Source organism: Gossypium hirsutum, chromosome A13, assembly GCF_007990345.1.
Source record: "Gossypium hirsutum isolate 1008001.06 chromosome A13, Gossypium_hirsutum_v2.1, whole genome shotgun sequence".
Classification (NCBI taxonomy): Eukaryota; Viridiplantae; Streptophyta; class Magnoliopsida; order Malvales; family Malvaceae; genus Gossypium; species Gossypium hirsutum.
This window is the reverse complement of record NC_053436.1, coordinates 668,074-789,969: the sequence shown is the minus strand read 5'-3', so window position 1 is coordinate 789,969 and position 121,896 is coordinate 668,074. Positions and strand designations below refer to the sequence as shown.

The following is a 121,896-nucleotide window of genomic DNA, read 5'->3' as shown; positions in this document are numbered from 1 at the left end:
TTTATATATTATGTCATTTATATCACAGTAAATTATATATAATAATATAATACTACGTGAACATTATAAAATATGTTAAATTGTCTAAATTTAAAATTTTAACAAAAAAAATCATCTAAAATATTAAATATTAAATTAAAAATAATACGTATGAGCATAAAACAAACTTAAATTAATTATTTATAAATATGGGTCGGACCGAAAATAAACTTAGACTTGAATTTTTTTTAAAATCGGATCTCGGAACTCGGACCAACCTGGCCATCACACTTCTAGTTATAGTTGTCGGTGGAAATTCAAATTTAAGTCGTGGCAAAATACTAGGAAGTGTTCCGGATAGCGTGGACGACAAGTCAGTGAGGAACGCGTAGCATTGATAGTCCAAGGTTGGACCAAACCTGGCGTGTTTCTCATTAGTCAACCCCTGACGTCTTCCCTTACGGTCTTCCCATCTCTTCTTCTTCTTCTTACTTTCCCCACTCTAATTTTTTTCACGCGCCTGCACCTCCCCCAATTAATTTCCAGTAAACAAGGGGTCTATTACCTTGAACTTGCTTTTTTTGACTCCATAATAAATGTCAACCAAGTCGTGCCTTATAAAAATATTAATACCATTTTTTTAATTAGGGATTCTAATGAAGTCTTAATTTAAATTTAATCTAAAAATATTTTATTGTTAAAAGTCAAATTAGAATAAGTTCATATTTGTTGAAGGGTGTATTTTCAATTAAAACGGGTCTTTATATGTTAGAATGAGGTATACATGGTATATCATGTGTAACCATTTGGTTATTCTGTCAGTCACACTAGTTTTTAAAAGAAGAAATGGATGGAACTTTTAATAGAAACGACCAGTTTGTTCTTTAATATAATATACAGGGGTTAATTTGCTCATTTTTTGAGTAAAAGAGATAAAATGCAATCTAACTCTTAATAAAAGAACCTCCATGATACTTTTATCATCTTCAATATGTCAAATATTGTTTACACTCAAGGTTTTAATTTGATTATATACTATGTAAAAACCTTTTAGATGGCTATGGTTTTGTTTGTTATTCAAAACATTTTACAGTGTTTTTACTAATTTGTGAACTCATCCGAGCTCTCTGTAGAATTCAGAGATAAAACTCTGACATAAAATAATACTTGACTTGTGTGATGTATCTTCGAAACTGGCAAAAATTTATCTTCCGTACCTTTTGATATTTAGATTACTCAATACCACCAAATGTCCTCAAACTATCATATAGATTTTAAAACAACCATTATGCTTCAAACTGTTTTAATCGAGTTCTCAATGTATTAATATTTGCATCAATTAGGTCCTTCTGTTAGCCTAATCATCAATTTAAGGTTTAAATACCAATTCAAATTTGACGTAGAGTATATCTAAAAAATGAGTATACTTATTGCGTAAGCAACTTAGATATAACAAGTTAAAAAAATGAAATATTAATAAATTTAATAAAGTTATTTTTTTAACATATCATATCCAAATTATTTATATAGTAGGCATAAACATATTTATAATTTGATTCACATGTTTCGGTATAAACTCTATGTTAGATTTAAGCCGACAATTAACACCCAAGCTAATAGCTAAGTTGACAGAAAAAATTGATTGTGACAAGATATTAATACTTTGTAAAGTAAAAGTACCATGGAGGCCTATGTTAAGAACCATATTGTATTTTTCCCCTCCACTAAAAAATGAACAAATTAGTCCTTGTATGTTAGACTAAAGAGCAAATTGATCCTTTATATTAAAAATTTCATTAATTTGCACTGCTAAAAAATGGCGTTACGATGGAATAATTGAATAGTGACATGTAACGTGCCACTTGTAATTTACGTTGACGTACATATATAAAATTTTAATAGTAGGAATGTAAGGAAATTATAACAGAATGACTAGTTTGCTCTTTTATCTAACATATAGGGATTAATTTGTCTATTTTTTAAGTAAGGTAAAATGCAATTCAACTCTTAATACAAGGGCTTCCATGTCAATTAACCAAAGGAAAAAAATCAGCAAATTAGGTGACTTGCTTACCAAGAAAATGAAAGAAATGTCAAGCGCGTGAACTTGTCATAGTTTTCTCGAAACCCAAACAGACTTTGTCAACTCTGAAGACAGCGAATTTCCATTTCATGTGCTATATAAACCCTCAAAACCCCTTCAAATTAATCGTCAAAAAGAAGCCCTTGAAACCCAAAAAAACTTTCAAATTAATCCTCCAACAATTGTCCATTAATGGCTACCTTCTATAAATCCAAATACCTCGCGGCCGTGCTCCTCTTATTCTTCATCTTCACCATCTCTACATCGCCATCTTCCGCCAGGCTCTTGAGCGACTCGCCGCCGTCCACCACGGAGACAACCTTGGACCTTGCTTTAGCCGATCTCGTCGAAGTCGAAGACCACAAAACCGACGTCGTTCTCGACGTATCGAAACAAGACCCTGAGCCTCAACCTCAGCCATGTGATATTCATATGGTTCCCATGAAGAAACCCCACGTCGGAATCCTTAAGTCTCCGACTCAAAGACTCGCAGGAAAATATGGTCCGATGATCTTCAGCATGCTTCCCAAGGGAGTACCGATACCACCTTCTGCACCTAGCAAAGGAATCAACGACATCAACAACTAGCTGCCACTTATACGAATTTGTTCTTCATTTTTTGGTATAGATTTAAAAAAAAAAATATTTTTCCCAATTTTTAGATCAGTTAGTTTTTATGGTTATATAATGTACATACAATTATTACAGAATCATAGGCTGTCTGGTTTTTTTAATTTTATGATTTTTAGCAATATATATATTCACATTATTTTTGCAGAAAACAATTACCAAAGGTTGTATTTGTTATTATTTAAGGTAATATATAAAATTTTTACACCTTATGTATAAATTTTGAAATATTCATACATTTTTATTGTTTTATTGTTTTCTTTTGGGGGGGTTTATTGTAATTTAGTTTTTTTGTTATATTTTACTATTAGTCCCTATATTATGTATAAGTTGTGATTATATCACTATAATTTGGTATTTTTGTCCCTTTATTTTTCGAATTTTAAAATTTTAGTCTTAATTAACTAAACTGTAGCCGTTAAATTCATTAAGTTTAGTTATGTTTTTTTCAGAAATCTTACGTGGCAAACATATTATCATATGTATCATGTCATGTTAGCTTGTTATTTTCAAATAATATTTATAAAAAATTCCGTTAATGGAGTCAATACTAAAATTTTGAAATTCGAGAAATATAGGATTAAAAATGATCTAATTAGAGAATATAGACTAAATTTATAACTTTGCATATAGTATAAGACTAATAGCAAAATATAACCAATATGGATTTAACTAATACCGTTTAGATCAAGATTTCAAAATATAGGAAGTACATAGACTAAAGTTGACCAATTCTAAAAGCAAAGGAACTAAAATTTATTTTAATACAACTAAGGGTGAATGTAAAGGGCTAAGTAGTGCCCTAGGCGCCCCAAAACAAAGAAAAATTTCATTTCAACCCCTTTAAAAACCATTAAATTATAAATTTATATATAGTAAAATTGCACTTTGGTCACCAAAATGAAAAAAATTCTATTTAGTCCATTTCAAAATAAATTTATATGTGCCCTTGTATATATTTGCTTCCTTTTTCATGTTAGCAGGTTATCAGCAAGTTTTTGTAAATATATAAATTAGGAAAATTTTCATTATACCCTTAAAAAATTTTAAACCTTTTAAATAAGACCCTTCAAATTTTTTGAAAATTCTCTTTAAATCCCTAATTTTAAAATAACTTAATTAAATCCCCTCAAAACTTAATGTTAAAACACTAAAGTGTGATATTGTGAATTTAGGCTTAGTTTGATTTCAATAAATAAAGACTATTGTCATTTTCATTTTCTTGAAAAACTGGTTTTTCAAATAAAAAATATTTTCAAAAAACAAATAAAATTATTAATATAATTTGAATATTATTTTTAACAATCTCATGATAGATTCTGATCATATCTGCTTTGCTCTTTTTAATACAATGTCTAGAACTATCCATAGCCCATTCTCAACCCATAAATAGGAGGATAATGCGTTTCAACGCACTCAAACCCACGTCTTCCTGCATTAGAACTAATACCCATACCAATCGAACTAAAACTCAATCAACTAATATAATTCGAATATTGAAGTTGCATTAAAATAAAGTCAATTTTATTTGAATGGCCAAAGTCTTTTTATGATCATACCACCAAAAAGGTCTCAAAATATTGATGCAATTTGTCTAAACCTATTTTTCTTGGTAAAAAAAAGGTCATTGCGGTCCCAATAAGATCTTCCCACGAATCTATCTACCTTTCTTTATTGGGATAATATAGTTTTTGGCCCTTAAACTTAATAATTAATATTTATTTGATACTTATATATTTTTTTACTTTGGTCTTTGAATTTGATAACTAAATTCATTTTGGTCCTTAAACTTGGTACTTGAACATTTTATGAATTTTAATTATTTATTTAATTATTATTGGTCCAACGGTTGTATTGATTGAATTAAAAATCAGTGATCTGACCTATTCAAGTTCGGTTGTAACACCTTTTAACCCTAAATCATCGTCGGATTAGGGTTACGGAGCATTATCGGACATATTGGACAACTTAGAAATAATTCATAAATAAATAACATTCATAGCATAGTTTAACTTTTAAGTCTTTATAATAGACCCTCGAGGCCCAAAATACGTATTAGGAGTGGAACGTAATTTTTTTTTTAAATTTCGGCAGCATTTCTGCTTATTTTGTATAAAACCCCCTGCAAGTTCAAACCAAAAACAACCAATACCATATATATATACTATATAAACTTTTATACCATTTCATTAGTATAAACATTAAAATACTAAATACCATTTTTTTTTGTAACAAAAGTCTTGTAACATTCTAATGTGATCAAAATAACACCTATGTACATGCCACTTTTAATTCAAAATATGGTACCTACTTATGAAGCTCTTGAGGATGTGATGAGATGAGAGATCTTCTAGCCGACTCTACCTCTTCGAGTCTAACTGTACCTACGCGTTAAAATTAAACGCGTTAAGCCGGTAAAGACTTAGCAAGCACTACAAGAATAAATAGGCAAATAAATCCTATTAAAATATTATAATTTGATCAATATATATTTATATGCATATAAGTTTCTTTAGTTGTATCTTATATTAACAAAATTTAATTTATTATTATATAAGTTATAAAACTTACCTTAGTACATTGATAATTTGCTTTGGTTCACAACTTATAACTTTAGCCCAAAGTAGACTTTATAGAACATACTGAATATACGGAACAAATACAGAAGTGCATATTATTATGCACAAGCGAACAGAGAGCACTAAAGTGCTATACAGAGAGCACTTAACGTGCTAATAATAGAACGGAGAGCACTAATGTGCTAATAATTAGAGAGCGCACTAGAGTTCCTTAATGGCATGCCACTAATATCCTAGTAGTTCTAAACTTATCTACTTGGGCATTAAAACTGAATTTCATACATTTAAATACATTACATAAATATCTCGAAAAAGATTTCTCATTTCTTCATCATTACAATTTAGTGCATATTACACAATTAACAAATATCACATCTTTTTCACACATATACTTTTGTCACAACATTATTACTTAATGTTCAAACAATACAACTTATATTCTCCAATTATAATTTTCTTTTCAAATTTCATAATTTCACAATTCCATAATCTATTATTATTATTATTATTATTATTTACTTATAAATTTAAATATATACATATGTATTACATTTTTATTTCTAAATAATTCTATACAACAATACATCTAAATAAAATTAATTTTAAAAAAATCTTGTAGTACTTACAACCAAAAGATTGAGATGATGTCTTCCTTCACTCCTTAGCCTTCTCTTTTCCTTTTTCTTCAATTAGGTCCTCTCCTTTCTTTTCTTTCTCTTCAATTTCATATAAAACATATAACATTTATATGTTAGAGAAAAATAATTAAATGACTTTCCTATGCTATTAAAAAAAATAAACATGTATGATATAATAAATTCATCATTTCTTACATTCACTTACATTTCAATTTATTCCATAACTAAAATTATTTCCATTTCTATTACAATCTATACTTTATTTTTATTTAAATGCTACTTAAAACTTAGTTTAACTCCCAAATTTTCACTAATAAACCCCAATTTCAAACTTCTTATAATTTACTCCTTATTGCAATCTATTTCACAATTCAATCTTTTTTCTCAATTCTAATTTGAATTTTTCATAAGCTCAATCTCTAATTTATCCATAAATTCAACATAAACTATATAAAAAAAATCTACTAACTCTCAAAATTTCAACATATACCTTTCTAGGATTATAAAAACTCAATAATTATAAGAAAATGAATTAAATTGATTTACCAAATTGAATTTGAACCCTTGAAATCTCAAATTTTCTTTTTCTTTTTCTTTCTCCCTCTTTCTCTATTTCGTCCTTGCTATTCTGTTTTGTTTCTTCTTTTTCTTCTGTTTCTTTACTTTACTTTACTTTATGTTTTATATATTATATTATATATTAATACTTAAATATTAAGTTAATATAATATATAATATATATTTTATATCAAAAATATCTTAGATTTTTTTTTTCATTTAACGTTAAACCGCCTCATTTTATAATAATAGCATATGTACTTATTTAGTCTTTTTTATTTTCTTTAATCTATAATTAAACTTTCATACTTATTTCAATCTAATCCTTTTTCCTAATTACTTCTAATTAAGTCGAATTCACCTAATCAAAACCTAATTAGACACACAACTAGCTTCCTAAATATTTATAATAAATATTTACGAATCCGATTTATCGGAACGGAGTCCTGAGAATGCATTTTTTTCTTTTCTCTTTTTATCAATTTAACTATATAATCAATAAAATTTTCCTATCAAAATTTTCATGCAATATTCCTATCATAATATAGATTATGCCACAATATTAAAATAAATTTTCTTTCTAGATCGGATTTGTGGTCACGAAACCACTATTCCAATTTTACTGAAAATGGGCCATTACATCGGTAATTAAAACATTGAATTTGACACTCTTAAAATTAATGTGTAGTAAAATTTTATTTTGGCCCCCAAAATGAAAAAAATTCATCCCAATTCTTTTATAAATAAAGAAATTATAAATTAATATATAGTAAAATTTCTCTTTAGCCCACTAAAAATGAAAAAAATATGTTTAATTCCTTCAAAAATCATGAAATTATAAATTAATACATAATAAACTTATTTTTTTTATCTATGAAAAATTTATAATTAATTTCGCCCCTTGTTAAAAAAATTTCTAAATTTGCCCCTGCCAAAGTGAACAAAAAAAAGTACAGATATCAAAGTAAACGTTTAGGGGTCAAAAATTATATTATCCCTTCTATATCTTTCATTTTTATTTTCTATTTTTTTACAATTTTTGGTATTTAATTAAGAGAAAATTGGGGCTCATTTTCATCCATTATATCGAGGTATTCATGGTGAGAGGTTAAAGCTAAAATTCTTGCATTAAAATAAATATTAAACTTTCGAAAAGATTGAAAATGAAAACTTTTCATTTAACAAAAAAAATTAAAAAGGATTAAATTGAATTTTTAATATTTTAGAAGAACTAAAATTAAATTGTACCATTTAATCAAGGTCCATATTCGTCTTATAAATCAACCCTTTATTCATTGAAGTATATTTGTTTCTTTGAAAATATCTTTTATGAAATATTTTCAGAAAATTTATCAAATTAATGAAAATATTTTACATCAATTCTAAATAAAATTTTCAGGAAACAAACGGATTGTAAACAAATTTTATTATATCTAACTATATTCAACTTATATAAATATGGAAGGTAGCACATAAGGACTAATTATTCATGGAATCTAAGGAAAATAATAATTAACATTCTATTATTATGATTTTACTTAGCATGCAACAAAATTATTATATGAAAATTAAACAAGAAATAAGCAAATCATATTAATTTTTTTCTCATATATTTAGAGTTCAAACTTAAAAACATTACATTATTTAAACACATAATTAAAAAGTAGTAACCATTAACAACAACCATACACAGTCTTATTGTGAAACTGAAGCCGCAATTTTTAGTACCTACCACGGATTGCTGGTTTTCTGCATTTCCAGTGAGCAATATAGTTACATCTGGGTTCTGCACATTCAAGAGAAAGATCTTCACAAGGCATACCACATTCAACACATTCAGGATAGTAATGAATCTTCTTGACAAAAGTGAGAGGGTGTTCATGGTTTCCCTCATTGTAGGTGCTCCCGAGTCTGATGAATGAATATTTTCCAAGAACGCAATCCACGTGAGCTGAAGTGTCACAAGTTTTGCAATGATAAAACCAGAGCTTTGGATCCCTTTCTTTCTCACAAATGTCACAATAATGATATTTTACATAATCATTAATCTTATCATAAGTGAGTATAAGAAGATGTTCATCACATTTGTGTCTAACTCTAGTTGGTCGTATAACACACAAATTGCATATATGAAAATTGCAATCCTTACAACAAAATGCGCAAATGATATCCCTCCCACAAGCACAACACTGCTCCTCATAATCATAATAGAAAAGAAGAGGGTGTTTATGCCCTGGAATTTTTACAGCATCTTGGAGAAATAGATCAAGACATCGAAGGCATATCTGACTTCCACATTCATTACATTTATAAGAAAATCCATTAGAAAGGTACTCGCACAATTCACAACTGAACATGCAGTCTGAAGTAAGGATAAAGGGTTTTGATCCAGAAAAAAATTCCGTTTCTCCACAAATATTATGTTTCGAAAAAAGCTTCATCTTAGGCAATTCAGCACAAGATTTATGAAGAAAGAAATCACATCGCGAGCAATGGTAGAACTTGGGGGAGATAAATAAGAAGCACCCATCACAACATTTATCACCATGCTCTCTGATGTTGTCACTTAACATCAAGTAGTGCTTATGCTTGCAATGTTCTATTACTGTGGCTTCTCCATCATCATTCGTCTCAAGAACCTTAGTGATGGAGTTAACAGGTATATCAAGAGACTTGTCTTCTTCATTTTCCTGTGACACTATGCAATACCACTCCTGTTTTTTGAATACACAATTCACATGGAATATAACATTGCAATCTGCACAGAAGTAACTACCGAGTTCTGTATCGACAACTTCATGACACCATAAGCAATTCAAACTTTCAAAATATTCCTTGCGAATGAAATACGTGTGAAAAACACGATGGACATGGAACGCGTGTTGGATAATGCGTGGCAATGAAATGCATTTTTTATGGATCATAATACTGCATGTCCAACATATATAGGCAACATGATGTCCTTCAGTGCCACAAGCATCACAAATGAATGGAATTTGTCTCCAAAACAAGTTGAATGGGTGTTGATGACTTTTATGTTCGATAACTGGTAATGGCGATGCACAATCAATGTGAATATATAGCCAACTCATAAGGTGAACAACCATACACAAATCCTCTTCGTTGAGTTAATTGGCATACTTTGCAAGCATGCCGTTCACAATTAAATTGCAAAACAAGAGGATGTTTGCGATGGCACAAACGATCCATTTTGAGAGGAAGCTCAGCACATTTCTTATGCAAATTAAACCCACAATCAAGAGAGAAGTATGTATAAATTGCTAATGGTTCCCAACACCCAAAGCACTTACGCAGGTTTCCACCATCGTTTTTAGAGGAAAACGATGGATCCTCAAGGGCAACATGCTCGAGCTCTTTCAAATTTCTTTCAGCAATATTAAATGTAAACAAAGCACATTTAATATGAAAGTTCAAGCCACAAGAGCAATGGTAAATGAATTTCTCACATGTTTCATCACAGAAATCGCAAACGCACCTCTCATAAGAAGCGCAAGGTGGATTCTGCGAAAGCACGAGAGGATGGTGGCAATGAAAAGGATGATTAAGCTCCAAAGGTGCCTCGGCACATGTCTTGTGGAGGTAAAACCCACAGCACTCCACACAGCTAAAACATGGAGCTGACACCTTCTCCCCACACCTTGAGCAATCAACAACTCCAAACTGCTCTTCATTTAACATCAACAGTGGATGTTGATGCCCATAGTACTTTAGCTCTTCCATTTCTCCTTCCTCTCAGTCTCTTTCGATGTGGTAGAGAAAAAAAAGTTGAAATAGAATAAGTAAAAGAAAGCAGAAAATTAGAAGGGAGAGATTCCAAATGTTTATTTGTAGGAGTCTGTTTAAACTTGCTATGGTACTTTGCTTCAATGGTGCGTTGCCTATACCTATATATGTTTTACTTTTTGTTTTCCTTTATTCCTTGCTTTGTGTATTAGATAATGAATGTTGATGTGGGATGTGTTTTGATATTTAAATTTGAGTATATTTTTTATTTTTGTCTATTTTAATATTTGTATTTAATAATTAAATTTATTTTGATAGTTAAACTTGATATTTGTATTTTTTTTATGAATTTTAATTATTTATATAATTATTGTTGGTTTAATGGTTGTATTGATCGAATTGATTAAATTGAGAACTGGTGATCTAACCTATTCAAGCCTAGTTATTAAAACACTGAAAGATTGTACTGCTATCATCACCTAAAAATTTATATATATACATATATATTTTAATTTTCAATTGTTGATATGTCATAATATTAAAGTGTCACATTATCGAACATTTATAATTTTTAGGTTCAGACATCAAAATGGACTTAGTTGTTAAGTTCATGTGTAAATGTACAAAAGCGGACTGGAAGGGGCAAAGCAAGGGCCTTGTCCCCCAAAAATGATTTTTTTCAATTTAGTCCTCCTATAATAGATAAACTATAAATTAATACCTATTGAAATTACATTTTGACCCTAAAATATAATATTTTCATTTAAGTCATTTTATAAATAAAGAAATTATAATTAATATAAATAAAAATTTTCAGTTTAGCCCTTAAAAATGAAAAAAATTCAGTTTAAACCCTTTAAAAATGTTAGAATTATAAATTAATACATAATAAACTTTTTTTATTTATAAAAAATTACAATTAATTTTGGCGCTGTTAAAAAAATTTATGGATTCACCCGAATAAAAAACTTAAAAATACCAAAATAAACCTAGTTGTGGGATAAAAATTATATTATCCCTTCTATATCTTTCATTTTATTGTCTATTTTAACAAATTTTGGTATTTAATTAAGCGAAAATTGGAGCTTATTTTCATCTCTTATCACGTTTTGAAACTTTGAAAGGGTCAAAAATGAAAAAAAAATTATTTAAAAAATTAAAAAGGATTAAATTGAATTTTTAATATTTAAAAAAACTAAAATTAAATTGTAACATTTAATCAAAAAGCCTACCTGCCTGCCAGGTCCATCTTCTTCTTATAAATCAACCCTTTATTCGTTGACTATAAAATCTGTGGACCTTCTTTTCTCAAACAGGATTTATTTATTTTTATTTCAAATCTAAGTATTTTTGGTTACATATCATCATCACTACAAACACACATGGAATCATCATCATCATCATCATCATCATCATCATCGTATTTATTGTCAGCCACACTTCTTAAAGGCCCTGCATTCTTGTTCACAAACAATTGTTCTCCATGCAACACTCTCTTCTGCAAAAAAAAACAAAACAAAACCTTTCATCAATCAACCTTCAAACCAAGTTTTAATTATTACAAAACTAAACTGATATGTATTGTTGTTATTATTACCTGATCAGGGATGTTACAAGGAGCTTGAAAATCCTCTTGTGGCAATTCCCACCCAAACACCTTAATGTTTTCTTTGATCCTATCAGTGTTGTTTGATTTGGGTATGACACTGGTTCCCCTTTGTATTGCCCATTTTACCAGCACTTGTCCTGGTGTTTTGTTCAGCTTCTTTGCTATTCTATCCACTGTTTCATCATGGATTAGGTCTCTACCTCCTTCTTGTGAACCAAGTGGTGAATATGCCTGCAAATCCATCATCATCATCATGAATATCCAATGATTAATTTATTCATTCCAAATATATGATATGATAGATCAGATCTTACAGTGACATGGATGCCATTCTGTCTACAAGCTTCCGACATCTTATCATTCCTCCAACCAGGATGCATTTCCATTTGACAAACAGATGGCATAGTTTCAGCAAAACCAAGCAACTTGTTCATCTTCTTCAATCTAAAATTACACACACCAATGTCTCTAACCAGCTTGTCTTTTACAAGTCTCTCCATTTCTCTCCAGACACCTTCCATGTCCATTTCTTGTACGTCACCTGGTTTAGGTGGTCTGCTTGCTCCATCTGCTAGCCTAAATGGCGAATGTATCTGTAATGAAAAGTCTTTCAGGCATTTCATCGTCGAACATGTTGATGTAAATGACATTTTGATCAGATTACCAGGTAAAGATCAAGGTATTCAAGTTGGAGTTCTTGGAGAGTGTTCAATAAAGAAGGTCGAACTCGCTCTGGACTCAACTCGGTGCACCATAGCTTGGATGTAATGAAAAGATCCCTTCTTTCTACTCCTGCATGTATTGCTGCTTTGACTCCATGGCCAACCTGATAAATAAAATGAAAAGTTTTAATGGAATATAAAATTATTGTTTCATGAAAATTGAAAATTTACAACTTTCATAGTGTTGGGGGAGAAAGAGATACTACACTTTCTTGAACACCGTATTCCCAAGCTGTATCTATATGTCTATAACCACCCTGCAACCATTGTGAAATGTTAATGAAATTTTAATACAAAGAACAGGGACGGCGCCAAGAGGAAACGTAGGGGCCTTGACTCCTCAAAATAATTATCATTTTAATCCTTCAAAATTTTTAAAATTATAAATTTAGTTAAATAATATAAATATAATTTAGCTCCCAAAGACAAATATTTACAAAAATACTTGAAACAAAGTACAAGTACCTCAACAATGGCGGTCTTGACGGAGTTATTGGCTTGTGAGCCGGATCCCTAAGTGACTAACCCAATTGCAGTGATTAAAAATGAATTAATTGGAGAATATGAACTAAATTTATAATTTTGCGTATAACCAACAAGAATTTAACTAATACCGTTTGGCTCAGGACTGACATTTCAAAATATAGAAAGTACATAAACTAAAGTTGATCAATTCTAAAAGTAAAAGAACTAAAATTGATCAAGTTAAAATATAATGACTAAATCTACAACTTACTTAAAGTACATGAATTAATTATAGCAGAATTTTACTCTCTTTTTTTAATACAACTAGGGGTGAATGCAAAGGGGTAAGTAGTGCCCTAGGCGCCCCCAAAAAAATGAAAAATTACATTTCAACCCTTTTAAAAACCATTAAATTATGAATTTATATATAGTAAAATTGTACTTTGGCCACCAAAATGAAAAAAAAAATCTATTTAATCCATTTCAAAATAAATTTATATGTGCCCTTGTATATATGTGCTTCCTTTTCATGTTCGCAGGTTATCAGCAAGTTTTTGTAAATATATAAATTAGGAAAATTTTCATTATACCCTTAAAAAATTTTAAAACTTTTAATTATGACCCTTCAAATTTTTAAAAAATTCTCTTTAAATCCCTATTTTAAAAGAACTTAATTAAAACACTAAAGTGTGATATTGTGAATTTAAGCTCCATTTGATTTCAATAAATAAAGACTATTTTCGTTTTCATTTTCTTGAAAAATTGGTTTTTTAAATAAAATATATTTTCAAAAATCAAATAAAATTATTAATATATTTTGAATATATTTTTTAACAATCTCATTAAATGTTTTGATCATATCTGCTCTACTCTTTTTGACACAATACCTAGAACTACCAATATCCCTTCTCAACCGATAAATATAGGGATAATGCGCTTCAATGCACTTAAACCCTATCCTCCTGTATTGGGAACAATACCATACCAATCGAGCTAAAACTCAATAAGCTAATATAATTCGAATATTGAATTTGCATTAGAATAAAGTCAATTTTTTGTACCAAACAAAACATAAAGTCAATTTTATTTGAATGGCCAAAGTCTTTTTATGACCATTCCACAAAAAAGGTCTCAAAAAATTGATGCAATTTGTCTAAACCTATTTTTCTTGGTAAAAAAAGGCCATTGCCGTCCCAATAAGATCTTCCTACGAATCTATCTACCTTTCTTTATTGGGATAATATAGTTTTTGGCCCTTAAACTTAATAAATAAATTTTATTTGATACTTTTATTTTTTTTTACTTTGGTCTTTGAATTTGACAACTAAATTCATTTTGATCCTTAAACTTGGTACTTGAATATTTTATGAATTTTAATTAATTAATTAATTATTGTTGGTCCAACGTCGAATCGAGAATCAGTGATTTGACCTATTCAAGTTCAGTTATTAAAACACTAAATTTGACACTCTTAAAATTAATGTGTAATAAAATTTTATTTTAGCCCCCCAAAATGAAAAAAAAAATTCATTTCAATCCTTTTATAAATAAAAAATTATAAATTAATATATAGCAAATTTTCTCTTTAGCCCCCTGAAAATGAAAAAAATATGTTTAATTCCTTCAAAAATCATGAACTTATAAATTAATACATAATAAACTTATTTTTTTATCTATGAAAAAATTATAATTAATTTCGCCCCTTGTTAAAAAGATTTCTAGATTCGCCCCTTCCAAAGTGAACAAAAAAAAAAGTACAAATACCAAAGTGAATGTTTAGGGGTCAAAAATTATATTATCCCTTCTTTATCTTTCATTTTTTTTCCTTTTTTTTATACAATTTTTGGTATTTAATTAAGAGAAAATTGGCACTCATTTTCATCCCTTATCCAAGGTATTCACGGTTTGAAATTAAGAGAATTAAGAGAATTTTTGAGAGGTTAAAGCTAAAATTCTTGCATTAAAATAAATATTAAACTTTTGAAAGGATCAAAAATGAAAAATTTTCATTTAACAAAAAAAAATTAAAAAGGATTAAATTGAATTTTTAATATTTTAGAAAGACTAAAATTAAATTGTTCCATTTAATCAAGGTCCATATTCTTCTTATAAATCAACCCTTTATTCATTGAAATATATATGTGTTTCTTTGAAAATATTTTTTTATAAAATATTTTTAAAAAATTTGTCAAATTAATAAAAATATTTTACATCAATTCTAAACAAAAGTTTCAGTGAAACAAATGGATTGTAAACAAATTTTATTATATCTAACTATATTCAACTTATATAAATATGGAAGGTAGCCCATAAGGACTAATTATTCATGGAATCTAAGGAAAATAATAATTAACATTCTATTATTATGATTTTACTTAGCATGCAACAAAATTATTATATGAAAATTAAACAAGAAATAAGCAAATCATATCAATTTTATTCTCATATATTTACATTTCAAACCTAAAAACATTGCATTATTTAAACACACAAATAAAAAATAGCAACTATTAACAACAACCACATACTGTCTTATTGTAAAACTGAAGCCGCAATTTTCAAGACCTATCACGGATTGCTGGTTATCTGCATTTCCAATGAGCAATATAGTTACATCCTGGTTCTGCACATTCAAGAGAAAGATCTTCACAAGGATCACCACATTCAACACATTCAGGGTAGTAATGAATCTTCTTGACAAAAGTGAGAGGGTGTTCATGGTTTCCCTCATTGTAGGTGCTCCCGAGTTTGATGAATGAATATTTTCCAAGAACACAATCCACATGAACAGAAGTGTCACAAGTTTTGCAATGATAAAACCAGTGCTCTGGATCCCTTTCTTTCTCACAAATGTCACAATAATGATATTTTACATAATCATTAATCTTGTCATAAGTGAGTGTAAGAAGATGTTCATCGCATTTGTGCTTAACTCTAATTGGTCGCAGAACACACCGATTGCATAACTCCAAATTACAATCCTTACAACGAAATGCGCGAATGATATCCCTCCCACAAGCACTACACTGCTCCTCATAATCATAATAGAAAAGAAGAGGGTGTTTATGCCCTGGAATTTTTACAGCATCTTGGAGACATAGATCAAGACATCGAAGGCACATGTCAAATCCACATTTATTACATTTATAAGAAAATCCATTAGAACAGTATCTGCATATATCACATTTGAACATGCAGTCTGAAGTAAGGATGTGGGGTTTTGATCCAGAAAAATATTCCATTTCTTCACAAATATGTGTCGAAAAAAGCTTCATCTTAGGCAATTCAGCACAAGATTTATGAAGAAAGAAATTACAGCGCGAGCAATAGTAGAACTTAGCGGAGATCAATAACAAGCACCCATCACAACATTTATCACCATGCTCTCTGATGTTGTCACTTAACATCAAGTAGTGCTTATGCTTGAAATGTTCTATTACTGTGGCTTCTCCATCATCATTCGTCTCAAGAACCTTAGTGATGGAGTTAACAGGTATATCAAGAGACTTGTCATCTTCATTTTCCTGTGAAACTATGCAATACAAATCTTTTTCTTTCAATGCACAATTCACATGGAGTATAACATTGCAATCTGCACAGAAGTAACTACCGTGCTCTGTATTGACAACTTCATGGCACCATATGCAATTCAAACTTTCAAAATATTCCTTGCGAATGAAATACGTGTGAAAAACACGATGGCTATGGAACGCGTGTTGGATAATGCGTGGAAATGAAATGCATTTTTTATGGACCATAATACTGCATGTACCACATGTATAGGCAACATGATGTCCTTCAGTGCCACAAGCATCACAAATGAATGGAATTTGTCTCCAAAACAAGGTGAATGGGTGTTGATGACTTTTATCTTCAATAACTGGTAATGGCGATGCACAATCAATGTGAATAGCCAACTCACAAAGTGAACAACCATACACAAATCCTCTTCGTTGAGTTACTTGGCATACTTTACAAGCACGCCGTTGACTATTAAATTGCAAAACAAGAGGATGTTTGCGATGGCACAAATGATCCAATTTGAGAGAAAGCTCAGCACACTTCTTATGCAAGTTAAACCCACAATCAAGAGAGAAGTATGTATAAATTGCTAATGGTTCCCAACACACAAAGCACTTACCCAGGTTTCCACTATCGTTTCTAGAGGAAAACGATGGATCCTCAAGGGCAACATGCTCGAGCTCTTTCAAATTTCTTTCAGCAATATTAAATGTAAACAACGCACATTTAATATGAAAGTTCAAGTCACAAGAGCAACGGTAAATGAACTGCTCACATGTTTCATCGCAGAAATCGCAAACGCACCTTGTGTCAGAAGTGTAAGGTGGATTCTGCAGAAGCAGGAGAGGATGGTGGCGATGAAAAGGATGATTAAGCTCCAAAGGTGCCTCGGCACATGTCTTATGGAGGTAAAACCCACAGCACTCCGCACAGCTAAAACATGGAGCTGACACCTTCTCCCCACACCTTGAGCAATCAACAACTCCATTGCCATTGCCAATCAACTGCTCCTCATTTAACATCAACAGTGGATGTTGATGCCCATGGTACTTTAGCTCTTCCATTTCTCCTTCCTCTCTGTCTCTTTCGATGTGGTAGAGAAAAAAAAATTTGAAATTGAATATCTAAACAAAGCAGAAAATTAGAAGAGAGAGATTCCAAATGCTTATTTGTAGGAGTCTATTTGAACTTGCTATGGTACTTTGCTTCAACGGTGGGTTGCCTATACCTATGTATGTTTTTTCTTCATAATTACTGTGAATGGGATGCAATGGGTTTGAGTGTTCTCTAAGTAAGAGAATATTAGTTGATACTAAAAATATATGTTTTACTTTTTGTTTTCTTTTATCCCTTGCTTTGTGTATTAGATAATGAATGTTGATTTCGAATGTGTTTTAATATTTGAATTTGAATTGGAGTATATATATATATTTTTTTGGTATTTGAATTTGATAATTAGATTTATTTTGATAGTTAAACTTGATACTTGTACTTTTTATGAATTTTAGTTATTTATGTAATTATTTTCGGTTTAATGGTTATATTAATCGAATTGATTGAACCAAGAATTAGTGATCTGATCTATTTAAGCTCGGTTATTAAAACATTGAATATGAGATTATGAGATTGTACTGTATTATCACTTAAAATTATATATATATTTTAATGTTCATGATGATGTGACATAATATCAGTGTGTTACATTATCAAACTTTAATAATTTTCAAGTTTAGATACCAAAACGAACTTAGTTGTCAAATTTAGGTGCAAATGTGCAAAAGCAAATCTTCTGGGGGCAGGGGCCTTGTCTCTTCCAAAATGATTTTTTTCAATTTAGTCTTCTTATAAATAGATAAGCTATAAATTAATACCTAGTGAAATTATATTTTAATATTTAAAATTATAATTAATATAAAGTAAAATTTAGTTTAGCCTCCAAAAAATGAAAAAATTTCTATTTAAGCTCTTTAAAAATGATGGAATTATAAATTAATACATAATCTATGAAAAATTAAAATTAATTTTAGCCGGCTTAAAAAAGTTCATGGATTCTCCCCTACCAAAGTGAATAAAGAAAAAGTACAAATACCAAGTAAACGTCTAGGTGTCAAAGATTATATCATTCCTTCTTTATCTTTTACTTTATATTTATTTTTTATTTTTAAGGTATTCACGTTTTGAAACTAAGAGAATTTTTTAGGGGATAAAATTAAAATTCTTACACTAAAATAAGTTATTTTTAGTTTAAATTTAAGGAGTTTTGGTTAGATATTGTAGAATTTATTAATTTGATCTAAAATTGACATAATAATAAATTTAATTCTTAATATTCACTATCGATCAAATTATAAAATGTTTGAAGGTCAAATTTTTTGATATCAAGACCAAAGAGAAACCATGTAAATGTTGAAAGTTTAATTTGTGAATTATGAAAATTTAAAAACTACCACAATTTACTTAAAAAAAACATGTTGTATCTAATTCAATAATTAATTTTAAGAAATAAATATTCATATTTATTGTTCACAATATCAATATTTGTAAGTGTTGTTCAGACAGGTAGAAATTTGGTTTTGTTGCTAAGAAACCAAATACCACCTGAGTTCCAGTTCTCTTGTAAGTGTTGTAAACGATGTCTATGACAGAGTGATTAGCAGCTTAGAACTCTATCCAGGTCTGGCCACCAAATGTTTCTAGAAAAACTACTGTATAGAAACAGCATAATTTATTTATAAGAACATATCATCATCACTACAAACACACATGGAATCATCATCATCCTCATCCTCATCATCTTATTTATTGATAAGAACATCAACATTGTAAAATGGGATTATATTATTACTAATCTTCATGATCCCATACATCAGCCACACTTCTTAAAGGCCCTGCATTCTTGTTCACAAACAATTGTTCTCCATGCAACACTCTCTTCTGCAAAAAAACAAAAAAAAACAAAACCCTTTCATCAATCAACCTTAAAACCAAGTTTTATTTATTACAAAACTAAACTGATATGTATTGTAGTTATTATTACCTGATCAGGGATGTTACAAAGAGCTTGAAAATCCTCTTGTGGCAATTCCCACCCAAACACCTCAATGTTTTCTTTGATCCTATCAGTGTTGTTTGATTTGGGTATGACACTGGTTCCCCTTTGTATTGCCCATTTTACCAGCACTTGTCCTGGTGTTTTGTTCAGCTTCTTTGCTATTCTATCCACTGTTTCATCATGGATTAGGTCCCTACCACCTTCTTGTGAACCAAGTGGTGAATATGCCTGCAAATCCATCAACATCATCATGAATATCCAATGATTAATTTATTCATTCCAAATATATGATAAGATAGATCAGATCTTACAGTGACATGGATGCCATTCTGTTTACAAGCTTCCAACATCTTATCATTTCTCCAACCAGGATGCATTTCCATTTGACAAACAGATGGCATAGTTTCAGCAAAACCAAGCAACTTGTTCATCTTCTTCAGTGTAAAATTACACACACCAATATCTCTAACCAGCTTGTCTTCTACAAGCCTCTCCATTTCTCTCCAAACACCTTCCATGTCCATTTCTTGTACGTCACCTGGTTTAGGTGGTCTGCTTGCTCCATCTGCTAGCCTAAATGGCCAATGTATCTGTAATGAAAAGTCTTTCAGGCATTTCATCCTCCAACATGTTGATGTAAATGACATTTTGATCAGATTACCAGGTAAAGATCAAGGTATTCAAGTTGGAGTTCTTCGAGGGTGTTCAATAAAGCAGGTCGAACACGTTCTGGACTCAACTCGGTGCACCATAGCTTGGATGTAATGAAAATATCCCTTCTTTCTACTCCTGCATGTATTGCTGCTTTGACTCCATGGCCAACCTGATAAATAAAATGAAAAGTTTTAAAGGAATATAAAATTATTGTTTAATGAAAACTGAAAATTTGCAACTTTCATATTGTTGGGGGAGAAGAGATATATACACTTTCTTGAACACCGTATTCCCAAGCTGTATCTATATGTCTATAACCACCCTGCAACCATTGTGAAATGTTAATGAAAATTTAATACAAAGAACAGGGACGGCGCCAAGAGGAAACGTAGGGGCCTTGACTCCTCAAAATAATTAATCCTTCAAGATTTTTAAAATTATAAATTTAGTTAAATAATAAAAATATAACTTAGCTCCCAAAGACAAATATATACAAAGATACTTGAAAGAAAGTCCAAGCATATATAAGTACCTCAACAATGGCGGTCTTGACGGAGTTATCGGCTTGTGAACCGGATCTCCAAGTGCCTAACCCAATTGCAGGGATTTTGTGGCCACTTAGTAACCTAAAAGACTCAATCTTTTGATCTTCGGCTGTGAAAGTTGCTTGAGCCATTGTTGCTTTTGCTTCTACTTGTTTCTAGGTGCAACTCTATATAATATATATGGGGTTTGAGGGGTACATGGCGTAATGCATGTCAGCCACGTACTGAAAAAAATAACTTTTGAAAAACATGTCGTGATCCAAGTTTGTGGTATGTTTGGGTTTTGACACTTCAAAACATGGCGTGTCCGATCAGTGTTCATCTGCCGATTGAATGGTTTACAGCCAGACGAAACTTGCTTCGGTTGGTAAAGACGAGGTCCTGAATTTTGAGGATTCAGATACAAGACACAAGTCTAGTTAATTTAAAGTACACGTTTATATTCGGTCCGAGTTGCAATAGTTTGGTATTTTTAATTATTTGATATATATTTATATTTGTACGTTAATTGTACTTGTAATGCTCTAAAAATTTATTGAATACTCGATAAATTATTGTGTATACATAGATAATAACTTGATAAATTTTAAATAATAAGTTTAATCCTCTACATTTGCACATTGTATAATTTATTTATTTTTTTATAATTTTTTTCATAGCATTAAGGGTAAACTTTAAAAATGAGAGAAAAATGAAAATCTTAAATTTTTAATGTGTAAACATTAAAAGTTAGTTTTTCAAAATCAAGAACAAGTTAACACCATACACAAATTTTAACGATTAAAATTAATATCATGTCAATTTTAAAAGTTATAACGTCATCTTAACGGTTCATAACTAAAAAAGATAAAATTAAATAATTGAGTGATAAATAAAAAAATTACTAATAATACAATAACTACTAATGTAATTTACTATTTTTTTCTTATTTTTTTTATAAAAAATAACAAAAAATATAATCTCGTGTATTGCTTTTTAAGATAAATATTTTCATCCTAGTCTCGTGATATCAATTTAATAAAATATTAATATATAACCAAATTTATAACACATGAAATTGAAATGATGCTTTAGTAGTAATGGTAAGGTTAAAGGTATACATAGTATTCTTGATGCAAATTAGTCAACTTCTTCAAAAATCAAATTCAACATGTCATATGTAATTCATACTTTTTTTTTAATTTTTATCCAAAATAATGAGAAATAAGTAGAAGCACAAGCAACAGTTTTGATGAACAAGTACTCTCAAATCTCAACCATTCAAGGCTTCCAAAATAATAATAAAAAGGTATCAAATGGTATTAAACTTTTAAGCAATCAAAACCTTCCTACATGTCTCCATGTTCTTAAATTTAATGCAACCATTTAAAACCAAAATAAAAATATAGAAAATTTATCTTAAAAGCTTTCACAGGCCTTAAGCACGAGCTGGAGCTGCAACACCCGGACGCGGTGCTTGACCAGGCTGACCAGGCTTTGGCATATCATCCTGAAAATTTAATATATAATTAATGAAGCTCTTGATTGCAAGCAAAATTTTAAGAAACAAGAAAAGGAAAGCTTTAATTACGTACTGGAACCAGACTCATAGTACAAGGATCTAAATGGTATTTTTACACATTATTCCTTATTTTAGAAAATAAAATAACTTCGTAAAGCAAATAATTCAATTCAAGAGTCAGCTAAATTCTTTATGCATATACATAACATTTTCCATCTTATAATGATCAGCATGCCACTGGGAAAGGCAACTGACAAAGTGATCAGATGGATGTGAGATATGAGGGACCAGTTCATCCCTCGAGCACTTGAAAATTTCAGCTAAAGGGGCAGACAGGTCCCTCAAAAGATGCAAAGTACTGCTACGTGATGACCATCAATCACTATCTTAGTTACATTAGTTCTAAGACATATCTACCATCCCAAGCGATCAAAGATCCGAGTCTGTTAGTTTTGATACGTTTATTCATGTCGTGTTCGCATTCCATTTTTTTGTGTCATGTCTAAAATGAGACGCAACACAATGACAAACAATTGTCTGGTATAAATGTCTAATAACTATACGAGGGACTCTCACATCCTGAGAGCAATTAAAATTTTGCATAAGAGGCAGCCATAAGTCACTAAAGAATTGCATCATGCATAACACAGAAAAGGGAATCATCCTAATGATGGTAACGGATCATAAGTAGCAAAATAATACCAAATTCTACTAGTCTTACTGACGACTTCCATATATCAAATATTATAGATTCAAGGTATTCTCTATCCATAATGCTCAATAAGACGGTAAAAGTATCATGGAAGCCCCTGTATTTGGAGTAAAATTACATTTTGTCCCCTGTACTAAAAAATGCGCAAATTAGTCCCTATGTATTAGGTCAAAGAGCATATTGGTCATTTCTATTAAAACTTTCATCTATTAGTACTATTAAAAACTAGTGCTAGATAGTGACACGCAACATGCAACATGTACCTCATGTTGAGGTACAAGGAGCAATTTTTAGAAACTAAAATGGATAAAAATTTTATGAGAAGGACCAATTTGCTCTTTAATCTACCGTAGAAGGGGCAAAATACAAGCCGACTCATAGTACAGGGCCTCTATAGTACTTTTACCTCAATAAGACACCAAAAAAGGCAATTGAAAAAGTGATTCAAACGGCTATTAAGCATACATGGAGAATTAACAAAATACCCTAATATCATCCTATACATCATAAAGCAAAGAACAATTCTAATGACAGCCATAGGTTTTTCAATAGCTGAAATTCCATTAAAAACCCTATACACTAGATGGTAACAAAAATCATAACTTTAAACAAAAACATTTATAGAACTCAAATCAATATTCACTTCAAACATCGATCATTGAAATACTTCATAGCAACACAAGAAAAGCACTGAATCACTGGTTATAAAAGACACGTACCCTGCGTCTGATGAAGCGGGCGGGTGGGTCACGTTTCCTCCTATCGGTGCGGGATCGGACTCTCACAACGTGGGAGTGGATCGCACACGAGACACAGTATTGCATCTTCACATACAGCTTAGGCAAAGTATAAGCTACACATAATTAACCAAAGCAATGATTACAAGAATGAAAAAATTCGACTATAATTAAGAAATTAAATAAGTGAAGAAAAAAACTTTACTGTCATAAACGCAGGCTTCTTGGACATCTCTAACAGCAGCTTGTTCCACAATGTTCCTCACAAGAAACCTCTTAATTGACTTATCCTTTTATATTCCAAAAACAAACCCAATAATTCAGCAAAAATTAAAAGAAGAAGCGAAAGAATCGGCTGAGGAAAAACACAGATTGCTAAATTTGAAATACCTTGGGGCAGCATTTGCCACAGTTAGAACAGCGGATGAATTTGACATGGCCACGGCCATGCTTGTTGCGGCCACCATTCCTACGTTTGAAAGTCTACAAAAAAATAAAAGATATAATCAGAGTGCACAAATTTGTGAAAAAGATTAAGTTTTGATGAAGACCAAAAGGCCAAAGTGGAGAGGAAATGAAGATCTGACCATGGCTAGAGGCTTTCTGCTTCCGCCGATTAATAACTAGGGTTTTTGGCTTGTGAGAGGAAGAATAAAATTTTGGGAAAAAATATGGTTTTATACTTGGGCGACTTTAGTGTTGAAACCCTAACTCTTTGATTGATGGGATAATTTAGTTTTTGGCCCTTTAACTTGACAAAGAGGTCTTATCAGGTACATGTATTTTTTTTCCTACTTTTGTTATTGAATTTAGCAACTAGATTTATTTTTATCACTAAAAAAATTTGATAACTTTTAAAAAAATAGTTGAATGACCTAACACTCTAAGATTCTGCCATAACATAACTAGAAAAATTTTAAAAATTATATAAATTTTCGAGTGATAATATGTTATACTTTTAGAGTGTGCTATAAAATGTTCTAATAATCAAACCAATGGTTGAACCGGTTACACCGTTGGTTTTAAATTCTATCAGTTTAACCGATTCAACTATTAGACCAATAATAATCAAATAAATAATTAATTTTTTTGAATTACAAGGGGAGGGCAAAGCCCTAACAACAACACGACTAGTGCGACTCAAACCCAAATTACACTTGGGATGGTGAACACCCTAACTATCAAGCCAATACATGGGGTTCAATAATTAAAATTTCATCCCTCTACTTTGGGGAATTAATACATTAGTTCTTTTAGTTTAATTTATCAAAAATTTATCTTTTATTTTACAAAAATTGTAGGTACGATTTGAAAAGTAATCTAGCAATTGGATTTGGATGTAAATTATCGTAATTATACATGTTTCATATTTGAATAATTAGTTAATTAGCAAGTTTTGTGTAATTGGAGTACTCTAATTATACTCTCAAGGTTAAGCATTGAAATAATTAAGTGGATAATTATAAACAAATTCCAAACACGATTATACATTATTTTAAGTTTAAAATTTAATTTTTATATAGTAATAATTGTATTTTAATTCTATAACATATATGTTATTTTTAAAAATATATATAATTATATGTTATTTGATTAATTTCATTTAAATAATTTAAAAATAATTTTCGAAGAAACATAATTTTTCATTTGACCTATTAAATAATTAATTAACTTAAATAGTTTTATTATAAATTTATTATACTAATCTTAACAAAATTACATAGTTTTATGATAAAGAAATATGCCACAAGTCTCTGTACTCTTTGTAAATTTAAAATTTAGTCTCTACACTTTTCAAATCTTAAAATTCAGATTCAACTATTGACATTATTAAAATTATTTTGTTAAATTTAGTGTCACTACAATATCATTTTTTTAGTTACATTACATAATATTTTTTTTATTTAAAAATTGACGCACTTAAATTCTTTAAGAAAATAAAAATTTCAAAAAATATAACACATCATAGCAACAATTTGTAATACTTCATAAATGCACTAAACATGTCGATTGGAGTCTTAGCTCAATGAGCATTGGTATTATTATCAATGTTGGGGGAGATGAGTTCCAGTGTGCTAAAGAGCATTATCCTTGAGGAGTGATTATAAGTAATTCTAGACATTGTCAAAAAAAACAAATATGATCAACCCCTATAATGAGATTGTTATATAAAGAAAACTGCACCAAACATATATAAAATCCAGATTTAAGCATATTGGCATATGGCATCTATGCATCCCTCACAATACATAATCCAAAGGAAAGCAAATTGGTCCATGCCAATTAAGGTACATTTATTATCCAATCCACCCTCAAGCATGAAGAAGGTCTCAATTCTAGTTCCTAGCATGCACTAAACCTAGAGCAATTCCTTTGCTTTTTTCGTCCAAATATCGTAGATATCATCAGCAAATAGAACAAAGTGCACCTGCAAACACCAACTCTTTATTTTTCTCAAAATTTCCGTATTCGACACATATTTGGAAAATGAGTATGAAAATATAAGCCTCCAAGGACACTCAAAATACATTGAAAAGGGAACTTACCTCTTTAATGTCATTGGCAAATTCTTTGATAGTAGATAAAGCAACTGTAGCTGCTTCCTCATAAGGGTACCTGGAAGATTTTCAGAAAAGAAAAGAAAACATATAATCTAAGGTAGAAAAATAAAGAAATCCATGAACACGGGACGGATTCGTTACTTAAATAACAATGAATTTTACAGAAAAGAACTGTCTTCCATGACCGAAAGTGAAAAGATAAAAAACATTTCTACTATGTCTATGAGTTCATGATCTTTGTCAAAATCAATCCCAGAAACTTACACAAGTTACGTAATGATTCAATATTGGTAAAAGTACCATCAAAGCCTTAATGATAGGAATCAGATTGCCCATTTTTTAATCTAATATACAGAGACAAATTTGCCCATTTTTTCGTACAATGGATAAAATGCAAATTGACTCTTGGTACAAAGGTCTCCATGGTACTTTTACCTCCAAATATCACAAATTGAAAACCAGTCCTTAAAGAACATGTCATCAACAGATATAATTTAGCCAACTTTCCACAAAATCCTTTGGTGGTTCTATTGCATCACTTACCCGTATACACCGCAAGATATGGAAGGAAACGCGATGTATTTAATGTTGTTCTCTTTAGCCACAGTTAAGCAATTTCTGCAACAATTTCAAGAGGATATCTTATTGAGAATGATAAACTTAAACTACAAATTGAATGGTGTAAAAGGAACATCATAGCATACTTGTATGCATTTCTCAGTGAGCCTTTAGGGTCCTTGTCGGAATCATAAATCGGTCCAACAGTGTGAATCACATGAGATGCAGGCAATTTAAATCCTCTGCATAATCTCAACATGTTAGTATGTTAATGTGCAAATATTCAGGTGAACCGGCAGTAAAAACCGAAGAACTTACGGGGTAATCCTTGCTTCTCCGGTGGGACAACGAATACCAGGTTGAACTTCTGGTACCTTATAGCATGCTTCTTTAAGTTCTGGGCCAGCAGCTCTATGTATGGCTAGTAAAATTCATCAATGGTCATTATAAGTTCAGTTTTCTAAGACATCAACAAGGTTCAAAATGAGGAGAAGAAAAATATGCAGAGGTATTCTACCTCCATCAGCGCCACCACCTCCGAGCATTCTCGGGTTTGCTGGATTAACCTGCAGGTGATTATCATCAGAACTATCACCGTGCTTGATTTTAATCAATGTACATAGAATCCCATCAAAGAAATATAGCCATCAATACATACATACATATATATATATAGCATGATGTTGATGTGCCTTGTATTGTCTGAACAGGCAAAAGCCATAGTCGCTGAAGAGCGAGCTCACGGCAAGGCTCAAACTCAAGACCTCTACCATATAGAGGATCTCGAGGGAGCTATGCACTCGCTCTTCAGCGAAAATGATTTTTGCTTGTTCAAGCAACACGTGGCACATCCATAAAGAACACATAATTTTTGTTGATATGCCTCGGCTCTACCTAGAGCACTACGAGCTCATCATACTCCCTCATCAATAACTTATATGCCATAGGTCATAAAATCGAGTTAGACCTTCAGTTTGCCATGGTTCTCCTACTCAGGGTTGAGTCAGACCACGCGCAAACTCTTCCGTTTGCCATGTTCACCTATTCAGGCACCCCAAAACACTCCTATTTTGTGACCCCACTGGAGCTCTCTCGACGGAGTAAAGAGACAAATCCCAATCAAATGTTATGATTTAAAGAAATCCTTCCATTTTTTAAAATCCAACTCAACAATCCTTCCATTTGCCCATAACATTAATCAATTATCCTACTTAAACAGAGATTTGGATCACTAATTCCATAAACAAACATACTTCAAATACGATAAACAAATATAAACAAAAACAAATCATCAAAAACCCAGAAACAACTATAACAGAAAGAAACTAAAGATTAAAGAGAAAGGACTAACAATAGCATCAGAGGAGCCATCAATAAACCACTTAGTAATATCACCCTTGTTGATTTTAAGCACACTAGTTTCAGACAACTTGAAATGACCATCTTCTCCAGCAGTTGCAGACGCCATCATTGAAAACCCAACAATCCCAGGAACTGGTGACGAGGATTTCACGATGTTTTGGAGAGGAGCGGGGTTTTTAGTGGCGATTTTGAAAGAAGTGGGGTTTGGGTGGGAGGAAAGAGTGGCAAGTGTAGTAGTGGAACAGGTAGTAGTGGTAGCAGGAATTAAATGGCGATTAAAAAGGGTAGGAACCTTATTCCTCGGCCACCTCTGGAGAGAATCGAAGTGCTAATCATTTATTTTTGTTTATTTATATTTGGTTGATGATCTGAACCCACAAAAAGAAAAACAGAAATAGTAATGTGCCTAGAGTTCTCCATGTGGGGCTTAACAAAATTCTAGACCCATTGATAGGTCTATATTTGGTTCGGTTTAAAAATTAGGTTTAATTTTTTTTTTAATTTAACTCAAATGAAAATATTAAAATTTAAGTTCGGTCTAATTTATCTGTTTTAAAATTTTTATTTACCTTTTATATAAAAAAATTTAGAAAATAGTTATAATACAATAGTAAAATGATAACAAAATAATAACAAAACTACAATTTTTTTAAAATTCAAGTTGGGTTAGGCTAAAAAACGACTTTACCTGAGGCCCATCTTGTTTTTCACTACCCTTTCACTTTTTACCTAAGTCTATTTTTAGATCTATATTTTTATCAAAATACTTTCACTTTTCGAGTGAACTTTTGGGCTGGACTAAATCGCCTAACCCACATACAAGTCCAATTAAGCCTGATGTTAATCTCGATTTGCTTAATAATTACTCAAAAAACAACAAATACAAAATAATTCAATAAAAATATAAATATGAAAAAAAACCCTAACTATAAATTAATATAAAATAATTAGTTAGATATTAATTATATTTAAATATCAGATTTTGCTACAATTTTTAAAATTTGGCCTAACGAATTTAACTGTTTTAGCTTGAGTTAGGACTGAAATTTTAGAATTAAAAAAAGACTGGGACTAATAATAAATTTGACCTTTCCTTTTGAAATTTCCCAATCTACTCTCAACCTTCTCCACACATCCCCGCCTATTTTATTATCCCTTTGAAATATTTCCTCCCTATCCCTGTCCTCCTCCTCCAGTCCCTTGCCAGCCAGTAAGGTAATTTTTGAAACCCTAAACTTAATTTGAAGATTGGTTTCTACTTTGGGTCATCAGATTCTGAGTTATCTCCTCTATTAATTACGTTTATTTTTGTCGTCTCCACCAGCAAAATCGAAATAATAAAACAAGGATTAAGAGGGAAGAAATCGCCATGGTGGTTGCGACCTTATTGTCTCCCTGCAATTCAATTCAAGTCCGTGGTTTTACCATAAGAGAAAACGAATCATCATCTCCCCCATTGTTTATAAGCGTTAGAGACGGGTTTCTGAATCGGAACAAAAGGTTATCTCGTGGTGGGTTGCTTGTGCAGCTTAATGCAACCGAAGGTTCAGCCGATTCAAGTAAGTCCGAAGAAAGTATACCTTCTTGGGCTAAACCCGATTCCGACGAACCTCCACCTTGGGCTCAAGGTGAAGGCAAGAGTTCCACAGCACAGCAGAGTTTTGAGGTTCCTTTCTTCGTTTACTTGCTTGCTTCAGCGGTGACCGCCATTGCTGCGGTATTTTCAAGTCTTCTTTACTCTATTACTAATGCTTCGCGCTGGTTTTTACTAATTACTTAATCTTTTAATCGAAAAAGTTAACTAAAATTTAAGATGGTGGATGTGCTTAGATAATGGTTTTAGACTGATTAAATTATAAAATTTAAGATTTAAAAGCTAAAATTTTGTATTAAAATGGTTTAGTTTTCATTAAAATTTTTCAGTTTCTTATATTTATTTTTCGTTAATCATATGCTATGAGAATAGTTCAATCAACATGCGCTTCAATAGGAGGATAAATAAGCTTTAACAAGTTTATTCCCATGTCCTTTAATATAAACAATAATATCAATATCAACCGAACTAGAACTGAAAGTCTTTGAAGATTATATTGTGTCTGACATAAGTGTCAGATTCATACTTAAAGAAAAATGAAAGTCCGAGCGGCTTGAGACACTCGAATTTAAGATGGCTAAACCTTTTTCTTCTTCATCCTGCAGGTTGGTTCTATTTTTGAGTATATCAACCAAAGGCCTGTTTTTGGAGTTTTGAACTCAGACAGCATTTTCTATGCGCCCTTGCTTGGTTTCTTCGCATTTACCGGAATTCCCACTTCGGTGAGTTTGTTTCTCTACTTTTTCTGGCGTTGATATCACTGTTTTCGAATATGGAATTGTATTCCATTTTGGTTTTAGGAGTTTATATGTTTAATGTTCAACTCGAATGATTAACCCTTTCATTCATTGAGTAGAACATTAAATATTTAAATCTTTTCGAACTCGCAATTTTTAAGATCATGTCCAGTATGGGTACATTCTGAACTCAGGCTTTATATGGTCAGGGGTGTAGTTAGGGAAGGCTGGCAAGGTTCTCAGTCTGCTGAAATAGAAAATTTAATTTTACTATCAAAATTATATATTACTCAACATGTGTGTACTACCAATAATTTGTTATGGTCCGCTCAATATGTGTGTAAATATTGAGGCTAAATTTGTTAATTTTTTTGATTTAAGGCCGAAATGACATAATATATAAACATTGAAGGTTAAATTTTTTATTATATCAAATGGAAATTATCCTTGGTTATTCACTTTCGAAATTGATAGGGATTAAATTACAATAATTTTTTGAGATGAACTAATTTACTCAATTTCGAAATTGAGAGGGATTGAAGAGATTTTTTACCATTGAAATATGATTCGTGTAACTCAGATGCATATTGTTGAGAGGTTGAACCCTCAAACAAGTCCTACTTTGTTCTTTGTTACGGGTTAATCTTCATGACTCTATCAAGAACATTTCTGGGTTTACAAAGTGGGAGTACTTAAACAGATGGAGCGATCCATGTACAAGCTCTTCAAAGTCGAAAGATAAAACTTTGACTAGGGATAATACCGGACTTGTAGAATATCCTGTAATCTAGTAGTCCTTTCATTGATTTTGGTGACAAAATTCATTTTCAAAGTGATTGATATGAAATACGAATGAAATGTATAAATTGAAGTTTATTAACTCAATCTAACCAAGTTCTTGTAATAATGTGATTCAACATATTCAGGCATTTCTTTGGTTCAAATCAGTTCAAGCTGCTAACAAGGAAGCTGAGGAACAAGATAAGAGGGATGGTTTTTTGTGAAGCCAAAAGGCACAAATTGCCATTGACACTGTAATGTATTCATCGTCTAGAACTTTTGTCTATGGAAATTGAATGCCTTACCATTAATTATGTAAAGAAAGTCATGTTCTTTTTTGAGGTAAATAAGTCTGGAATTGTTACTTGCTAATTGCCTTGTTGATCTTATATATTCTTCATTTTGCAATTAAAATGGAATGACAAGAAAAAGAAGTTAAAACTACATTAATCTCAACTATGTTTTTTAGTCATCTAGTTATAAAACGTTATAAAATGGTCATCCATATTAGTAAATTTTTGTTTTGGTCACTCAATTATAAAAAATTACAAAATATCACCTAATTATTCAATTTTATCTTTTTTTTGTCATCAACTGGCTAATGTAAAAATAGAAACACTCAGAAATCCAAGATCGTTGGGTGATCAAAAAAGACAATTGAAAATTGAGTGGCAAAAAAAGAAATTTACTAATCGAGTGTCTAATTTTATAACTTTTCGTAATTTGGTGATAAATATATATATAATTGGGTGGTTAATAATATAGTTAAAAAAATAGTATTTGGTAAATTGTTAGGAAGATTGGTGTGTCTCAACCTTTGATGTGTGAGGCTGAAGGTTGCTCAATTATTAGTTCTTTTACCGCCAGTTAGATAAGTGCCGGTGAAAATTTTTCGGCAAACCCATTGACCTATGCCAAGTTCATCGAAACAAAGTCGAGACTTGTTGGCGTGGCAAACATGACTACATATGTATTTACTCATATATTTTGATATGTCAATGATAAAAACATCTCAATGTACTAAGCTATTGGGCTTAATTGAGTATATGACTTATGCATGGGATAGCATAATTCATAATTCTCACAAAGAGTTTAGGGTAAATTTACTCTTTGGCCCCCAAAATTGGTATGAGTTTATATATGGTGAAATTTTGGTATTGAATTTTGCCCTTCAAACCCTCCAAGATTTATAAAGTTACGAATTAATGCGATGAAATTGTACTTTAACTTTGAAATGAATTTTGACATTTAAAAAGAATTTCTAATTTCGCTCTTGCATTTAATATTAACATTGGGATAGTTTAAATTATTTCACTGGTAAATTAGAGATCCAATTTGGGATCTACAAACTAAACTATTAAACTATAAAGTAACTTTGGAATTAAGTAAAGCAATCTTTAATTCATAGTCTTTAATGGCTACAAAATTAAACAAAACCCAAAAACAATGGACTATCCCCTCTTTACTTATATCTCACACAATCCTTCAATTATGTAAAAAAAAAAATACATGAAGGCCTTAAGCGGGTGCCAATAAGCCACCTCAGCAACAATACTAAGCTTCTCTTTTAACCTAACAATGGCTGAACCTCTAAAACTGACCACCTTCGAATGTTTGTCCGAACTGCCAGTTCGCTGGCACGACGTTGTAGCTGGTTAGAGTCTTGCCATCGCTTGTGGTGACTTGGAAAGACAGGGTTTGGCCGTTGAGGTAGGTGTTGCTCTGCCAGTTCTGGCCCCAGTTCCTTGACATTGCTTGCCACCCAGTTTTCGAGCCCTTGATCGACACCGAGTGGACATCTCCGGCGCCGCCAACGTTAGTGATTAGGACCAAGTTGAAGTATGAGTGGCCGTTGATTGTGAATCGGACTCCTCCTTTCTTTATACATGGGACTCTGTTTTAAAGTAAAATTAAAATAATAAAAACTATGTTCACTTGGGTTCAAATCTCATTGCATTGAAAAGTAAGGTTTAAATATGCCTTTTAAGTCCCTGTACTTTCCAAAATTTTGAAACTTAGTCCTCTATTCTTATTTCAAGGAATTTAGTTTATTTACTTCTTTGATTTAAAAATTAAAGTCCAATTGATAACACTGTTAATAATTTTTTGTTAAATTTGGCTTTTCTAATAAGTAGAGCGATTGAATTCCTAAAATTAAAAGGAGATGGACTAAATTTCGAAAGTCTGAAAAGTACAAGGACTGGGATGTAATTAGACCAATTTTAACTTCTTTTTAGTGTAAAGACTAAAGACTAAATCTCAAGTCAATTTAAGTAAAGGGACTGAAAATAGAATTTGACCATTATTTTTTACCTCCTGAATGAAACGGGTACAATCCCAGCACGGTATTGAGCTATTTGCAAGAAAGCAGGCTCGGCCAAATCAAAGTGTTGCAATGGAGGGTTGCACCACCCACCATTATCATTGGACAAAGCAAAATTAGGGGGACAAAAATTGGTGGCAGTGACCATAATGGTAGCAGGCAAGCACCATTTTGGGTCACCATCACACCTCATTTCATAACAAGAACCACAGCTCAACCCATTGTTGAACAATGCAGTGCTAAGTGCTGCTGTGTTGGTCCCAAACCCTTGGCTATATAAGTTACCATATCCACAAGCACCTCCTGAAAAAATAATAGCATTAAACACTCTTAGTTCACTGTAAGAATAAGAAGAGTTAGATTGCAGCAAACTTTATTTTTCTGTTAAAACTTTTATCCATTTCTACTGTTAAAAATTAGGGTGACTAATGAACTAAACATTAGGGTGACTAATGAACTAAACAGCCAGCTATGCCTGATATGTCGGGTGTACCTCATTTTGAGGTACAATGACCAGTTTCATTGAAGAACCAGTTACTATTAAAAGGACCTTCATAGTAGTTTTACCAACTTAAATTTTATGTGGAACATTTGAAACTTACCCATTGTGCCGGATGCATCACCACCGCCGTAGAAGGTGGCGTGACCACCTTGCCATCCTCCACCATAGTCACCAATGGTGGTTCTCAGGTAAAAGTTGAGGATGAAGAGTATAAGAGAAGTAGTAGAAAATGGTGATTTTGGCGCCATTGTAAAGGGTGTGTGGTTGTGTGTTTAATGCTTTGATGGGGTTGTGACATAGGGATGGGAGAAAAGGGGTTTATATAGAAACTGTATGTGTTTAGGGGAGCGGTGGGATGTTGACTTAGAACAGGAAACAAGTGAGAAACAATTTGGTGAAAGTATTTATGTAGTCCTTCTATTATATGGATTAGATCGAATCAGTCCTTTTATTATTAAATGTATCACTTCAATTCAATACTATTAAAAAAGGATCAAATAAAGCTAAATTGGAACAAATAAATATTCATCCAAGAACAATTCTAGGGGGTTGGCAAGGTCCCGATCCCCTAAAATGAGAAATCTTATTTTTGACCTTAAATTATGAAAATTTGTTAATATATGATAAATTTATAATTTACCCTCAAAATAATACAATTTTGATTTAGCCCTTTAAAAAATAAAAAGATATAAACTATTAAAATAGTAAAATTTTATTTTAACTCGTAAAATATACAAATTAACTTCGTTCTCTCAGAATTTTTTTTTTGACTTTGCCCCAGATTTTATTTGCAGAGTCATAAAAAAAACTTTTAAAACATAACTCTATTAAATAGTAGATGGCATTTTTTAGTATTTTATTTAATTTTTTTAATAATAGAAGGACTAATTTGATCTATTTCTATAATTAAGTGCCCTACCAAGTACATTTACCCAAGCAATCCTCAAGTTGAAAAGCAAAAGAAGGGCCACACAAATATATTTTTAAGATAATTTTACAAGGATCAAAGTTAATGCACATGCAAATGTTTTCGGTGAAAGACCGCGAGAACACAAACCGCTACGCCTTACGACCCCATCTGCACATGCATTTATCTTCCCCTATGATAGTCGGTGTCGTTTTGATATCGAGCTCGAGTCCGTGGAAACGTATTATTCAGTCTTATCTTTTGATTAAAATTTTGATGCGTTTCAATCAATTTTGAGTAGTAACAATTTTTATCAATGCAAAATTTTAACTATTTTTAATTTTTAATTTTCAACTTGTTGAAATGAAATCGAACTTATTTGAGAGAAATCCTTGAAATATCGTTAACTTAAAGGGTTTTGTCAACTCTCAAACGAACAAATACATTGAAAATGTCTCTCTAGAGAAAGTTTGACCTCTCCTCAAAATAAATATTTTATAATTATAATTAATGATAAACTATAATTCGTTTAATTAAGTTATTCAACTTAGTAGATTTATATTTGCACATATATATGCTTGTAACCGAGAGATATTTGTATGAAAAACATTTAAAAATATTGAGACGGTACACAGACAATGATACATACAGGTACAAAAACAAAACCGATGTGTCTACCGATATAGTACTGACTATCTCGAATTTAACCTTTCTTAGCAATTAAGTATAAGATTTAAGCTTTTTTAACCCTTTGGCTAATAGAAAAATTACATTTTTTATCCCTAAAATTCAATTTAAACTCTCTTAATAATTTTTTTAACCCCTTAAAATTTTATAATTTTATTTCAACCCCTCAAAACTCTTCACTTCATTTTTTAAGGAATGTGCAAGTATAATCACGATACAGATCACAAATAATATATATTCAATTAATCATAATTACCTAAATACAAAACACAACAAACTGATACAACAAAGTCCCAAGACCTCAACTTTATTTTTTATTTGGTGTTTTCATGTCCATTTTACGATCTATATATAGTGTTCGTAACAATCTTTTTTAACAACATCTCTCCAAAATTCAAATCTACATTGTCTCTTTAAAAATGCAATATGCGACTTTGTTAACACAACCCGAACACGATTGACAATATAATTAAATAGCTATAATAGTATAAAATTACAACCATTATTTTATAAAATATTATTTTTATAATTTGATATATTTTGTTCACATGCCAACAATTTTTTTAGTATAAAAATTGAGGATCCGTCCATAGTTATATGGATGGTGACTTAAAGTATAATTTGTCGGCAATTATAACAAATAATTAAATAATACATCATTAATGTGACTTTAATAAAATTAATTTATTAATCAGTCTACAATATTAATTATTTTTCTCTCATTAATTATTAATTAAATCATTGGCAAACGTGAGGGATTTTTTTGTTTAGATAGTGAGATTTTTTAGTTTCTTTAATGATTTAATTAAAATGTTAAAATTTAGCATTAATTTTATATTATGCGCGTAAATTGTAGGTTCGGTTTTTGTATTTTAATTTGATTAATTTTAGTTTATTGTTGATATAATGTTGGGATTATAAAGGTTTGTGATAATTTGGTGGGTGGAGAGTCGTAGGTCATTGACGGTAATCGAAATTTGAATTTTTCGAGAAGTTTGGAGTTCGAGAGAACAAAGAGAGATAACTAAGAGTACGAGAGGAGAGAGATATGTTGTTCTATTTCGATGTTTGTGGAGTTTATAAGCGGGTACTTTTGGTCATTCTCGAAATGTCATATGTTGTCCCTGCATTGGTTTCGTACTCCTTGGAGCCCACCTAATTATGTCATGCTCTTGTAGGTATGAGCTATCATGTTTGGACAATAGATAAATGTTATGCAAGAGTAGAATGTATTTTGTTCATGTGACGTGCGCTCACGAGGTCTTGAGCTCGCAGATCTTAACTTTGCATATGTCATTGGCTCGTAAGGTTGACCAGTAAGGTTGGCTCGTAAGTTAAAATCTATTATTTTCAAAATATTATGCAATAAACTTATTATCACATACCTAATGCTACGCCAATTTGCTATTTCCACATAATACTCAGAAAAACCACATTTTTTTACTTAACGGATTTAATAGTTATTGTTTGAATTAAGATTGGAATCTTAAAGTTCGAAAAGCATACTAACTAAAAATGATCAAATTTGAGAACAATGACTAAATCCATAACTTACTAGACTAATAACGGAATTTGACCTAACAAATTTAACTATTACTGTTTGGTTCGGGACTGAAATTTCAAAATTCGAAAATTATATGACAAAAATTGATGAAATTAGAATATATGGATTAAATACACAAAACTTATATATAGTAGAGATACTAATAGCATAATTTGACCAAATTTTCCTCATGTGTTAAACAGGAAGTAAAGCTTAAAGATTTGTGATAAAAAAGAAAAGATTTGAATACAAATTAAGGGTCCCTACCATGTTAGTGAGCACATGCAATGATCCCTTTGTATTTATGCATCATTTTCATATGAATTTGAGTGGTTTTCAGTTGTAATCTGATACTGAAATAAGATAAATAAAAATTAAAAAGCACTTAAAAGCAATAAAATATTTCATAATATGGGATTTGAACGCCAGATGTTGATTAATACACTAAAGGACAATAATATGATGATTCGATGATTACTTTAATTGATTTTGCAATTATTTTTATATTCAAAGGTCGAATTCTAGTATTAGTTGTGGAGTATGCCTCGCATTCTAGTGAAATTAAGACATAAATAGAGGGTGATGTCGTTACAATGAAATAGGGGAGAAGCAGAAACGACGTGGCCACGTGTCATATAATTTTCTTAATTTTCTTCTTCAAGTCAAATTCTAATTATTTGTCCCAGTCGAACTCTGATTAGTGTAGATTATTTCAAGATTATTTGGCCTACGAATTTTGACTATAAATAGGCACTTTTCTAACTTAGAAAGATTAACCCATAACACATTTAAGTATTATCTTTTACAAGCTTTCAAAGATGTTGTATTTAAGTTTTGAGGGTTCTTATTTTCGGGTTTGGAGTTTAATTTTTATCTTCATATTTGAACTCTTCGCTTTTTCCAATTTAGTGAAATTATCTTTACCCGTGGTTTCTTATCCTCTTCGGAGGGGTTTTCCCACATAAGATTTGTGTGTTCTATTTTTCAATTTTTCTTATTCATTGCTTACACGGGTTTATCCCCAACATTAATCCTTATATTAGGTGTAAATTATGAATTTAGGCTTTATATATTTCAAATTGGTCAATTTTAATCTTAACCCAAATGGTAGCAGTTTAATCCGTTTGGTTAAATTCCACTATTAATCTTGTACTATGAGTGTATTTGATTCAAAAAATGTAAGATTACTTTTGATAATAGAATTATTGGAATGTAAGATTACTTAGCACATTATTGAATATTTTACTTATTTTTATTACAATTTATAAATATATAATGTTAAACAAATTTATAAATCATAATTATAATAATTAACATGCATGTTGGTAAAATCACGTTGTTCTTTTTTTTATTGGATTTGTATATTATTTACATAAAAAGGTAGAAATTAATTAAAATAATAAAAGTAAAAGCTAAAATTGTCTAAAAATTTAAGAATTTTCCAAGAATATAAGATTACCTAAGGAAAAAGTGGTATTGAGATTACTTGTATATTCTGGAAAATTAGCACTGTTGAGATTGTGAAATTATTGCCTCATGAGAATGTTTGAAATCCAAATACGGTAATCACATTCTCGGAACCTTATATTACCATCGAGAATGTAAGGTTCCATGAACCAAACACCTCATATGGGTAAAGTTGTAGATTTAGTCTATATTTTCCAATTTGATCATTCTTAGCTAATTTCTATACCAACTAATGAACAATTAATTCTTTTTTTGAACAATATCATTATAAGTTCTGATTATATCTGCTCTTTATAAAACAATGCCTAGAATAACCCATAAATTAGTACACATGAATTTTAGTTCTATATGTAACCATAAATTAGTACACATGAATTTTAGTTCTATATGTAATTCTATTTGATTTTGTGTAATTTTGTTTATGAAATTTTGATTTTGATTCAATTTTTACAAATTGCTAGTAACATTATCGACATAACACTATTTTACGTTTATATATTACATACACAGACAATTATATTAATTCAATATGAAATAAATAGATATATTTATTTCTTTAAATGCATACATTTGATTCAAAATCAACATTTAATGTGTATATCTGAATCATAATTGAAATTTCGTGTATATAATTGCATCAAATTAAAGTTCATGTATCGAAATGCACATTAAAATAGAGTACATGTGTAGTTTTGATATTTATCTCATAAAGTTAATTATTTAAAATTTATTGTGTTATATGTTCAAACCTCATCATATCTCAGTCTTTTTATTTTATATAAAAATATAAAAATACCCTCATACTAATATAAAAATATTTGATTAACTCTTGATACCAACTTAATCAATAGTATAGTATAGATTTTATATAAAAATATAAAAAATACCTCATAATAATATAAACTACTTTGTACATAAAAATATATTTTAATCATTTCCTAATTAACTTAATGCTCGATTAACTCGTGACACAAATTCAATCAAGAGTTTAAATATAGTATAGGTGATGTGTGACACTATGCCCCTAAGCAATTTTCCTAGGGACAACATTAATCAAGGCTTAAATAGTCAATGTAGATATTATGGTAATGTTTGTTTGTTAGGAAGCAATGTTATTACCCTTCACAAGGGATTGTCTCCTAGTCCCAATTGCAAATAGACCAACATCTCCTTACAATCTATAATGAAAATGGGACCAATTAACTCTCATGTCACAGCCTAGTGAATAGTCACTTTCTAGTGGTCTTTAAAAGATATATATGGTCACACATTTCATTCACAAAGTAGATCCACTTTATGGGGCTTACAAGTTCTCCAACATTCAAAACTTCTAACTAAAAGGTTTATATTTTCTGGTTGTGCATTTAATTGCAAGCGACTAATTTTGTTCTACGTTGATTATATTTAAAATATGTGGATTGTATTGTAAATATATACAGTTATTATATGGATAATTTGATTTTTGCGTGTTAGAAGACAAACAATGTCATTAAAATTAGGAGTTCTTTTTTAGCACGTTATATTCAAGTTGTTCATGCAATATGTACATACGAATTAACAACTGGACCAATGCTTTTTAACTATGCTACATGTCATGTTTGAGTTGGTATTGAATGGTAGGATAATAGCTAGGTTGACGGAATAACCTAATTGATACAATACTTATACTTTGAGAACTCAATTAAAATGTTTCAAAGTTCAGGGGAAACATAATTTGAAGACATCTAATGCAATTAACCCTAATTGCAAGTTCAAGTTGTAGGTAGAGATGTTCATGGGTCAACTTAAATTAGTTTAGGTCGAGCCTATGTATGGTATCGATATCATGTACAATTGCAAGGCGGCTATGACCCGACTTTTTTTTATCTAAATACTTTAAAATATTGAATAAATTTTCAAATTTTAACAAATAATCCGACCTTTAAATAGGTGTAGTTGTAAGGAAGCTATCACCCACATAAGTGGCAAGCAAGTTTATTTTGTGTACTACTAAAAGAATATGTCTCCAATGGTGACAATGATAGCATTCCTAACAAATATTGATTGACCATCAAACCTTGTGTACGTAAAAAGGAAAGCTCATTACTGCATGAGAAATCCCACTTCTATTTTTCTTTTGGCGACTAGGCTTTTAATTATGTGTTTAAGTTTTAAATATCTATAAAAAATTAATTTTAAATTCATTTACATAATTAAATTTTAGTTTTAAATATATTTATTTAATAATTGGATCTTTTATAAAATATTTAAGATAAAAAAAAGTTAAAATATGTTTTAAGTCTTTATATTGTGTACGATAATATGTTTAATTTTAATAAATTCTTGAATGAGATGCTATTAATTTGAGTTTTCGATTTGATTTTTGATTAGGTGTAAAAGTAAATTCGAAATGTCAAAAAGAGTAAAAAATACGGATTATCGTAAAAGTTTTGGGTCGAAAAACAAGTTGATGGACAATGATTTATTTTGGGATTTATTTTTAAAAATAATACTTTTAATTTTCCATTAGGATAATATTTTAATTTTCTAATATTTATCTTTTTAATATTTTTAGAATACTAGGTTAAACTAAAGAGTTCAAGTAAGATTATGCAATTTTATTATTAAATTTTATTTTCTTCCTTTTATATTTTTTATTTGATACGTTAGTCAATTTGGGAGAGAGCCACGAGGTCTTAAATCATGCCTAAAAACTTTAGTATTTGTTATTTCTCTGGTTTAGGAGATAGACACTGTCGTCTTGTAAAGTTGTATTCACACTAAGTCAAAAAAAGTTTGTTGATTAGGTGTTTATAGGTGTGCAGTTGGAAGAACTGAAACGATCGTCGGTCGTATTTGATCTATCGAATAATACATTGGTGTATTCAATTAAGTGGTTGGCTGGATTCATCAAGGGAAATAACAGTCGAATTTAAACAACTCGCGCAGTTGAGGACGTTTGTTCGAGTTGGGCCCTTCTAGTTCGCAAGGCTATTGGAGAGTTAAATCATGGACATATGCATGTTTCGTGGTTGTTTGTTTGGTAAGGGTTAGTTGTTAAGCGTTCTTGCAATTAATTTATACACGGAACGGTTAGTGTTTTGAGGCGTCCTTGATCACTATAACTGATACAATACTTATACTTTAATTAAAAGGTAAACTCACGTTTCTTATTACAAATCCTACATAGTATGATCAATCATAGATTGTTGTTTCCTGTTCTATAAATAGTTTATGTAAACTAGATTTTGTCACATGCACTACGCTACGGGTGAAAAAAAATCTATATTAAAAAAAATTCTTTTAAAATTTATACATTAATAAATATAGGTGGAATGATAATGAACTTATATTTTAATACTATACGGAACACGTGTTCTGTATTTGAACTTGTAATTGTTTTATTTAAAGATGATATAAAAGTATGGAAAAAAGTATCACTATAATAATATTAATTATAATTAAAAGAAGAAGTATTTTTGTAATGTTATAACTGAGTTAGTGATTCAGTTGAGAGTAACACCGACTCAGTAAAAGACTTAAAAATAAATATTAAATAAAAAGTACATATTCGTTTCTGTAATTTCACTTTATAGTTTATTTATCTATGTTTTCGACATTTTACCAATTTCGAGCTATTCTATAAGAGACCAATTTAATCGCTTTATTCAAACCAATATCGACTATTCATACAAACAATGTTGGGTTCAAAAAGCTCATTGTTTGACTTGGTTATTGGGTCTGAATTTTTTTGGGCCTATTGTCCTTAATGGATTCTATTAAAAGAAAAGAAAATTTTAAATTTAATTTAAATATTTGTTTATTATTAAATATGAATCTGAGTTATATCAATTTCTTTTTAAGATTAATTTTATTATAGATTTTTATCATTTTTTTAATATTTAACAATTTTAACTTAATAATTTTTTAGGATTAAAATGATTTAATTAACGAGCATAATTGTAAAATTCATTCTCAACGTTTCAGGAGTTTTCGAATGCCCATAATTAATTTTTTTTGGAAAAGATTATCATTTACTTCAACGGAGAACATGATGTTTTTACTTATGTAAATTTAATTTTTCTCGAATTTTCATCGGCTAGTTCAGTGATCCAATTTACTAATGTATTAACACTACGTACCATAATAAAATATATATTGATAATTCAAATACCACATTGAATATTTATGAAAATACAAATAATATAATAAAACACATATTGATAATTCAAGAATCACGTTAAACATTTTTAAAGTACAATTACGAAATTAGCCCTTACCTCTACATATAATTTCCAGAAAAAAATGTATTTTTCTTTTAATAATTTATTCCACTAATAAAAAAAAGAAAGAAAAAGTCTCTAATTTGCTGACATGGAAGTGAGGTGGCGGAAATTGATGGGGAGTGTAGGCAAGAGGGGGGGAGCGTGTGCCCGCGTACACTCCACATGCAATATAGGCGTGCAACCACGTGCTGTTTCTCACCCCATCACGAACACTCCCATTCTCCGCTTTTCACCGTATGTTAAGATCTGGACGGTCCTGATTCTCATACAGTCATGTGCGAGTATACCTCTTAAGGAACATTTCAATCATACAAAAGAACTGCAATTCCTATTCCTTGCCACTTAGGCACCTATCCTCTACATTTCACTTAAGTTCTACTCTCATTTAATCAACCAATAGAAATCGAGCTAAAGGAAATAGTAACTAATTTTAAAATGTTATAAAATGATCATTAAATTATTTAAATATTTCATTTAAGTTACTGAATTATTTTAAAATTATTATTCAAGTCATTTGGCTATTAAATTTTTATTTTTTTAAAAGTTCAACTAAAAAGCTTGAGGTGACAATTTGACGGTTGATATGATGGATCAATACATATCGACAAATAAAAAAATATACTTTAGATTCAAGTTGATTTAATGGTCAGTGTCAAAGATAGGGAAGAAAGTTGTTTGGTTAAAACTATAGTAGAGAAGGGAAATGAGAGTTTTCGACCCAATGACTTAAATAAAAACTTTAAAATAATATAATAATCATTTTGTAACTTTTTAAAATTAAATAACAAAAACATAAACTTACTAGTCGTTTAGTATCCTTTCACGTAATTACCCAAAAAACTATGATAAATCATAGGTTTCACCAAATTATCAAGGGGGTAGGCAATAAAAACTTGAAATGGAATTTTGTGGAAGTGACGTGTAAAGCCAGAATGCCATTTGCAAATCAACTTCACCACAATGCCAGTACTGATTCTCTTCCAAATCCAATGGAAACTAGGAAACGTCCTCATATATGTATATATATATCAATCAGACATCATTCGTCCAATCCTAAATATCCTTTTCTTGTTGTTTCATTTTGCGCTACGAAAATCCATTACCAGTGAACCAGAAAGAGCAACAATGGCGGTGGTGTGTAGTGTTGGTTGCGGCTGTGGTAGCGTCAGTTTCCAACAGTGCGAGTCTTTAATGCTCTCGAATCCTACATCTTCAAAACCGAGAACGTTCAAGATCTTTGCAACGACGACGCCGCCCTCATCTAAGCCCGCTGGCGGTGGCAGTCTCCACTCATTGCAACCAAAACAATCATCGTCAAAGAACAAACGCAAGGGGATTCCGTACGAGAAAATGGACGATTGGATGAGAGATTCAGTGGCTGAGATTGTAAAAAAGTTACCCGAATCGCCACTCTTGATCCACGTCTACTCTGAAAACGCCACGACGGAAACAACGGCGGTGGAAGAAAACTGGGTTTCGATGAAACAGAAGTGGAAGAAAGGGGAAAGAGCTATGCCCGATGGGGTGATATTTGTTGATCAAATACAAGGAGTTGAAGAAGGAACATGGGGCATTGTGGTTCAAAGTAAAAGTGAAGAAGAAGATAATGGGTGTGGATCAGGACCAGGTTCAGAACCAGTACCGCCAGCTTGTTATTTGTTGAAGACGACTAGTGAAGTGGGTTCAGGGTTGGGGTTAAGGTGCACCCATTTTTGTTTGGTGAAGGTTAATAGTTTTAGAGAAAGTGCTTTCTCACAGCTCAAGAATTGTTGGCTTTTGCAGGGAAGTTGAAGACCTTGTGGGGGGAATTGAATCCATATTTATATTTTAATTGAAAAATTTCTTGTTCATAAATAAGACTTGGTTTTCATGGGAATTGACAAACGTCACGTTTGATCAAGTTAGGGAATTGATGTACAAATTTGTTATATGAATCAAAGACTTCAGAACTGTAAATACTTTTGAGATCACTAAACTTTAGGGGTTTTTTATGCCATGAATATATATGAGATCAATACTCAATTATGGTTTGATTAATTGTTTGAATTGTTTGAGCTCAGCTGATAATTATCTAATTGAATTAAAATTTCTTTTAAATTGAACTCAAAAAATTTGCTAGCAGTAATATTTCATTTACATCTCTACTAAAAACAACCTTGATTGGTTGGTACGTTATTGTTGTTGATTGGTTGATAGAACATTGTTGAGCTGATATGTTTGTGGACATCTTTCCCTTATCTTCACTTTATTTTGTTCATGGGTCCTTTAGTAATTAAATTGGGTTACAAGCCCATCATTGCATAATCAACAATTTTATTTTAAGTGGCTGAAATTTGCTATGTGTAGAGATAACAAAATTCGAATCCATAGTGAAGCGGATTATTTTCTTTTAAATAGTGGATGCAGGTGACGCATGTTGATTTTTTCTTTTAGACAATGAGTATGGTACAATTATGGTAACTATTTGCTTTGCCCCATCTTGCTCCACTATATGAAATTACCATTTTGTATTTGTACATATATAACTATTAAAAGAATAAAAATATAATAAAATATTATAAAAAAATTTATATATTATGTTTAATTTTTATTTTTATTTTGTATTATGCATATCCATTTTACAATCTATGTTCAGGGTCAGTGACTACCCCCTTCCCCAGCAATGTTGTCTCCAATATTTGAACTTATGTTATCCCCTTAGAAATGTAATACGCTTTACCATTGCACCAAACCACTTGTTGGTATTATGTTTAAAATTTTAATTGACTTCAAAAGATTGAAAATATTAAGCACAAGTAGCAAAAATTAAATTGAAATGAAGAAAATTAGGACAGGAATAGATGTATCCAATGTCCATGAGGATGGTAGTGACTTTTAAAATTATACATCCATAGTGAAATAAGGTGGGTAGTGGAGTAGAATGTGCTAACTATGGAATAGTAGTGGATTTAACATCTGCCCTCACCTCTCTCCATTGCCATCCTTAACTATGAGGAAGCTCTATAAGGATATCTTTACTAGCTTTTTAGTGGTCCTTTGACAGTTTTGAGTGGCAAGGAACTTAGAAACCGTGCAAGGAAAGACTATCTCCCTAAGACACTTTGATTCATGCTCAGGCACTCTTAAGGACTTCAGGATTCATAATCTTCTTTATGAACTCTTCTTGCCTAGGAGTTCGAGAATCGAGAGATGGGAGGCCCCTGCGATCAACATCTTAAGAGCAATGTTGACGCAGCTTGGTGAGCAAGGGAGCGTGAAGCTCCTATGGTGCCGTGGTGGGTGATTCGAAGGGTATGGTGCGAGTGAACTGTGCACGCAAGCTAGAGGGCATCTTTGATGATTTGTTGGCCGAGGCACTGACCATTGTTGCAACCCCTAAGACGGCTCGAGATTTGCACTTCCACCCCATCATTTTAAGAATAATATGAAAATCAATTGAAAATCTCATAAAACATTTTCAAGCCCTCAAAATATAATATAAATGTCCATTTTTAAAAATAGTGAAAGGAAAAGTCAAAAGTGAGAACATTATGATGTTTTTTCAAAAATGATGTCTGCCACTTGTTTCCTAACATATTGACATTAATATATGCATAAATAACCATTCACTTTATAAGTATCATTTTGTACTACATTTCATATTTGTACAAGGGGGGCATTAGCTAAATACAAAGATGTGAACATACATATACATATATTTATATAGAACGAAAATGATTAAGCATGCTCGTTCAACTCTTTGCATGTAATTTTTATGCTTAAAATACGTGACAAGGTAATTTACAAGGGGCTTGTTTCATGAAACACTATAACAATGGTAGAAAAAATAAAATAAAATATTTCGAGTTAGGTTAAATATTGAACTAACCGTGGCACACACTGATACCGACACCAGCAACGAAGTGTCACTCACCTGCCCCCATTTTATAAATTACAGGTCTATAACCAGTTTGGTCCCATCTTGCTTGTAATTGGCTTTGGGGCTGTGTTATCTGCAACTTTGGCAAGTGAGCGATACTGCAATTTAACGCTCTCTGCATTATCCAATGTCTTCACCACATACCTGCAAAACGAAAAGTTAGCAAGATTGATCGACAATGCAGATACCGTGTCTATGTAATCCATAAGGTGGTGACTAACCATCCATTCAAGCATTGCATGGTTACAACGGCCTCACGTCCTACGAAACGTTGTGGGGTTCTCTTGTTCCCCTGAATCAACCAGTCTCCGGTCATGAAATTCAACTATAAAAAACATGAGTTGCAAGAAAAAATGCGCGGGGTTTCACTAGATATACCTTTATGATAACCCGATCTGTTACAGCAAATGGAAACTGAACACCTCTATTTCTTGGAGGATCCATGATATTTGGATCACCATAGCTACTCTTATCCTACACGAACACAGAAGTAAAAGGAGAGTTGGGGATGATATAAAAGAAGTGGGAACCCCAACGGTAAAAGTACCACAGAAGCCATTATACTAAGAGTTGGATTGCATTTTGCCTCCTCTACTAAAAAAATGAGCAATTTAGTCCTTAATCCTTATCCATTAGATTAAAGAGCAAACTGGCTCTTCTGTTAAAAATTTCATCTATTTCTATTGTTAAAAACTATTCCTTGTACGTCAACATGAGGTACATGCGGCGTGTCTAGTTATTCTGTCTGCCACGCCAGTTTTTAACAGTAGAAATGCATGAATTTTTTAACAAAAAAGATCAGTTTGCTCTTTGATCAACCGTACAAGGACTAATTTGCCCATTTTAAGAGTAAATGGGGCAAAATACAATCTGACTCCTAGTATAGAGGCTTCCATAGCACTTTTACTGAACCCAACTACATGTTTAGAAAGCTAGTAACAATAAAAGGAGGTATGAAAATGATAAACCTGGTCAAATCTCTCTCTCCTCCTTTTAGGTGAGCGATAGAACTGTAATTCTTCTTCTTGACGAAATGCCTGCACTGCAGCTCGGAGAGCTGCTCGTGAACATCAGCACAAAAAAACCAAATAAATATCCATGTATAGGAAAAAAATGGTATGCATAGCACCAGCCATAGGAACTTTTTGCATTATCATAATTTAACCACAGGTTTGCCCCTTCATCAAAATTTATATCAAATACTGTCCACATCTATAGAGAGAATCACTGCATATCTGAGAAAATAGAAGTATAGAAACTAGAAACCTGGGAAATGGTTTAAGGGACACAGAGATGGGGGTGCTCAACATGAATAGGAAACTTAACTATGCATATCATCATTGCATGAAAATCTGAGCAAATTATAATAGCAGTTCACAAAACTATAACTGAGATTCAAAATTAAAGGGGATAAAAATTTTATTTTGTAACAGACGGATATTACTTACAAAGATTTGGAGACACCAATGCCTCTGAAACTGATTGCGAACAAGTGTAGCAAACTTTCTGATAATGCATTGATGATATCAAAATTAATATACAGTTGCAACAATTGTTAGCAAATGACTGGGTAAACTGACTATGCAGTTCAAGGCAAAAGCTAGTGAAATAAGCTGGAAAACAAGATAAATACTACACAGATTTAAAAAATAACTATAAAAATGAACTATAATATGCAAAGGCACCTTATAATACAGTTCACGAAATTGGATATAATATCTTACTAAGAATGGTCTGTATAAAGGAGGCAGAAACTTCAAAAGCCAACAATCAATCACAAAACCAGATTCAAAGGTCATTCTTAATATTTCTTAAGGCCAAAGGATTTATATGGCTTCTATAGCAGCAATACACTTTCAGTCATGGATTGAGATAACAGAAGTTCTGCTCGCAGATTGTTAAGACATTGAAGCAATTCCACTAGCAAATAAAAGTCGAGCAGAAAGGTTCAAACGTTGACATAAATCATAATTCACCAAAACACAATGCTTAAGAACAAGGAGGATTGTAGGGAGGGAAAAAAATGACATGGATACACATAGATGAAAATACCATTTCTCACATAAGAATTATAGCACCATATACACCATCTAGTCCATGTTACAGTCCGTCTTTGAGAGGTGCTATTATAGTACTGATGAAAAGACTGAATAGTCATTTTATTAGAAAGAAAGTAACTGTCCTGACAACAAAATAATACTTTACAGAATGATCCACTTATGTACAGGCTCATATTATTTGTTCAAAATGATAAAAAGCGACCTCTTACTAAATGTAAAATTGTTCAACATAAGTAACCAATCTCAAATTATACCAATATGCCAAGCCTGATATTTTCAGGCTAAATTACTTCGAGCTGATTATCACACACTGAGATGGCAGACTTATAAGTTATGGTGAAAGTAAAAAAGCAAATAAAGATTAAAAAGATTGAAAATTATATAGGTCAGAACCATGCCTATGATCTATAGTGCACCTAGGATATAAGACTTTAACCAAGACCTGAAGCAAAAGTGATCATTCATGTTATATTAGTAACAAATCTACCAACTTTACCGAAGTGGCAATGTGGTGCGACTATTTTGCTTGAGAAAAGAAAGTACTAAACAGAATGGAAAAGAACTTGATCAATACATGGTATAAATTTTCTTATCTTGGAGTTAAACTCATCACTTCTAGTGATTTGAACCATTAATTGACCAATCAAAACTAATTGTTCAAAGCATGGCACAATCTTCTCCAAGCACTAAGCATCATGTTTAAAGAACAAATATTAGAAATAAGTCAACAAAAAGCTCACCATTCTAAGAACATGCTGTAATCCAGCAGCACTGAAGGAATGTCCACAAGGTAATATCATCGCATCGTCCATGAGAGCTCCCCTGAATTTTTAAAAAGTAATGCAAATAAATGGTGAAAACATCACTCCAACATTTCCTTTTCCCTTCTTTCTGTAAGTAAAACAAATCCTTGATATGTAAGGATCAAAGATCAATGCACCATTGGAAGAAAAATACAGAGACAGATGAAAACTAAACATATTGACATGCGTCACTTTCTGTGGTAACTTATACTACTAATATCGACTTTCCTGCTCAAAATCCCAGCCGAAGCTCACTAGTCAACAAAACAGGTAAAATTCACAACTATATGAACTAGTAGTTAACATTATGTTTAAGGCATTAAACGATCAAATCCAACAAATGTATAAGCCATTCTTTCAACAATTAAAAGTTATAATTACTTACGTGATGGGGTCGGAGAAAATGGCTCGCAAAGGATCACTGGACTCGCTTAAAAATGAAACATCTTTTCTTCCACTAAATCCACATCCACCACCATTTTCTGCCGCAATAATATCCTTCTGTCCATTAGCACCTGCAACAGAAGCAGATCCTTCTCCACCATGCGAATACTGTGTGTAATAAAGATCTCCATCTGGATCCGCAATTGTCACCGCATTTTGATAACTATTACTCTCTCTCAACCCTTGCCCCACACTATTTCCTCCTTCCTTCACTACCAGTTCCCTGCAACTCCCTCCCACTTTCCAATTATAAAAAAAAATAAAAAGAATAAATAAAGCTTCTACTTTTTTATATAGAAATCAATGAACTTTGTAAAAGATTGAAACAAACGAAAATTAACATCATTGATGTATCCTCGACCTATGAACACATCAACGGATTAGCTAGTTCAAGTGATAACATCATGCTGATAAATGACCTATATGCAAGAAGTCATCAAGTTCCAGCTTGATTATGCGCGAACCCTTCAATTTCGCAGGGCCGGCTTACTTTGTGAACCCACAAGGGCTCGACAGAGTTGGAAAATAAAACTCTGATCGGCACGATCTCGGCAAAGCCGAGGCACATCAACAGACATTGATTACAGAAATAACAGAGAACTTACCAAAGGAATGCTTTGCTTTTCCGTTTCCCATTCTTTCGGGATCTCCGCTTCCTGCATTATTTACAGTCTCGTTTCCACTATTATTATTTTTATTAATATGATTATTTATATTAATATTATGATTTTTGTTACTAATATTATTTTCGTTAGGATCATCATCATCATCATCCTCGTCTTCCTCCTCGTCGTCGTCGGCATCCTCTCCATCCAATTCATCGTCACCGCTGTTAGTGGAGCCACCTCCGGGACTACTCCCCCAATTCCTTTGGTGATGATTCGGCGAGCCACGACGGTCTGCGGAGGCAGCAGCGGCGGCAGCTGCGGCGGCGTAGATGTTGGAGGAGCGGAATTCGGGAGGTTGCAAAGGAGGGAAGGAGAACATTTTATCGTCTATGAAGGAAGTTGGATCTCGGGTTTTTGAACCGGGTCGGCCGGTTGTACCGTGTCCGCAATTAAAGGCCCGAATCGGGTCGTCTTGGAAGACGTTGAGGGTGATTTCGTCGGAGGACATGGCAATTAAGGGAAATTCTGCATCTTTAGAGGGGTAATTCGGGGAATTCAAGGGAACAAATTCAGGGATTTTCCCCAAGAGCGGAGCAGTAGGGTTTTTGATATTTCTGCACAGTTCACGTTTTGGGGGAAGGAGAAGAAAGAACGGAACCCGAATCAGAAACAAAACGACGTCATTTCATTGATTGCCTGAACTTGGTAGATTTTATAAAATTGGTACCTAAGTTTTTTTTATTGATCAAATTAGTACCTTATGTTTGAAATTGTTACCATATCATCCAAAATCTTAAAGCCAATAAATTGTGATGACACGACAATCGAACACCTAATGAAATGGTGACGTGTGGCATAAATGATGATCCAAGTAGCATGCAATGGAGAAATTAAGTTATGGACTCTTCCCATCATTTATGATTTTTTGCCAATTATTTAATGACATTTCAGTAATTTTTTTCATATCATCGACACATAATTTTTGTAGTATTTTTACCCTAAATTCAAAACCCTAAATCCTAAACATTGACCAATTGAATTTTGAAAAATATTAATGGAGAGGTTTATTCTCTTTTGCTTATTTACAATAACTTTTTGATGATTCCAAGTGTTTAACTTGTAATCTCCAATCTTTTTATAATATTAGTTTCTAGCTCTTATACAACTACGAGGCCAATATTCCATCATCTTTCTTTCGAAACTTTGTTCATAGACGATTCGAGATTTGAATACTTAAAGTACTGACATTAAGTCTCACGGTATCAGAGGTGAAGTCAGGATTTTATGTGATGAGAAATCAAGATAAAATTTTTTAAAAAATAGAGGCAACAATTGTTCCATTTAAAGAAAAACGAATTAAATTGAACGATTGACATTTAAGAGGCATCATAATCAAAATTATACCATTTAAAGGTCTAAAGCCCTTACTTGCTGCGTTGCATGACATGTTCATCGAGATTCGCCTCAAACATGTTAACATTCATTTAATTTTGTACCACAAATTACCAACAAAATGTGTCAAAAAATTCAACGATTATTTAATAATTTCGAAAAATTATCTAGAAAAAATTAATCTTTATCTACCAAAAAAAATATTATGCTTATATAATAATATAATAACTTATAAATTAAGATACAACAATTATATTTTAAATAAATTTTTCTTTAAATAGTTGGTGTCTACTTTCTAAATTCAATTTGTTAGAGGCCGATTGTGACTCCATTTTTGTATGTACATCTTTTGGGTCATGACAATGACTTCATCAAACAAACAAATTTTTTAATGTCAATTATTGAATGTTATTAGTTAATAAATAATCAATGGTCAAAACAAATAATTAGACACTAAATTAGGTAAATAGTCATAAAATTATTCAGTTTTATCTTTTTTGTCATTGATTATGGGTGGCAACTTTTAAAATTAGTATAATATCAATTTTAACTCTTGATATTTATAAATTATGTCAATTTAGTCTTGATTCTAAAAAAAGTTAACTCTCAACATTTACACATTGCGTAATTTGATCTTTTTTTATAACTTTATTTTTCTTTATCCTTTCGTCTAAAAAGCTAAAAATAAATTTATCGGTTAAATTTGATTAAAAATATATAAAAAAATGGGAGCACCCATAAATTCGAGATAATACTTTTTATCTTTTTTTATTCTTTTAAAATTAATTTTCAATATCACGAAGAAAAGCAAAACTACATAAAGAGAGAGACCAAATTATACAATGTGTAAATATTGAGAGTTAATTTTTTTTTATTTTAGAATCAAGACTAAATTGATATAATATATAAATTTTGTGGGTTAAAATTGCTATTCTGTTAATTTTAAAAGTTGTCACCGTTAGCCGGATGTTCTAAAAAGATAAGATTAAATAGTTAAGTGACCATAATTAAATAATTAAGTTTTTTCATTCCTATTAAAATAAATGATTAAATGATTTTTAAAAAAATTAATAAAACTATATATCTTCTGAATCTTTAGCTCTATGATATTTTAAAAGTGTTAAAAGTTTCGTAGGAGTTTCAACAAATATTCGCACATCGATCTCCCTATTAGATACCATCTTAACTAATTAGTCTGCAGCTAAATTTCTCTTCATCTTAACTAATTAGTCTGCAGCTAAATTTCTCTTTCAAATATTTTTAATTGTATTTAATGAATCACATTGAAAAAAAAAAAACAAAAAGCTTAAATAAAATGCCTTTTATTTTTTGTCTAAGATTTGAGGCTAAAATTAAATTATATAATTTTAAAAAGGTTAAAATATAATTTTATTTTTGTATATCTGTGTTATTTTAGAATCTTAAAAGGATTAAATTAAAAAAAATTCATCTTGCGTGGTCAAAATGTATTTTTACCATTAAACTAACCTATAATTTTAAAAATTTCAAGGGACTAAAATAATAATTTGCCATTTGGGGGTGCTAAAGCCTTTGGCTGCCCCTTTGGTGTGCCGTCCCTGATTCAAAGCTAGTAGGAGCACAACTATAAACTTTTTTAGGGGGAGCTAAGATTTAGATGCTAAATACCCAGTAATACCATTTCTGCATATATGGCTTCTAGTAAATCTTCACCACCAGGTTTTGTGTTCTCTATACTAATTATCATCTCTTTCTTCAACTTCATTACATGCAACAATCAACATATCCTTAGCAGCTGCAATTTCGATGCCATATATCAACTCGGGGATTCCATAGCAGACACGGGTAATGATGTGCAAGACAACCCTTCATCAAAATTTGCAAGGTTACCATATGGAGAAACCTTCAAGAAAGCAACTGGGAGATGCTCCGATGGTTTGTTGATGATTGATTATATAGGTAAAATACTAAATTCTAATCAAAAGCTTCACTGAGACCATACACGTTGGGGGCTTTGCTTGGAGAAGAATCCATCGCTTTTTTCTCTAAAAAAATGTCAACCCCATACTAGAAAGCTTTAGGAAGATGATTAATGATTATATTTGTATTGATTTTTGTTGGTTTAATTAACTTTTTTTTTAACCAGTGTGTTTATTGTTTCGTGTTTTGAACATTTGAACAGCACTATCTGCTGGAATTCCTTTTCTTGATCCTTACTTAAACAAAGATGGATTATTTGATTATGGGCTTAATTTCGCGTTTGCCGGAGCTACTGCCATGTCTGCAGAAGATTTAGCCAAGTGGAATGTTTCCTTTGTGCCTACCGGCATATCTTTAAGTAGACAACTTGACTGGATGTTTAGCTATTTCAATACAACTTGTCATGGTAACAAAGGTTAGCATCTTTCCTCTCTCTATATATGTTTGTTGATATAGGATGTGGTGGAAGAGGCTGAAGGTGGCTCACACGTGAGTGTCAAGAGCTGCTAGCAGAGGTTGAAATAGATTATTTTTGTAGACTTAATGGTCGAGAGATGGAGCCTCTACTAGATGTGATAGGAACATGTCCTGAGTGGATCTTGATATGACCTTGTGGTGGCTCGTGTGACAAGGCACATGAGTATCTTTAGTTGGTTGAGCTATCATGCAGGCGAGACCTCCATGATCGAGCAGTTGGTCTAATGAGGCCTCCTGGTGAGGTAATCAGGTATAATAACAATGTTCAGAATGGGTTAACACAAATAACCACTTGAGGTGTTATATTTGGTAGATTGCTTCAAGAAAAATGGAAAAGCTCTTTTCATGGTTGGGGAGATAGGAGGAAATGACTATAACTACGCCTTTTTGCAAAGAAAAACCATAAAAGAGGTTAAGACCATGGTGCCCGAGGTAGTTGAAACCATAAAACAAGCTACCAAAGTAAGTTTCCTTTTAAGAAACATCTGATTATATCACTTCTAATCATTGAAACCTTGTTTCTCATAAGTTCCACTGTGTAGAGAGTTATCGGATATGGTGCTACTCGGTTAGTTGTTCCTGGAAACTTCCCCATAGGCTGCTTTCCTGTATATCTTACCAAATACCAAACAAATGATGCTACTGCTTATGATGAACTTCATTGTTTAAAGGAGTTGAATAATTTTTCAATCTATCATAATGATCTTCTTCAAAAAGCTATTGGTGAGCTAAAAGAAGAACATCCAGATGTAATCGTTGTCTACGGTGACTACTACAATGCATTCCTGTGGCTTTTGAGCAAGGGTGATGTGCTTGGTAAGTCTGATTTATTTGCATCCATAAGTTTATGAGATCGTACTGTGAATGGTTCTAGTCATGTTCTGAGTTTTCGAAAAATCTCATCAGGTTTTGATCCAACATCATTGCAAAAAGCTTGCTGCGGCATTGGGGGAGACTACAATTATGGCTTATCAATTTGGTGCGGAGATCCAAAAGTACCGGTATGCAAAAACCCTAATGAACGGCTTAGTTGGGATGGAGTTCATTTGACACAAAGAGCATATGAGTTAATGGCAACATGGCTTGTACGTGACATGTATCCAAAACTTCAATGTGAATACATTGTTTCATATAGTTCTGCTGTCTAGTTCCTGTTGGAACTAATGGGGCTGTTTATGTTTCGAACTTTCTATCATTGACACACTCATCTTTTGGTTGGTCACGATTTGATTTTGTTCTGTTTCCTCTCTTCTGTCCTTGTATCACTATTTTCTACAATCCGATACAAAATATAATGTTGAAATATGTATATATTTTAAATTTATTTAGGTAGATAAATCTTATTTGGGTAGATAAGTTTTATTCATATTCTAGAAATATTTTTATTTTATCTGTTAGTAGTTTACTAGAATAAGGGAACTATTTACTTTTTATGTTTTAGTAGTTTATTAGAATAAGGGAACTATTTTCCCAATTAAGATTAGGACTCTTTTCTCTATTTAAGTTTAATTATTTAGTTAATAAGATATATACAATTTTATTCAAAGCTCTCTTGAAATCTTTCATATAACATGTATTTTCTACAATTAAAAGTATAACCTAACGTTTTCCATTCCCATTGTAGCTTCCTTTGCTTGTTTCTTGGGGTTTGGTATAGGATGCCATCGCTTTATTGTTCCTATTTTTGGTGCTTTACGCTATTTTAATTTTCATTATAAAGCCAAACATGCGTCATTGAATTTGTCTTCACTTTAGTTTAAATTTATTGCTTTCCAACTTTCAACAAAAAAACCATCTAAAACATCAAGTTTGGCCAATTCCCGCTCCTGTCTCAGACTTCTAAAAAATGGGTAGCAACGATGAAGATGATTCAGGGAGCATTGTTGTCATCAATGATTATGAAGATTCTCAACCAGCAACCCCTCCTATGGAACAACCTATGGTGGTGGGAGCAGCAGCAGCTCAAGCCCCAATTATTTCATCATACAATGACAAAATCCGACCTTTGCTTGATGTCATCGACAGGCTCAGGCTGCTCAATGTGATGAAAGAAGGCATACAGCTCCCCACAATTGTTGTGGTTGGAGACCAGTCATCAGGCAAGTCTAGTGTTCTTGAATCCTTGGCAGGTGTTAACCTTCCTCGTAGCCAGGGCATTTGTACCAGGGTACCTCTCATAATCAGGTTGCAGAACCATGCAAGGCCAAGGCCAGAGCTCTACTTGGAGTACAATGGCAAAATGGTCCCAGTGGAGGAACCCCAGATTGCAACAGCCATAAACATTGCAACTGATGAGGTTGCGGGCTCAGGTAAGAGCATATCTGACATCCCTTTAACTTTAGTGGTGAGAAAGGATGGGGTTCCTGATCTTACCATGGTTGATCTTCCTGGAATTACCAGAGTTCCTGTCCATGGCCAGCCTGACAACATATATGAGCAGATCCGGGACATCATCATGCAGTACATAACACCGAAGGAAAGCATTATCCTTAATGTTCTGTCGGCTACGGTTGATTTTTCAACTTGTGAATCCATTAGGATGTCACAACAAGTGGACAAGAATGGTGAGAGAACTCTTGCTGTGGTTACTAAAGTAGATAGGGCCCCTGAAGGGCTTGCTGACAAGGTTACTGCAGATGATGTGAATATAGGACTTGGTTATGTTTGTGTTCGGAATCGGATTGGTGATGAATCCTATGAAGAAGCAAGGAAGGAAGAGGCTAGATTGTTTGAAACTAATGCACATTTGTCATGTATTGATAAATCAATTGTGGGTGTTCATGTTTTGGCTCAAAAGCTTGTCCAAATTCAAGCTAATGCAATTGCAAAGTGCTTGCCAGAGATTGTTAAAAACATTAGTGCAAAGCTGGATGCAAATGTTTCAGAGCTAGAGAAAATGCCAAAGGCCATAACTTCAATTGCTGATGCCACTCAAGCTATGATGCGGATCATTCAAGCAGCTAAAGAATCCCTCAAGAAACTTCTTTGGAGAGGGGAATTTGATGAATACCCCGAGGACAACACGAAGCACGGGACTGCTAGGTTTGTCTAAATGCTGAACCAGTTCTCCAATGAGCTTCACAACTGCGAGGAAAGTAATCTGTCGAAAGACTTTTTAACAGAAGAGATCAAGGGTTTGGAAGATGCTAAGGGGATTGAACTACCGAACTTCCTTCCTTGTGAAGCATTCCTTCGTATCTTACGAAGAAAAGTAGAGATGATATCGTATCTCCCTATCAAATTCACCGAAAAGGGTTGGGATTACATAGACGATATGGTGACGTCTGTTTTGACGCGCCACTCGGAAATGTATTATCAACTCAAGGTATCCGCCAAAGGAGCCGCTCACAACCTTGTTCAAAAGCTGAGGGAGCAATCAATCAATAGGGTGAAAGAGATTGTAGAAATGGAGAAACTAACAGGCTATACATGTAACCCTGATTACATGAGGGAGTGGAATAAGCTCATGAACCAACAAGACCATTTCATAAACCAAATAACCGGAACAAACCAAATAACCGGAACAGTCAAGCCGTTTCCAATAATCTGTGAGACCGAGGATAAGTTTCCAATAATCTGTGAGACCGAGGATCTCCAAGGTTTCGGAGAAATCCAAGATCTCTGGGAAATCCATGGTTTCGGAGAAATCCAAGTCGAACATCTCAGACAACACGCGAATGTTTCGATCCTGCAACAAGCTTTCGACCTGAAGATGAGAATGGTTGCTTATTGGAAGATATTTAAGGTGAGATTGGTTGATTCCATGGCATTGCATTTACAATACCGTGTTCATAATCTTGTAAACAATGACACTGATGAGATTGTGAAGGAGCTGATGGGGCCAGATGAACATGGGATAGAGAAGATGCTGGTGGAATCTCCTGCCATTGTTGCAAAGCGTGAGAAGCTTAAAAACAGCATCAAGGTGTTAAAGGAGTCCAAAGATAGTGTGGCCAAGATCATGGACAGGATTGTTGTTTATGATGCTTACTAGGTTTAATATTTTCACATAAAATTTGGGTCATCATCATGGTTTCTTATTGCATGTTTTAAGTGTCTGTATTCTATATATGTAGTATAGATTATAAAGAATTGAAGATTATATAATAATGTCGCAACTATCGTGGAAGGTAAATTGGGGATTAGTTTTCTACTTTATTTTGTTTTGAGCTGAAGCGTATTATCTTTCTATTTATAGTGTGAGAGGGCTATGAGTACTTTTAGACATTATGTCAAAAATAACAGATATTATCAAAACATTATTGGACACCAATATTCATTATCTAATCCACAAAGCAACATACAAAGAGAAAAGACAAAGTAAATATATATTCTTTTAATTTTAACTAATGTTATAAAATTTGATAATATACTTAAAATATTTCGAACCCAATACATCCCATTCATAGCTATCATAAATTAATAACAATAATTATGTATCAAACTACATACTTTAACAATTGAATTACAAAAAATTACACAAAAATCAATATTTACACTAAAAATTAAAAAATAAAAATATGAAATAACTTGAAATCAATTTTTTATCAGTTCAATTTTTTTATAAAATAAAATGATTAAAGGCTAAAATATCAAAATGAAGCCAATGAGACATTGTGGGAACTTCATGCAATTTTCTTTCGAAGCCTCTTTGCATGGCCTCTTTGAGAGCTCTAGAGTATAATGGATTTCACATACTCTTCTTTCAAAGCGAATCCGACGTTGTGGGGATTTCGGTGTCTAAATTGGTGAAATATCTTTGTAGGTAAGCTTATTCAGCTCGATTAGAACAAAATTTTATTGGCTGTTATTCCTAAGGCTACAAGTTCAAAGATCTCTTAGTTTAAGCCCATTAGCTTGTGTATAGTACAAGGTGGTAATGGAGGTTATTGCAAATCGATTACGAGTGGTTTTTCCTAAGATCATTGCTTAGGAGATGCTAATTTCATTGCTGGTCGAAGCATTACAGGTAATATTATTGTTGTGCAGGAAGTCATTCACTCGATGTGGGTGTATCCAGGTAAGAAACAATGGAGGGCGACTAAAGTTGCCTTGGAGAAGACCTATGGTAGGATAAGATGAGATTTTATCTTTGATCCCCTACGTGATGCGAGATTTTCAAATTGCCTAAATTGGGTTAGCATGTAAGTATCATAACCTCATTGATGCAAATCTTCTAGAATGGAGCCTTGACTCGGGAATTCAAACTAACCAGGGGAATTCAGGGGTAGAGCATCCAAGAGGCAGTGGATAAGGGTCTTTGGAGTTTGATCAAATTGACCAGAAATGGTCTGCCGCTATCTCACATTGTCTTTGCTAATGTTCTGCTCCTCTTTTGTAAATCGGGCTTGGATCAAGCTAATATGGTCAAAAGAATCTAGGATCAATTTTGCAATTACTCGGGGCACCAAGTAAATGCTCAGAAAACATAGATTTTCTTCTTTTCAAATATTGAGGAATCTGTTGGCAGCTTGGATTGCCTCTTTTTAACCAAAGAGTCACTACTAACACTTTTAAATTTATTCTTGATGAAGTTAGGAATAGATTAAATAGTTGGGATGCTAGACAATTGTTTTTTTTGGTTGGGAGAGTCACCCTAGCATGATTGATTCCTAAAGGAATTTGTGAGGAAATCAGAAAGGTGGTCCGAAAGTTTGTCCGAGAATCGCCTAGGTCCAATAGAAAGATGTCTTTGGTTAGTTGGAGTGTAATATCCTGATTTTGGGCCTAGTCGGAATAGTGGTTTCGTGACCATAAAATTCGAGATAGAAATAATTATTTTATGATTATTTTGAGGTCTATGATATGATTGCATGATTGTGTGAAAATTTCGTGAAGAAATTTTATGCATAAAGTGCTTAAATTGAAATTAGGGACTAAATCGAATAATTTGTAAAACATGCATTCTAGAAGTTTCTAGTATGAAATTGTTTTGAAATATTAATTAGGAGGTCTTAAATAGAAATTTTACCAATTTCTAAGTCTTGGACAAAAATTGGACATGGATGGAATATTTGGAAAGTTTAATAGTAAGGGCATTTTGGTCATTTAGGGGTAAAATGAATTAAAATACAAAATTAAAAGCCAATTTTGCTCATCTTCAACCCCATGGCCGAATATAGCAAGGAGAAACCATGGCTAGGGTTTTTCAAGCTTCCAAGCTCGATTGTAAGTCCGTTCTAGCCTCGTTTTTAATGATTTTTACGTTTTTGGAGTCCCGGTAGCTCGATTAAGCTTATGTTAGCAATAATTCAACCTAGGGTTCATATTTGGAAAAATACCCATAGGTGAAATTTGTGTATTTTGGTGTTTTATGATAGAATATGAGGTTTTAAATTATGTTAGAAAACTTGTGCTACTCGGTTTTAAGTGAAAACGAGCAAAATGGCTTAATTAGTAAAAATACATAATAGTCATAAGTACATGTTAGAGTGAGAATTTGATGTTGCCATAGAAGGGAAAAATGATCAGCATGTCATAAAACATAAGATAATAGGCTGAAGTTTAATTTACGAGCTTTGGGGAAAAAGTATAAATATGCAAAAGTTTAGGGGCAAAATTGTAATTTTCCAAAATATGATTTTGGGTCAATTTGAATAATGTGAGTCCTAATTAGACTATATTTTAAATGATAGAGCAAGAAAAACTGAAATTCAGGCTAAAATGGGGAAAATACCAAGTTGTGGACGAAATGGTAAAAGTAGCCATTTTCGCATACGAGGTAAGTTCATATGTAAATGTTGGTAACATAATTATTGTTTTAAATGTTTTAATGTTATTTAAATGGTATGATAATTATTATGAAATATCATACTTGTGACAATTGTTTGATAATATGTCAAATTATGTGATATACTTGGAAAATGTGAAATACTACCGAGTATCGGTATCGACATTCCATAGAAGATGGTTGAGACATATGATTGGGAAAAATGTCCCGTTGAACCTTAGGAATGGATTAGGATACAAGTGACATGTCACTGGGATATTTGGGCATCCGAACTCGTTGAGTTGAGTCCGAGTTCATTTATGGATGCGAAAGTCCAAACTCGTTGAGTTGAGTCCGAGTTCGTGAGATGTAACTAGGCATCCGAGCTCGTTGAGTTGAGTCCGAGTTCACTTATGGATGCGAATGCCCTAGCTCGTTGAGTTGAGTCCGAGTTCGCTTATGGGCGGGTTACATGGTAGCTTGGCTACATATGTGGCACTTATGTGCAAACTTTCCATGTATCCGAATTATATTCCGATGTGTTCAACGGGTAAAATTCTACTCAAATAGAGGAATACTCGAGATGAAAGGGACGTATTGGTAAGTGTTGTGAAATGAATACTTTAAACAGGTATGTACTTAACCCTCGGGTTGAAAACTCGATATAACAACAATATGGTAAGATGATAAATGAAAATGTGATATGAATGTCTCGGTGATGATGATGCAAATGATGTTTTATGTTTGCTTATATAGTTGTGTTACTTGCTATTTGCATGTGAACTTACTAAGCATTTATGCTTACTTCCTCCTTTTCATTCCTTGTAGTTTTGACAAGCCAGCTTGTAATAGCCTAATTTTCAGTGGTATCGGGAATAGAGATTTGAGATCACCAAATCCGACAGGTGAGTTAAAAATTTAATAAATTAATACCTATGAGTCAAATGCGAATATAAAAGCATTTTTGAATTAGTGAATTTGGTGATTTAAAAGAATTAATTAGGTAAATTGGGTCGAGAATGAGGTATCGAGACCTCAACTTCATAAATCAAGCCATAAATATTTTTAGAAATATTTATGGAGTGTTGGTGAGGTAGTATTAAAATTTAGTCAGAAAATTTTGACGTTTGGGTGGTTAACTAAATAAAAAAGACTAAATTGAAAAGGGTGTAAAAGTTGCTAGAAGGATTAAATAGCTCAATTGTCAAATGAGGAAGGACCTAAAGTGAAAATAGTCCTAAAGGAGATATTTTGGGCGGTGAGAAAAATCAGGAAATTGATGAAATAAGGGTAAAATTGGAAAATTGCCAAAATTGGCTAAATAAAAATGGGACTAAATTGGAATATCTAGAATTCTCTTCATTTCTCTTCATATTCATCAGCTGAAAAACAGCCATGGAGGAGAGTTCAAGCTGGTTTTCATACTCTAGCTTCATGTAAGTTTAATTCTTGCCTTCTCCTTGAAATTTTTATGTTTTTGTGACTTTTACAACTAGGTCCACTTGTTGAATTCATTAGTTTTTGATTCTATGAAAGAAATTGAAAGTTTCTATGAATATGTACTGGAAGTATACGATTATTTGGCATGGAATGAGAGCTTTAAATTGTTTATATGCTGATTTTATTGAAAGGATTGAATAGAAAGTGAATGTTTGGGACCTAATTGTAAAAGAGTTGAAGTTAGAGTTTTATATGGAAATTCTGAATTTAAATAATTATGAAATAACTTATAATGTCTAGGAAAAGTATTAATTGAGAAAATTATCTTAATGGAGGGGTTATTTGAGTAAGGACCGAATTGTATGAATTGTGAAATTTGGGGCAAAATGGAAATTAACATTTTGCACTAACACTGTTTTGGACAGCAGCAATAGTCTAACTTTGAAAAATCACCAAAAATTGTAGAAATGGAATTAGTGGATTAATAAAATATGAAATTAAATCTTATTGAGTCTAGTTTCTTATAAAAGAAATTTTGTAAGCAATGGAATTGTAAATCATCAGATACAATAACTTTTGTGAGACAAGGTCAGAATGATTTCGAGTTCCCCTGTTCTGACTTTGGAAAATCATAAAAAATTGGATAAAATAATTAGGGGCTTAAATTTATATGTTTAGAATCTTGAATGAGTCTATTTTCAAGAGAAACAAACGAGGACATCATTCGAATCCTGTAAAAGAAGATGATTAATTTTTAGTGAAGAAGGGTCGGAACTGTCAGACAGCAGAACAGGGGAGACTTCAATAAATAAACTGTATTAACTGGCCCAACCAAAAATTATGAAATTTTTATGGTAAGAAGATATATGAGTCTAGTTTCTGGGAAAATTTATGGATCTTAACTTGGAGTTCTGTAGCTCAAGATAAAAATAATTTAGTGACTATGACACAGATGGACAGCTTGAATATTCACATAAGTAGATAATGAAAATTATGGATAATGTTACCTACAAGTGTGTTGTTTATACTAAGGATGTGGATGGAGAGGAGGAGGAGGAAAATATACAAAAATATATGAATGAATCGTGTATAAATTGATCGCATGCCCGATAATAATCGATAAGTGTTGGATTAGAAATGATATAATGTTTTATTTGGAATATTTATTATGAAATTATGATTATCATTATAATACAAAAATTGGACTTGTGAGTTTATATGGCTAAATTTTATGATTACCTGTTCATTTTTATGAATTTCATGATGTGTTATTTCATATGTATTGATGATAAAATCGTGAATAATGTAAAAGCATGAAAATTGAATAAATGATCAAATTGAGCATTTCAGTTCAGTGACAAGATGAATTGAAGGAAAAGACCATGGTTGGACCATGGAAATAAGTGATAAGTGATCGCTTCGGCTACACTTATCTGATCAAGGACAAATGAAAGTGATAAGTAGTAGCTTCGGCTACACTTATCTGATCAAGGACAAGTGAAAGTGATAAGTGATAGCTTCTGCTACACCTATCTGATCAGGGACAAATGACAAGTGAAAAGTGGTAGCTTCGGCTACCTGATCAGTGAAAAGTGGTAGCTCCGGCTACCTGATCAGTGAAAAGTGGTAGCTCCGGCTACCTGATCAGTGAAAAATGGTAGCTCCTGCTACCTGATCAATGAAAATTGGTAGCTCCGGCTACCTGATCAGTGAAAATTGGTAGCTCCGGCTACCTGATCAGTGAAAAATGGTAGCTCCGGCTACCTGATCAGTGAATAGTGGTAGCTTCGGCTACAAGTGACAAGTGATATCCGTATAAGACCATATCTGAGATATGGCATCGGTGTGATATATGCTACTGTATAAGACCATATTTGGGATATGGCATCAGTGAGATATATGATTCGTGTAAGACCATAGCTGGGCTATGGCATCAATATATGAATATGTGTAAGACCATAGCTGGGCTATGGCATCATTATGTGAAGATGTGTAAGACCATAGTTGAACTATGGCATCGAGAAAACGAAGTACTCAATTCCGTAAGACGTTCACTAATTTGACAAAGTTTGGTAAGTGTTACATGGAATTATGTGATACAAGGAAGTACGAGTTGATAAGATACGAGTATAGAACTTGGTTGATAAATGAATTCATTTGTGATTATACAATTGTTCATCTTGAATGTACTGTCCATATGTATTGATAATTCAAATGTTTTAATGAATAAAGTTCTGACATGGAATAAATTGAACACGAGATAAATAATCATGAAATTGAACTCGGAATTCATGAAAATGACGGTTATTGATATATGGAGACATGAGACATTGATATATGAATATGGAAAGTGTTTGATAAATGTGTTTATTCATAATTATGGAATTATATACCTCATGTGTACTATTTGCATAAAGATGATATTTCAAATACTTTGGTTATTTAAGCTTAAATATGAAATAATATGAAATCAAGATAAGTTGTTATGAAAATATATTTAGATTACAGAGATATTCTGATATGGCTGATATATGTTGTATGATTACATAACGTGAAATTGTGTATATATATGAGAAATTTAATGAGAATTGAGCCCATACACGTTTCTTGTTATTTATATGAAGTGTACGACTGACACGGGTGATAAAGTTATAAACAGAGAGTTACAAGGGTTGAAAACACGAGCGTGTGGTTCTCCAAAGTGTGAATTTTTTTTAAGTGTTACAAAAGTTTCATATGTTTACGGTTTGGTCCTAAACCACCCTAAATGTATGTTTTGGGACCCGTAGGCCCATATAAGGGACGTTAAACATATGTATGAAAGTTTTTAATTTAGAAGAAATTTTATGGCTAATTTTTACATGATTGATCATATTAAGTTCTGTAATGCCTCGTACCCTATTCTAGGCTCGGAATACGGGTAGGGGATGTTACACAGCTCGGAAATCGGGAACGGTCGGAGGCTCGCTCACACTATCCGTATACCATCTTGGCATAATGGCTTGTATATTTTGAGTATGGCATGTATAGCATTATAATCTTTTTGTATATTTGGTCTTATGATATGGTTATTGAGTGGTATGGAAATGCTTGGTAATGATTAGCCATTGGAATGGCTAATCATGATCATATTTGGTGTTATGTATGTCAAATTACTAGCTAATCCATGGAAACCATGAAATAGGTAAAATTTACCATAAAATAGATTCAGACAGCAGTAGTGACGTGAATTTGAAAAATCACTAAAAATATTAGAAATGGAATTAAATAATGAATAAGTTATGGAATCGAAGCTTGATGAGTATATTTTCATATGGAAGAAGCGAAATAGGTATATGAGCTATATTTTATGAGATGTTTAAATTTTTGTGAAACAGGGCCAGAGCGATTTCTGGATCCCCTATTCTGAATTTAAAAATTCATCATAAATTGTAAAAAAATAATTGGAAGTCATGCTTTATATGTACAGATTCCTTATGGAGACTAGTTTTAAGAGAAACAAACTTCATAGTCATTGAAATTCTGTACAGAGATATATCTGATTTGCAATACATAGAGGTCAGAGCAGTCGAACCCTGAAACAGGGGAGATTTTAACTAATAAACTGTACTAAATTGCTCGACCAAAAATTCTAGAAAAAAATTGGTAAATAGATATATGAGTCTAGTTTCAGGAAAAATTTACGGAATTGGATTTCGAATTTCGAAACTCGAGATATGATTTTTAAAGCTACTGTGATGCAGTTAGCCAGCTTGTCTGGAAATTTTAAAATGAATTGTATGAGCTGTTTAAGTAATGAATTAAGTCTGTTAACACCTTGTGTTCGACTCCGGCGACGGTCTCGGGTACGGGGCGTTACATGGAGTTCCATTTTCCAACTATAGGTACATAGTGTTCAGATTTAGTGATCTTAGTGTAGTTTTTCATCATATATAATTAAAATTTTTCGAACAAATTGATTTAATAAATTTTCATCATTCACATTGATATTGTTTGTATTTGCCCTCAACTATTTTTGTTTGCAAAGTAAAGCGAACAAGCAAATATTGACTCCCTAATTACTTAATGCAAGAAGACAACTTATATTAGTAGGTAATCTAAATGTTTTATAGTTTAATCATAATTGAGCAAATTGATTAAAATACTATTATGTTATTTATCAAGTCCAAGTAGGATATACCTTGTTTTGGGCATCGAAGCGAATGGCTCACTGAAGATAAAGATATAGATATCATTTTTTGTCTGACAATACATCAGACATGACCCAAGTAGAATAAATACTAGAACTTTTTATAGACTTATTCAGAATAAATACTAGAACTTTTTATAGACTTATTCATTTGTTACATTTCTAGTACAACTTACCTCAATCTTGAGCAAGTGACGGACTATATTTGCGCGACTCGTATACTTTGAAATATTGAAAGTTGAATTCAATTAGTAACATACAACTTCCGCATGACATAACTTTACTTACAATAGTAGATTTCATAGCCCAAGAAAAGAGTAAATAACATCCTCTTATTAGCATTACATGATAGATAAAAAAGTAACATCTCCATGGGTCATTTTTCTAGGACGAATGATTTAATTACTATGTGTTAGTAATAGACATTTTTATGAAGGAAGATGCAATGGTTACCATGTAATATCCTATGAGGGTAACATACATATGACAAGGTCATTAGACTAACACTTGATAAGTAGCTTTCAAAATGTTATATAATAGGAAGAGCTTAGTCGCACTACTGTAGTGGAATAACTCTATGACTAAATAATATTGTAATTAATAGACAAAGAGTCGGGGCTTAATTACAAATTATTTGAGTCTCAATTATATATACTTAATCGATCCCTTTGCTAGCTTGGTATAACATTGATAGCTTGCATTTGAATCAATCAGATGCATAGAAGAAAACATCAAATTAGAGAATAGATCGTATATATCACTATTTACAGTAAATGCATTATCTTGCTATGAGCAAGTGTTGACTTAAAGATTAAATTAATTTCTTCAAATTATTATTTAATTGACTGTAATTAAATAATTGAAGTTCAGGTTGAAAATTAAATTAATCAGTCATCGCATAGATTCTAGTACGATAAAGTTGTCATGACTTTAATAGAACTAAAATTGGATTGAGAAAATAATTTAATCAGTAAATTAATTAAATTTATTTTTATTAATAAATAATTAATATTTTGAAATTAGAAGACAAGTTATTGGGATGATAAAATTATATGGATTGATTAAAAGATCAAATAACACATATAATTAAACCCGATATAGAAAAAAGGTCCAATAAACCCAAAATACATGGGATGGGTGGTACATAGTAGGATTATATGTTTTCAATTAAAATATTATTAAACTTTTTCTTATTCAATTGAGACTCTTATGATTTTCTCTATAATTAAAGACCACCAACTAGGTCAAAACCAGACCATACTAAGTATCAATACTTTGTCAAAACTCAGTGAGATCTAGTCTTCCAAATAAATTTTAATTTTGAGAGTTTTTGCTTTTCGGTTTTTAGCTTTTGAGAGTTATTGATATTTTCAATGAGTATTGATAGGAAGTGTTCATAATGTTCATCGGTTCATGAATTAAAGTCTATATTCTAAGTAAGTCGAGGTTTGACAATAATAGAGAAGATCGTGTTGGTTGAAAGTAGGAAAATGACTTAAATCGTCTATTCCTAAACACATGTATGAATTTGGTTGGAAGTCGAATTAGTGGTCGGCTAATGGTGACTTCATAATTAAGAAAGCATATAACGAACTAAGGGAGATCTCTTGGAACCAACATGATCGTTTATGGCTGCTTGCATTGAGATTTGAGGGACCACGAAGAATTCAATGCTTGCTATCAAGTGGGTTGTGCAGATACCCCTTGTATATCGCAAGAAGCAAACGAGGAATTTAGTTATACGAAGGAGATCGAATTATTCCATTTATTATTAAATGGATTAATTTAGTTTATGAAATATTGAAAAAAATTAAATAAGATTAAATTGTGATAAAATTAATATTTTCTGTATAAAAAGCATATTGAATTTTTTTAATTGCAGATCAAGTCTATACTATAGTCGTTTGAACTAGATTGGATCGATCGATCAAACCGATTGGGAATTGGTTGGGGGTACCGATTTCAAAAAATGCATTAGATTGATTGAACTAGAAAAAAAATTGTTTGAACCAAAAAATTTTAATATTTTTATTTTTATGAATTTTTAATGATTTATTTAATCGAATAGAACGGACCGATTGGACCGACAATTCAAGACTTGATCGATTCTACCACCGGTTCGGTTTGAAAACCTTGTTCCAAACAAAAGATTGAATTTACAAAACCATAAAACTTTAAAAATATTAACTACTTTAGGAAATGATATTTTTTAACTAGTAAATGTTAAATCTATTCCAATTTTGTCTTATTTGATTTTTTAATAATATAAAGACTAAATTAATTCATTTAATAGTAGAGAGACTAATCTGATCAAATCCCTATAATAGTCTCATATACATTCACATGGCTACTTTTTGTGACCCCATTAAGATTGGATTGGTTAAGCAAATGCCGAGCAAGTTTGAGCCATTTTGGTAACAGGTATCCTAAGAAAGTCGATTGGTGGCTCGGTAATAGTATGATTAGTCTATATGACTTTGTTCTTTTTTTTTAAAGGTAAATTTATTAATTCATTCAATGAATGACACCATACAATTCGAAGAGAAAAAAATAGCAAACACTCGTCGTAGATGGTGAATGGCAAACTCCATTAACACAATAAAGGCTTTAGCCTAAGCATCAATAGAACATTATGACATATTGACAATTGGCTTTATCACAACTCAAGCACGCGACATATTTGGAATGATTGCGAGCACTTAATATGATAATGAAATCAGCCCTGGATGGTCCAAAGCGGCGAACAAAAATCAACAAAAGAATCGAGCTTTCACCAAACTAGAGAGGACGACAACAAAATCATCCCTGAAATCACTTGCAAAACTAAAATTACATGCATAAGCATGACTAAAAAAACGTGTTACAAGAGTAGACAAAAACTTCTAAAACTGAAGACTTAATAAACAATAAAAAAACAAATAAAAAATATAAAACTTAAGATAACACAAGTCCAAATTGACACGTGAAATTATTTATTATTCTAAAATGCTCTCAAATCATAAACAAATTAAGAAGTTGATAAAGAACCACCCACTTTCCATGAAAAACTACTTGTGGTTAGTTGAGTTTTAACAAACAACAAGCACTGTCATCTATCCATTATAACTTGTGAGACAAGAAAGATACCCACAAAATAGATCTACAAATTGAAAAGAAAGAAGATGTGTGTAGTGAATGAGAAGAAGAAAAAAAAGAAAAAGTTGATGGGAAAGGAAAAAGGTGGACGATAGCCAGCCCGGAAGTTGACGCCGTCACTAAGCAAAACAAAAGATAAGAAGCAAACGGCTTAAAAAAAAGAAGAAGAAAAAACTTCGTTCTTTCTTAAATTTACTAAAAAGATCAAAAAAATAATATTTAAAATAAATGAGAAACAACTAATAAAATACTCTAAAATCAATATTTTATTAGTACAGTAAAATTTTTATTCTAATCACTATAAAAAATTAAATAGGTTTTTAATTTTTAATTAAAATGTTAATTTAATTCAATTCTTCTTTTTTAGAATAATTTGATTCTTTTAAATGATCCTCAATAGAAAAATTAATTTCATCAAAGTATTTTTTTCTTTACACACAAACAACACCAAAATACATTCCACATCCATAGTTATTATTTAATCCACAAAGCAAGAAATAAAGGAAAAAAAAAAAGTAGACATATATTTTTAGTTTTAACTAGTATTCTCTTACTTAGAATCCCATTCATAGTAATTATAAAGAAGAAAAATATATAGGCAAAAGCAAAGTACCAGAGCAAGTTAAAAGAGACCCATACAAATAAACATTTGGAATCTTTCCCTTCTAATTTTCTGCTTTCTTTTAGTTCTTCTGTTTCAATTTATTTTTCTCTACCACATTGAAAGAGACACAGAGGAAGGAGAAATGGAAGAGCTAAAGAACTATGGGCATTAACATCCACTGTTGATGTTAAATGAAAAGCAGTTGATTGACAATGGCAATGGAGTTGTTGATTGCTCAAGGTGTGGGGAGAAGGTGTCAGCTCCATGATTTAGTTGTGGACTGCTGTGGATTTTACCTCCACAAGACATGTGCCGAGGCACCTTTGGAGCTTAATCATCCTTTTCATCGCCACCATCCTCTCGTGCTTTTGTAGAATCCACCTTGCAGTTTGTTGAAGTTGGCTTCCATGCAGCACATGCAGCCAAGGAGCAGCACATGCACTCGAGCCATGCATGCAAATTTTGACATTGTTAGTAATTTCCATCAAAATTTGCTAATTTGGCACGTTGATTAGTCTATTCTCATATAGTGTTGTATATGATTGACAAAAAATAAACATGTTAAGTTGACAAAATTTGAAAATATGCAAATGATGGGATTTAAACGTAAGGCATCAAGCATCTTAATTCTTTAAATTTACCGTGTAATGGCGCAAAATTTACGGACTGATGGCTGTCGATTCCACCAATATAAACCTACACCTAGTTTGCAAATTAAAGCAGTATAGGGAGTAGGGTCGATCCCACAAAGACTGGAATTACTGAAAATTGTTTGTTTCTTGACCAGATTAGTGTCTGGGCAGTTGTCGTGCCTGGGGGGGGAAATAAAATATGAAACCTGAAATAAACACAAGGAAACGTAAAAAGTAAAAAGTTAAAGATGAAATAAAAATAAAAAGATGAAATAAAAATAAATAACAAAATAATTTAAAGGAAAATCAATAAAACTTAGCTCAGCCTTAAGCACGGGTTTTTCCGTCTTTGACCCGATCCTTGAAATTAGGTGAACTCCTCTTTTCCGATAAGCTAGTTATAGCTACCAAGGACGCCTCGGACACCAACTCTTCCTTGTGTAAATTAGTTATGGAACGTCCTATAACTAACCCTTACTGATCGAACAACCTACGAAACGTTCGTGATTTAGAACTCCGGCAGCTTTGCGTTCTAGAAGAGCCTAGCTCGAACCAATGCCCTCAAACGTTGGGACATTTAAATCCGGTTACTACTTCTCTTGACGGAACCAAACAGCAGTCCCCACTTGGCACGCCAATTTGTTCACGGAAGACCAATTAGACAATCGATCCTTTCAGAATTCCAACTGTACGTCTAGCCACACAAACTCAAACGATGTCTTTTTTGACTTAGTGTTGTCTATACTTTGTGAGTTGACGAAGTCATACTCTTAATCCGGAGAAATAATAAATATCGAAAGTTGGGAGTTAAATAGCTCGGGTTCGTAACTCACGGGTATTTTGACGGGGTTAACTTCGGCTTAAAGCTGAAAGGGGTTTAGTGTGGCATGAATTTAATCATGCTTGAAGGTTATGGAAATGATAGAAATTATATGAAAAAGGAAGTGGAAATGGATAGGAAAAATTGCAAAGAGAATTTGACAAATTTTGTAAAAAGAAAACAAAATAATCTAATGCTCAATTGAATTAAGAAAAAGAAAACAAAGTGGATAATGGAATTCCAAAATGAAATAGGAATGTAAAGACAATTGATTAATGGATGATTTCCTAAGAACTAAAACCCCCTATTTATATAGATAGGGTTTACTAAAAATAGCTTAAGAAAATTAATATAAAATCTAAAATAATAATAATTAAAAAAATAAACTTAAAATAGAATTTCCTATTTTTGACTTTTTACAAAGTCAAATTTATGACTAGTCCTTGGCTTGCTCCATCTTTTCGCTTTGGCCCATTCCAATAATTTTCTTCTAATTTGGCCCATTTTCAGCTTGCTTTAGATCAATTGCATCCCTGACAAGAATTAAATCATAAAAACACTTAATTAGCAGGATTCAGTTCATCAATAAACCAAATTAAGCACAAAAAATATGCAATTTGACATGTTTATCACGGACATCGAAAAAGTGCATTATCGGGCCTTGTTTTAGTGAAATGGGTTTGTAATGCATTATCAAGCATTTACGAGACTAGTTGTGTGTTTAATTAGGTTATAGATAGGTGAATTTGACTTACTTAGGAGTAATTAGTAAAAAGGGCTAAATTGAATAAAGGGTAAAAGTTGAATTATAGATTAATAGGAAATAACAAGGACCAAATAGGGAATTAAGCCCTATTTAGAAATTGAGGCGACACTTAGTAAAAATCTAAGATTTTTTTATGATATATTATTATATTATTATACTATTATTGATAATAATAATAATTATTATTATTATTATTATTAGTATTAGTATATAAATTAAATAAATACAAGTGTATGGTGATGATAATATACAAATGTAATAATATATATACATACATATATTTGTTTACTTTTTATTTAAGTAATAGATATTAGTTATTATTATTATTATAACAAATCATAACGTAAAATAAAGAAACAAAAGAAAAGAAACAAAAATAGAAAGCACAAAAAAAAAGGAACAAAAGGAAACAAAAAGCATAGAAAAGAAGAACAAAAGCAATTCGAAAATAAGGAAAAGGGAAAAGAAAGGAGAAAAAGAAACGAAAAAGGAAAAACTAAGGTTTTAAGGTTTGAAGCTTAAATAGGTAAGTCTATTAAGTCCTTTGCTTTTAATTTTGATGTTTTTGAAGTCTTAGAACAAAGTTTTGTTGAATTGATGTTAAAATTTTGAAAGTTATTAGATTTTAAACATGATTCATGTTGAACAAATTGATGAACAGTAAGCATACGTGCTGCAGCATGTTTACAAGTTGCATGCACTTTATCCGAAAATATTACAGCAACATGGTAGGCTAATTTTCAACATGCGCGCGTTTGCGATTTTTGTGATGAAACATATGAGAAATTCATTTATCATTGGTCTTGTGGCTTGAACTTTCATATTAAATGTGCTTTATTTACATTTAATATTGGTGAAAGAAATTTGAAAGAGCTTGAGCATGTTGCCCTTGAGGATCCATCATTTTCCTCTAAAAACGATAGTGGAAAACTGGGTAAGTGCTTTGTGTATTGGGAACCATTAGCAATTTATACATACTTCTCTCTTGATTGTGAGTTTAATTTACATAAGAAGTGTGCTGAGCTTCCTCTCAAATTGAACAATTTGTGCCATCGCAAACATCCTCTTGTTCTGCAATTTAATAATGAACGGCTTTCTTGCAAGACATGCCAAGTAACTCCAGAGAGAGGATTTGTGTATGGTTGTTCACCTTGTAAGTTGGTTATTCACATTGATCATGCATTGCCATTACCAGTTATTGAAGATAAAAGTCATCAATGTTAGAGTAATAGTTGACCTTGTGGTTAGCTTCTGTTGTTATGCTGTTAAGTCTGTTGATATCGGTTACTAATAACAGTTAGTAGTTACTGTTAGTTATTATTAGCATTTATTGACTGCATGCTGTTCTATATAAGCATGCACAACTTCTCCTCAAATTGTATTATTGTTTGTTGTATTGTCTTGAAGTAATACAAGTATAATTCATTAGTTTACTACAAACTTAACATGGTATCAGAGGTCAATTCTTTCCTGGCGTAATCTCTCATGACTTCTCCTTCCAACCCGTCTGATGTTCACTCGGTTGCACCAACGATGTCCTCTCTTCTAGATGAAGTTGTTGATAGTCGATTTTTTTTACCAAGAAAATCAGTGTGCTTCTTGATGATAATAATTACCTGTTGTGGCGTCAGCGGGTTCTTCTTACAATCAAGACATATAAGCTTTAAAACTTCATTGATTTGCTTTATTCCTCCTTTTCAATTCATTCTTGATGATGATGGCGTCTCGCAAGAAAACCCTGAGTTTGCTCGCTTTGAACAGCAAGATAGTGCTCTTGCATCATGGTTACTGTCATCGGTGAGTCCTTCTGTTCTTCCTCATCTTATTGGTCTGGATACTAGTCTTCAAAGTTGGAATGCTCTTGTCAATTTGTTTGATAGCAAAACCAGTTCTCAGCTAATGTTTTATAGAAGGGCGTTACATTCTCAACAAAAGGCTGATCTTTCCATGAAAGAGTTCTTGATGAAAATCAAGGGCTACTGTAACAGTCTTGCTAGTTGTGGGAAGGTTATCAGTGGGCGTGAACATGTTACAACCATTCTTAATGGCTTATCATCAGATTATGAGTCGGTACTCGCAATCATTACTGCAAGTCCGGTGCCTTACAGTGTCCAGGGAGTTACTACTGCGTTGCTTGATACTGAAGCTCGTCAACAACTCACTATGCTTGATGCTCCCAGTTCTGCGAACATGCTCACTCACCAGCCTACTGCTCTTGAAAGTAACAGTGTCTCCCCACCAGCTTATCGACCATCTTCAGGAGGTCGTGGTCGTGGGCATGGTCGCTCCTCAGGCTCTCGATTTTAGTGTCATTTATGTGGGAAGGCTGGTCATCTTGTTGATCGTTGCTATTATCATTTTGATCCCACCTATAAAAGTACCAGTTATCGACCTCCTCCTTCTCCTCAGGCCAACGTCTGCATGGTTGGCAATGGTTCTGCTCTTAATCCTTGGATGTCATCTTCTCTGCCTGCCGTGACTCCCTACCCCTAACAGAATTGGTTTGCTCTGTAACGCCCCTAACCCGAATTCGTCACCGGAATAGAGTTACGGAGCATTACCGGAGTTACCGATTCATTTATCAGATATTTTATTAATCCGATATCTTTTCTTTTCCACGTTCAAGTCTCGTATTCAAGTCATCCGGATCTTTATAAAGAGATTTGATCGTCTTTTTTATTTATTTCATGTTATAATACATTCAACTAATGCTCTAAACAAAATTACCATTTTACCCCTAAACTTTTAATTAATGACGATTTCATCCTTAGGTTAAAATAAAATAAAATTCTTGCAATTTAATCCTTATTTCCAGCCGTTGTTCTCAAACAAATTGATAACAACCCATGAATTCTATAAAATATCAGAATTTTCCATAATTTTAACACTTTTCAATTTAATCCTTAAAACATATTTTTCCCTGATCTTGAGCTAAATTAATAATTTCATTCAATTTTATAATTTTAAATAATAAAATAATCCATTTCATGCAAATTGGTCATTTCTAACTTTTTTTTACAAAATTGCCCATAAAATTTTACTTTTATTCAATTTAGTCCATGAGCCTAAAACATGCAAATTAGCCATGCTAGCTGAATATTCATACATATTTTCCTCCTCCTCTCCATTCCACATCCTTAATTTATATAACATGCAACAAGTAACATTATCAATAATTTCACTATTTACTTATGTATATTCAAAACTGTCTATTTGCATCATAGTCACTAAATTATTTATATATTAAGCTACAGAACTCAAAATTAAGATATACTAATTTTCCCTGAAACTAGACTTACTTATCTTCTTACCATAAAATTTTCAGAATTTTTTGTTTAGCCAATAAGTACAGTTTATTCTTTAAAGTTACCCCCGTTCTGCTGTCTGACAGTTCCGACCCTTTTTCACTAAGAATTAATTATCTCATCGTACGAGATTCGGATGCTGTTTCCGCTTATTTCTATTGAAAATAGAATCTTTAAGGATTTTAAAAATATAAATTTAATCCCTTAATTATTTTTCTCCAATTTTTGATGATTTTCCAAATTCAGAATAGGGGAACCCAAAATTATTCTAACATTGTCTCACAAAACTTATTATATCTCATGATTTATAATTCCATTGCTTATGCCGTTTCTTCTATAAGAAACTAGACTCAATAAGCTTTAATTTCATATTTTATTCATCCTCTAATTAGATTGCTACAATTTTTGGAGTTTTTTCAAAGTTAGACTATTACTGCTATCCAAAACTGTTTTAGTGCAAAATGTTAATTTTCATTTTGCCCCAAATTTCACAGTTCATACAATTCAGTCCTTACTTAATTAACCCCTCAATTAAACTAATTTTCTCAATTAATACTTTTCCTAGACATTATAAGTTATTTCATAACTATTGAAATTTAGAATTTCCACATAAAACTCTAACTTCAAACTCTTTTACAATTTAGGTCCCAAACATTCACTTTCTATTCAATTCTTTCAATAAAATCAGCATATAAACAATTTAAAGCTCTAATTCTATGTCAAATCATCATATACTTCCAGCACATATTCATATAAACTTTCAATTTCTTTCATAGAATCAAGAATTAATGAATTCAACAAATGGACCTAGTTGTAAAAGTCACAAAAACACAAAAATTTCAAGAAATAATCAAGAATTGAACTTACCTGCAGTAAAAATATGAAAAACCAGGTTAAGGGAACTCTTCCATGGTGTTTTTGCTGATGAGAATGCAGAAAAATAAAGAGAAATCTAGATAATTCCACTTTAGTCCTAGCTTTATTAAGTAAATTTTGCAATTTTCCTATTTTGCCCTTATTTTCCTGGTGATTTCATGCTCTTGCCGTCCAGCCCAAATAGACCTTGGGTGTATTTTCCTTTAAACCCTCTTTCTTTTATCATTTATGCTATTTAATCATTTCCCACAATTTTGCATTTGATACAATTTAGTCCTTTTTGTTCAATTAGCTATCAGTACTTTAAAATTTCTTGACGAAACTTTAATACTAACTTATTAACACTCCATAAATATTTATAAAAATATTTATCGCTTGATTTAAAATTCCCGAGGTCTTGATACCTCGTTTTTTATTGTAATTATTTTAATATATATTTTAGTACAATATTCACTGTTTCAAAATTTTTCCTAACTTCACATTTAACTTATACTCACTAAGTTAATAATATTTCCTACTCATTTGTCAGATTTAGTGATCTCGAATCACTGTTCTGACACCACTGAAAATTACACTGTTACATGCTCCCCTGATACATCCTCATGCATGGACTAATTCATTTGTTGTCAGTCCTTTGCAGCATGTCAGTGCACCTGTTCCAAGACCACCACCTTCTCAACCTCAGGCTTTTATTGCTACACCTGAAACTGTGGGTGATAACGCGTGGTATCCAGATTTTGGCCGTCACACTATCTCACTAATTCTTCTACTTCACTGTGTGACAGTGCTCCATACAATGGTTCAGGTAAGGTGTATATGGGCAATGATAATGCTCTCTCTATTCGGTCCACTGGTTAATCTTCTCTTCTTACTCGATCTCGTCCTTTATTGCTGAAGTCTCTACTGCTTGTACCTGGGATAACCAAAAATTTATTGTCTGTATCCAAGTTCACTAAAGACAACAGGGTAATGTTTGAGTTTTTTCCCAAATAGTGTCAGGTTAGTGATCTACAAAGCAATGAGGTTCTGCTCCGGGGTTCAGTACATAATGGACTATACAAGCTTGACTGTATTACTTCAGCTCAGTGCTTTGCTGCTACTACTTCTCTTCCTCTCAATCTATGGCATTTTAGACTAGGACACCCTTGTACTGCTACACTCCGAAAGGCGTTACATCGTTGTAATATAAGCTTTGGCGCTTCTACAGATTCTCTTCCATGTATTGCTTGTCACTTAGGAAAAGAACACAAATTACCTTTTCTAAGTCTGTATCTGAATACACTAAGCCATTACAACTTGTAGTTGTAGATGTTTGGGGCCTTGCTCCGATTTCTTCTAATAGTTTTCATTACTATGTTGCTTTTACTGATACGTGTACCAGATATACGTGGCTCTATTTTTTGAAGAAAAAGTCTGACGTGTTGCATATTTTTCCACTCTTTCATAAATAAGCAGAATAAACTCTCGGTTACAAGTTGCTTACTCTACAAACCGATGGGGGTGGAGAGTTCTAGGCGTTAAAAAGTTACTTGTCTCAACAGGGTATTCAGCAAAGGGTTACATGTCTGTTTAATTTTGATCAGAACGGTTTAGTTGAAAGAAAACACAGGCAGATCGTGGAAGCGGGTCCGTTCATGCTAGCTCATGCGTCTATGCCCTTGTGCTACTGGAACGATGCCTTCAGCAGTGTTGTATACCTAATAAACAGGTTTCCCTCTTCCCCTATAGGCAATATGTCACCATATTAGAAATTATTTTAGGTTCAACCAAACTATTCTTTCCTTCGAGTCTTTGGATGCCTATGTTTCCCAAACCTCAGGTCGCATAACACCCACAAACTTTAGTTTCGCTCCACACCCTGCACATTCCTAGGATATTCACCCTTACATAAAGGTTATTGTTGCCAAGCTGAGAATGGCAAAACATATATTTCCCGCCATGTTACATTCCATGAGTCATCATTTCTTTTCAAAACTATTAAACCCAAGTCTGGTCCTACCGTGGTCCCTTCACAGTCAAGTTCTAAGTTACTTATCTTGGCTCCTAATTCTCTATCTACCAATACATCAGCACATAATGCAATTCCTAGACCCTCGATAAACTCTACTCATGCTACTCCTTTGGCCAGCTCTTCTAGTACAACTCAACCTTTGCTTAATCCTACTCCTAGTAACATTTCACCAACTTCGTCACATCAACCTACTGCCCCTCAACCTACTACTCAACTCAACTCTCATGCCATGGTCACACGTAGCAAAGTCAGAATATTTAAACCCAAAGCATAGCTAACCAGGACAACTTGTTTATTAAGTGATCCTTCTGTTGACATTCATGACGCAATGCAAAGTGAGTGTTGGCAAGCAGCAGTGCACAGTGAACTACAAGCTATTCTTAAAAATAATACATGGAGTCTCTATCCTCTTCCTGTTAATCGAAGAGCTGTTGGATGCAAATAGCTGTTTAAAGTAAAAAAAGGCCGATGGGACTGTGGAAAGGTATAAAGCTCGTTTGGTGGCAAAAGGTTTTTCTCAACATGCTGGAATTGATTTTCACGACACATTCAGCTTAGTGGTTTGAGCAGCAACCATTCAAATTGTCCTTGCTATTACTGTCATGAAAGGGTGGTCTTTGTGACAGGTTGATGTTAATAACGCCTTCCTCAATGGCGATCTAATAGAAGAAATCTACATGGAAAAGCCACCTGGTTTTGAGGTACTAGGTGCCAATGGTCAGCAGCTAGTTTGTAAGCTGAACAAAGCACTTTATGGTCTGTGCCAAACACCTCGAGCATGGTTTTATACTTTCAAACAATACTTGGTTACTCAGCTCTATTTTAATACTTCCAAGGTTAATACCTCGTTGTTTATCCGTACATCGTCTGAGGATGTTGTGCTCCTTATAGTGTATGTTAATGATATCATAATAACAGACAGTTCAAACGCTGAGGTGGATAGTGTGGTTCGTCAACTTCATCACAATTTGCTCTCAAAGACATGGGGCAGCTGAGTTTCTTTTTAGGCGTTGACGTGCAACACGCGTCGCTCGGGGTGTTCTTCAGTCAGAAAAAATACATTTTAGAGATACTTTCTAAGACTGGCATAGTAGGAGCAGTAGCTACTTCTACACCTATGGCAAACACTCCAAATTTGACTGCTTTAGATGGCAGCCCTCCTTTCACTGATGTTCATTTATATCGTAGTACAGTAGAAATGCTTCAGTATTTGTGTATCACGCGTCCAGAGTTGTCATTTTGTGTCAACAAGTTAAGTCAGTATATGAATCTTCCGAGTGAAATTCATTGACGAGTAGTAAAACGAGTGCTAAGGTATCTTATTGGGACTGTTGATCATGGGTTATATTTCTCAAAAGGGCGAGTTGAGGTTATTTGTTACTTAGATGTTGACTGGGCCTCGTTTGTTGAAGATCGACGTTCCACCAGTGGGTATGTTGTGTACCTAGGACCAAACCTTGTTGCATGGTGTTCCAAAAAACAAAATGTTGTGTCCAGATCGTCCTCTGAAGCAGAGTATCAAAGTCTCGCCAACTGTGTGTCGAAGGTTTTGTGGGTCAAACAACTAATAGGTGAAATTGGTCTGTCAACTTGTCCACCACCTGTGATCTGGTGTGACAATACTTCTACGGTATCCATAGCTACAAATCCCATGCATCATGCCCGCATAAAGCATGTAGAAATAGATCATCACTTTGTTCAGGAAAAGGTTCTCGATGGCACTCTCCAAGTGAATTTTGTCCCATCTTCAGAGCAAGTTGCTGATGTCATTACCAAGCCTATTACACCTAAGCAGTTCGAATCATTTCGACAAGCTCTTCGAGTTCTCATGCTGAATGATGCTTTCAGTTGTTCAAACAACAATAAAACTAGGAGAATGTTAGAGTAATAGTTGACCTTGTGGTTAGCTTCTGTTGTTATGCTGTTAAGTCTGTTGATATTGGTTACTAATAACAGTTAGTAGTTACTGTTAGTTATTATTAGCAGTTATTGACTGCATGCTGTTTTATATAAGCATGCACAGCTTCTCCTCAAATTGTATTATTGTTTGCTGTATTCTCTTGAAGTAATACAAGTATAATTCATCAGTTTACTGTAAACTTAACAATTAACACCCATTCACCTTGTTTTGGAGACGAATTCCATTCATTTGTGATGCTTGTGGAACTGAAGGACATCATGTTGCCTATACATGTGGTACATGCAATATTATGGTCCATAAAAAATGCATTTCATTGCCATGCATTATCCAACACACGTTGCATGTCCATCGTATTTTTCATATGTATTTCATTCTCAAGGAATATTTTGAAAGTTTGAATTGCATGATGTGCCATGAAGTTGTCGATATAGAACTCAGTAGTTACTTTTGTACTTGCAATGTTATATTCCATGTAAATTGTGCATTGAAAGAAAATGAGTAGTATTGCATAGTTTCACAGAAAACTCGTGACAAACCTGTTAAATCCATCACTAAGGTTCTTGAGATGAATGATGCTGAAGAAGCCACGGTAATAGAACATTGCAAGCATAAGCACCATTTGATGTTAAGTGATAATATCAGAGAGCATGGTGATAAATGTTGTGATGGGTGCTTGTTATTGATCTCCGCTAAGTTCTACCATTGCTCGCGGTGTGATTTCTTTCTTCATAAATCTTGTGCTGAATTGCCTAAGATGAAGCTTTTTTCAAAACATTTTTTGTTGAGAAACGCAATTTTTTTTGGATCAAAACCCTTCATCCTTACTTCAGATGACATTTTCAAATGTGTAGAATGTGGGGTTCTTTCTAATGGATTTTCTTATAAATGTAATGAATGTGGAAATCACATGTGCCTTCGATGTTTTGCTCTATTTCTCCAAGATGCTGTAAAAATTACAGGGCATAAACACCCTATACTTTTCTATTATGGTTATGAGGAGCAGTGTAGTGCTTGTGGGGGGGGGGGGGGATATCATTGCCGCATTTTGTTGTAAGGATTGTAATTTTCATTTATGAGGTTGGTGTGTTCTGCTACCAACTACACTAAACACAAATGCGATGATCATATTCTTAGACTCACTTATGACAAGATTAATGATTATGCAAATATTTGTGAGGAAAAAAGAGATCCAAAGCACTGGTTTTACCATTGCGAAACTTGCGAACAAATGTGGATTGCATGTTTGGAAAATATCTATTCATCAAACTCGGGAGCACCTTCAACTATGAAGACCATCCACACCCTCTCACTTTTATCAAGAAGATTCATTATTATCCTGAACGTAATAAATGTGGTAAGCCTTGTGACGATATTTCTATTGAATGTGTAGAATCAAAATGCAAGTCTATTGCTCATTGGGAATGCTGCTGAAAATTGCAGCTTCACTTTCACAAAGAAACAGTGTTTGGTTTTTGTTAAAGGCTGCTACTTTTCAATTGTGTGTTTAAACAATGTAATGTTTTTAGGTTGAAAATTGCAAGGTTTGAACTGCTTATTTGTGTAAATATATGATAATAAAATTTATATGATTTGCTTATTTCGTCTTTAATTTTCATATATTATTTTTGTTGCATGCTAGCTAAAATCATAATAATAGAATGTTAATTATTTTTTTCCTTAGATTCCATGAACAATTATTGTCCTTATATACTACCTTCCATATTTATATAATATATTATAGTTGGATATGAAAATTTTGCTTAGTCTAAAATTAAAATTAGTTCATCAAATTTTTTAAAATATGTTGTTATTATTTGTACTGAGAAAAAAAATTGAATTTTAGTTTATGTACTTAAAAAGTTAAAAATTAAATTTGTTTATCTTCCTAATTTAAAAAAATTTTCCATCAAAATTTGCTAATTTGGCATGTTGATTAGTCTATTCTCATATAGCGTTGTATATGATTGATAAAAAATAAACATGTTAAGTTGACAAATTTTGACAATATGCAAATGATGGGATCTAAACGTAAGGCATCAAGCATCTTAATTCTTTAAATTTACCGTGTAATGACACAAAATTCACGGGCATCGAAAAAGTGCATTATCGGGCCTTTGTTTTAGTGAAATGGGTTCGTAAATATTTATTAAAAATATTTACGAGACTAATTGTATGTTTAATTAGGTTATAGATAGGTGAATTTGACTTACTTAAGAGTAATTAGTAAAAAGGGCTAAATTGAATAAAGGGTAAAAGTTGAATTATAGATTAATAGGAAATAACAAGGACCAAATAGGGAATTAAGCCCTATTTAGAAATTGAGGCGACACTTAGTAAAAATCTAAGATTTTTTTATGATATATTATTATTATTATTATTATTATTAAATAAAGACAAGTGTATGGTGATGATAATATACAAATGTAATAATATATATACATACATTTGTAATACATATATTTGTTTACTTTTTATTTAAGTAGTAGTAATAATAATAATAATAATAATAATTATTATTATTATTATTATTATTATAACAAAACATAAAGTAAAATAAAGAAACAAAACAAAAGGAAAGAAACAGAAAGCTCAAATAAAAGAAAGAAAAAGGAAACAAAAAGAAACAAAGCATAGAAAAGAAACAGAAAGCTCAAATAAAAGAAAGAAAAAGGAAACAAAAAGAAACAAAGCATAGAAAAGAAGAACAGAAGCAATTCGAAAATAGGGAAAAGAAACGAGAAAAAGAAAAGAAAAATGAAAAACTTTGATTTTAAGGTTTGAAGCTTAAATATGTAAGTCTACTAAGTCATTTGCTTTTAATTTTGATGTTTTTGAAGTCTTAGAACAAACTTTTGTTGAATTGATGTTAAAATTTTTAAAGTTATTAGATTTTAGACATGATTCATGTTGAACAAATTGATGAATTAGGGGTTTAATTGATAGAATTTCTAGTTGAAATCAGTTAAACGATTAAATTGTAAAGTAAGCCATAAGTTTTATATAATAGGGACTAAATTGCAAAAATTTTGAAATTAGTGTTTTATGATGAAAATTAGATAGTTAAATTTTAGTTTGGTTGAAAAATTGATGGAAATAAAGCATGAATTGAGATAGAAACATAAATGGTTTTAATTAGGATTAAATTGAAATTAAAGTAGAAATTGAATGGAAATTCAAATATTTAATGTGAATTAGTGTTGTATTAACAATTGTAAATTATTTTAATTTTTGTAGCTAACAAAGAACTAGAGGCATCGATTCAGAAGGGAAAGGAAAAGATTATCGAGGAGTAAATTGAGAATTTCGGGTTTGTATTACTATAATTTGAATTATTTATTATTAAATGCTAAATTTTAATTAATGTGTATGGTAAGTAAAATTTGAGGTAAGTATTGATATTTGAGTTGAATGAGAATTGGATTGAATGGTGAATATGTATATGTAATTGAATTGTATATTGATTTGAAAATGGAAAAGTGATTTTGAATTGAAAGTGAAATTTGAAAAGTGATTTGAATACCCTATTAATTAGTCGGGCTGAGTTGGATATAGTTGGCATTCCATAGGATTGGAAAAGTTCAAGGATTCTTCGACCTTGAGTTGATGAGACACTGGATGTTATTATATTTCTTTGGATAGATTCGATGAGGTACTGGGTACCAACTTCCTTCAGTTTTGCCGATGAGACACTGGGTGTCAACTATTACTTCAAACTATTCGATTAGGCATTGGGTGCCATACTGGAGTGTTTAATCAAATGAATTTGATTGATCGTGCTATCAAAAGGATTTGAGAGATTGAATTGTGGAATGAAAATGTGAAATACATGAACAAAAGGTTCATAATATGATTAATGATTAAATGGAATGAAATGTGATAATGAAATGATAAATAGCCAAGTAAATTGCTATAGATGAAAGTAAAATGTAGCTAATCTATAAATTAGTACATTAAGAATTAGATTATTATAAAGTTGATTGTACCTTCCTTTTTGGTATATGTAGCATGTACCTAGGTGATGTATAGGTCATTTTGGTTAGTTGTAATAGATAACACAAGAATGTTTTAATGCCTTTATGAAATGTTAAGTTATGAAATTATCATGATATATTTGGTACAAAACTTGAAATAGAAAATGAATGAAGTTACTAATCAAATTTGAATAATATTTGGAAATGTTCATTAAATCAATTACCAAGTAAATGTTTTAAGTATAATTGAAGTGTGTATGTTTATGAATTGGATTTGGTTGAGATATTGGTTTGGATTGGTTTCGGTTTGAAATTGTAGGGTTGGTTAGGTTATTATAAAGGCTCATATAGAGTCCATACGGCCTGGCACATAGGCATGTGTCCAGACTGTGGTGAGACAGACAGCTAGCATATAGGCGTGTAAACTGGCCGTGTGTCCCCTGCACCATAAATTTTGAAGCAGAATGCCCAGGTATTGGCATACGAGTAGAGACACGGGCGTGTGTCTTAGTCGTGTGAGGGACACGGCCTTAGCTATGTGCGTGTATCATGGCCGTATGAAAATTGCATTAGATTCGAAATGAAAAGCAATCCACACGGGCTAAGCACATGAGCATGTGGCTTGGCCGTGTGAATCCAATTTGTTCATGGTTTGGAAGTCAGCTCCTAAGAATCACATGGGTAGGGGACACGGGTGTGTGTTGTAATAGCCCGATTTTAGGCTTAGTCGGAACAGTGGTTTCGGGACCACAAATCCGACGAAAAAAAAATGTAATGGCTTGAATTTTCAGAGGTGTCGGAACGGTGATTCGAGATCACTAAATTCGACAAATGGGTAGAAAATATTATTAATTTAGTAAGTATAAGTTAAATATGAAGTTAGGAAAATTTTTGAAATAGTGAATAGTGCACTAGAAATAAATATTAAAATAATTAGAATCGAAATGAGGTATCAAGACCTCGGGGATTTTAAACTGAGCCATAAATATTTTTATAAATATTTATGGAGTGTTAAAAAGTTAGTATTAAAGTTTCGTTAAGAAATTTTAAAGTTCCGATAATTAATTGAACAAAAAGGACTAAATTGTAACAAATGCAAAATTTTGGGAAATGATTAAATAGCTTAAATGATAAAAGGAAGAGGGCTTAAAAGGCAAATAGACCCAAGGTCTATTTGGGCTGGACGGCAGAGGCATGAAATCAGCAAGAAAGTAAGGAGAATTAAGGGCAAAATTGGAAAATTGCAAAATTTGCTTAATAAAGTTAGGACCCAAGTGGAATTATCTAGATTTCTCTTCATTTTTCTGAATTCTCATCAGCTAAAACACCATGGAAGGGCTTCTTCAAGCTGGTTCTTCATATTTTTATTACAAGTAAGTTCAATTCTTGACTATTTCTTGAAATTTTTGTATTTTTATGACTTTTACAACTAGGCCCACTTGTTAAATCCATTAGTTTTTTATTTTATGAAAGAAGTTGAAAGTTGATATGAATATGTGCTGGAATTATATGATGATTTAGCATGAAATTAGAGCTTTAAATTGTTCATATGCTGATTTTATTGAAAGAATTGAATAGAAAGTGAATGTTTGGGACCTAATAGTAAAAGAGTTTGAAGATAGAGTTATATGTGGAAATTCTGAATTTCAATAGTTGTGTAACAACTTATAATGTCTAGTAAAGTACTAATTGAGAAAATTAGATTAATTGAGGGGTTAATTGAGAAAGGACCGAATTGTATAAACTGTGAAATTTGGGGCAAAATGGAAATCAACATTTTGCACTAAAGCAGTTTTGGACAGCAGCAGTAGTGTAACTTTGAAAAATCACCAAAAATTGTAGAGATTGAATTAGAGAATGAATAAAATATGAAACTAAAGCTTATTGAGTCTAGTTTCTTATAAAAGAAATGATGTGAGCAATGGAATTGTAAATCATGAGATATAATAGATTTTGTGAGACAAGGTCAGAATGAATTCGGGTTCCCCTGTTCTGACTTTGGAAAATCATTAAAAATTGTACAAAAGTGATTATGAGTTATAGTTTATATGGTTAGAATCCTTAATGAGTCTATTTTTATAAGAAACAAGCTAAAACATCATCCGAATTCTGTACAATGAGATAATTAATTTTTAGTGAAGAGTGGTCGGAACTGTCAGACAGCGAAACAGGGGAAACTTTAAAGAATAAACTGTACTATTTGGCTGAATCAAAAATTATGAAAATTTTATGGTATGAAGATATGTGAGTCTAGTTTCAGGGAAAATTAACGGATCTTAATTTGGAGCTCTGTAGCTCCAGATAAAAATAATTTAGTGACTCTGACTCGGATAAACAGCTTTGAATATACATGTTAGTGAATATTGAAATTATGGTTAATGTTGTTTAAGTGTGTTATACACATTAAGGATGTGGAATGGAGAGGAGGAGGAGGAAAATTGGGAAATATATGAATGATTCGTGTATAAATGGTCATATGTTTGATTATAACTCATAAACGATGAAATATGAATGATGCTTATTTTTGTGCATTATTGGTCATGGTTTAAGCTCATGTGTGAAAATAAAGTTTCATAGTATGTGTGTATGGTATATTCAGTATATGATTTGGCATGAAATAATACCATGAATGGTTTATGAATTAACACATGTTGGTAAGCCTGATATATGAATAAATGATCAAATTGAGCGGAACGCCGGATTTGAGTACTTCTGATCAAGTGACAAAGTGATAAGTGGTAGCTTTAGCTACACTTATCTGATCAAGTGACAAGTGGAAAGTGATAAGTAATAGCTTCGGCTATACTTATCTGATCAAGTGACAAAGTGATAAGTGATAGCTTCGGCTACACTTATCTGATCAAGTGACAAGTGAAAAGTGATAAGTGATAGCTTCGGCTACACTTATCTGATCAAGTGACAAGTGAAAAGTGATAAGTGATAGCTTTAGCTACACTTATCTGATCAAGAGACAAAGTGATAAGTGGCTACACTTATCTGATCAAGAGACAAAGTGATAAGTGGCTACACTTATCTGATCAAGAAACAAAGTGATAGGTGGCTACACTTATCTGATCAGGGACAAGTGATAAGTGACCATACGTAAGACCATAGTTATACTATGGCAAAGTGAAAGTGAATTACTCAATTTTCCGTGACCGTTCCCTAATTTGATTAAGGATGGTAAGTGACAAATGGGCCCAAAAGAATTAAAGTAAATGGATAAGTGGTAGTGTATTTATATCAGGACGATGTTGTTATTCAAACTAAAGTGATATTTTCATTGCTAAATTGAGAATTTCATAAATGTGTTATTGAATGGTATAATCAATAAACATTGAGTTAAATGGTAAATACGTATTAGTTTTGAATTTGATGTCATTGAATTGTACGTGAATTAAATGGAAATTTCTAGTGATATGATTTAAATTATGAGCATGAGAAATTGCGAATTGAATGAAATGGAAATGAAGCATTAAATTGCATGAGTATGTATCGGGTCTCGCAGGCCCTAATTATTATGATTATAATATTTTGAGGATATATTGTGAAAAGTTATAGAAACATGTTAATTATTTTGAAAGTTTTAATTTTGATGAAATTTTATAACTCGGTTAAATACGTTTACAAGTGTATGTGTTTTGGTAATGCCTCGTACCCTATTCCGGTGTTGGATACGGGTAAGGGGTGTTACATTTAGTGGTATCAGAGCTACGGTTTAGTCGGTTCTCGGACCAAACGTAGCATATGTGAGCCTAGCTATACATGCCACGTTATTACTCTTGATGATGTGATATCTCCGGGCTCTAACGAAATTGCTTTATTAAGACAGAGATGATTTTCAATCGAGCTATTTTCGATAATGCTAAAAATGATATTGAGATAAATGAAATATGCTCACGTTATGTTGGAATTTGGAAAGGTAAGTATAAAAATTTGTGATATGGATGTGTTCATGTATGAAAAGAGATGACTATAAGTTAAAAAAAAAGTTTATGTTGTGACAAGCTCATCCAAGTATGTTGGTGATTATATAATGCTATGTGCTCAACATATTTGATTAAGTGAATATGATAAGCAAATTTACTTAAATAGATGGAACGTGTGTATGTACATCTGCTTGAATAAGTGAAATTAGTATGTTCATATGATAGAATCTTATGTTTAATTGTTAAATTAAAGATAATAAAATATTTTGTTTTATGTCTAAACCATGAATATTATAATAGTATGAAAAATTGAATTGGAAGTCAAATTGAGTAGAACGCAGGAATGAGTACTTTCGTTCAGTGATATGTGATGAATTGACGGAAAAGACCATGGTTTGACCATGGCAACATGTGAACATGTGATTATGTGATTCCGTGTAAGACCATAGCTGGGCTATGGCATCGGTAAGTGATATGTGTGATATGTGATTCCGTGTAAGACCATAGCTGGGCTATGGCATCGGTAAGTGATATGTGATTTCGTGTAAGACCATAGTTGGGCTATGGCATCGGTATGTGATTTGTGATTACGTGTAAGACCATAGTTGGACTATGGCATCGAGAAAACGAAGTACTCAATTCCGTAAGACGTTCTCTAATTTGGCAAATGTCGGTAAGTAAAATAGAAGCCAAGTATTGGAATTTAATTAGATATTAACGTTGAGCTTGAGTCAGTAAATTCGTTGTGTGAAATTGTGAGTGACAGAAAACATTTGTAATAAATAGATGTGTTAATTTGCTTGGAATGAATTACGTGGTTATGATGGTATTACATTGATGATGAATACAAAATCATATATATATGTATCTATGAGAGCAAGTTGAAAGATTTATGACTTCACCATCACCCCCTTATCAGTATTGTTCTATGACGAAAATTATCTTGATGAGACAGATATGTTTTTCAACTGAGTTAATTCTAATAGTATAGAAATAAATACTAAAATGTTTGAGTGAAAATGTATTGATTATGAGTTGAAACTCATAAAGGTATGGATCAAAGAATAAAACATTTTTTTATTGATGAATGTTATAATTATACAAGCATATGAGTTATGATATTTGGATTATGATGCTATATAGAAATTTTGATTGTGAATTAGTGATTTGAGTTAGAATTTTGTGTTGAGAACAAAAGTGATTAAAAGCAAATGTTTATTAAATGCTTTGAGAATGTGAACTTAGTAATGAATTGGCTATTTGTGATGGTATGTGTTATGCGCATTTATGTGTAAGATAAATTTGAGGCTTTACTACACTCACCCCTATATTAGTAAAATGTTACAATGAAATTTGTGAGATTTTGGTTGAATAAGCTTACGAGTGTAGTGTTACAGAAGTTCGTGTATGGGAGAATAATAATGTGGTCGGAAAAGTGAATGAATTAGAAAATGAGGACAATATAAAAAGAGAGAAATATTTGATAGTTCTGAAAACTACTCAGGTTATCAAAATGGATATCATTCTATATGGATTGTAATTTTTCGATACTTTGTGTAGCTTCAGATGCTGAAATATCGCTATCCTGATTTTCTTATGAATCTATGTGATTATCTGTAAAAGATATGAAAATCCAAAATCATGTGTGAATTTGAAATATACTGTGGAAGTAAATCATTAACCTACCATCTGGTAAGATTTTCGGGGACGAAAATCCCTAAAGGGGGGGAGAGTTGTAATAGCCCGATTTTAGGCTTAGTCGGAACAGTGGTTTCGGGACCACAAATCCGACGAAAAAAAAATGTAATGGCTTGAATTTTCAGAGGTGTCGGAACGGTGATTCGAGATCACTAAATTCGACAAATGGGTAGAAAATATTATTAATTTAGTAAGTATAAGTTAAATATGAAGTTAGGAAAATTTTTGAAATAGTGAATAGTGCACTAGAAATAAATATTAAAATAATTAGAATCGAAATGAGGTATCAAGACCTCGGGGATTTTAAACTGAGCCATAAATATTTTTATAAATATTTATGGAGTGTTAAAAAGTTAGTATTAAAGTTTCGTTAAGAAATTTTAAAGTTCCGATAATTAATTGAACAAAAAGGACTAAATTGTAACAAATGCAAAATTTTGGGAAATGATTAAATAGCTTAAATGATAAAAGGAAGAGGGCTTAAAAGGCAAATAGACCCAAGGTCTATTTGGGCTGGACGGCAGAGGCATGAAATCAGCAAGAAAGTAAGGAGAATTAAGGGCAAAATTGGAAAATTGCAAAATTTGCTTAATAAAGTTAGGACCCAAGTGGAATTATCTAGATTTCTCTTCATTTTTCTGAATTCTCATCAGCTAAAACACCATGGAAGGGCTTCTTCAAGCTGGTTCTTCATATTTTTATTACAAGTAAGTTCAATTCTTGACTATTTCTTGAAATTTTTGTATTTTTATGACTTTTACAACTAGGCCCACTTGTTAAATCCATTAGTTTTTGATTTTATGAAAGAAGTTGAAAGTTGATATGAATATGTGCTGGAATTATATGATGATTTAGCATGAAATTAGAGCTTTAAATTGTTCATATGCTGATTTTATTGAAAGAATTGAATAGAAAGTGAATGTTTGGGACCTAATAGTAAAAGAGTTTGAAGATAGAGTTATATGTGGAAATTCTGAATTTCAATAGTTGTGTAACAACTTATAATGTCTAGTAAAGTACTAATTGAGAAAATTAGATTAATTGAGGGGTTAATTGAGAAAGGACCGAATTGTATAAACTGTGAAATTTGGGGCAAAATGGAAATCAACATTTTGCACTAAAGCAGTTTTGGACAGCAGCAGTAGTGTAACTTTGAAAAATCACCAAAAATTGTAGAGATTGAATTAGAGAATCAATAAAATATGAAACTAAAGCTTATTGAGTCTAGTTTCTTATAAAAGAAATGATGTGAGCAATGGAATTGTAAATCATGAGATATAATAGATTTTGTGAGACAAGGTCAGAATGAATTCGGGTTCCCCTGTTCTGACTTTGGAAAATCATTAAAAATTGTACAAAAGTGATTATGAGTTATAGTTTATATGGTTAGAATCCTTAATGAGTCTATTTTAATAAGAAACAAGCTAAAACATCATCCGAATTCTGTACAATGAGATAATTAATTTTTAGTGAAGAGTGGTCGGAACTGTCAGACAGCGAAACAGGGGAAACTTTAAAGAATAAACTGTACTATTTGGCTGAATCAAAAATTATGAAAATTTTATGGTATGAAGATATGTGAGTCTAGTTTCAGGGAAAATTAACGGATCTTAATTTGGAGCTCTGTAGCTCCAGATAAAAATAATTTAGTGACTCTGACTCGGATAAACAGCTTTGAATATACATGTTAGTGAATATTGAAATTATGGTTAATGTTGTTTAAGTGTGTTATACACATTAAGGATGTGGAATGGAGAGGAGGAGGAGGAAAATTGGGAAATATATGAATGATTCGTGTATAAATGGTCATATGTTTGATTATAACTCATAAACGATGAAATATGAATGATGCTTATTTTTGTGCATTATTGGTCATGGTTTAAGCTCATGTGTGAAAATAAAGTTTCATAGTATGTGTGTATGGTATATTCAGTATATGATTTGGCATGAAATAATACCATGAATGGTTTATGAATTAACACATGTTGGTAAGCCTGATATATGAATAAATGATCAAATTGAGCGGAACGCCGGATTTGAGTACTTCTGATCAAGTGACAAAGTGATAAGTGGTAGCTTTAGCTACACTTATTTGATCAAGTGACAAGTGGAAAGTGATAAGTAATAGCTTCGGCTATACTTATCTGATCAAGTGACAAAGTGATAAGTGATAGCTTCGGCTACACTTATCTGATCAAGTGACAAGTGAAAAGTGATAAGTGATAAGTGAAAAGTGATAAGTGATAGCTTCGGCTACACTTATCTGATCAAGTGACAAGTGAAAAGTGATAAGTGATAGCTTTAGCTACACTTATCTGATCAAGAGACAAAGTGATAAGTGGCTACACTTATCTGATCAAGAGACAAAGTGATAAGTGGCTACACTTATCTGATCAAGAAACAAAGTGATAGGTGGCTACACTTATCTGATCAGGGACAAGTGATAAGTGATCATACGTAAGACCATAGTTATACTATGGCAAAGTGAAAGTGAAGTACTCAATTTTCCGTGACCGTTCCCTAATTTGATTAAGGATGGTAAGTGACAAATGGGCCCAAAAGAATTAAAGTAAATGGATAAGTGGTAGTGTATTTATATCAGGACGATGTTGTTATTCAAACTAAAGTGATATTTTCATTGCTAAATTGAGAATTTCATAAATGTGTTATTGAATGGTATAATCAATAAACATTGAGTTAAATGGTAAATACGTATTAGTTTTGAATTTGATGTCATTGAATTGTACGTGAATTAAATGGAAATTTCTAGTGATATGATTTAAATTATGAGCATGAGAAATTGCGAATTGAATGAAATGGAAATGAAGCATTAAATTGCATGAGTATGTATCGGGTCTCGCAGGCCCTAATTATTATGATTATAATATTTTGAGGATATATTGTGAAAAGTTATAGAAACATGTTAATTATTTTGAAAGTTTTAATTTTGATGAAATTTTATAACTCGGTTAAATACGTTTACAAGTGTATGTGTTTTGGTAATGCCTCGTACCCTATTCCGGTGTTGGATACGGGTAAGGGGTGTTACATGTGTGGCCACACGGCCTGAGACATTGGTATGTCATATGGCCATGTGAGCCATACGGCTTGTCTACACGGGTGTGTCATATGGTTACACGGGAGTGTCCCTGGTCCATATGGGTGTATGAGCCCTGCACTTAGGGAAAATTTTGGAATTTCACGAAAAATCCAAAGAACTTGAACAAGCCCGATTCACTTCTAACATGTATTTTGGGCCTTGAGGGTCCATTAAAGAGACTTAATGATTAATTTATAAAATGCATGTTATGCATTTGTGTAATAATCATAAATTGTTTGAAATGTCCGGTAATGCTCTGTAATCCTGTTCCGGCAATGGTTTAGGGTTGGGGGTGTTACATACCATTTCAACAAAAACATCATTGTTATTTTATATGAGTTTTTTTACATAAGATTTGCTTATCGCCAACATTATGAGCTATGTATCTGTACCATTATCTAACTGTGTAACTGAGTAATATCATGAGTTAATTTGACACCAACTTGATTAGAGAAAGTGTTATAAAATCAAAACTTAAACCATTAATAAATATTATTATAGGTTGCTTTTACATTTCATACCTTCATATAATTTTTTTTAAATTTAAAGTTATGAAAGATATACAAATGGCAAGTATTCTATGTAAATGGCAAGTATTCTATGTATAAATTTATCATTTTAAATATTTAACAAAATAAATTTATAATTTTAACCAAAGCCTCATTGTTGTGTTACATGAATTTTTTTACATAAAATTTGTTTATCACCCTTACCCATCTGGTGTTCTATGTATCTAAATGTTTATTCAAGTGTGTGATTGGATTAGTTTTACAAGTTAATTCGACACTAATTCAATTAAGAAAAGTACTAAAAACTCAAATTTCAAACTATTAATAAATATTATCATAGGTTTTTTTTTATTTTCACATATTTATATAAAAGTATAAAGAGCAATTTAAACACAGGGAAATAAGCAAATGATGTGATTTAAACATTTTCATAAGACATCAATCAACTTAAACTTTAATTTTATCATTTCAACCAAAGCTTTATTGTTATTTTATATGAATTTTTTACATAAAATTGGTTTATCACTTGTAATAACCAAAATTTGCCCGAGCTTTAAAATTGAAAACAAAAAAATAATAAATAAATGTTTATTTATTAAACAGTCCTTTTACAGCCCAAAAGTTAAAACCCAAACCCAAAACCCAGCTAATTACCCGGTACCCATTACACCCTACCTAGCCCAGAACTAAAGTGGCCCAATTGGCCCAAACTATTACATTAAGGCAGGAAACCCTAGGGTTTCTGCCTTTTCCTCCTTGAGCCGTCACTGCTTCTAGAAGATTCGGGGAGCGTCTGTCCATCTTCCGAATCAAGGCCACCATCGATCATGCCCCCATCAACGTTTCTTCAGTCACGTCGTTTCACCTTGCGTCGTTTCAGCTACCCTTCATAGGTGCCGTGATTCCAGGCCCTGTATCTCGTTGAGACGCAAATCGACGCCGTGATCAGTGCCCTTTCTTCTCTTCGATCGCCTGCAAAAGGAAACAAGAGGGAGCAGAACCAACAAATATGGCAAGGAAGTAAAATAAAGATGTAAATACACTGTAAACAGTGGCTATAAAGCCCGAATACCTTCATTGTAAAAGGGATCCCGATTTTTTACAAAGACAATAATATACACACGATTTACGAAGAGAGAAATATACAAACAAATTCAACAGAGCACAGTAATATCGACTTACAATACCAGTAGCCAATCGAATACAAAGGTGAATATTTTAACATATATTACAAATAGTGAAAAGTAAAAGAGATTACCTGACTTTCGCTGAAAAGGGGGAAGGTTTTGACCCTCCGACCACCGTGCGTGGTGGCGCATGAGCGAATGAGAAAACTCCTGAACGGAGGTTCAACAGCACTGGAATCAGCCCTCGAATCCTCTTTCAGAGGATTCCGTTTATTTTTTTTTAAAACCGAATGTTAAAATGATTTTTGGGCTAAGATTTGGCTTATATAGCCCCTGAAAAACGATGTCGTTTTGCTTAATTCAATAAGCGTTTAAATGGCGTCATTTCAAACTGAAGATCCGCGCGTTGACCCAATTACCCGGGAAGGATCCGCGCGTTTTTGGAGAATGGGCAAATCGCCCAATTGATCCTTCTATTTTTAAAATTTTTTTCAATTGCATTTTATTTTTATTTTAATTTGACCTTAATCTTTTATATTTGTTTTAATTTAATCCAAACAGCCTTTAAAATTTATTCTGGAAACGGTGCCGTTTTGGGGATTAGGGTTTAACTACCCAATGAGTCCCTCTGTTCCAGCTTGTGCTTTAATTAAGTCCAAATGTTTTTATTATTTTACAATTAACGCTAAATTTTCAATTACTTTCAATTTTAGTTTTTTTACTTATAAATTTATTTATTTAAAATTTATTTATTTATTATATATATTATTTTATATTAAAATTGTATATTATATTATTATCAAATAAGGAAAATACATTATTTTATTATATCATATATTATTATATTATTTTATATGGCATATATATATTATTTATATTGTATTAATATTTTTTAAAAAAAAGAAAGGAATATATGTTTTTATGATAATTATGTATAAAAATATTTTTTTATATTATATCATTATATGTTTTTTTTATATACATTTTATATATTTCACTATGTTTATACATATTATATTATTTTTTGTTATTTGTTTTCATATTATTTTATTACATATTATACTTTACTCTTTATGATATTTTTATAAATTATATTATACATTTTATCATATTTTTTTACATTATCTATGTTTTATTATAAAATATACACTATTTTATTATTTATTAAATATGCACATTCTTGAATTTTTTAAAAGTGTAATACTAATATTTAGTATATTATAAGTTATTATACCCATGGTATAGCCCATATATATATGTATTTTTTTAAAAAAAGGGGTTTACTTTTATCATTTTCATGTTTTTTAATGATATTCCTAAATAGCTTATTTTTATTTATACATTTAATTTGCTTATTTATTTTTAGATTCTTTCATTATTTTGATATTGTCTAATAGGTTAAATTTTACATCTTATTTTATTCTTGCTCTTATATATTCATATAAAGTTATATAGTTATGAAATTTAGATATGTTTGCATTAAATGTTGTTATGTATGTGTTATACAATTTATAATATTCACTATATTCCATGTTGTACTTTGTTTATAATAATATTATTTATGACCATGCATAAAATAATAGCATATTAGATAATTTAGATCATTGTTCGTTACCTTTACTATATTTACATGAAATGATAAAGCATATATATATATTGAAATTAGGTTATTTTCTTATAATATGTAAATCATATTTAAAAAAAAAAACAAAAGTCATATTTTATTTAATTAAAAGGAACTTTTTTTTTAAAAAAAAAGCAAGGCAATGTTTTGAATACTTAGAAATTTGAGAAATAGTGCCCTAACATGCTGGGTTGCAATTTCTCATTTGTCTAAATATTTACAATATCCTTTTAAACAAGTTTTATAAATCACGAGATGACTTCAGTTACGAAAGATTAAAGATATCATGTCCAATCATGCTGAATATGATGTTTGTACTCTTTTAAAATGAATGAATTTTAATTCTTTTCTCAAAACATCACGGCTTAAAGGAAATATTATTCTTTCAAATTTTTGATATTAAGACAAAATTATTCAATTTGGTACCAATTTTGGGCGTTACGAGGGTGCTAATCCTTCCTCGAACGTAACCGACTCCCGAACCTATTTTCTTGTAATTTCGTAGACCAAAACATTTTATAAAGTGATCCAATCACACTTTAAAAGATTGGTGGCAACTCTCATTTTCATTTTCCAAAAAGTCGATCCTTGTTTTTCAAACCCCTTTAAAAAATGGTTTCGACATCACTCACATCTCATTATATGTATTTATACTATTTTTTAAGAGTGTGACTTAGTTAATGTCACGAGTCAACTCGACACCAATTTAATTAAAGAAAGTACTAAAAAATAAAACTTTAAACAATTAATAAATATTATTATAGGGCTTTTTTGTATTTATTATAGCGGCACGGGCGTGTGCCTTGGCCATATGGAATCCATTTGTTCATGGTTTCGAAGTCATACTGCTCTATTTCTCCACACAGGCATGGGACTTTTGCGTGTGATGCCACATAGACTGAAGCGAGGTAAGGCACATGGGCATGTTGGCCACACGGCCTGAACCACACGGGCATGTCCCAAGCCACACGAGCGTGTGATGCCTGAAATTGAGAAAAATTTTGGGATTTAGTGAAAAATTCCTTATTGTTCAGATTTAATCCCGGAATAGTCCCGATGTATGTTTTGGGCTTCGAGAGCTCTTCTAAGGGACGTAATAATAATTTTCGATAAATGAATAGTGCTTGATTCGAATAAATGGAAAATGGTTCTATAAACTCCGGTAATGCCTCGTACCCTATTCCAGCGACGGATACGAGTAGGGGTGTTACATGATTGGGTTGACTCGATGGATGGCATGAAAAACACCTCAGGCTATGTTTTTACCCTTGGCTCAGCCATTTTTTGCTGGAGTTCAAAGAAGCAATCTGTTGTTGCTCAATCAACAACAGAGGCAGAATATGTGGCAGCTGCAAGAGCTGTCAACCAAGCTATTTGGCTAAAGAAGATTTTGGCTGATTTGAATCTTTACCAAAGGGAAGCAACAGAGATTATGTGTGAAACCAATCTGCTGTTGCAATTGCAAAGAATCTGGTATTCCATGGAAGGACAAAACATTTCAACATTAAGCTTCATTTTGTTAGAGATATAGAACAAGCACATGAAGTGAAACTGGTTCATTGCAGTTTAGAAGAACAAATTGCTGATATTTTGACAAAACCACTTGGTGTGTCAAGGTTCCTGCATTTAAGAGCTGAATTGGGAGTTTGCAACATGCTAGCCAAGGAGGAGTGTTAAAGTTGGCAAGCATTAGCTCAAAGAGCAACCAAGGAACAGACCATGCAACCCGAGCCAAGCAGATGCTATTGAAGTTAATGCAGCTGTTCCATTTTAGTTCTTTTTGTTACCTTAAGTTGATGTAATGTAATTTGGTTGATTTTCAACTTAGTTGATATAGTTTTTGATGTAATTAGGTGTTGATTGACTGAAACTCAGGAAAACAAAGTGTAAAATTTCATTTAGCTAATTTCAATGTAACTTAGTGGTAGTAGGTGATGATTAGGTGACTTTGTTCTGTTTTGACAAGTTGAATACTTGATTTATGTATTGGCATTATGCTATTGTTCAATGTTCATAAAATCATTAGCAATTCATTTATCAATACTCTCTCTTTTCTTGTTTTTATTTTCTGTTCAAAGGCCAAATTCAGTTTGTCTGCTCAGCAAGTCTCGAGCCTTGGTGCTCAAGTTTCTGTTAAACCTTGCTTGATCCTTGTTCATAACCCCAACAGCATAGTGATAAATGCTATGAGGGGTTCTTGTTATTGATCTTCGCTAAGTTCTACCATTGTTTGCGGTGTGATTTTTTTCTTCATAAATCTTGTGTTGAATTGCCTAAAATGAAGCTTTTTTCAAAACATTTTTGCAGAGAAATGCAATTTTTTTCTGGATCAAAACCCTTCATCCTTAGTTCAGACGGCATGTTCAAATGTGTAAAATGCGAGGTTCTTTTTAATGGATTTTCTTATAAATGTAATGAATGTGGAAATCACATGTGCCTTCGATGTTTTGCTCTATGTCTCCAAGATGTTGTAAAAATTCCAGGGCATAAACACCCTCTACTTTTCTATTATGATTATGAGGAGCAGTGTAGTGCTTGTGGGAGGGATATCGTTGCCGCATTTTGTTGTAAGGATTGTAATTTTCATTTATGCGGTTTGTGTGCTCTGCGACCAACTATAGTTAAACACAAATGCGATGATCATCTTCTTGCACTCACTTATGACAAAATTAATGATTATGCAAAATATTATTATTGTGACATTTGTGAGGTAGAAAGGGATCCAAAGCACTGGTTTTACCATTGCGAAACTTGTGATACTTTTGCTCACGTGGATTGCTGATGTGCTTGATAAGTTTTATATTTATGATTGATCGTACTTGAAAACTAACTATTATCACATTAAAGGCAAGCGCACCTATCGAACAGTAGTATAGCTTAAAGCAAGATCGGAATGTCGAACCCAAAGGAACTAAAAGTACTAGTATTAACCTTCTTTTTATTATCTAGCCTAAAAATAAGGGGATTTGCTTTATCTAAACTAATTAACTAAACTAAGAATGTACAGGAAGTAAATTGGGGAAATACTTTTGGGAAAACTGATTGATTTAGACAATACCTAAGGAAGAATCCACCTAGACTTCACTTGTTATTTGACTCTGAACTAGACGATTTATTCACTTGACTCAATCTGTAGAAATCCTTAATTTATATTATTATCTCTCTCGAGACTAACAACGTCTAACCCTAGGTTGATTAATTGAAATCTCTTTCTAATTAAAACCCCTAGTGTTACATAAACTCGATCTATGGATTCCCTTATTAGGTTTGACCCTAATTTGGCAGATTTATGTTGCCCTATGTCTAGGGGTGCAATCAACTCCGCTTAATTATGCTAGATATACTCTTGACAGGGACTTTTGCTCCTCTGAATAAGCACATCAATACTTGAATCAATATCCTGGAATATTAAAGCAAGAATTAAGAACACATAATTAAGAACAAATCAAATATTTATCATATAATTCAGAAAATAGCAACAAGATCTGTCTTAGGTTTCATCCCCCATAGGTATTTAGGGAATTTAGTTCATATGTCGAAAAGAAAACATCTCAGAAGAATAATAATAACAAAACATAAAGAAACCCAAAAACCCCTGAAGAAAATTGAAGGGAAATCTTCAGTCTTAAAGGAGAATCCGGCTACTGAGATGGATCAATCGGCTTTCTTCGAGTAATTCCTTACCTCCTACTCCATGTGTTTTCTAGGTGCCCTTCTAGGGTGTTTATATAGGCTTTAGAATGCTTCAAAACCACCAAAAGTGGCCTTTTCCGAATAGAACTAGACTTGGGCTCGACAGGGACACGGTCGTGTGACACGCCCGTCTGAGGTGACTTAGGCCGTGTTAGAGTCTGCTAAAAAGACACGGGCGTGTGGTCTACCCGTGTAAGGATGTCCAGGCGGTGTTGATTTCCCACGTTGACCCATTTTCTCCATTTTTGGCCCGTTTCTTGCTCTTTTTACTCTCCTATGCTCATTTAAGTATAAAACATGAAATTAAAGGATTAGGAGCATCGAATTCCACTACTCTAATGATAATTCATCCATAAATGTGCTAAGCATAGGATAAAAAAATATATAAATTACAACTTATCAATTGCGTGCTTGGAAAATATCCATTCATCAAACTCGGGAGCAACTTCAACTATGAAGACTATCCACACCCTCTCACTTGTGTCAAGAAGATTCATTACTATCCTAAATGTGTTGAATGTGGTAAGCCTTGTGAAGATCGTTCTCTTGAATGTACAGAACCATGATTCAGTATATTGCTCATCGAGAATGCTGCTAAAAATTACGACTTCATTTTTACAAAAAAACAGTGTCTGGTAGTTTTTAATAGTTGCTACTTTTCAATTGTGTGTTTAAACAATGTAATATTTTTAGGTTAAAAATGGTGAGGTTTGAACAGTAAATATATGATAATAAAATTTATATGATTTGCTTATTTCTTCTTTAATTTTCATATATTAATTTTGTTGCATGCTAAGTGAAATTATGTTAAATATTATTTTCCTTAGATTCCATGAATAATTATTTTTCTTATATGCTACCATCCATATTTACATAATTTATAAAATTTGAAATTTAGTCTATGTATTTAAAAAGCTAAAAATTAGATCTGTTTATTTTTCTGATTTAAAAATCTCAGTCTAACCATTAACATTGTTAGTAATTTCCATCAAAATTTGCTAATTTGGCATGTTGATTAGTCTACTCTCATATAGCATTGTATATGATTAACACAAAATAAACATGTTAAGTTGACAAATTTTGACAATATGCAAATGATGGGATTTAACCGTAAGGCGTGAAGCATCTTAAATCTTTAAATTTACCATTTCAACTAAAACATCATTATTATTTTATATAAGTTTTTTACATAAAATTTGCTTATCACCGACATTGTGATCTATGTATCTACTGTAACACCCCTTACCCGTATCCAACACCGGAATAGGGTACGAGGCATTACCAAAACACATACACTTGTAAACGTATTTAACCGAGTTATAAAATTTCATCAAAATTAAAACTTTCAAAATAATTAACATGTTTCTATAACTTTTCACAATATATCATCAAAATATTATAATCATAATAATTAGGGCCTGCGAGACCCGATACATACTCATGCAATTTAATGCTTCATTTCTATTTCATTCAATTCGCAATTTCTCATGCTCATAATTTAAATCATATCACTAGCAATTTCCATTTAATTCACGTACAATTCAATGACATCAAATTCAAAACTAATACGTATTTACCATTTAACTCAATGTTTATTGATTATACCATTCAATAACACATTTATGAAATTCTCAATTTAGCAATGAAAATATCACTTTAGTTTGAATAACAACATCGTCCTGATATAAATACACTACCACTTATCCATTTACTTTAATTCTTTTGGGCCCATTTGTCACTTACCATCCTTAATCAAATTAGGGAACGGTCACGGAAAATTGAGTACTTCACTTTCACATTGCCATAGTATAACTATGGTCTTACGTATGATCAATTATCACTTGTCCCTGATCAGATAAGTGTAGCCACTTATCACTTTGTTTCTTGATCAGATAAGTGTAGCCACTTATCACTTTGTCTCTTGATCAGATAAGTGTAGCTAAAGCTATCACTTATCACTTTGTCTCTTGATCAGATAAGTATAGCCGAAGCTATCACTTATCACTTTTCACTTGTCACTTGATCAGATAAGTGTAGCCGAAGCTATCACTTATCACTTTGTTTCTTGATCAGATAAGTGTAGCCACTTATCACTTTGTCTCTTGATCAGATAAGTGTAGCTAAAGCTATCACTTATCACTTTGTCTCTTGATCAGATAAGTATAGCCGAAGCTATCACTTATCACTTTTCACTTGTCACTTGATCAGATAAGTGTAGCCGAAGCTATCACTTATCACTTTGTCACTTGATCAGATAAGTATAGCCGAAGCTATTACTTATCACTTTCCACTTGTCACTTGATCAGATAAGTGTAGCTAAAGCTACCACTTATCACTTTGTCACTTGATCAGAAGTACTCAAATCCGGCGTTCTGCTCAATTTGGTCATTTATTCATATATCAGGCATAGCAACATGTGTTAATTCATAAACCATTCATGGTATTATTTCATGCCAAATCATATACTGAATATACCATACACACATACTATGAAACTTTATTTTCACACATGAGCTTAAACCATGATCAATAATGCACAAAAATAAGCATCATTCATATTTCATCGTTTATGAGTTATAATCAAACATATGACCATTTATACACGAATCATTCATATATTTCCCAATTTTCCTCCTCCTCCTCTCCATTCCACATCCTTAATGTGTATAACACACTTAAACAACATTAACCATAATTTCAATATTCACTAACATGTATATTCAAAGCTGTTTATCCGAGTCAGAGTCACTAAATTATTTTTATCCGGAGCTACAGAGCTCCAAATTAAGATCCGTTAATTTTCCCTGAAAATAGACTCACATATCTTCATACCATAAAATTTTCATAATTTTTGGTTCAGCCAAATAGTACAGTTTATTCTTTAAAGTTTCCCCTGTTTCGCTGTCTGACAGTTCCGACCACTCTTCACTAAAAATTAATTATCTCATTGTACAGAATTCGGATGATGTTTTAGCTTGTTTCTTCTAAAAATAGACTCATTAAGGATTCTAACCATATAAACTATAACTCATAATCATTTTTGTACAATTTTTAATGATTTTCCAAAGTCAGAACAGGGGAACCCGAATTCATTCTGACCTTGTCTCACAAAATCTATTATATCTCATGATTTACAATTCCATTGCTCACATCATTTCTTTTATAAGAAACTAGACTCAATAAGCTTTAGTTTCATATTTTATTCATCCTCTAATTCAATCTATACAATTTTTGGTGATTTTTCAAAGTTACACTACTGCTGCTGTCCAAAACTGCTTTAGTGCAAAATGTTGATTTCCATTTTGCCCCAAATTTCACAGTTTATACAATTCGGTCCTTTCTCAATTAACCCCTCAATTAATCTAATTTTCTCAATTAGTACTTTACTAAACATTATAAGTTGTTACACAACTATTGAAATTTAGAATTTCCACATATAACTCTATCTTCAAACTCTTTTACTGTTAGGTCCCAAACATTCACTTTCTATTCAATTCTTTCAATAAAATCAGCATATGAACAATTTAAAGCTCTAATTTCATGCTAAATCATCATATACTTCCAGCACATATTCATATCAACTTTTAACTTGTTTCATAAAATCAAAAACTAATGGATTTAACAAGTGGGCCTAGTTGTAAAAGTCATAAAAATACAAAAATTTCAAGAGATAGTCAAGAATTGAACTTACTTGTAATAAAAATATGAAGAACCAGCTTGAAGAAGCCCTTCCATGGTGTTTTAGCTGATGAGAATTCAGAAAAATGAAGAGAAATCTAGATAATTCCACTTGGGTCCTAACTTTATTAAGCAAATTTTTGCAATTTTCCAATTTTGCCCTTAATTCTCCTTACTTTCTTGCTGATTTCATGCCTCTGCCGTCCAGCCCAAATAGACCTTGGGTCTATTTGCCTTTTAAGCCCTCTTCCTTTTATCATTTAAGCTATTTAATCATTTCCCAAAATTTTGCATTTGTTACAATTTAGTCCTTTTTGTTCAATTAATTATCGGAACTTTAAAATTTCTTAACGAAACTTTAATACTAACTTTTTAACACTCCATAAATATTTATAAAAATATTTATGGCTCAGTTTAAAATCCCCGAGGTCTTGATACCTCATTTCGATTCTAATTATTTTAATATTTATTTCTAGTGCACTATTCACTATTTCAAAAATTTTCCTAACTTCATATTTAACTTATACTTACTAAATTAATAATATTTTCTACCCATTTGTCGAATTTAGTGATCTCGAATCACCGTTCCGACACCTCTGAAAATTCAAGCCATTACATTTTTTTTTTCGTCGGATTTGTGGTCCCGAAACCACTGTTCCAACTAAGCCTAAATCGGGCTATTACAACTCTCCCCCCTTTAGGGATTTTCGTCCCCGAAAATCTTACCAGATGGTAGGTTAATGATTTACTTCCACAGTATATTTCAAATTCACACATGATTTTGGATTTTCATATCTTTTACAGATAATCACATAGATTCATAAGAAAATCAGGATAGCGATATTTCAGCATCTGAAGCTACACAAAGTATCGAAAAATTACAATCCATATAGAATGATATCCATTTTGATAACCTGAGTAGTTTTCAGAACTATCAAATATTTCTCTCTTTTTATATTGTCCTCATTTTCTAATTCATTCACTTTTCCGACCACATTATTATTCTCTCGTACACGAACTTCTGTAACACTACACTCGTAAGCTTATTCAACCAAAATCTCACAAATTTCATTGTAACATTTTACTAATATGGGGGTGAGTGTAGTAAAGCCTCAAATTTATCTTACACATAAATGCGCATAACACATACCATCACAAATAGCCAATTCATTACTAAGTTCACATTCTCAAAGCATTTAATAAACATTTGCTTTTAATCACTTTTGTTCTCAACACAAAATTCTAACTCAAATCACTAATTCACAATCAAAATTTCTATATAGCATCATAATCCAAATATCATAACTCATATGCTTGTATAATTATAACATTCATCAATAAAAAAATGTTTTATTCTTTGATCCATACCTTTATGAGTTTCAACTCATAATCAATACATTTTCACTCAAACATTTTAGTATTTATTTCTATACTATTAGAATTAACTCAGTTGAAAAATATATCTGTCTCATCAAGATAATTTTCGTCATAGAACAATATTGATAAGGGGGTGATGGTGAAGTCATAAATCTTTCAACTTGCTCTCATAAATACATATATATATATATGATTTTGTATTCATCATCAATGTAATACCATCATAACCACGTAACTCATTCCAAGCAAATTAACACATCTATTTATTACAAATGTTTTCTGTCACTCACAATTTCACACAACGAATTTACTTACTCAAGCTCAACGTTAATATCTATTTAAATTCCAATACTTGGCTTCTATTTTACTTACCGACATTTGCCAAATTAGAGAACGTCTTACGGAATTGTGTACTTCGTTTTCTCGATGCCATAGTCCAACTATGGTCTTACACGTAATCACAAATCACATACCGATGCCATAGCCCAACTATGGTCTTACACGAAATCACATATCACTTACCGATGCCATAGCCCAGCTATGGTCTTACACGGAATCACATATCACACATATCACTTACCGATGCCATAGCCCAGCTATGGTCTTACACGGAATCACATAATCACATGTTCACATGTTGCCATGGTCAAACCATGGTCTTTTCCGTCAATTCATCACATATCACTGAACGAAAGTACTCTTTCCTGCGTTCTACTCAATTTGACTTCCAATTCAATTTTTCATACTATTATAATATTCATGGTTTAGACATAAAACAAAATATCTTATTATCTTTAATTTAACAATTAAACATAAGATTCTATCATATGAACATACTAATTTCACTTATTCAAGCAGATGTACATACACACGTTCCATCTATTTAAGTAAATTTGCTTATCATATTCACTTAATCAAATATGTTGAGCACATAGCATTATATAATCACCAACATACTTGGATGAGCTTGTCACAACATAAACTTTTTTTTTTTTTAACTTATAGTCATCTCTTTTCATACATGAACACATCCATATCACAAATTTTTATACTTACCTTTCCAAATTCCAACATAACGTGAGCATATTTCATTTATCTCAATATCATTTTTAGCATTATCAAAAATAGCTCGATTGAAAATCATCTCTGTCTTAACAAAGCAATTTCGTTAGAGCCCGGAGATATCACATCATCAAGAGTAATAACGTGGCATGTATAGCTAGGCTCACATATGCTACGTTTGGTCCGAGAACCGACTAAACCACAGCTCTGATACCACTAAATGTAACACCCCTTACCCGTATCCAACACCGGAATAGGGTACGAGGCATTACCAAAACACATACACTTGTAAACGTATTTAACCGAGTTATAAAATTTCATCAAAATTAAAACTTTCAAAATAATTAACATGTTTCTATAACTTTTCACAATATATCATCAAAATATTATAATCATAATAATTAGGGCCTGCGAGACCCGATACATACTCATGCAATTTAATGCTTCATTTCCATTTCATTCAATTCGCAATTTCTCATGCTCATAATTTAAATCATATCACTAGCAATTTCCATTTAATTCACGTACAATTCAATGACATCAAATTCAAAACTAATACGTATTTACCATTTAACTCAATGTTTATTGATTATACCATTCAATAACACATTTATGAAATTCTCAATTTAGCAATGAAAATATCACTTTAGTTTGAATAACAACATCGTCCTGATATAAATACACTACCACTTATCCATTTACTTTAATTCTTTTGGGCCCATTTGTCACTTACCATCCTTAATCAAATTAGGGAACGGTCACGGAAAATTGAGTACTTCACTTTCACATTGCCATAGTATAACTATGGTCTTACGTATGATCAATTATCACTTGTCCCTGATCAGATAAGTGTAGCCACTTATCACTTTGTTTCTTGATCAGATAAGTGTAGCCACTTATCACTTTGTCTCTTGATCAGATAAGTGTAGCTAAAGCTATCACTTATCACTTTGTCTCTTGATCAGATAAGTATAGCCGAAGCTATCACTTATCACTTTTCACTTGTCACTTGATCAGATAAGTGTAGCCGAAGCTATCACTTATCACTTTGTTTCTTGATCAGATAAGTGTAGCCACTTATCACTTTGTCTCTTGATCAGATAAGTGTAGCTAAAGCTATCACTTATCACTTTGTCTCTTGATCAGATAAGTATAGCCGAAGCTATCACTTATCACTTTTCACTTGTCACTTGATCAGATAAGTGTAGCCGAAGCTATCACTTATCACTTTGTCACTTGATCAGATAAGTATAGCCGAAGCTATTACTTATCACTTTCCACTTGTCACTTGATCAGATAAGTGTAGCTAAAGCTACCACTTATCACTTTGTCACTTGATCAGAAGTACTCAAATCCGGCGTTCTGCTCAATTTGGTCATTTATTCATATATCAGGCATAGCAACATGTGTTAATTCATAAACCATTCATGGTATTATTTCATGCCAAATCATATACTGAATATACCATACACACATACTATGAAACTTTATTTTCACACATGAGCTTAAACCATGATCAATAATGCACAAAAATAAGCATCATTCATATTTCATCGTTTATGAGTTATAATCAAACATATGACCATTTATACACGAATCATTCATATATTTCCCAATTTTCCTCCTCCTCCTCTCCATTCCACATCCTTAATGTGTATAACACACTTAAACAACATTAACCATAATTTCAATATTCACTAACATGTATATTCAAAGCTGTTTATCCGAGTCAGAGTCACTAAATTATTTTTATCCGGAGCTACAGAGCTCCAAATTAAGATCCGTTAATTTTCCCTGAAAATAGACTCACATATCTTCATACCATAAAATTTTCATAATTTTTGGTTCAGCCAAATAGTACAGTTTATTCTTTAAAGTTTCCCCTGTTTCGCTGTCTGACAGTTCCGACCACTCTTCACTAAAAATTAATTATCTCATTGTACAGAATTCGGATGATGTTTTAGCTTGTTTCTTCTAAAAATAGACTCATTAAGGATTCTAACCATATAAACTATAACTCATAATCATTTTTGTACAATTTTTAATGATTTTCCAAAGTCAGAACAGGGGAACCCGAATTCATTCTGACCTTGTCTCACAAAATCTATTATATCTCATGATTTACAATTCCATTGCTCACATCATTTCTTTTATAAGAAACTAGACTCAATAAGCTTTAGTTTCATATTTTATTCATCCTCTAATTCAATCTATACAATTTTTGGTGATTTTTCAAAGTTACACTACTGCTGCTGTCCAAAACTGCTTTAGTGCAAAATGTTGATTTCCATTTTGCCCCAAATTTCACAGTTTATACAATTCGGTCCTTTCTCAATTAACCCCTCAATTAATCTAATTTTCTCAATTAGTACTTTACTAAACATTATAAGTTGTTACACAACTATTGAAATTTAGAATTTCCACATATTTATTTCTAGTGCACTATTCACTATTTCAAAAATTTTCCTAACTTCATATTTAACTTATACTTACTAAATTAATAATATTTTCTACCCATTTGTCGAATTTAGTGATCTCGAATCACCGTTCCGACACCTCTGAAAATTCAAGCCATTACATTTTTTTTTTTCGTCGGATTTGTGGTCCCGAAACCACTGTTCCGACTAAGCCTAAATCGGGCTATTACATCTACACTTCTACACCATTATCTAACTGTATAACTAAGTAATATCATGAGTTAATTTGACACCAACTTTATTAAAGAAAATATTAAAAAATCAAATTTTAAACGATTAATAAATATTATTATAGGATGCTTTTACATTTCATACATTTATATAAAATTTATTTATTTATTTTTAAAATTAAACTTATGAAAAATATGCAAATGGCAAGTATTCCATGTATAAATTGAAAATAATTCTAAATATTTAACAAAATAAATTTATAATTTTTACCAAAGCCTCATTGTTGTGTTACATGAATTTTTTTACATAAAATTTGTTTATCACCCTTACCCATATGGTGTTCTATGTATCTAAATGTTTATTCAAGTGTGTGATTGGATTAATTTTACAAGTTAATTCGACAGCAATTCAATTAAGAAAAGTACTAATTAAAAACTCAAATTTCAAACTATTAATAAATATTATCATAGAGTGTTTTTTTTTCACATATTTTTATAAAAGTATAAAGAATAATTTAAACATGGGGAAATAAGAAAATGATGCGATTTAAACATTTTCGTAAGACATCAAGGAACTTAAATTTTAATTTTATCATTTCAACCAAAGCTGTATTGTTATTTTATATGAATTTTTTACATAAAATTGGTTTATCACTCACATCTTATTATATGTATTTATACTATTTTTTAAGAGTGTGACTTAGTTAATGTCACGAGTCAACTCGACACCAATTTAATTAAAGAAAGTACTAAAAAATTAAATAAAATTTTAAACAATTAATAAATATTATTGTAATAGGCCAATTTTGGCCTAGACTAAAAAACCAAAAAAGTCGAGACAAACTAAATAAAAAGTCCATCAATCCAGATATTACAAAACAGCCCAAAGCAATTACAATGGCCCAGTACCCAAAAACCCAATTCTAAACCCAAGACTAACCCTAGCCCAAGAATAAAAAAACCAAGACAGAAACCCTAGCCTTTTGCTTCTTCTGCGCCGCTCCTGCGCTTCAGCAGCCACCACGCCTCCGTACACCCCATGCCGAGTGCCACGTACCACTACACCAATTGGCCTCCGTACCTGCGAAGAAATAGACAAACAACAGCAAGACAACAAATATGAAGGAAAATGAAATTTTTATTTTTATTTTTCTGATTTCGAATTTCGAATTTCGGCTATAAAGCCAAGAACTTTTTTATTGTAATTTTTTACGCACACAAAAGCGATCAATAGAAAGTAGAAATTACAAATCAAAAAGGTGATTATTTCCTCTAGTATTTTTGTTTTCGTTTGTAAGGAAAATAAAGCAAAACGAAACTTACCAAGCCTCTCGGGTTTGGGTTTCTCTCCGGCGCTGAAAACCCAGAGCCCTTAGAGTTCAGTTTGGGATTTGGTCACAACGATTTCTTAAAGGAACCGAGTCCTTTGTGGCTATTTTTTGCTTCTTTTTTATCTTTGTAGACGGAGGGTGAGTCATTCGAAGGGTTAAAAAAGAAAAGGGTCGAAAGGGTCGATTTTGCACTCCTTTGGCCACTGTCTATGATGGGGCCACGACGTAGACTTACCGGATCCCTTGACCGGATTCTAGGTTTGCCCCAGAGAGAAATCAAACCCTTTTTCTGTTTTTTTTTCTAAAACACGAAAAGAATGAAGTTTTTTTTTTAAAATTGACTTTTAAAGGCCCCTGGTACGGCGTCGTTTTGGGGCAAGCATTAGACACCCAAAACGGCATCGTTTAATACCCTGACCCGAGACTTAACTCGAAACCCGCCTAGGATCCGAGTGTTTTTGGACTGAGGGTGTAACAGCCCGATTTAGACCCTAAACAGAACGGTGGTTTCGGGACCATGAATCTGAGTCAGAAAAATATTTTTAAATTATTTTCTATGTTTATTTTGTGTGAATTTATATCTGTGAAAATTTCGTAATTTAATTTTGTCGTTTGGGTGTCCGATTAAATAATAAGACTTAATTGCGTAAATTGAAAATTTGATAGTTTAAAGTAAGAGGGCCAAATAGTTGGTGATTTTCTAAGTTGGAGTATTTATAATGTAACTATTCCATTAACATGTGGCTTGTACGGTAATGGACATAGGTTATATAATTTTATTACTATTTCATTAAGGTTAGTTAGGTAAATTAATAATAAAATAATATATGTTATTATATCATAACATAATAAGCCACATTCATGTTATTTCCTTCATCTTTGCACCGAAACTAAAACAAAGAAAAAGAAAGAAAACAAAGTAGGGTTCGGCCTTGTTCAAGCTAGATTAAGGTCAGTGTTCAGCTCGGTTTTTGATAATTTTTACGTTTTTGAAATCGTTGCTTCGAGTACTACAAAACCCATGCTTGAAATTTTGATTTTGATGAATATTTTGAGTTGTGCCATTGTTAATAGCTTGTGATTTTTTTTGTTTGATGATGAAAAATAAAAGATATGTTTTAGATTAACATATTTTGTATTGGAGTTTTTGATGATTTTGAGTAATAAGGACTTAATTGCAAAAATAATAATTTAAGGGACTAAAATATGAAATAAATGAAATAAATGGGCTTGTATGAACACTAGGAATATTCGGCCAAACATGGGTACCTTGAAATTTTGCATATTTTGTGTTTTGTGCAATAGGGATTAAATTGTAAAAATTGTAAATGTCAGGGGTAAAATGGTAATTTGGCCATTTATGTGTTTTTGGACTAAATTGAATGAAAATATGTTTGAATGAGCTTAATTTGAATATTTTTAGATCAAGAACCAAAGAAATGGATTTGGACTAGGAAAAAACGAAAGTTGTCGACTAGCAGCTCCATCCCGTTTTACGACGTCTGAGGTAAGTTTATAAGCAAATACACATGCCTAAATGTAGTTAAATGTTAAGTATATATGCTGGTATATAATATATGAATTTATACTTGTAAATGCCGAATGTGTATGAGTTTGAAAACTATGTTCGAGCTTTCGATTCGACCGAGTTACGACGTTCGAAAGCCCTGTATGAACCTTAGGAATAGTTAGGATACATAAGTCATGAAACAGGATTTCGACATTTGTGTTCCTTGTGTATGATTATTGAACCGAAAGTTAAAGGGTAGGTGTACATTTTGTGCTTATATTCGAATGAAGCAATTGAATTGCTAATGTGATATGTTATGTGAAATGTGTTAACATGTGAATAAATAAGCAAGACACTGGAAATGTATCCGGGCTAAAGACCCGCAGGCTTCGTGTTGGAAATGTATCCGGGCTAAAGTCCCGCAGGCTTCGTGCTGGAAATGTATCCGGGCTAAAGACCCGCAGGCTTCGTGCTGGAAATGTATCCGGGCTAAAGTCCCGCAGGCTTCGTGTTGGAAATGTATCCGAGCTAAAGTCCCGCAGGCTTTGTTCTGGTAATATAATTTCGGGTTTTATACCTAGCAGGCCAAGTGCCGATGAATTTGATAAAAGTATACAATTACAAGATCCTACACTAAGTTGACAAATTGAAAGTGCATTACATATTAAGTTGGCTAGGTACGTATCATGTACTCGTATGTGATTTGATTTGAATTAAATTATAAATATATAAAGTGATGCATCTGTGAATAAGTGTTATGACTATATATGTGATCGTGATATATTCGGTAAATGTGTGAAGTTATGTGAAGTGATTTTATGTTTATATTCAAATATAAACACTTGGTCCTTGTGGAAAGGTTTGTGGAAGTATATGATTTATTTTTAGGTGATTACGATCATGGAAAATTAAATGTGAATATGATATTGTATTTTATTCGTTTCAATTGAACTAAAGCTGTTAGTGAAGCATTTTAATGCCTATGTTATATGAGTTCGATCTTGAATGACATGATATACATGTTTAGATAATTTGAATGCAAGGAATGTGTGAAAGTGCAAATTGTAATAAATCTGCTTGGGACAGCAACAGTAGCGTGATTTTGGAAAATCACCATAAATTGTGGAAATTGAATTAGAAGCTGAATAAATTATATAATTAAATCTTAATGAGTCTAGTTTCTTATAAAAGAAACCTTTTAAGCAAAATAATTGCATATAATGAGATATTTGAAGTGGCGTAAGATAGAGTCAAAATGACTTTGAAATCCCTTGTTCTGTCTTTAGAAAATCATTGTAAATTGTAAAATGATGATTATAAGATAAAATTTATATACTTAGACTCCTTAATGAGTCTAGTTTCAAATGAAATAAACGATAACATAATTATAATTCTGTATAATGAGAAAATTGATTCGTAGTGAAGAGCGGTCAGAATAGTCAAACAGTGAAACAGGGGAAACTTCAATAAAAATCTGGTATTGATTGGTCAAACCAAAAATTCTGAAAATTTTATGGATGGAAGATATATGAGTCTATTTTCAGGGAAAATTAACGGCACTTGATTTGGAGTTTCTTAGCTCCAGTTATAAACAATTTAGTGACTGTTGCGCAGGAAGACAGCTTGTAGTGAATTTGTGATTTTGTTGTAAACATGGTTAAAACTAGTTAATGAGATGCTTTTCGAGTTCTTATGATCTTATTTGTGATTTGAATATTTGGTTTTAATTGGGTTCAGATTCAAGTGAGATGAATTTGCTAAATATGCATTATGTTCATGGATACTTGGCCAACATGGCAATTACCTAGGAATGATTTCTTGAAAATTTGAAATAATCGATCTATAAGTAAATTAATTGTTTGCATTGCTTAAAATTTACTAAGCATTGAAGCTTACTCCGTGTTCTCTTTTCCATTTCTTATAGGTTTATCCTTTAATTCGAGTTGGAAGAGCCGGAGATATCATCACACTATCGAGTCATTATGTGAGTTGAGAAGATTGTATATCATCATGGTTTAAGGCATGTATAGGATAGACTATAGGTAGAATGATATTTCGACTTTGTATACATTATAGCCATGCGAAGATGGCTTGCTCATTTTGTTTAGAGAAGCCTTATAATTGAACTAATGTGTTGAAATGTTTTAGTTATAACTTGATAGTAGTTATTTTGTTATTAGATATTCGGTTATGTTTTGATAGTTAGTCATTTTGGAAATTTATAAGAGCTCTTATGGAAAATCAATGAGACAGGTTTGCATTGTTGATAATTTATGTCTGGTAAGTATCTTTGACCTTATAGAAGTTTTGTTCAGTCAAGTAATACCTCATAACCTTATTCCGGCAACGGATACGGGTTAGGAGTGTTACAGAGGGTCTATTTGTGCCCTCAGTCCTTTTGCTTTTGAGGTCGTTCTCAATGTGGTCCTTATTTTTTTTTTTTTACTTTTTGAATTTATCCCTGTAATTTCCTTGTTGTTATTTTCCATCTGGTCCTCCCATATTATTCGCGTGCTCATTAAGGTCCTAATTCGTGTTTTATCAAATTTTACTATTTTAAATTTACCCCTTAATTTTATCCCAATTTGTAATTCAATCCTTAACCTTTTAGTTTCATTTTTTATATACATTATTTTATTCTATTTATATTTTATTTTTTATTATTTTATACATATATTTTTGAACTCTATTTATTTATTTTAAAATATTTTATTTATTGTCCATTTTAAGATTTTTTCTTTCATAATATTTATCTTATACTTATATATATATATACATTGTTTGTTTTTAAAAAAAAATCTTTGTTTTGTATATTATGGACTTCAAAATTCTTTTTTTACATTATTTATTTTAAAACTCATTATTATCATTTCAAAATAGTTTTACATTTATTCATTTTAATTTGCTTCATATTATTATTATGTTTTTTTAAAATTTTTTTCATTCATTGGACTCTATTTATTAATGTTAGTATTTAAATAGTGTATGTTGTAAGATTACTGCCGTTGTGTGTATTTTGATTTGTATATTCGTATTTTTATATCATTGCCATTACTCACATATTATCATTTCTTGTTCGCAACTAGGCTTTTATTCCCTGCTATCACATCGTGATTTAAACTCTAATATATTTGGCCGATATTAGTCGTTTCATTTCTTACCCCAAGCAAACCGAATAAATATATTTTGAGTCGGTTTTATAATCGCTTATTTGAAACTTTCTCAAAACAAGGCAATATTTCGTGTTTGGAAATTTGAGAAATCATGCCCTAATGTGCTGGGTTTCGATTTACCGTTTGACCAAATAACCGAATATCCTTTAAAATTTCAATGCATGAATTTTGGAAATCATGAGATGATCTTGGTATCGAGGGTTTGAAATGTCGTATCCTAACTTGCTGGATATGATATTTTATTTATTCGGAACAAGAGAATTTCAATATCCACTTCGAGTTATCCAAATTTTTTAAAGGGATTGTATTTCAAAATCTTTTTAAATTTTAGACATTAGGACATTAATTAATCAATAAGGTACCAATTTTGGGCGCTGTGAGGGTGCTAATCCTTCCTCGCACGTAACCAACTCCCGAACCCATTTTCTTGAATTTCGTAAACCAAAATCAATATTTTAATAAAACAAAATGTTTTATAGGTAGTTCGATCATACTTAAACAAAAGGATTGGTGGCGACTCCATATTTTTTCTAAAGTCGATCCCTGTTTTTCAAAAATAAAATAGTTTCGACAATTATTATAGTTTTTTTTTGTATTTTCATACATTTATATAAAATTTATAAAAAAAATAAAAAAAATGCAAATAGTGTTATTTGAACAACGCATCAATCATCTTAAATATTTAATTAGCTTTACAATTTTAACTAAAGCCTCGTTATTTTATATGAATTTTTTTCATAAAATTTGTCTATTACTCATAGAGGCGATTCTAGGGGGGCTGGCATGGGCACCGGTTCCCCTAAAATAAAAAATTACCATTTAGGCCCTTTAATTTTTTAAAATTTTAAATTAGTATGGGTAAAATTGTACTTTAGTCCCCTTAAAATTATAAAAATTCAATTTAATACTTTAAAAATTGTAAAGATATAGACTATAAAAAATTAAAATTTCATTCGCCCCCTAAAAAATTATTCTGGCTTTACCCCTGATTATTCACATTGAACTTTATGTATCTATATAATTATTTAACTATGTGACTCAGTAGGTGTAATGAGTCAACTCCACACCAACTCATTCAAAGGGAGAACTAATAAACCAAATTTTAAATGAAACATAAATATTCTTAATCAAATGTATTCACATGTTTAAATTTTTTATTCACATTTTATTTTATTTTAATTTCATGCATATTACATATTTGTTATTATTATTAATTTCAAACCATATGTTTAATTATTTATTAGATTTTAAATACACACTTGTATCTAAATATATGATTTTTATAGGTATATATCGTGGTTAGCCACAAAGGCTTGTGACCGAGGTACACATAATAACTCAAAGAGATTATTTGATTAAACTCGACTTACTAAACCTACTAAGATTGACCCTATTTTTGGATATTTGGGAGCTTGTCCTATTTTCTAATATAATTCTTCAATATATTAATAGAATTTTCTAATAGATAAAAACAAATATAACTTCGATAAATTATATATTATTTTATCCAACTCAACATATCACTTTGCTTCCTTTGCTCGTAAGTTTTCCATTCCCATTCTAGCTTCCTTTGCTTGTAAGTTCTTGGGGCTTGGTAAAGGATGCTATCGCTTTATTGTTCCTATTTTTGGTGCTTTACCCTATTCTAATTTTCATTATAAAGCCAAACATGCTTCATTGAATTTGTCTTCACTTTAATTTAAGTTTATTGCTTTCCAACTTCCAACAAAATAAACCATCTAAAACATCAAGTTTCGCCACGACTTCTAAAAAATGGGTAGCTGTAATGAAGCTGATTCAGGGAGCATTAGTGTCATCAATGATTTTGAAGATTCTCAACCAGCAACTCCTCATATGGAACAACCTAAGGTGGTGGGAGCAGCAGCAGCTCAAGCCCCAATTATTTCATCATACAATGACAAAATCCGACCTTTGCTTGATGTCATCGACAGGCTCAGGCTACTCATGGTGATGAAAGAAGGCATACAGCTCCCCACAATTGTTGTGGTTGGAGACCAGTCATCAGGCAAGTCTAGTGTTCTTGAATCCTTGGCTGGTGTTAACCTTCCTCGTAGCCAGGGCATTTGCACCAGGGTACCTCTCATAATCAGGTTGCAGAACCATGCGAGGCAAAGGCCAGAACTCTACTTGGAGTACAATGGCAAAATGGTCCCAGTGGAGGAACCCCAGATTGCTACAGCTATAAACATTGCAACTGATGAAGTTGCGGGCCCGAATAAGAGCATATCTGACACCCCTTTAACTTTGGTGGTGAGAAAAGATGGGGTTCCTGATCTTACCATGGTTGATCTTCCTGGAATTACCAGAGTTCCTGTCCATGGTCAGCCTGACAACATATATGAGCAGATCAGGGACATCATCATGCAGTACATAACACCAAAGGAAAGCATTATCCTTAATGTTCTGTCGGCTACGGTTGATTTTTCAACTTGTGAATCCATTAGGATGTCGCAACAAGTGGACAAGAATGGTGAGAGAACTCTTGCTGTGGTTACTAAAGTAGATAGGGCCCCTGAAGGGCTTGTTGACAAGGTTACTGCAGATGATGTGAATATAGGACTTGGTTATGTTTGTGTTCGGAATCGGATTGGTGATGAATCCTATGAAGAAGCAAGGAAGGAAGAGGCTAGATTGTTCGAAAATAATGCACATTTGTCATGTATTGATAAATCAATTGTGGGTGTTCATGTTTTGGCTCAAAAGCTTGTCCACATTCAAGCTAATGCAATTGCAAAGTGCTTGCCAGATATTGTTAGAAACATTAGTGCTAAGCTGGATGAAAATGTTTCAGAGCTAGAGAAAATGCCGAAGGCCTTAACTTCTATTGCTGATGCCACTCAAGCTATGATGAGGGTCATTCAAGCAGCTAAAGAATCCCTCAAGAAACTTCTTTGGAGAGGGGAATTTGATGAATACCCCGAGGACAACACGACGCACGGGACTGCTCTGTTTGTCGAAATGCTGAACCGGTTTTCCGATGAGCTTCACAACTGTGAGGAAAGTAATCTGTCAAAAGACTTCTTAACAGAAGAGATCAAGGGCTTGGAAGATGCTAAGGGGATCGGACTACCGAACTTTCTTCCCTGTGAAGCATTCCTTCGTATCTTACGGCGAAAAGTCGAGAGGATATCGTATCTCCCTATCAAATTCACCGAAAAGTATTGGGATTACATAGAAGGTGTGGTGATATCTGTGGTGATGCGCCACTCGGAAATGTATTATCACCTCAAGGTATCCGCGAAAGGAGCTGCTCACAACCTTGTTCAAAAGCTGAGGGAGCAATCAATCAATAGGGTGAAAGAGCTTGTAGAAATGGAGAAGCTAACAGGCTATACATGTAACCCTGATTACATGATGGAGTGGAAAAAGCTCATGAACCAACAAGACCATTTCATAAACCAAATATCTGGAACAAATTACAAGCAGCCGCGGCCTTGCAGTGTGAATCTCCAAGGTTTCGGGGAAATCCAAGTCGAACATCTGAGACAACACTCGAATGTTTCGATCCTGCAACAAGCTTTCGACCTGAAGATGAGAATGGTTGCTTATTGGAAGATATTTAAGGTGAGATTGGTTGATTCCATGGCATTGCATTTACAATACGGTGTTCATAATCTTGTAAACAATGACATTGATGAGATTGTGAAGGAGCTGATGGGACCAGATGGACATGGGTTAGAGAAGATGCTGGTGGAATATCCTGCCGTTGTTGCAAAGCGTGAGAAGCTTAAAAACAGCATTAAGGTGTTAAAGGAGTCCAAAGATAGTGTGGCCAAGATCATGGACAGGATTGTTCTTTATGATGCTTACTTGGTTTAATATTTTCACATAAAATTTGGGTCATTATCAAGGTTTGCTTATTGCATGTTTTAAGTGTCTGTATTCTCTATATATAGTATAGATTATTAAGAATTGAAGATTATATAATATGGTCACAACTACTGTGGACGGTAAATTGGGGGGGGGGTTAGTTTTCTACTTTGTTTTATTTTTATTTTGTGTTAATTTACTGTTGTAAACATTTTATGTCTCTATGAAATCTTATTGCTTAATTTCTTTTTGCTTTTTTGTGTACCAAGATTCCAATGTTCCAAGCTTGGTATGCAATCATCTTTTTGAATTTTTTTTTAAATACAGATGTTCCTATCTATTAATATGATATTTAGGTAAAACTTTTCGAATAATAATTGATCAGTCTAAATATTTGGAAGAAGTCCAATGCCACTCATTCGATTAACTTGTTGGTTATCTCATATTTATTTTGAGATATAAATCATACCAAAATATTATCATACATCAATATTCGTTATATAATCCGCAAAATAAGAAATAAAGAGAAAAATATACTCGTTACTCATTCCTGTAGGAACTTGTTTTGTTGTCGACACACTCATCTTTTGATTGGTCACGATTTGATTTTTTTCTGTTTCCTCTCTTGCGTCCTTATATCACCATTTTCTACAATCTAATACATAATATAATATGTATTTTCTACAATTAAAAGTATAACATAAAGTTTCTCATTCTCATTGTAGCTTCCTCTGCATGTTTCTTGGGATTTGGTATAAGATGCTGTCACTTTGTTGATCCTATTTTTTGTGCTTTACCCTATTTTAATTGTCATTATAAACCCAAACATGCTTCATTGAATTTGTCTTCACTTACGTTAAAGCTTGTTGCTTTCCAAATTCCCACAAAAAAACCATGTAAAACATCTAGTTTGGCCAATTCCCACTCCTGTCTCGACTTCTAAAAAATGGGTAGCTATGATGAAGCTGATTCAGGGAGCGTTGGTGTCATCAATGATTATGAAGATTCTCAACTAGCAACTCCTCCTATGGACCAACCTAAGGTGGTGACAGCAGCAGCAGCAGCTCAAGCCCTAATTATTTCATCATTGAACGACAAAATCCGACCTTTGCTTGATGTCATCTGTCGAAACCATTTTTAAATTGAATTTTGGAAAATGGGAATCGACTTTTAAAAAATGAAAAACGGGAGTCGCCACCAATCTTTTTAGGTGTGATTGAGTCACCTTTAAAACATCTGTTTTAAAATCGTTGGTTTGGGTCTACGAAATCAAAAGAATGGGTTCGGGAGTCGGTTACGTACAAGGAAGGGTTAGCACCCTCGTAACGCCCAAAAATTGGTACCTAATTGATTATCAAAATGTCTTTAATGTCGGAAATTAAAAATTTTAAGATGTAATCCTCTTTAAAGTATTTGAAAATTTGGGTTCACTTGTATCAAAGTATTGATTATAAGTTAGCCTTTTAGAAATCTCTATCTCGAAACAGTAAAATGCTACATCCAGTAAGTTAGGACATATCACTTTGCAATTCCAAGACAGCCACTTATATTTTGAAAACCTTTAAAAACTTAGAAGGGTACTTGACTATTCGAACTTAACGAGAAAAGTTGCAACCCAATAAGTTAGGGCACTATTTTTTCGAAATTTCCAAACACCAAGCATTGCCTTTATATTTTTTGAAAATTTTGGAGACTTGTCTTTTTAAAGATGATGTGTGGAGAATTGTATTACATTATAAATCATAATAATATATTATTGTACTAGGTAGATAAAAAAATGAATACTACGATAAAAAAAATAATACATATAAAGCAAAAAACGCAAACAAAGATATAAATATATATATAGCATGTATTGAAAATGAATAAACAAAGTATATAAACATATGAAACAATATTTAAATGATGCATGATATAAAAGAAACATAATCAAATAATGTATGATATACAAATGGAAGAAATATAGTGTCAAAAAAATAAACTTAACACATACATGATACATACAATATAAAACATATAGAAGAACTAATAAAAAAGGAGTAATTGATTGCTAACAAAATATACATACAATTAAAAACAAGACATTTCATAACCATTTTAAAATAGTATTTAATAGATAATATAATAAATAATAACAAGAATAAAAGAATAATAATTATATGTTAATATATTGGTTTAGGAGTATGTAAAAGATTTCATAATATAACAATATTAGTTTAAAATGAAATAATATATGGTAAATAAATAAATAATTAATAAAAAATATGTATATAGTATGAGTTAAAAATATGATTTAATAATAATAATTTACATTTTTTAAAATAATATATATAATATAAACATAAATAATATAATTGGCGATACATGATATACATAAAATAAATAAATAAAATATAATAAATATTATATAATAAAATGTAATATAAATATATAAGAAATATAATAGATATAATATAAAATAACATGTAAAACAATATATATATATAAATAATCAATAAATATATAATATATGTGAAAATATAATAAAATATATAAATAATAATAATTTGA

General features: G+C 32.0%; 11 protein-coding genes, 1 long non-coding RNA gene, 1 other non-coding gene and 2 pseudogenes across 14 annotated transcripts; 5 read left to right on the top strand and 10 right to left on the bottom strand.

The window, feature by feature from the left end:
• Nucleotides 1-8,188: 8,188 nt before the first annotated feature.
• On the bottom strand, nucleotides 8,189-10,208 carry LOC107960865 (uncharacterized). The gene is made up of 2 exons (XM_041086152.1): nucleotides 9,609-10,208; nucleotides 8,189-9,181 (listed from the first exon to the last, which is right to left on the bottom strand). The coding sequence occupies exons 1-2, from the start codon at nucleotides 10,206-10,208 to the stop codon at nucleotides 8,189-8,191; spliced, it is 1,593 nt and encodes a 530-aa protein (XP_040942086.1).
• A 1,357-nt stretch (nucleotides 10,209-11,565) lies between these two features.
• Nucleotides 11,566-13,082, bottom strand: LOC107960864 (aldose reductase-like; annotated as a pseudogene).
• A 2,347-nt stretch (nucleotides 13,083-15,429) lies between these two features.
• LOC107959342 (uncharacterized) lies at nucleotides 15,430-17,593 on the bottom strand. The gene has a single exon (XM_016895378.2). It carries the CDS (start codon nucleotides 17,591-17,593, stop codon nucleotides 15,590-15,592), a length of 2,004 nt encoding a protein of 667 aa, XP_016750867.1. The 3' UTR covers nucleotides 15,430-15,589.
• A 1,644-nt stretch (nucleotides 17,594-19,237) lies between these two features.
• On the bottom strand, nucleotides 19,238-20,940 carry LOC107959341 (aldose reductase). Its single transcript, XM_016895377.2, has 6 exons — nucleotides 20,768-20,940; nucleotides 20,507-20,557; nucleotides 20,243-20,404; nucleotides 19,893-20,171; nucleotides 19,567-19,809; nucleotides 19,238-19,463 (listed from the first exon to the last, which is right to left on the bottom strand). The coding sequence occupies exons 1-6, from the start codon at nucleotides 20,909-20,911 to the stop codon at nucleotides 19,374-19,376; spliced, it is 969 nt and encodes a 322-aa protein (XP_016750866.1). The 5' UTR covers nucleotides 20,912-20,940; the 3' UTR covers nucleotides 19,238-19,373.
• Nucleotides 20,941-22,055: 1,115 nt separating this feature from the next.
• Nucleotides 22,056-24,464, bottom strand: LOC107959340 (40S ribosomal protein S26-3). The gene is made up of 5 exons (XM_016895375.2): nucleotides 24,318-24,464; nucleotides 24,121-24,213; nucleotides 23,936-24,020; nucleotides 23,713-23,846; nucleotides 22,056-22,269 (listed from the first exon to the last, which is right to left on the bottom strand). The coding sequence occupies exons 1-5, from the start codon at nucleotides 24,318-24,320 to the stop codon at nucleotides 22,198-22,200; spliced, it is 387 nt and encodes a 128-aa protein (XP_016750864.1). The 5' UTR covers nucleotides 24,321-24,464; the 3' UTR covers nucleotides 22,056-22,197.
• LOC121213002 (small nucleolar RNA snoR99) lies at nucleotides 22,487-22,588 on the bottom strand. Its single transcript, XR_005908370.1, has one exon. It is a non-coding gene; the product is annotated as a small nucleolar RNA snoR99 (small nucleolar RNA).
• Nucleotides 24,465-25,870: 1,406 nt separating the features above from the next.
• Nucleotides 25,871-28,657, bottom strand: LOC107959339 (macro domain-containing protein VPA0103). Its single transcript, XM_016895374.2, has 7 exons — nucleotides 28,201-28,657; nucleotides 27,367-27,415; nucleotides 27,168-27,270; nucleotides 26,996-27,091; nucleotides 26,835-26,909; nucleotides 26,277-26,346; nucleotides 25,871-26,158 (listed from the first exon to the last, which is right to left on the bottom strand). Exons 1-7 carry the CDS (start codon nucleotides 28,318-28,320, stop codon nucleotides 26,090-26,092), a joined length of 582 nt encoding a protein of 193 aa, XP_016750863.1. The 5' UTR covers nucleotides 28,321-28,657; the 3' UTR covers nucleotides 25,871-26,089.
• A 639-nt stretch (nucleotides 28,658-29,296) lies between these two features.
• LOC107959338 (uncharacterized) lies at nucleotides 29,297-31,694 on the top strand. Its single transcript, XM_016895373.2, has 4 exons — nucleotides 29,297-29,426; nucleotides 29,536-29,928; nucleotides 30,411-30,527; nucleotides 31,469-31,694. Exons 2-4 carry the CDS (start codon nucleotides 29,581-29,583, stop codon nucleotides 31,544-31,546), a joined length of 543 nt encoding a protein of 180 aa, XP_016750862.1. The 5' UTR covers nucleotides 29,297-29,426; nucleotides 29,536-29,580; the 3' UTR covers nucleotides 31,547-31,694.
• A 1,009-nt stretch (nucleotides 31,695-32,703) lies between these two features.
• On the bottom strand, nucleotides 32,704-34,477 carry LOC107959337 (expansin-A8). The gene is made up of 3 exons (XM_016895372.2): nucleotides 34,248-34,477; nucleotides 33,636-33,948; nucleotides 32,704-33,216 (listed from the first exon to the last, which is right to left on the bottom strand). The coding sequence occupies exons 1-3, from the start codon at nucleotides 34,393-34,395 to the stop codon at nucleotides 32,913-32,915; spliced, it is 765 nt and encodes a 254-aa protein (XP_016750861.1). The 5' UTR covers nucleotides 34,396-34,477; the 3' UTR covers nucleotides 32,704-32,912.
• A 9,154-nt stretch (nucleotides 34,478-43,631) lies between these two features.
• LOC107960863 (uncharacterized) lies at nucleotides 43,632-45,053 on the top strand. Its single transcript, XM_016897123.2, has one exon. The coding sequence runs from the start codon at nucleotides 43,977-43,979 to the stop codon at nucleotides 44,805-44,807; it is 831 nt and encodes a 276-aa protein (XP_016752612.2). The 5' UTR covers nucleotides 43,632-43,976; the 3' UTR covers nucleotides 44,808-45,053.
• Nucleotides 45,054-46,730: 1,677 nt separating this feature from the next.
• On the bottom strand, nucleotides 46,731-51,673 carry LOC107959336 (U-box domain-containing protein 62). The gene is made up of 8 exons (XM_016895370.2): nucleotides 50,848-51,673; nucleotides 50,184-50,481; nucleotides 49,736-49,817; nucleotides 48,384-48,441; nucleotides 47,904-47,992; nucleotides 47,314-47,409; nucleotides 47,157-47,227; nucleotides 46,731-47,079 (listed from the first exon to the last, which is right to left on the bottom strand). The coding sequence occupies exons 1-8, from the start codon at nucleotides 51,356-51,358 to the stop codon at nucleotides 46,956-46,958; spliced, it is 1,329 nt and encodes a 442-aa protein (XP_016750859.1). The 5' UTR covers nucleotides 51,359-51,673; the 3' UTR covers nucleotides 46,731-46,955.
• A 2,171-nt stretch (nucleotides 51,674-53,844) lies between these two features.
• Nucleotides 53,845-55,417, top strand: LOC107959335 (acetylajmalan esterase). Of its 2 annotated transcripts, none has more exons than XM_041084392.1 (3): nucleotides 53,845-54,180; nucleotides 54,404-54,616; nucleotides 54,992-55,417. In XM_041084392.1, the coding sequence occupies exons 1-3, from the start codon at nucleotides 53,913-53,915 to the stop codon at nucleotides 55,165-55,167; spliced, it is 657 nt and encodes a 218-aa protein (XP_040940326.1). In that variant the 5' UTR covers nucleotides 53,845-53,912; the 3' UTR covers nucleotides 55,168-55,417. The 2 variants fall into 2 exon arrangements, with proteins under 2 accessions (XP_040940326.1, XP_040940327.1); XM_041084393.1 differs by having other exon boundaries at nucleotides 54,740-55,417.
• A 30-nt stretch (nucleotides 55,418-55,447) lies between these two features.
• On the top strand, nucleotides 55,448-58,843 carry LOC107959334 (dynamin-related protein 4C-like; annotated as a pseudogene).
• Nucleotides 58,844-94,867: 36,024 nt separating this feature from the next.
• On the bottom strand, nucleotides 94,868-95,747 carry LOC107954843 (uncharacterized). Its single transcript, XR_001699717.2, has 2 exons — nucleotides 95,552-95,747; nucleotides 94,868-95,265 (listed from the first exon to the last, which is right to left on the bottom strand). It is a non-coding gene; the product is annotated as an uncharacterized lncRNA (long non-coding RNA).
• A 21,409-nt stretch (nucleotides 95,748-117,156) lies between these two features.
• LOC107940357 (dynamin-related protein 4C) lies at nucleotides 117,157-119,588 on the top strand. Its single transcript, XM_016873786.2, has 2 exons — nucleotides 117,157-119,100; nucleotides 119,185-119,588. The coding sequence occupies exons 1-2, from the start codon at nucleotides 117,289-117,291 to the stop codon at nucleotides 119,353-119,355; spliced, it is 1,983 nt and encodes a 660-aa protein (XP_016729275.1). The 5' UTR covers nucleotides 117,157-117,288; the 3' UTR covers nucleotides 119,356-119,588.
• Nucleotides 119,589-121,896: the final 2,308 nt, after the last annotated feature.

Excerpts from the sequence above, each read along its gene's own strand:
- LOC107959335 (XM_041084392.1), top strand. The coding sequence starts at position 53,913 with ATGGCTTCTAGTAAATCTTCACCACCAGGTTTTGTGTTCTCTATACTA. Across the intron at positions 54,181-54,403 it reads GTTGATGATTGATTATATAG|CACTATCTGCTGGAATTCCT; the intron begins GTAAAATACTAA and ends ACATTTGAACAG. Across the intron at positions 54,617-54,991 it reads AACTTGTCATGGTAACAAAG|ATTGCTTCAAGAAAAATGGA; the intron begins GTTAGCATCTTT and ends TATATTTGGTAG.
- LOC107959341 (XM_016895377.2), bottom strand. The coding sequence starts at position 20,911 with ATGGCTCAAGCAACTTTCACAGCCGAAGATCAAAAGATTGAGTCTTTT. Across the intron at positions 20,405-20,506 it reads AATACGGTGTTCAAGAAAGT|GTTGGCCATGGAGTCAAAGC; the intron begins GTATATATCTCT and ends TTTATTTATCAG. Across the intron at positions 19,464-19,566 it reads TTTGTAACATCCCTGATCAG|AAGAGAGTGTTGCATGGAGA; the intron begins GTAATAATAACT and ends GTTTTTTTGCAG.
- LOC107940357 (XM_016873786.2), top strand. The coding sequence starts at position 117,289 with ATGGGTAGCTGTAATGAAGCTGATTCAGGGAGCATTAGTGTCATCAAT. Across the intron at positions 119,101-119,184 it reads CTTATTGGAAGATATTTAAG|GAGCTGATGGGACCAGATGG; the intron begins GTGAGATTGGTT and ends GAGATTGTGAAG.
- LOC107960865 (XM_041086152.1), bottom strand. The coding sequence starts at position 10,208 with ATGGAAGAGCTAAAGTACTATGGGCATCAACATCCACTGTTGATGTTA. Across the intron at positions 9,182-9,608 it reads GTGAACGGCATGCTTGCAAA|GAGTGGTATTGCATAGTGTC; the intron begins GTATGCCAATTA and ends TTCAAAAAACAG.
- LOC107959340 (XM_016895375.2), bottom strand. Across the intron at positions 23,847-23,935 it reads AGAAGCCTGCGTTTATGACA|CTTATACTTTGCCTAAGCTG; the intron begins GTAAAGTTTTTT and ends AATTATGTGTAG. Across the intron at positions 22,270-23,712 it reads CCCGCTTCATCAGACGCAGG|GATGATATGCCAAAGCCTGG; the intron begins GTACGTGTCTTT and ends TTAAATTTTCAG.
- LOC107960863 (XM_016897123.2), top strand. The coding sequence starts at position 43,977 with ATGCCAGTACTGATTCTCTTCCAAATCCAATGGAAACTAGGAAACGTC.
- LOC107959336 (XM_016895370.2), bottom strand. The coding sequence starts at position 51,358 with ATGTCCTCCGACGAAATCACCCTCAACGTCTTCCAAGACGACCCGATT. Across the intron at positions 47,993-48,383 it reads ATTGGTGTCTCCAAATCTTT|CTCTCCGAGCTGCAGTGCAG; the intron begins GTAAGTAATATC and ends GTTCACGAGCAG. Across the intron at positions 47,080-47,156 it reads ATGCAATGCTTGAATGGATG|GTATGTGGTGAAGACATTGG; the intron begins GTTAGTCACCAC and ends TTCGTTTTGCAG.
- LOC107959338 (XM_016895373.2), top strand. The coding sequence starts at position 29,581 with ATGGTGGTTGCGACCTTATTGTCTCCCTGCAATTCAATTCAAGTCCGT. Across the intron at positions 29,929-30,410 it reads CGGTGACCGCCATTGCTGCG|GTTGGTTCTATTTTTGAGTA; the intron begins GTATTTTCAAGT and ends TTCATCCTGCAG. Across the intron at positions 30,528-31,468 it reads TTACCGGAATTCCCACTTCG|GCATTTCTTTGGTTCAAATC; the intron begins GTGAGTTTGTTT and ends CAACATATTCAG.
- LOC107959339 (XM_016895374.2), bottom strand. The coding sequence starts at position 28,320 with ATGATGGCGTCTGCAACTGCTGGAGAAGATGGTCATTTCAAGTTGTCT. Across the intron at positions 27,271-27,366 it reads AGGTGGTGGCGCTGATGGAG|CCATACATAGAGCTGCTGGC; the intron begins GTAGAATACCTC and ends GAATTTTACTAG. Across the intron at positions 27,092-27,167 it reads GGAGAAGCAAGGATTACCCC|AGGATTTAAATTGCCTGCAT; the intron begins GTAAGTTCTTCG and ends GAGATTATGCAG.
- LOC107959337 (XM_016895372.2), bottom strand. The coding sequence starts at position 34,395 with ATGGCGCCAAAATCACCATTTTCTACTACTTCTCTTATACTCTTCATC. Across the intron at positions 33,949-34,247 it reads TGATGCATCCGGCACAATGG|GAGGTGCTTGTGGATATGGT; the intron begins GTAAGTTTCAAA and ends TTATTTTTTCAG. Across the intron at positions 33,217-33,635 it reads GTACCCGTTTCATTCAGGAG|AGTCCCATGTATAAAGAAAG; the intron begins GTAAAAAATAAT and ends ACTTTAAAACAG.
- LOC107959342 (XM_016895378.2), bottom strand. The coding sequence starts at position 17,593 with ATGGAAGAGCTAAAGTACCATGGGCATCAACATCCACTGTTGATGTTA.